Below are 144,179 nucleotides of genomic sequence, written 5' to 3'. Positions count from 1 at the left end.
AATATATAAACTCAAACCAAATGACGAAAGCAAAAGCTCAATCAGCCATGAACAACAAATAAACTAACTCTTAAGATCAAAACGACACTTTATCACAGGTCTAGATCTAAGAGGCCACAGCAAGACTAGTTCACTTTCGTTATGGGAAACTGTAAATGTACAAGAAATACACAAAGAACAAACACAATTTCTTTATACAACTGAGGCGGAATAGTGACAAGGAAAGTTGGTTTCAGATAGGCCTACTCACTGGTAACAAACAACAAAAACAAGAGTGAAAACAGGGCAAGAAACAGCAGGAAACCCCAGCAGCACAAGGCAGGACTGGTCCAGCGCAGGTGGAACACTGCCTGTTTGACCTTCAGCGCAGGTAGCCCCTTCGGGAACTGCGCTGAAATGCAAACAGCCTTTGTACAGCCTGCACTGAAGAACGAAACTCTCGTTTCTGGTGGTTTCCGGGTCACAGATTGCTCAAAAATTCACAGTTTTTGCTCAAATCAGAAGCTATCAGTCAAGGACACACTAAGGGATGACAAGGAGGATGAAAAGCTATCACTAAGAGCTTATTAGAGTCCTTGTGAATCAGCTCTTCAAATCATAAACTTGCCCAGAAACTGAGCTAGAGTAGCTGCCCTCTACTTTGTATTTGAAAGATTCAAACACAGTTCGATTCGGTACTCCCTTTGTTTATGAAATGAATAGCAAAAACACAAACAACCAACAAGATACGGTCCCCAGCGGAGTCGCCAATTTGTTGTTGGGAAAAGTATCCAATACGGAATGACCCTATCCCACTCTAAGGGTGATAGTACCTCAGCAACAATCAAAGCAAAGCTATTCAAGATTACTTCTTTATGAGATGAGAGAGAGAAAAGAAGGATGATCTACTAACCGTTATCTTGCGCTAATAGTCGATCCAATCCTCACTTCGTATTGCTTGCTCCTAGCTCCTTGCTCTTTCACCGGCCCAGCTACACCAAGATCCTGTAAAAGCACAAAGAAAGGAAACTACAAGAAGCATACATCCACAACTGATTCAAGGATTAGAATAAATCAAATATACAAGCATCAATTCGCCATAGAGACACATGCATATAGAAGAACCTCAAATACTTTATTAATAGAAGAAGTAAAGTTCTGAGAGTGTTACAACCATAATAGGCCCAATCCAGCAACACCTCCCAGCAGAAAGAAATCTCCTCTTCACCTCCTTCAAAGCAATCACCCAATAGTTCTAAACTCAAACCAACAGCACTTCCTTACTTGCACAAAATTCCAGCCTCCATAGACCTCATGAGAGAGCTCTATATATAGAAGTTTTGGAGAAAGCATGAGTCAGCTTGAGATTGACATGAAGCTAACTAGTGTCCTCTCCTACTTCAGTTAATCTTCAGTTCTTGAGTCCACTTGGAGTCTCTTGCCTCCACTTGGAGATCTAGATCCTCTTACTCATCACAAGGCGAATTCCATGATCCAAGTGTCAGTTTGGAAGCTTCCTGGGCAATTGACACCTTGCAGAATGACTGTGCCACTTGGCCAATCTCGCCCAGCGCAGGTAGCCTTCATTAGTTTTGACATTCAGCACAGGTACAGAGTGGAGCAGTTGACATTCAGCGCAGATGCTCAGTGGAGCAGTTGACATGATCCAGAAACAGCTTGTTTTTGAGTGTTTTCAGGTGGAGAATTGATTTTCAGTGCTGTGGTTTGCTGACCTTGTTCCTCTAGGGGTAGGAACAACATGTTTAGGGACTTTGGATCCCTTAGATTATTGACATTTCATGCTTCATGCTGTTAGGCACAAAAATGTCTATAACAGTGTTTGCCTAGTCTTACGAGGAAATGCCAGGAATTGATCCTGCCATTGTTGTCCATGAGATCAAAACTTACCCAGACGCTAAACCCGTCCGGAAACGTTTGCGTCAGATTCACCCACGAAAAGCGGCTGCAATTAAAGCAGAAGTTGAGAAGCTGTTGAAAGAAGGTTTCATTTATCCGATCCCATTAACGGATTGGGTATCGAATATTGTTCCGGTTAACAAAAAACAGGGAATAATAAGAATATGTATCGACTATAGGGATATCAATCGTGCTTGTCCCAAGGACAACTATCCAACACCCTATATCGATCAAATAATTGATGATTGTGCCGGCAGTGAAATATTTTCCTTTATGGATGGTTTTTCCGGTTACAACCAAATCAATATTCTACCTGCCGATCAACCAAAAACGACTTTCATTTGTCCATGGGGGACATTTGCTTATTGCAAATTACCTTTTGGGCTTAAGAATGCCGGAGCCACTTTTCAAAGGGCGATGTCTTATGCATTTCATGACATCAAACACATTGTGCAACTGTATCTCGATGATTTGCCCGCTCATTCCTTACATCGAGCTGATCACCTTGTCCATTTACGAGAAATTTTCATGAGGTGTAGGCATTATCGTATACGGTTGAACCCACAAAAATGTGTCTTCAGTATAGAAGTGGGATGATTGCTGGGATTTGTAGTTTCAAAATCCGGCATTCGCATCGATCCTTCGAAGGTAGAGGCTATCATCAAATTTCCTCCTCCTTCGAGTCTTCGCCAACTCCAAAGTTTGCAAGGGAAAGCAAACTTTTTACGCCGATTAATTCCTAACTACGCCGAGATTACCAAGGGTTTTACCCTGTTGTTGAAACAAAACGCTCAATTCTCTTGGGATGAGATAGCTCAGAAATCTTTTGATGCACTCAAGCACGCGTTGACCCATGCACTGTTGCTGCATCCTCCCAACTACAACCAGGATTACTTTTTGTACCTCGCCGCCGCTCATTCCACCATTGGAATGGTCTTAGTCGAGGAAGACGAATTCGGAACGGAACATGTGATCTATTACCTTAGTCGGACATTGAATCCCACTGAACTCAAATATTCACATGTGGAGAAATTGGCCTTGGCAGCCGTTCAAGCTGTCCAACGTTTTCGTCACTACATTCTTCTCCGTAAAAATAAAGTCATTTCGGATTGCAACCCTATGATATACATTTTGAATAAACAATTGCTAGGGGGCAAGTACTCTAAATGGATCATTATCCTGTAGGAGTTCGACTTGGAATTTGAAAAATCTAAGTCTAAGAAATCTGTAGTTTTTGCAGAGTTAATGTGTGATTTCCCGCGTGCTGACACAAAAACTGTGGCAGAGGAACCCATTGCGGACGAATCTTTGTTTCTCATCAGCACTTTAGATCCGTGGTATGGAGATATAATTGTCTATCTCCAGACCCAATCCTTTCGGCCTGAAGTTTCAAAGTCGGAACGTCGGAAAATTTGATTCCAGTCCCAACAGTACAAAATTATTGGAGATACTCTTTATCGCCGTGGGGCAGACTTGGTTTTTCGTCGTTGCTTAACTCACGAGGAAGCTGAAAGGGTTTTGAATGACTGTCACTCTGGAGCGTGTGGCGGTCATATGTCTGGGTATACCACAGCCCAAAAGATATTACGCGTTGGCTACTTCTGGCCGTCGTTATTTAAAGACTGTATTATTGCAGTCCGGAAATGCCACAACTGTCAAGTGTTTGATCGCAAGATGCGCACACCACCTGCTCCTCTCCACCCTATAATTGCCGTTGGTCCTTTTTCCAAATGGGGTATCGATTTTATTACATGTAACCCTCACTCGGCCGGGGGGCATGCGTATATCATCCTTGCAGTTGATTATTTTACTAAGTGGACCGAGGCGATGCCTACATTCGAGGCAGACGGCAAGACAGCTGCGATTTTCGTATTCAATCACATTATTGCTAGGTTTGGTCTCCCACAAGCGATAATCACTGACCATGGGTGCCATTTTCGAAACGTTATGATGACAGAACTTACAGGCCAGCTTGGTTTGCGTCACGATAGCTCAACTCCTTATTATCCGCAAGCCAATGGCCTGGTTGAGACCATCAACAAAGTTTTAGTTATCATGATCCAACGAATCATTGGTATTCATCGGTTGAATTGGCACAACATGTTATTTTCCGCGCTTTGGGCGTACCGAACCTCAGTGAAAACATCAACAGGGTTCACTCCTTTCCAACTAGTTTATGGTTTGGAAGCAGTGCTGCCCATTGAATGCGAAATCTCGTCACTTCAAATGGCTGTCGAATTACTTCCAGCTACTTCCGAAGAGGAGAAGCGTCTATTATACTTAGCCCAATTAGATGAGACTCGACGTGACGCTGCATTAGCGATCGAGACTCACGCAAAACGGATGAAAGCTCAGTATGATCGCAACGTGACCCCTCGAAATTTTTCGGAAGGAGACCTAGTGCTATTATATGATCAAGCTAACGATAAATTAGGTGCTTGAAAATTCGTTCCTATGTGGCATGGACCCTACATTGTCAAGCGAAAGCTAGCAAAAGGGGCCTATGAGCTGGTAGATTTTGACGGGGACTCTTTGGGTAAACCCAGAAATGGACTTTACCTAAAGAGGTATTATGCTTAAATGATGGGTATGGAGATTTAGTTAGGTTAGTTTTTTCTTTCTAGCTGGTGTGTTTGTTAGTATAGACAATGTGCTTAGCTTAGAGAGTGTGTTTTTCGTCGTTATTCTGGCTTATCTTGGTTTTACTCTTGATATTGCAAATGTTGATGCCTCTCCAAACGTACATTGGATTCGCTGATGGTGCTTGTCGTAGTACACGGAATATCTCTTCCGCAGCTTGGGTTATCTATTCACCCTCTGACGAGTTAGTTTCTATGCATGGGGTGAGCCTCGGTCAAACAACAAACAACATTGCAGAATACAGTGCAGTGATTGAATTATTGTCTGAATCTATTTCGTTTGGGATTCAGAGTTTGATAGTGAGGTTAGATTCTGAACTTGTTGTATTACAGCTTAATAGAGTATATGCCATTAGAAATCCAGTGTTATTAAGGTTATTTTTTAGAGTGCGTCTCTTGGAACGTGAATTTGATTACATTGAATATCAGCATATTCCAAGGTCTTTAAATACATTAGCAGATGCAATTGCTTCTCGAATGTTAGACAGACATTTGCGATAATCATACATGTAAATTTAAAAACATTTCATCACACATGTTTAACAAGATAAGCCGGTAATAATGATATATATAGATAGGAGTGTGTAAAAAATACATCGTCTTCGATCATAGGTTGAAAAACACCTTATGATCAGCAAAAATGATAAGTACAAAAAACCAAAATGTCACATGTGTCTACAAAAGTGACCATCCAATCACTGGTGGTGCTCTCTATACGACACCACTGAACGGGCTACCCTACACAAGAACCTCCTAAAAGGTCCTGGGACTGCGACCACATAGTGCTGCAGTCTGATAGGAATATCGTCTATAGTCGTCTCTGGTATGTCTGCCGTAAGACGCTATAGGTCTTGTTCCAACTCAGCTAAGGTCTCTCCGGCCGCGTCCTATGGGGCCGGTGCTGGTGCAACTGGTACTCTTCTCTCGAAAGGCAGGAGATTGGCTGGATGCTGTGGACCTACATCTGCATTTTGAAACTTGTCACTGTCAGTTTTGAGACGATATAAAAACAAAAAAAAATAGATAATTTAAAAACTTGTGAAAAATGAAGTACCTGTGTCATCCCACTGTTCTCCCGGTGGAAGAATCATGTCCAGATCTCCACGAAAATCAACTCCGGCATACGGAAAATCCTGTATCGAGAAGACCTAGTTCTCTAACCAATGAAAATACTCCAGTCTAAATCGGACAACCTCTGTGCCCTCGTTAGGATGACGGGCCATCACCGCAACCCATCGCATCAACTTAGGCTCTTGGGGAGGCCTAATCTCAACAGTGAGCTGTTGTGGGATCAGCATCGGAACCCTCTCTAGGGAAAAACTCACAACTAAAGGCCCATAACCAAAAGTCTTCAGCTGTCCGTTTTTGGTCCTAGTCAGTTGGCCCTTTAAGTTGGCCAACACAGCATCGCACCAGTTGAAAATGGTGCCCCGATAGCAATCAATCGCCATCCGCATCTGGGATCCAGTGGCAATGTGCAAAGCGGTAGCCCTGCAAAGTCTGGTAACTGTAAAGGCAATTACCATAAGTTCAGGTCGGGATATCTTTTTGATTTCTATCCCCTTATCCTGGTTTTGGTTATTACACCACTCTAGCCGGAGGCTAGCAATGGACTGGCCACCCGGCCTAGTCCCGGACAGAGTCAATTGTTCGCCCCTCTTGGGCAAACCAGTGAGAAAGTAAATATCTGAGGGCTCTATCTTGAGCTGGTGCCCTCCAATGTAAAAGCACTGATCCTGAACGTTCCACCTTTCAACCAGCCACTCTAGAAAGTGCACCTGGGCCCTCATGCCAGGTATGGCCCAGTATTTGTAAAGACCGCATGCCTTCAAAGCATCAATGGAAGGTTGGTGATTAATCACGGCCAAATAAACATCTTCGTGTTCTCTCTCGCGCCAATCAAGCATGGTGGGCAATCTACACACCATAAAACATCTGTTAGAGTCCATAAAATTGAAAGTTTTTGGTTCATTTTGGAGAAATGGGAGTTTCAAAATCCTTTCCGCGGTGTACGCAGCCCACCTTTAGAGACAGGGCGTATGTACGCAAGTTCTCTTAAGGCAAGCTGCGTACGCCCGGCATTTTCCCAACTGAGAAAATGTCGGGGTACGCAGGTCACCCATGGGGCACCTGCGTACCCCGAAAAGCGGACCTTGAAACCCCAAGGCCTCCAAAAAATGAAACTAAAGCTTAAAAACGAATTCTAAACGGATGGAAATGCAAGGGAGGATGTTGTAGAATACCTGATGAGACGGCGTTCGGTTTCGACGGTCGGATTCTCCGCAGTGTCCACGGGAAGTTTCTTGCCAAAAGCCCTTTTTCTCTCCTCAACAGTAAAATGGTAAAAATGAAATGGTAAAAGCCCTTTTTATAGGTTTTTTGAGTAAATGAATGTCAAATTTGTTTATTTTCCACCATGAAAAGGTATTTTTCAAAGTATTTTTATCTATCTTTAAACAGGTATGAGTAATGTGTTGGTTTTTGCGCAGGATAAAAGGATTTTCAGGGAAAATTGTCATTTTTCACAAACAAAAACATCAGAGTCATCTTTTAAGCCCTTTTCTGACTCCTAAAACATGAAAAGATTGCCGAGTCTTTCTTTTACACCCGTTAAAACAGAATTAAAAGACGGTCCCCTTATAGCCCTTTGCTGACCGTAAAAACAGGAAAAGATTGCCGGATTTTTGTCATTTCAAATTCGATACTGGAAATAAAATGACGTGTCCTTGATCGCTTTTTATTTTTCAGGTCAAAGACACTAATCATGAAAGTACTCCTTGGTCGCAAGATCAAGCGGTTCTCTCAAGTATTATTTTATACTTTTTCGGGCTTGGGAGACACAAATTTACGAAAAAGTTCAACTTGGAGTCTTCTTAAGTTTTTTCAGACTCTCTAAAATTGAAAAACGCCAAGTTTCTCCTATACTGGACTCGTTAAAATTTCACAGTAAAGGACCTGTTTGATTACAAACAGGAACGGACCACTCCTTCTTAGGGTTCAAATCAAAACTAAGTTGGACTCATCTGAAGGATGAGCTTATAATCAAGCATATGTTATCCTCCTCAAGCTTGTTAAAAATAAAGAGGTACTTGCCAAAAATGGTGGGGGAAAAGAGAGAAAAATGAGCCTATTTGTTATCCTTTGTCTCAGAAGAAGCCTTATCACCGCTCTTGAACACGACACTTTTCATTCACCTGGGTTGGGAAATCCTTTGCCTCACAGTTGATCAAACCACATTGAAAGTCTTCAGCCGGGTATTAACTTTGGGTCAAATGTCACCAAGCCATCTGTTGTGTCGTTATGTGTTCAAGAGGCCACTGCAAATAAACCATTCATCTGCAAAATACCCGTCATCCATCTCGACCATCCCTGAGTCAGTCCTTACAACTACATTTCTTCAACTTGATCTATGATTTCGTGTTGTGGGCTTGCCTGCAACGGGTCGCTTTCTATCGACATCAGCACATTATCTAGAAAGATGACCTAGAAATCGTCAGTACCTTGAAATCTGCATGCATCAATGGCAGGTTTCTCGCCTTTGAAGACGGTTTACATCATTGACTTTCGATCGAAGGATTCCGTGGAATGTTCGACATCAACTCATTCATTCACATCTCATGGATTGTACTGGGTACTTTGAGAACCATTGACATCACAGGTGGTCTCTCTCACACTTGTTAACAGTTTACATCATCGACTGGTAATCAAGTGGTTTCTACCATGTTTGACATCAACTCATTTATTCGCATGGATAGAATCGTACCTGTTCGGGAAGCAGAAATGAAGACCCTGGATCTAGTTTCCACCATCTAGGCTGCGAGGAGTTTTGTATTCATTATACAGTAGACTAACTATAAACAGATGGCTGCGTCCATACTGTGTCTACAAAATTCTATGATTATGATGTACTGCGAAATCATTCCTATATCAGAGCAGTAGTTAGTTTGTTAGTTAAAGTTTTTGATCTGAGTATGGGAATGCCTACCTCAGCGATGATATGATCATATATATGTATTTTGTGTTGAATACTTGCAGGTTCCAACTGGGCTCTCCACAAGATAATCCTTGAAATGATAAAGTACTTCACCCTTCCTAGATGATATGAAACCCTAATCTACTACAAGCTTCGCACTTTAGGGGGCAATCTGTTACACTAAAATTTGTCACCATGACTATTTTCAGTTAGTATGGCTCCATCAACTGTCATACTATCCTCCTTGGCAAGTCTTATACCTCTGCTCTTCATGTCAAACTCCAAGAAAGAGAGAAAGTCTTTAAAAATCTATATATCTCTGGGTACGCAGTTTCTCATAGCCTTACCTGCGTGTACGCACCTCAAGTTCACAATACCTGCATACTTGTATGCTCTGTCTGTAAAGCAATGGGTGCGTACTCCTGTAAAGGTCAAAAGGAGCAAGTTTCACTCCAAAAAAGTTACTTGTGGTCATTTCTAGAGCATTCTAGAAGCTTGTTTGACGTGTATTGAGCGCCTCTAGATGGTTCATGTATCCCTATGAAAGAGGAACTTATCCCATCAAGAGGGGAGCTATCCCATCCAAAGAGGGGCTTATCCCATTGATGGTGGACCTGATTAACTTCCTCTAGAGCACTATAAATACATGCATTGGGCCAGAGGGAGGGGAGGTTGAAAGCTGAATATTCCTAAGGGTAGATGCTGCTGGAATTAGGACTCCCTTATAGAGCTTGAGAGGAGAGATTCCCATCCTTTCCTAGCCTTATTTGGAAGTGGGTGAGCTGATCAAAGTAAAGGAAAACTCTTGCTGGACCCTAGGAGGGACCTGCACAACACCAAGGCTCAGGTTGTAATGGTTTCTTTTGTTTCCACTTAATGCAAATAAACTCATTTTTCTCAATAGATTGTTATTCATGATTTGTTTCATATACTCCTTGGTCTGTATGATGAATATGTGTTATTTTATAAGTTTATCAGGTGCTATTTAATCTTTTGGCTTGTTAGTGAGTGCAAGTTTCGAAGAGAAGGAGGAGCTCATCCGGATCGGCGAGGCTGGACTACTACAAAGTGTTGGACTAAAGGTATGTTATAATCACTTGATTACTTGTATTCTAAAATGCATATTTAGAGAAAGGTAGTGTTTATTTGTCTTGTTTGTCACTAGAAAGCCTTAGCTTCTAGGGAGGTTGGTTTTGTCTGCAAAATTGACTCTTTCCGCATGACAGTTTTATTTGAATCAATTTGATTGAGGCTTTTTTGGTGCACACTCATTGGCCCCTCGCCTAAGTGGTATGTTAGTGAGAAGAACGATTCCAAAAACACATTTGAATCCCTGGCTAAGTCTTCTATCATTTCTTTTTTTTTAAATTCATGTTTGTCATGATGTGATATTGGAGTTATTTTTTGAGTTATGATAATCATCCTCCACCCACACAGTGGACCACATCCATAAGTTGCACATGCGGTGTAAGATATACAAAATCAAAGTACCAAAAAGCCTTCTTCCTCAAGTCCCTCTTGCCAGTTATAGAAAAGGATGTTGCAACCACTATGCCTTAAGGTGAGGAAGAAACCATTTGTAAGGTTTAATAGTTTGAGTTGATTTATGCTTAATGGGGTACCTTTACACAACCATATTGGATACCCCTTGATCCAGACCTTTCAAAAGAGAAGTCGGGGGAATCAAATGTTGCTAACGGTCTCATAGGGTCCATTACCCAACATAATCTTCAACATGGGAATCAACTTCCCTACCATAAAAACCCATATTTTCCACCTCCATCATTCTAATCCATAAACATCCATGGATATTCCATTGGATAGTTTGTCACAACAAATATGATAAAATTATACTTAAAAATTTGAAATCTATACTAGGAGGGTTATTTTTTCTTAGACTTCTAGATTTATTAAGTTATTGTTTTATGCATGCAATGTTGGACATAGTGTTGCCATTGATGACAACGAATGTTATTAGTGTCAAATGGTATGTCAAAGGAAGAAGAATATTGAGTTTTTGTTGAAGTTATTGTGATATAATGAATTTATAAATAGTATGTCAAGATAGTTCTCTTTGAGACATTTCTAAAGGTATATCCAACTTGGTCAACCTCCTTTGGGATGAAAAGATAAGTCATTTTGAAAGTGACATTGGCAAAAGGGGTCAAAACACCACATTTATTGATAAAACACCAAATTCGTTAAAGGTCATGCATCTTTAGGGTAGATCCATGTTTTGGTGATAAATCAACAACAATTGGTGTTTGAACATGCACATTGTTAACAGGGTTAAAGATTGTGCATATTAGGGCAAATATGATAGTTGTGGATGTTATGAATGGTGGATAAATCGTATACTTGCACGATGTTTAACAAGTTCATTCCCCCCATGTTCTTTGTCTTCCACTACATTGGACCAATAAGAAAATGATGCATGGCAGGTGCTAGGTATCCCTTTATTGATTTGACACATGGACCCTTTAGCGGTAGGACAAGTGGATTGATGGCATAGGAGAGTGATGACATGGAAACCAAGTATTGGTGCTAAAGTGGCAACACATGCACACATGTAAAATGATGTGGCAGCTCAATATTGGTAACATAGGCTGATGACAAGGATGATGATGCAACATTATGATGGATGATGTGGTAGCATGGTAGGCTGCCACACGACATGTCTAGTCAACAATTTTGGGTGGCCAATAAGGCAGAATCCGAGTGACATGTGGCACTACTAAGAGAGTGCCATGTAGTATGTGTTAGAATAACATGGAATGCAAACAACTAACTTGGTCACAGTGTTGGCATTTAACAACTTTTGGTTGTGAATGTGGAGGAGGAGATTATGAAACAGGTGAAGGTGAACTATCATGAAGGAATACAACACTTTGAAACTGGATGGGATTTGAGAAATCTGGAATATGAACATACACCTCCTTGTCATATCAAAGACCAGTTCTGTACTTGTTATGGACAACCTCTTCCTTAGGTTTGATGATTTGCTTGGGAAGTATAAGCTTAATTTCTGCATCTACATGTAACTCTGTTGCTTCATTGGGCACTGGATTTGAATAAACTGTAACATGATTAAATTGTTGTTTATGGGAGTCTATTTCAATGTTCTGAACAAAAACATGTTTAAAATGATGTCTATTCTACTGTAGCTCTTCTTGCTAAAGGTGAGATTGAAGCTGCAAAAATTCTATATTTTCTTGTGCAATTTGTATACATTTTTGAATGTTAGCAATAATGTATTTACTGATTTTGATTGTGCTGTCAGTAGTGGATACAATTAGAGTTCTCAATAACTCTAATATTCTTTCAATCTTAGCCATTTTTTCTTAACAACTAAAAAATAAAGAGTGTGAGCAATTATGCAATATCTTCTTCTACAAACAATATCAAGCCTTGATGGTAGGCTTTTGAGCAACCATTAAGATCAAATTTCAAACATACACCACTTAACAATTGGGCTAAAAATAGTGAGCTTAAACTATCAGAGAGAAACTCAAAAGGTAGATTCCCAATGTAAAATGGTACATGTAAAGACATAAACAAATTCTACCTCAATCTGTTTAAAAAATTGAATTCATGTCTTGTTCATGAGAACCTCAACTGGAGCTAATCCTTCCTCGCTCACAAGGCACAACTGTTATTCTTAGTCCTTTGTTTTTAGTTTCTGTCAATCTACAACACTACCTTCTTGGAGCCAAATGCCATCATTCAGGCATGGTCCTGCTGACAACTTCAATTTCCTGCACTTTATTAACAGGAAGTAACCATGACAAGCAAAATGCGCTACTTTTTGAATTTTCTTGGGGTCTCTATACTTGCAAGCAGTTTACAAAGCCTGCGCAAGAGCACCCAACTTTTGGAGGTTAAATGTAAATGGGCTGAAACACAGTGCAAAATCCCTTAAGAGATTGAATCTAGAGCATTAAAACCGAGTTGTGTGCTTTTATGGAATTGCACAACCTTCCAAAAAGCACGTATGCTAACACCCATCTAAAGCAGAGAGCACAATCTCAACGTGCATAGCTTAATATTAGAGAATATGAGGATCAACCAGGTATTTTGTACAAATTTCAACATTTATGTAGCCCTTCAATTCATGTTGGGAGTATCCGTAAGAATGCCACAATTGACTAGATTATATTGAAGATACACCTCTTCCTCAACCAAAAATAAAAACAACACTAGGCTCAAAATAATTGACTTCTTGGTTCTCAGTTTGTTGTGTCGGACTGGGACACATGTTCTTCAAATGTAAATATGATGGATGCTGGCTGGATCTCGTTCAAGGTTTGGATCTTTCTTACCATCATCAACTGGTTCAAAAATAGATCATGGAATTCAGAAAGTCACAAAAGAATGCTCTTCCAAAGCTTCATCATGTTCATAGCCAAATCTAAGAGGACTCAACCCTAGTCAAGAAGCGTTCAACTCAGGACTAATTATTTTGGAACTGTAGAAGAATATGGGTACTCGTTTTCTACTTCTCCTTGAGGAACTCGAATTTCTCAACTATAACCTTCCAGCAAATAACTCAGGAAACTCATGCTGGGGAAATGAGGATTTCATTTTTGTCTCCTTCGTTAGTAACTCATATGGTGCCTCCAACATTCCAAGAGTTTTGACCAACGTACATATACCACACGATCTTCAAAATAACTTAATTCACAAGATACATAAAATACTAGCCGGTGATCAATCTAATACAATGGATGCATGAGGATAGAATGATCCTTTCAATGTATCAACCGACCGGTTCTGAGCCATGACACCACTACAATGTGTAACACACTACAAATATACTGTTCACTCTGCTCTTTATCGCTAAAAACTTGGGTTAGGTCAAGTAGGAACTCAATGATTTGACTCAAAGTCTCCAAACAGAAATTGGCGAATGCAATTCAATTATTCTAATGAAATTCATTACGGGTCAAACACATTTTTCTCCACTATGGTGGGCTGGTATGACGGTCGCAAAAGAATGGAATTTTGAATGCCGAGCTGACAGTATGACCAGGAGTAGTACAATAGCTGTAATACCATTCAACGTATTAGGGACAACATGGAGGTGATACCATATATGGCGGATTCAATGTATACTATCATACAAGCATACCGAGTGTGAAGAGTGTTTTATCTTCCTGCATGGAGGCACCAAGTTTGAGACCCACAAAGTAGCAAAGACGAACAATCAGTGGCAACCACATTCAAACACTCCACCCATAGTCACTCTAGAATCATCACAAACACCATCTATGCATCATAATATAATGGCCTTGAATGAGATTTTGTATTTGAGTATGTTTTTGTCAAGTCGTAGCCCAGAAGATGGGAAAATATCTATCTCTAGGCCATTACCATATCTGAGCACAAAGCCAATGTCTGTAGTGCTAGGATTTCCTCTGCAGGCTTCGTTGAAATGCAGTGTGGCTTCAACAACACGAGGAGTTACTGACTGTGTGTGGAGGAGGGTTCGACTATATGTGGAGGAGTGGTAGACTATGCTTCCTCTCTGATACTAGTCGATTATGTATGGCGGAGGGCCACGTATGGCAGTGATGGAGGGGACCTCATATGGCAACGATAGCATAGTGAGGAGGTGTGTAAGAGGAGTTTACCAACACATACATACTCAGTTTACCAATGCACCAGTTTGCAAAGCAATGCCTCAATGAAACAATATGAATCCATCAAAAGTAAGATTACTATTGAATACGACATGCAGTAATGCACTCAAGGCAGAGAGTGGTTTCAGTCTACAAAATATGTCGAATAGAAGGATGGAATATGGTAGAAAAATCTAATAGGAGTTACACTACAAAAAACTAATTTGAGACCTACACACCTAGGTATCAGGGAAAGATGTTAGTTTTTCAATTTCTGGAAAATGGGCAGTGCTGTAGGAAAAGCATGCAAAGAAAGGTCACAAAAAAAAGTGGCTCATACTTGGGTAGGTCAGGAGATCGCCCTCTCTGATACCATGTTAAACTCACATGGAATGCAAACAACTAATGTAAATGATAAGCATTAGAGTGCCTTTATTATTCACAATGATACATATATATAGTACATTGGAGTGACTGTTGGATTCATCTTCAAATGTATCTTGGACTCTGGTGGTTGTTCACATTCCACACCAACCCATAGAGGATTAGGTGTCCAACAACATGATTATGTCGTAAGGACCATGTCACATGGCATGGTCATATGGAGGATTTGGTAAGCCCTAGGGGCTACTATGGTCATAGTTTAGGTGATAAATAAGGTCATATGGAAGGTTCTACACAAGCAACAAAGTTCAAACTTGTATCAGCTCGAGTTTCAAATTTACTTAGCTCCAACAGATCTTGGGGCCACCCACATGGATGCGATGCTAAGATGTGAATTCAATCATTAGTTAATCTGTTTGGTTTACAATGCATGGTGAGGATTGAAGGTTCTATCTAGTCTAAGACAAACATGGTAGAACTCATGGTAAAGCCTGAAGGCATATTGGTTCTACCTTTTTCAAGACATACATGGTAAATCCTGAAGGCATATCGGTTCTGCTTATGCCAATACATATGCGGTGAAGATCAAAGGCGTATTGGGCTTTTTTTGTATGATAAAGCTTGAAGGCGTAATGGTTCTAGTTGTTCCAAGACATATATGGTAAAGCCCAAATGTGCATGGGTTTTGGTTGTGTTGATACATATATGATGAATCCTGGATGTTATATACCTAGAGGGGATAATATGGGGTACCAAGGGAGGTACCCAAGGTAATAATGTAATAATGGGATGGGCCATAGTAATAAATAAGGTGGTTAACCCATGTCATGTAAGGGACCACAAGTAGTTAATAATAATGTAATGGGCCCATGGTATTAGTTGATGGTATGAGGGAACCATGGTAATGACCCATGGTATTGTATGTATGAGGCCTATATAGAGGCTAGAGATTTCACATGGAGGATATGAAGAGAAGTATTATTGTATGAACAAGCATATGGCTTGTGGAGTGTTCTCCTTCCTTAAAGAGTGAATGTATGGTGTTGCCCTACCATAAGGGTTTTGATAATAAAGAAGAATTTCTATCTATTTTGATCTTGTTATTCTTGGGTTATTTCTATTATCATATATCTTTTGGATCAGATCTACAACAATTGGTATCAGAGCCAGGTTTCGATCCTGAGACCTGTGGGTTATAGGCCCACCACGCTTCCGCTGCGCTACCGGCTCCGATACCAATTGTTGTAGATCTGACCCAAGAATATTATAGATCTGATATGAAAATATAATATAATGCAAAGAAACCTAGAAATAATATGCAATGATTCTTGAAATATATAGAAATGAAAACCCTTAAGGTAGGGCAACACCATACATTCACTCCTTAAGGAAGGAGAACACTCTACAAGCCATATGCCTGTTCATACAATAATACTTCTCTTCATATCATCCATGTGGAGTCTCTAGCCTTTATATAGGTCTCATACATACAATACCATGTATCATTACCATGGTTCCCTCATACCATCAAACTAATACCATGGGCCCATTACATTATTATTAACTACTTGTGGTCCCTTACATGACATGGGTTAACCACCTTATTTATTACTATGGCCCATCCCATTATTACATTATTACCTTGGGTACCTCCCTTGGTACCCCATATTATCCCCCCTAGATATATAACATTCCACCCCCCTAAGCATGTTTCGTCCCCGAAACATGGGAAGAACATAAATAATAAGATCTACTCAAAAGAGCAGTCCACTGATACCATGCACGTGCATCTAGCCATCCAAGAGAAAGGTGAACCCTCGATCTCGCTGGTGCCTCGCTCGCTTGAGATGGAAGTTGACCATGGCAGCTCTTCTGTGTTGATGTGTAGTGGGTGGATCTTCTCTCCTCTCTATCCGTCATGTGACTACTTGGTTTCCATCTTGATGATTGTCTTGCAGGGTGATGTGAGTGATGATATGTTGAAGTTTTAACCCACGATGTCTTTTTCTTTAATTCACCCTGTTGTGGTGCCTGTTGTGGTGTCTTTTTTTCCTATATGACTTCAACCACTGAATCCTCATCAGATGTGTCAGCACCTGTTACCTTTTCTGCTTCCGCCTCTGTTTGTGTTTGATTGTCAATCATCACTGGCTCATCATCAGATGTGTAAGTGTCATTAGAGATTTGTGCTTTTGCCTCCATAGTCTCTGCTTGGGTCTTAATGGAAATATCATGCACTATAATTTTCTTCTTTTTATACCAGAGCTTCAGGAATTTCTTCTGCACATTAATATTAATAGTACCCATGGATTCCATCCAAGGATATCCCAAAACAACATCCATATTATTCATCTCTGAAGTATAAAAATCACCATGCAACACATACTTATCCATAGAAATATTCAAATCCTTATACACTTGAACATCCTCATCCTCCACATGTGTGTTTTTAATGTTTTTGGTAGGAACTTGCAATTTTTTTGCTAAATTAGCATGGATGAAATTATGCTTGCAACTAGGATTTATAGAAATAATGATCTTCTCTTTCTGAATCAATCCATGAACCTGCAATAAGGATATACGAGTAGGAAATAACCCCACATGTTTCCCCTTATCTTGTTTTCTAGTCTGAGACCATTTGTCCATAAGGAGTTTTTCCATTTCTTCATTCGAGATTTTGGTCAAGGCTATATAGCCCAGTGAGTTCCACTATATGGCGGCCTCTTCTGTCAAAAAAAGTGGTACCATAAACCTCCATATCTCCTCTTTATATATTTTCTTTAGGCTTTGTATGAATTCTTCAATAGTAGGGCTATCATCTTTTCCAACAAAATATTCCATGAAGAGGGTTTGAAAAAAATTCACTTACTTTGGCGAAAATTTGAAATTGTCATAGTTTCGTCAATATTGCTCAGAATCTCTATTATAACATATGTTTAGAAATGGAACAATCATTCTGCATCTGCCCATGTGGTAGAAATCTTGATCCAGGCACTTGGAATTTCATATCTGTGCTGCTACTCTCCCGCCGTCACCAAAATTTCTGCAAAAAAGAGCTGATTTTAAATCAGCGATATCTCCCTCATCCGGACTCCGATTCGACTGATTTTTTTTTTGAAATTGGGTATTTTTTCCCAAAGAATCCAGATATGCAATTATATTTTTCAGATCTTGTACCCAGATGTCTAGATCTGTGCCGCAAAATCGCTGCCCTGAAAATTGTCTGCAACCCCACTGATTTTTAGATCAGTGATATCTCCTTCATCCGGACTCCGATTCAACTGATTTTTTTTTTAATTCGACTATTTTTGCACAAAGAATCTAGATCTGTAATTATATTTTATAGATCTTGCACCAAAATGTACAGATCTGACCTGCAAAGTCGTCGCCCCCGAGACCCTGCAAAAATGAAAAAACAAAATTCTCCACTTTTGTGCCCAAGAAAGTGCTCTGATACCAATTGTTGTAGATCTGATCCAAGAATATTATGATAATAGAAATAACCCAAGAATAACAAGGTCAAAATAGATATAAATTCTTCTTTATTATCTACAATAATTTGTATCAGAGCGCTTTCTTGGGCAAATAGTGGAGATTTTTTTTTTTTTTTTTGCAGGGTTGCGGGGGAGGCGACTTTGCAGGTCAGATATGTACATTTTGGTGCAAGATATGCAAAATCTAATTATAAATCTGTATTCTTTGCGAAAAAATAGCCGATTTCAAAAAAAAATCGGTTGAATCGGAGTCCGGATGAAGGAGATATCGCTGATTTAAAAATCAGTGGGGTTGCAGACAATTTTCAGGGCAGAGAGTTTGCGACGCAGATCTAGACATCTTGGTACAAGATCTACAAAATATAATTGCAGATCTAGATTCTTTGGGAAAAAATACCCAATTTCAAGAAAAAAATCAGTCGAATCGGAGTCCAGATGCAGGAGATATCGTTGATTTTAAATCAGCTCTTTTTTGCAGAAATTTTGGTGACGGCGGGAGAGTAGCAGCACAGATCTGAAATTCCAAGTTCCGAGATCAAGATTTATACCACATGGGAAGATGCAGAATGATTGTTCCATTTCTAAAAATAGGTTATAATAGAGATTCTGAGCAATATTGACGAAACTGTGACAATTTCAAAATTTCGCCAAAGTAAGTGAATTCTTTTCAAACCCTCTTCATGGAATATTTTGTTGGAAAAGATGATAGCCCTACTATTGAAGAATTCATACAAAGCCTAAAGAAAATATATAAAGAGGAGATATGGAGGTTTATGGTACCACTTTTTTTGACAGAAGAGGCCACCATATGGTGGAACTCACTGGGCTATATAGCCTTGACCAAAATCTCGAATGAAGAAATGGAAAAACTCCTTATGGACAAATGGTCTCAGACTAGAAAACAAGATAAGGGGAAACATGTGGGGTTATTTCCTACTGGTATATCCTTATTGCAGGTTCATGGATTGATTCAGAAAGAGAAGATCATTGTTTCTATAAATCCTAGTTGCAAGCATAATTTCATCCATGCTAATTTGGCAAAAAAATTACAAGTTCCTGCCAAAAACATTAAAAATACACAGGTGGAGGATGAGGATGTTCAAGTGTATAAGGATTTGAAGATTTCTATGGATAAGGATGTGTTGCATGGTGATTTTTATACTTCAGAGATGGATAATATGGATGTTGTTTTGGGATATCCTTGGATGGAATCTGTGGGTACTATTAATATTAATGTGCAGAAGAAATTCCTGAAGCTTTGGTATAAAACGAAGAAAATTACAATGCATGATATTTCCATTAAGACCCAAGCAGATACTATGGAAGCAGAAGCACAAAGCTCTAATGACACTTACACATTTGATGATGAGCCAGTGATGATCGACAATCAAACACAAACAGAGGCGGAAGCAGAAAAGGTAACAGGTGCTGACACATCTGATGAGGGTTCAGTGGTTGAAGTCATATTGGAAAAGAAGACACCACAACAGGCACCACAACAGGGTGAATTAAAGAAAAAGACATCGTGGGTTAAAACTTCAACATATCATCACCCACATCACCCCGCAAGACAACCATCAAGATGGAAACCAAGTAGTCACATGACGGATAGCGAGGAGAGAAGATCCACCCACTACACATCAACACAAAAGAGCTGCCATGGTCAACTTCCATCTCAAGGGAGCGAGGCACCAGTGAGATAGAGGGTTCACCTTTCTCTTGGATGGCTAGATGCACGTGCATGGTACCAGTGGACTACTCTTTTGAGTAGATCTTATTATTTGTGTTCTTCCCATGTTTCGGGGACGAAACATGCTTAGGGGGTGGAATGTTATATACCTAGAGGGGATAATATGGGGTACCAAGGGAGGTACCCAAGGTAATAATGTAATAATGGGATGGGCCATAGTAATAAATAAGGTGGTTAACCCATGTCATGTAAGGGACCACAAGTAGTTAATAATAATGTAATGGGACCATGGTATTAGTTGATGGTATGAGGAAACCATGGTAATGACCCATGGTATTGTATGTATGAGGCCTATATAGAGGCTAGAGACTCCACATGGAGGATATGAAGAGGAGTATTATTGTATGAACATGCATATGGCTTGTGGAGTTTTCTCCTTCCTTAAGGAGTGAATGTTTGGTGTTGCCCTACCATAAGGGTTTTGATAATAAAGAAGAATTTCTATCTATTTTGATCTTGTTATTCTTGGGTTATTTCTATTCTCATATATCTTTTGGATCAGATCTACAACACTGGAGGCGTATTGGTTTTGTTTTGTGCATGGTAATATCGAAGGTGCATTGACTCTTGGCTAAGCTCAAAGGCGTATTGGTTTTGTATGCAAGATGGATCTTGGAAAAGGCCCCAGGGCATGCTCATCTTTGTTTGGTCTGAGACATATATGATGTAGATCAATGGTTAAGAATGAGTTCGATTCTATTTCGAGATATATACACACGACATAAATCAATGGCTAAACATGAGTTCAAGTTTGGTCTGAGACATATACACATGATGTAGCTCAATGTTTAAGCCCAAAGGAGTAATTGGTTATGTTACAAGTACATGTCTGGTCTGAGACATATACGACATATGTTTACGCTTTAAGGCATACCTTTTGGTTTTATCAATGTGGTGTTTGTTTGTGGTTAGGTCCAAAATAAAAATTGGCTCTGTCACAAGTTCGATCTGAATGAATGGTAGGATAAATATATTCTTGATGTTTGACATTTACATGATAGTTGAGTTGGTAATGGCTCATATTGGTTCAAGAAAAGTAATAGGTTTGAGTTTGGTCGAGAATGTCGAAATTATTTTTTTCCCTCAAGAGTGCATTATGTCAAAATTTTTGATAGACTGATCAAACACATTTTGTCAAATGTGCACTAGAAATGTGCATTTTGTAGACAATGGACTAAAAAAGTGTAATGTCTTGATGATGAGCCACACTTGTTGGCTTGAAATGTTGACTCAAAAATACATTTTTATGGATCTAAAAGTATCACATAAATTTTTTTTACAATGTTGTATGGGTTAATTTGAGGGCCAATTTGGTTTTTTTGGAAAAGGGGAAATGACTAGAATTTTATTATGATTTGGAAAGGGGACATGAAAATTAATGAAGACATCTTTTTAAGGACATGAATCTATGTGTCTTTCATCATTATTAAAATGTATGGTCCATATAAACATGTTTAGTGTCGATACAAGAAATGAAGAATAAGATACTATTGATGTTTGAAGAATTGGATGAAGCTTTGTTTCTATGATCAAATTTGGAAGAAATGTTTAATGTGTTGACCTTATGGATCTAGTTTAAAACATTGTGAAAAGTGATCCACTATGTTTTGGTGAAGGAGGTTGGTGCCTCAATCAAGTTTGAGCCTACAACAAGTTGGTTCTTGCTGGGTTGTGTTATATTCTTTCCATGACTAGCCCACGTAGTTAACTGGGGGTTCGAGGGGGGCAGAACGCCCCCTTCGTTGTGCCGATTGTGTAGTGGGGGGGTCACAGGGGTTTGATGGGTGTAGGTAACCCCCCTCTATGGGGTCCGGGGCAACGCCACAAAAATTTTTGTTTTTTGGACCCTATATTAGGTTGGGCAGACCTACCTATGGTTTTGTGCATGTTTTTTTCACATGGTTTTGGACGCAATGGTTTTCGGTCCATGGTTTTGGATGTGATGGTTTTTGGTTTATGGTATTGGATGCTTCGACATGTATAAATATCTATTGTAACATTGAAAGGAACACAATGAAAAATCAAGCTGGTAGTCTCGGTTTTGGGATCCAGGGGAAAATCTCTGTGTATATGTGTTTTATGTGTTACATTCTCACATTGTTTATTTTATGTGTTTTAGAATTCGTATGCAGGTAATTTCTGTACAGGGTTAAAACCTATTTTTGGTATTAGAGCTATTTTGGCTTCAAGGGGATGCCATTGTCGCTAAGGGGTTTCGCTCGGGCCTGTGGTAGACCTAGTTCAGTGGGAGATCTGTGAGATCGATTCTAGTGGTGAAAGAAGATGGCGAGTAGTGGAAAGATAGAGATCGAGAAATTTAATGGTCAGAGTTTTGAGTTGTGGAAATAGAAGATGGAGGATCTATTAGTGGATAAAGATCAGTGGATCACGGTAGATCTGGGTACCAAACCAATGGGAGTGTCTAATGAATAATGGAAGAAGTTGGATTGGAAGGCAAAGAGCACAATACGATTGTATGTCTTAGATTCAGTATTGTTGAATGTATCAAGGGAAGCTACGTCGAAGGCTTTGTGGGACAAGTTATGGACTTTGTACCAATCTCTGTCTCTGGTGAATAAACTGCTCCTACGGAAAAATCTGTATAACCAGAGGATGAAAGATGGAGACTTGGTGATAGAGCATCTAAACGAATTTAATACTGTGGTAAGTTAGTTATTATCTGTTGATATTAAATTTCAAATGAAGATAAGTGCATCAGTTTGTTGTGTTCTCTACCAGATTCGTGGGATAGTCTGGTTATTGCAATAGGTAGCAATGCAACTGCCTTGCAGTTTGATGAAATAGTCTCATCCTTGCTGACAGAGGAGATGAGATGGAAACATTTGGAGAGCTGGAATGGTGATTCCTTGTCTGTATGAGGACAGTACCAGAATAGAAACAAAAATAAGTCATCGAGTGGGAGATCTAAATCTAGAAGGAGATCTAAATCTCCAGGAAAACCTGTAAAGGTGGTTTGCTGGAAATGTGGAAAGGAAGGGCACTACAAAAGGGACTGTAAATCTAAAGCTCCTAACAAAGGAAAGGGATCTAATGATGATCCTTCTACAGAGGCGAAAACCACCTCAGATGAAGGTGGGGATGTGTACTTGGCTTCTTCAAGTACACATGTAGATCATGAGGCATGGTTGATTGACTCAGGTGCATCCTTTCACTTCACTCCCCATAGAGAGTGGTTCTGCGAGTATGAGAAATATGATATTGATGATTACTTCTTGGGGGATGAAAGGAAGGCTAGAATCATTGGTCGCAGAAACATAAAGTTGAAGTTGCAAGTTGGAAGGGTTAGAACACTTCTGAGTGTTCTGCATATTCCTACATTGGCTAGAAATTTGATTTCTGTAAGCAAGTTGGATGATGCAGATGTAAAAACAGTGTTCAAGAAGGATATCTGCAAGATGGTTCGGGGAGCACTGGTATTGATGCAGGGAGTTCGGATTGGAACTCGATACAAGCTACAAGGTAGCACTGTTGTTGATGGGTGCAACAGCTTTGTGGTTCCTGAAAGTGGAGCAGAAAATATAGTGGTCTTTGGAGAGAAGACCATGCTGTGGCATCAAAGGCTTGGACATATTGGAGAGAAGGGCCTTCGAATACTTCATGGTAAAGGTATGGTAGAAGGTATGAGTAATAGCTTTCTAGATTTTGATTTCTGTGAAAATTGTGTATATGGGAAGCAAAATCGGGTGAGTTTCCCCTCTGGTGGTAAGAGGGCGAAAAAGATATTAGAGCTTGTGCACAGTGATGTGTTTGGACCTATGAAGGTTCCATCACTAGGTAAGTATGTGTACTATGTATCATTTATAGATGACTTCTCAAGGAATACATGGATATATTTCCTTAAGAAGAAATCTGAAGTCTTTGATAGGTTTAAATAACTTAAGGCTCTGGTGGAAAACTAGACATAGAAGAAGATAAAGGTGTTGAGAACAGATAATAGTGAAGAGTTTTGCAGTAATGAATTTTAAGAATTATGTAAGAAGTGTGGTATAGCACGGTAGGAGACTACTCCATACAGACCTGAGCAAAATGGAGTTGGAGAAAGAATGAACAAGACGTTGATGGAAAGGGCAAGAAGCATGCTCAATGGTGCCAGGTTCGGACAGGAATTCTGGGTAAAGGTGGTGGAGACAACATGTTACCAGGTCAACATATCACCTTCATCAGTGTTGGAGGATAAGACTCCACAAGAGGTATGGGCTGGTAAGAAACCCTCTCTTTCACATCTGAAGGTATTTGGATGTATGCATGTGTACATGTTTCAAAGGAGGAAAGAACCAAGTTGGATAGTAAATTATAAAAGTCCATCTTTATTGGGTATAAAGATGGTTTCAAGGGTTATAATCTTTGGAACCCAGTAACAAGGAAGGTTGTGTACGGTCGAGATGTGGTGTTCAGAGAGGTGAAAGTCGTTATTAAACATGAAGTCCAACCAAAGGAACTTGAGAAGGTAGAGTTTGAACTTAAGGAGGAAGAATCAGACTCTACAGTAGAGGAGGAATCAGAAGATGAAGAGCCACAAACTCTGGGTGTGAGAAGATCAGTTCGAGAAAGAAGGGAGCCGGAAAGGTATAGTCCATATGCTTTCTATTCAAATTTTGCTTTATCTATTACTGATGATGGTCCCAGAACTGTGAAGGAAGCAGTAGATTCATAGGATGGCAAACTTTGGAAAGAGGCCATGGTTGATGAAATGGCATCTTTGCACAAAAATGAGGCTTGGGATCTGGTGGAGTTATCGGCTGGAAGGAAACCCATTGGTAGCAAATGGATGTTCAAGAAGAAGACAAATGTAAAAGGAAAGGTGGAGAAATACAAAGCTCGGTTGGTAGCAAAAGGTTATTCCCAGGTGCCAAGAATTAATTTTGGTGATATTTTTTTCTCCTGTCGCCAAGGTAGCTTCTATTCGATTACTTTTATCTTTTGTTGTTGCTTTTGATTTTGAGGTAGAACAGATGGATGTGAAGATAACATTTCTTCACGGGGATTTGGAAGAGGAGATCTACATGAAGCAACCTGAATGTTTTGCGGTGAAAGGTAAGAAGGAAATGGTATGCAAGTTAAAGAAGTCTTTGTATGGGTTAAAACAATCACCAAGGATGTGGTATCAGAAATTTGATACATTTATATGGGGACATGGCTTCACGAGAAGCAAAGCAGATCATTGTGTGTATTTTAAATTAATTGGTGACGTGTTATTTATATAGTCTTGTATGTGGATGATATGTTGTTGGTTGGAAATGAAAAAGAAATTATCCAAGATTTGAAGACCCAATTGTCCTCCAAATTCGACATGAAAGATCTTGGTGCTGCAAACTAGAGTTTGGGCATGGAAATTAAAAGAGACTGGGAAAAGAAGAAGCTCTGGTTAAACCAAAGGAAGTATGTCGAGACAATACTACAGAGGTTTAATATGCAGGATAGTAAACTGGTGAAGGTTCCTATTTCTGTAGGTGTGAGGTTATCTGCTGAACAGTGTCCCAAGACACAAGAAGAGAAAGAGGACATATCCTGTGTTCCATATGCAAGTGTAGTCAGTAGCCTGATGTATGCAATGGTATGTACTAGACCATACATTGCACATGCAGTGGGAGTATTGAGAAGGTTTATGTCAAAACCAAGGAAGGAGAACTAGAGAGCAGTGAAGCGGGTTTTCAGGTATTTGCGTGGCACCAGTGATTATGGTTTGTTCTACCAAGGAAGACCAGGATTGGACAGAGTGTTGGATATTCATGGCTTTGTTGATGCAGACTAGGCTAGAGATATGGATTAGAGAAGATCACAAGTGGGTATGTGTTTAACCTATTTTGAGGTGCAGTTAGTTGGATGAGTAAGAAACAATCTGTAGTGGCACTATCAACTACAGACGCAGAATACATGGTAGCTTGGTTTCAAAGACTGTGTTCAAGTATGGGGTTAGTACAGGGAGCTATAAGGATAGACCGTGACAACCAAAGTGCAATTTTCTTGGCAAAGAACCCTGCATATCATTCAAAGATAAAGCACATTGATTTTTAGTATCACTTTGTGAGGGATATGATAGAAGACAAAAAGGTGTTGCTGGTAAAGGTGGACACTTTGAATAATATTGTAGATGAATTGACAAAGTATGTGAGCTCTAAGAAGTTCTCTTGGTGCATAGAAATAATGGGCGTTGCAGGGCTGGATAAATGACTAAGATCTCTTGTGGCCCCTTGTGGAAAGAAAACAACAAGTGGGAGAATGTTGGGTTGTGTTATATTTTTTCCATGACTATCCCATGTAGTTAACTAGGGGGTTAGAGGGGGGGTAGAGCGCCCCCTTCGCTGCACTGATTGCATAGTTGGGGGGGGGGGGGGGGGGGTCATAGGGGTTTGAGGGGTGCAGGTAAGCCCGCCCTATGGGGTCTGAGGCAACACCCCCAAAAAATTTGTTTTTTGGACCCTATATTAGGTTGGGCGGACCTACCTATGGTTTTGTGCATGTTTTTCACAAATGGTTTTGGACACGATAGTCTTCGGTCCATGGTATTGGATGCTTCGGCATGTATAAATATGTATTGTAACATTAAAAGGAACATAATGAAAAATCAAGCTGGTAGTCTCGATTTTGGGATCCAAGGGAGAATCTTCGTGCATATGTGTTTTATGTGTTATGCTCTCACAATGTTTATTTTCTGTATTTTAGAATTTGTATGCAGGTAATTTTTTTACGGGGTTAAAACCTATAGTGCTTGCATATTTGAGAGGTTAGTGCCTCAATCAGGTTGGGTCCTACAACAATTCTATGCTTTCACATTTCAGAGGATGGTGCTTCAATTAGGTTGTAGCCTACAACAGGTTGGCGTTTTCAAATCTATTTTGGGGTTGGTGCCTAAAAATATATTTTGGGTGATGGTGCTTGTAAATTTATTTAATTGAAGATTGAAGAAGATAAAAATATTTGTGGTTCTCTCTCATAAGGGTTTCCATCTACATCTGGTGTTTTCATGTGTTGATGTGATGATGATGATTCTATCTACAAATAAGTTCAATTACTATCCAATTAGAGTGATTTATTTCTTTTTCCATTAAGCTTATTTCTTGCAATATTGCTATTTCAACATTATTATGAGGAATCAATTACTTAGTTTTAGCCTTGGTGACCTTGTAGAAGTATTTGAATACTCCCTTTTGAAGTCATCATTTATTCTCCTATAACTAAAAAATAATACCCAAATCACTACTTGAACATTTGTTCTCACACAAACAATGCATGATAGTTCACAAAACGAGCAATCCTTCTAACCATCTTTCTGACAAATTAGGAAGGGAATTAAAAAAGCCCGATACTTAATGTTTATTTATTTTTAATTTATTTTCGAGGATGGGGAGAAGGGTGGAAAACGAAAGAGTGCATTTACATTGCAATCTCTCATCCCCACATATTTGATATATACTTTTTCACCCCTATCTCACCCCACCCCCATGCATGAGGATGGAGTAGTGTGTGCATCAAAGTTGGCCACATGAGGCGTGAGGGTGAATGAGGAACATTTATTTTTATTTTTATGCACAAGGACTACATGGTCATTATTTCACCCTTTTCACTACCACCCTCATGCATAATAGAAAATAAAGGTATACCCCACCTACATTCATAGTCTCTTCCTACATACGACTCTTGCCTTATTTATTACCACCTGCCCGTCCTCATTAATTTTGTTTGTATTGATTCATTTGGTTCCATTCACATTTTCACCCTCTAGTATTCAAACATATTCCAAATTATCAATTTTCTCAATTTGAGAAAGCTCCTCATTAATAGCTTTAACCAATACTCATCTTGGCTGGCTTGAGTAAAATTTTGAGGCTCCATAAGTACAAAAAAATCTAGGTTCCTTTGATTTAATGCATTGACAAGATTTCTTGTTCTTTGAACTCCTAAATCTTTTCCTCGTATAATTTTATTGTCTAGATTATTCTTCTATACATATACAACCAAGCTTTTTTGTGCAATGGATTACCTCATCCTCTCCTATCTTGTACTCTTTATCCTCATGTTTATTTGATGGTGATTCCTTGAAAATAGATAGATGTGGCTAAGCTTGGGGAATTACTTCATTATGGGGCAGTGCTTCATCACATCAATGCATTCAATGATTTTTCAAGTTCTTTTATTATAACACGTGCATCTCTTGCTTCGATAGGCATATCCTAAGAATATTCTTTTATGAGCCTCGGATTCAAATTTAACTCGATTTTATTCATTAACTTTGATGTAGTGTTTGATTTCAAAACTTTGGAAATGATTGGCTATGGTTGGTCTTCCTTTCCATAAATCATATAGATTTTTTTTGTTATTTGTCCTAATTTGAGATGTTGAAAATATACACTATCATATTTATTAATTCTCCCCAAAATTAATCTGTTACCTAGGCTTCAAAGACTAGATATTTTGTGATATCTTGAAATATTAAGTTCTTTCTTTCAACCACACCATTATGTTGAGGATTTCCTGCAAGAATAAAATGTCTTCTTATTCCATGATATTCACAAAAATCATTAAATTCATAGGAAGTGAATTCTCCTCCTCTATAATTTCTTAGACATTTAATCTTTAAATCTGTTTCATTTTCAACAAGGTCCTTCAAATCTTTAAATTTTTTAAAGGCTTTTGATTTCCTATTTAAGAAAACTAACCTAATTTATTCTTATGAAATAATCTAAAAACAACATGAAATACCTTTCTCCCTTCAAAGTTTTTGTTCTGGATGGTCCACAAAGATCTGTGTGAAATATTTCCAATGATCTGGAAGTTGAATATTTTTTTGTATTGAAGAAGACTCTAGTTGTTTTTTCACAAACTAATATGCTTTGTAGATAACATTGTGAGGCTTTGATATTCTAGGCATGTCCCTAAAACTTGTGCTCTTGTAACTTTTACCAAATTATCAAAATGGACGTGTCCCAACCTTTTATTCCATAATCAAATTTCGTCTATCCTACCAAGGCAACAATTCTCAATTTTAGATCCATTAAGAATGTATACATTGCCTTCGATCCTCTTAGCTCCGGCTATTAATTTTCTTGCATATGAACTTATGATTTCACATCTCTTGGAATTAAAGGTTAGATCTTACGCTTGATCACACATTTGGATGATTCTAAATATATTGTGTTTCAATCCTTTTACAACAAGGCATTTTGGGCCTTATTCGTTCCATTATCAATGTTGATAACTTTTTCGACAATTTTTGCAAATTAATTATTTCTAGGAATTACCTTACCTCCATTTAATTCTTTAATTTTAATAAAATTTCTCTGATCTCTTGTCTTTTTCCTTGAGAAACCATTGTCAACATACCATTTATTTTCTTGTTTTTGAGCATACAATATGAGTCCACACTTTTCTTGATTTTATTCATTATTGCATACATTAAATTTAGGGGGGCATTCTTCCTTCCCTTGGGTGAAGGGCCTAACTGGATTGATTTTGAAATCTCGAGCCTCGTTCCCAAAATTATGGCACATGTAGCATTCATAATAAATTTGTAGAGAAGTAAAAGCGTTACTTCTACAACTCAATACATACTTATAGAGTTGTTTCTTGAGTAGCTACTCTTCAATTTTTTTTTCCTTTCATAATAGGCTCTACAATTAACTACTTCATGAAAAAACTTATAGCATGAATAACAATATCCATAGAAGAATGTTTGGTAGCTAGATTATTGTTTCTTGTTGTTGGTTTTTTCTAGGTTGTGTTTCTTCTTATGATGTGACTGGTCTAATGGTGATTATTATGCTAATTTCTTTATCACTTTTGATTCTTTTCTTAGGAGCACAATTTAATCATTTTTTTTTCTCTTAATTGTTTTGACATAATTTTTTTCACCCTTCAAGATTCTTCTAGCTCATTTTTCACAAGAATAGTTGAATTTGTATATATATCCATTTTCTGCTTCTTGATCTTCCATCACCATGGCTCCTTGGATGAACCCTCCATTGATTAACTGTTCTTGAAGGAACTTACTCTAATACCAATTGTTATACTAAGAATTACAATGAGAAGGGGGTGAATTAGTGCAATTGCCAATTTTTATCAATTTACTCAATTTAGTAATCAATAAAAACTGTAAACATAATCATGCATGATTAAATAACATCATCACATCATTTGCCTTGAGGATTAGGTCAATTGGTTGAGTTTTCATTGCTAAAGCACCTCACTAATGGGAGGTCATGGGGTCAATTTTCCTTGATGTCCTCAAGGTTAGGTCTGCTAATAAGCCGATGGGATGTGATCCCTTTGGGGTGGATCTGAAGAAAAAGAAAACATCATCATAAGGTAACACTTAATGTATGTGGAAAACCTTGTAGGAGAAAACCAAAAATTCTTTTTATCTTCTTTAGTTTTGATTACATATATTTGTAGGCACTAACCTACTGAAGGCACCAACACCCAAAATTAAATTTGCAAGTACCAACCTGTTAGAGGCACCAACCCCCAAAATGTGTAAGCACCAACTTGTAGTAGGCTACGACCTGATTGAGGCACCAACCTTGAGGATATGCAAGCACCGACTTGTAGTAGGCTTCAACTTGATTGAGGAACCAACCTCGATGGAGACAACCACCTCCTTCTTCAAACTAATGTGGGCCAATTTTCACAATATTTTAAACTAGATCCATAAGCACTAAAATCTGCAATCATAACATCTTTCCAATATCTTGTTTTGATCATGCATACAAATCCTACTCATAGACCCCAAAGCCTACATATAAACGTAGGAACATAATATCAAGAGAAATATAACTTTTGATACCCAAAAACATGCCTTCATGACTCTTGACATTCCCGTCAAAGTTCACAAAAATATGATTGCCATTTCCCCTTTTCCAGAATTAAATTTGAAGCTCAGAAAACCAAAAAAACATTATAAATGTTAATTGTTCAACAAAATGGCACTTTCAAGGTGTGCTATACAAAATGAAACTTTTTGGCTTGACAACTTGGAATTTCCAACAATGTGACAAATTGCGCCTTTTGACACACCGATATCTCCCTTTTAAAAAAAATCGGCTAGTCATTAGGAGTTGAACCCATGATCCCACAAACCAAACAAAGCCACTTACCAATTTCCCTGTACAAAGTTTGTTACATCATGAACTCCATAAGCTTTTCTCTTATTAGATATATCAAATTGTGGAAATATAGCCCTTCGTGCACTACTAAGAGAGTTCCATGTAGTATGATTATGTCATGTTTACATCAACATCGAATGATCCATGTACTCCTAAGGTCCAGGTCACATGACATGACCATATGGAGGATTTGGGAAGCCGTAGAGGCTACTATGGTATTAGTCTAGGTGATATGGAAGGTTCTACACAGGCAACAAAATTCAAACTTGTATCGGCCCGAGTTTCAAATTTACTCAGCTCCAACTGAGCTTGGGGGCACCCACACACACACATACACACATGTATGTGTGTGTGTGTGTCTGTGCATGCATGGATGTGATGCTAAGATGTGAATTCAATCATCGGTTAATTTGTTTTGTTTACAATTCATGGTGAGGACTGAAGGCTCTATTTAGTCTAAGACAGACATGGCATAACTCATGGTAAAGCCTGAAGGCATATTGGTTCTACTTCTTTCGAGACATACATGGTAAATCCCAAAGGCATATTGGTTCTAGTTATGCCGATACATATACGATGAAGCTCAAAGGCATATTGGTTTTGTTTTGTATGGCAAAGCTTGAAGGCGTATTTGTTCTGGTTGTGCTGAGACATATATGGTTGTGTTGATACATATATGATGAATCCTAGAGGCGTATTGGTTTTGTTTTGTGCATGGTAATATTGAAGGTGCATTGACTCTTAGCTAAGCTTAAAGGCGTATTGGTTTTGTCTGCGAGATGGATCTTGGCACAGGTCCCAAGGCATGCTCATCTCTGTTTGGTTTGAGACATATATGATGTCGCTCAATGGTTAAGAATGAGTTCGATTCTATTTCAAGACATATACACGCGCCATAAATCAATGACTAAACATGAGTTCAAGTTTGGTCTGAGACATATACACATGATGTGGCTCAATGGTTAAGCCCAAAGAAGTAATTGGTTATGTTACAAGCACATGTCTGGTCTGGGACATATATGACATATGTTTATTCTTAAAGGCACACCTTTTGGTTTTATCAATGTGGTGTTTATTTGTTGTTAGGCCCAAAAGAAAAATTGGTTGTCACAAGTTCGATCTGAATGAATGGAAGGATAAATATATTCTTAATGTTTGACATTTACATGATAGTTGAATTGGTAATGGCTCGGATTGGTTCAATAAAAGTAACAGGTTTGAGTTTGGTCGAGAATGTCGAAATTATTTTTTTCCCTCAAGAGTGCATTATGTCAAACTTTTTGACATACTAATCAAATACATTTTGTCAAATGCGCACTAGAAATGTGTGTTTTATAGACAGTGGACTTAAAAAGTGCAATGTCTTGATGATGAGCCACACTTGTTGGCTCGAAATGTCGATTCAAAAATACATTGTGATGGATCTAGAAGAATCGCATAAAAAACTTTTACAATGTTTTATGGGTTAATTTGAGGGTCAAATTAGTTTTTTTTTTAAAGGGGAAACAACAAGAATTTTATTGTGATTAGGAAAGGGGACATGAAAATTCATGAAGACATCTTTTTAAGGACATGAAGCTATGTGTCTTTTATTATTTTTAAAATGTTATGGTCCATATGAACATGTTTAGTGTCGATAAGAGAAATGAAGAATAAGATACTATTGATGTTTGAAGAATTGGTTGAAGCTTTGTTGATATGATCAAATTTGGAAGAAATGTTTAATGTGTTGACCTTGTGGATCTAGTTTAAAACATTGTGAAAAGTGATCCACTATGTTTTGGTGAAGGAGGTTGGTGCCTCAATTAGGTTGGAGCCTACAACAAGTCGATGCTTGCATATTTGAGAGGTTGGTGCCTCAATCAGGTCGAGTCCTACAACAAGTCTATGCTTGACATTTCAGTGGTTGGTGCCTCAATTAGGTTGTAGCCTACAACAGGTTGGCGTCTCCAAATCTATTTTGGGGTTGGTACCTAAAATATATATTTTGGGTGATGGTACTTGTAAATTTATGTAATCAAAGATTGAAGAAGATAAAAATATTTGTGGTTCTCTCTCATAAGGGTTTCCATGTACATATTGTGTTTTCATGTGTTGATGTGATGATGATGATGATTCTATCTAGAGATAAGTTCAATTACTATCTAATTAGAGTGATTTATTTCTTTTTCCATTGAGCTTATTTATTTCAATACTGCTATTTCAAACTTATTATGAGGCATCAATTGCTTAGTTTTAGCCTTGGTGACCTTGTAGAAGTATTTGATTTCTTCTCCTATAACTAAAAAATAACACCCAAATCACTGCTTGAACATTTTTTCTCACACAAACAATGCATGATAGTTCACAAGTCTTATACGAGCCCTTGGTTGATAGTTAAATGGACAACCTTTCTAACCATCTTTCTGAAAAATTTGGAAGGAATTAAAAAAAGCCGATGCTTAATGTTTATTTATTTTTAATTTATTTTCGAGGATGGGGGGAAGGGTGGAAAACGAAAGAGTGCATTTACATTGCAATTTCTCATCCCCATATATTTGATATATACCTTTTCACCCCTATCTCGCCCCACCCTCATGCATGAGGATGGAGTAGTGTGTGCATTAGAGTTGGCCACATGAGACTTGAGGGTGAATGAGGAATATTTATTTTTATTTTTATGCATGAGGACTACATGGTCATTGTTTCACCATTTGCACTACCACCCTCATGCATAACAGAAAATAAAGGTATACCCCACCCACCTTCATAGTCTCTTCCTATCTCTTCATGCATGATGGTGGAGCAAGGTAGAGTATGAAAAAATGCATTTTAAATAGATGGGGATGAAAGAGTACATTTTAATTTCACCCATTAAGTGCACTCCATCGTCAACCTGAACCATAAAGTATTTCAAAAATCTCTTTCACAAGCCGCATCAGTTTTTCAAGTAAGGGATGAATATTGAAAGAAAGTATTTCAGATACTTTTTTTCCGCCCCACTTTCACGGCATTTTCACACAACCCGGGCATCTCCATTTTTAAAATTTTATACATACGTGGAGAATGAATACTGAAAAAAATACACTTTCACACCCCTGCCCTCATCACTTTTTTACCCAACCCCATGGGAAGGAATATTGAAAAAATATATTTCAAATACTTTTTCACACCCCATCCTCGCCATATTTTCACCCAAGGATCTCCATTTTTAAAATTTTATACATACGTGGAGAATGAATACTGAAAAAAATACACTTTCACACCCCTGCCCTCATCACTTTTTTACCCAACCCCATGGGAAGGAATATTGAAAAAATATATTTCAAATACTTTTTCACACCCCATCCTCGCCATATTTTCACCCAAGGCCCGGCATACGCATATTTTTATGTTTATGCATAGTAAAAGGTGGCACTCCATCGTCAACCTGAACCACCATCGTGATGGAGAGTGGAAGAGTGTATTTTAAGCCAACTCACAATAGAAAATCGTCCAGATAGATATAAATAGGTAATTTGATACTAGTTTTAGGTACGGTGGATCTAATTATCATAGTTTTAGGTACGGTGGATCTAATTATCATACTTATCTTTTTGAGTTCGCCAATTTTAAAGTTCTGTGATTATCAGCCGGATAAAGTTTTAGAGTGATTTAGAATCGCAGAAGACAAGTTTTCACGGAGATTCGTATTAACGCAAACTCTAATGGAACATCCACAAATTGGTGGTGGTGATGGTGATGATAGACGTGAAGTGATTCAATATTCTTCAGTACCAAGATTTAACCATGCTTCTGATGTTCACGTAACGAATACTAACTCTGGCTTTAATGGTGGAACCGGTACATACCCTAATATGATGATGCCACAGCAGACACGAAGGCAAAGACTCCCTAATGGATATAACAGATATGGACACGGCAGATCTCATGCATATGGATGTTATGAATCCGGATACCCTTATTTTGCACCCAATTTTTCCAATAATCCCATCCACTATGCACGGCCAGCACAATCTGCAGCAATTAATGTGGATATAAATATAAATGGATTTGGAGGTGTGAGTATCATGAATATGCGTGGAGATTATTCTAATGCCAATATCGCTCCTGTCTCTAGTTATTCTTATTATAATAATGGCACTCGCTCTTATCAGTTAGAGTCAGCAGGACAACGACCACCACTGCAGACACCCCACTTCCAACCAGCCGAGAGATTCGATTCTAGAGGAAATGGGCGTGTGGGTGGTGGACGTATGGAAAGAACGCCACCCACATTCACAACCATGGAAATATTAGACGAAGATATCTGCATTGGACCGCGATATAGCAGAATACGCGAACAAAGAACCCTAGGTGGAGGTGTTCCTGATGAGTACAACCTTCCAGAATTTATTACTGAATATGAGGTTGCAAAATATTTTGTAATCAAATCTTCCAGCAAGGAGCATTTGCTAAGGAGTATTAGACATGGAGTGTGGACAAGCACTCGGAGGGGGAATCACATCCTAGATGCAGCTTATGCTGAAACCCATGGGGAGCAGAACAACCAAGGAGTTGGCAATAGTACTGCTTCGCCTTGTGGTCATGTTTTTTTAATTTTTTCGGTTAGTTTTTTTATTTTCATAATTTTTAAGTATATCTTGTTTTTCTTTTTTACTGAATTTAACTATTTTGAGAATATTGTATAATCTGAAAAACATGAATTAGATCAGAATATTTACACAATGTCATCTTTTTAATCGAAATATTCCATGTTATTTCTTTCCATCTAATCTTTATTGAAAACTTACAGGGATATATACTAAAATACATCGTTTGTTGGTGGAAAGCAGATTAACGGAAGCAAAAATTTCTGCGGGGTCGCTGAAATGGTTGGCCCTGTAGATTTTGAAGCCAACGCAAAATTTTGGGATTGGAGGGGTAGATTTCCTGTGAAATGGCACATTATTAAAGATGTTCCATTCAGAGAAGTTCGCCATATTGCTTTGGACAACGATGGAAATCAATCAATTACAGCCAGTCGAGACGTTCAACAAGTCAGTCACTTGGTTTATATATATAAAACATTATAACTTAGTTTATGTTTTTCAAGTGGAAATAGAGAAAAGAAAGAAATGTAAAGTTGAGGTTTGTATTTTGCAGGTGGAAATAGAGAAAGGACAAGAAATGTTGCACATTTTTAAGAACTACGTTTGGAAGACATCATTGTTAGATGAATTTACTTTAAGAAAAGAAAGATGGCAATTATTAAGAAGGCCAACATCTCTTCCTCGACGTCAACATGACGAACAAGAGCACGAGGAGGAGCACCAACTTGATGAAGAAGAGGAGCAGCAACCAGCGGAGGAAGTGGAGAAGAGAATGAACAAGGAAGAAGAACCAGAACAAGAGGAGGAGCACCAATGTGATGAAGAAGAGGAGCACCACCAATGTGATGAAGAAGAGGAGCAACAACCAGAGGAGGAAGTGGAGAAGAGAATGAACCAGGAAGAAGAACCAGAACAAGAGGAGGAGCACCAATGTGATGAAGAAGAGGAGCACCACCAATGTGATGAAGAAGAGGAGCAGCAATCAGAGGAGGAAGTGGAAAAGAGAATGAACCAGGAAGAAGGACAAGAACAAGAGGAGGAGCACCAATGTGATGAAGAAGAGGAGCACCACCAACTTGATGAAGAAGAGGAGCAACAACCAGAGGAGGAAGTGGAGAAGAGAATGAATAAGGAAGAACAAGAACAAGAGGAGGAGCACCAACGTGATGAAGAAGAGGAGCAGCAACCAGAGGAGTAAGTGGAGAAGAGAATAAACCAGGAAAAAGAACAAGAACAAGAGGAGGAGCACCAACGTGATGAAGAAGAGGAGCAGCAACCAGAGGAGTAAGTGGAGAAGAGAATAAACCAGGAAAAAGAACAAGAACGAGAGGAGGAGCACCAATGTGATGAAGAAAAGGAGCAGCAACCAAAGGAGGAAACAAAGAAGAGAATAACCAAAGAGCACTAACGTGATGAAGAAGAGGAGCAGCAAGCAGAAGAGGAAGTGGAGAAGAGAATGAACAATGAAGAAGAACAAGAGCGGGAGGAGGAGCACCAACACCAATGTGATGAAGAAGAGGAGCAGCAAGCAGAAGAGGAAGTGGAGAAGAGAATGAACAAGGAAGAAGAACAAGAGCGGCAGGAGGAGCACCAACACCAATGTGATGAAGAAGAGGCGCAGCACCCAGAGGAGGAAGTGGAGAAGAGAATAAACAAGGAAGAAGAACAAGAGCAGCAGGAGGAGCACTAACGTGATGAAGAAGAGGAAGTGGAGAAGAGAATGAACAAAGAAGAAGGGGCGGCACAAGGAATAGGAGGAAAGATTGAGAATGAAAGGAATGATAGTAGCGTTTGCAGTAACCACCGAAGTGAAAACAACGAAAATAAAGTGCAAGAAGAAAAAGAAGTGGAGATTTAATCCACTGTGAACACCACTATTTGATTGCCTCTTTCTGGCCCAAGAAGATCCTTCCAGGATGCTGATTAACTCACTGCCTCTTTCTGTGAAAAGCTTGGATGTTTCCTCAATGTAAAGTCTGAAATTTATTTCGGTGTTGAGTTTGGTTGTTACCTATTTGTTTTGTTTAGCTGAGCATGATACTTTCATTTCTTTTAAATATCTTGAAAATTTACAGGCTGAACTCACTAATTGATTAATTAACTTACCAGAATTTTATATATCTTTGCCTTTTAGTGGATTTCTTTGTTGCATTGTATCTGACCTTAAAAATAAAACCCCTAAGAAAACAATCGTCTAAAATTATCCATTAATTTTATGGATTCGGACAATAGAATCACATACTCTCACTTTTTCCTTTTCAGGATTCCACACTCACTACTTTTATGTAATAAAGAAATTATATTTTAAAATATAAATTTTATTGTTTTTTTATTAATTCATACTAAAATGTTTATCTTACCTTTGGATGAATTTACAATATATTTTAGAAAACATTAATTTATAAAATATCAGAGATTTAGAGTCATAAGATTTTAATATTTTTGGGGTAAATTTCATACTCTAATATCTTTAATTAGAGTTGATTGATTGATGTTGTTATAATGGTTAAATAATATATTTTTTCACCGAAAATCATTTTTGTTTTGTATTTTTTGATAATGTTAAAATATTTTGGTGATATATATAATAGTGTTAAGATATTTTGGTGAGATATAATACCATATAGATATAGTACAATTGTATGAGTAAGCTTTGAATTTATGTAGTCTATAATCCCATGCAAATATAATATAATTGTATGAGCAAGCTTTGAATTTATGTATATGTATTTGTAATTCATTTTTATTTTTAAAATTATAACATCATATCAATAAACAACATTATATCCTAAACATGTATTATAATTAATATGATTAAATATGTTTAATATAGTCAATCAATTTTAACATCTTTTATAAACATTATAATAAGACATAAACATACTCCCATCATGTAATAATATAATTAATATAAAATCCTAAAAAGCATTGATGGTGAGTTTAGATGGTTGAGTGCTAGTTGTTAAAGTACTTCTACTATTGAGAGGTCATAGGTTCAAATCTCTTGACACTCTCGGGGTTAGGCTCTTGGATAGATTTGTGTAGGATAATATTCTGTGGGTGACCCTATTTTGTGGGTGTAGAGGTCACCGCATAGAAAAAAATAATACAAAACCTTAATCATATCAATATAATTTATCTAGTAAAAACAAACAATTTGACCTTAAGTATTATGAAAACAAAATTGGATACAAAACCCATTAAAAATAAATGGGATACCAAACCCATTAAAAAGGAAATGAATAAACTAATGAAATTGGATCATGATCTTATTAAAAGAGCCACAAATTTCATAATTTTTGGTATAAAATAGAAGAAAAACAACCAACAACCCTACACATTGCTCATTGATGATGATATGCCACATTCCTTTACCTTTTGCACCAATCATGCATCTATCACCATTCGAAATTCCTCTTGAGCGAAGATGGACTACTACTCAATGTTTTGGGCATTTTAACATGGATAAAGGGGCGATCTAGATGATTATCGATCTCGACTATAAAGTTGTTCTCTCACCTTACTGTGGGGCGTGGGGTGGTGCTAGTGTTTAGCCCTAGTCTAGTGGGACCTCCTCTAAGGCCTTAGGGTCATAGAAGGGGAACTACTTGGGAAACTTGAATTGATGTAGCATGTTCATTACCCCATTGAATACTTAACATCTTTTATCATTCCCTTGATACACTTCCATCCTTTGGGTTGAAAATTCTTACTTCATTTGGGTTTCACCTTCACACATCCACATCCTTGAGTAGCACTAGAAAACTTTTCCCTAGAGGTTGATGTAACTAAAATAATGAAAAAAATATAATATTGACACAACAAAGGAAAAATGAAAGATAAAATGCAAAAGATAGTTAGGACAACAATTAGCGTGTGGGAAAAATCCCAACATGAGTTCTATTCCCCTCATTAGCCATCACTTGGTTCCTAAGCACTTGATGCTCTATCTCATAAGGAACCCTCACATGTTCCAACCCCGATGATTGATAAATTGACTCTTTTTATGGGATAAAAAAATGCTATATCATAAAGAGAAATATTTGGTCCTTTTGAAAACTAAATAACAATTCTATAATGTGGAATAAATACCTAAAAGTTCGTAAAAACTTTAATACCCAAGAAAACATACCTCCGGCCATTGATGCTTGCTCAAACTCTGAAAACAAGATTGCCTGTAACTTGCTCTTTCACAGTAGTTACCCCAATTTACTATTGTACGGGATAATGGAAACGCCAAAATAAAGCTACTCGGACCTCTAGGATCAACTGCTTCTTATATGCTCTAGTATGTTAGGTCACATTTCTTTGAAAAGAAATTCCTGTTTCTGGAACTAACATTTAGACCTAAATATAGCTTTGATAAATGTAGATATGCATTCTATCCCCTTTATATGATTGCCCCTCTACTTATATATTCGTCAAAACATCCACAAATGCATTCACAATAACGGAGAAAGAAACAAACCAGAGAACCCAACAACAAAAATTTCAACAAATTCATTGATGGATTATACATAAAGGAAAACTACCAAACCCGACATTGAATTCCCGGATGGCGTGAGAATAAGGGGGCGCATTGAAGATGGGTATGAGAAAATCCTCATGAGAGAGGCTCTGCTATTCATGGTTGATCTCTAGCAAACATTTGGAGGTCGTGTGAATTATAACATGGCTTACAAGAAGGAGCAGCAAGCTAGATTCAATAAAGGTAAAGCTTCGTAACCGAGAAATCTCCCAAAAATCAAGTCATTTTCAAGAAACTTTGCATTTCTTGATTCCACAATCCTAGTGTTGTGAGATGGACAATAAAATCTATAACCTTTAGACCTTTCAACATATCCAATGAAATACCCACTAATGGTCCTTGGGTCGAGCTTCTTCTCTTGTGGATTATATATTCTCACTTTAGATGGGCATCCCCAAATGTGCATATGTCGCAAACTCGGTTTCCAACCTTTCCATAATTCAAATGGCGTTTTAGGAACAGCCTTGGTTGGAACCCTGTTTAATATATACATTGTCGTCTTAAGTGCTTCAATCCACAAGGATTTAGGAAGATTGGAGTTGCTAAGCATACTCCGCACCATGTCTAATAATGTTTGGTTTCTTCTTTCTGCTACACCATTCTGGTCGGGTGAACTAGGCATTGTGTGTTGGGCAACAATCCCATGCTCTTGAAGAAATTTTGCAAATGGCCCAGGTGCTTGTCCATCTTCTATGTATCTACCATAATATTCTCCACCTCTATCTGATCTCATGATCTTAATTTGCTTGTTGCATTGTTTCTCTACTTTAGCCTTAAAGATCTTAAAGGCATCTAAGGCTTCGCTCTTTTTATGAAGCATGTAGAGATACATATATCGTGAGTAATCATCTATAAAAGAGATGAAGTATCTCTGACCATGTGAGTCCGTGTCTAGACTACATATATCAGTATGTATGATTTATAATATGTTTGAACTCCTATTGGCACCTTTCTTTGACTTGTTGGTCGACTTTCCCTTTATGCAATCCACACAAGTCTCAAAATCAGTAAAATCCAGAGTATTAAGTACCACTTCGTTTACTAATCTTTTAATTCTTTCTATGGAGATATGACCTAATCTTCGGTGCCATAATTTAGAGGAATCTTCATTAATAACATATCTTTTAGTGTCAGTGTGAACATGCATTGAATCATAAGTGACATTTTTTTGTAAATTAATGTAGTAAAGACCATTAGACAAAAATACCATTCCCAACACAATTAGATTTATAAAATAAACTGAAGGATGCTTCTTAAAATTTAAAGGAATATCCAAAATGTACAAGTCTTGAAAGTGAAATCAAGTTTCTAGACAAACTTGGAACATAAAAGGTCTTTTCTAATTCCAAAACAAAGCCATTGCTTAAAACTAAATAGCATATTCCTATAGCTTCCACATGAGAGCCCATCTTGTTTCCTGATAAGATGCTTGGCTCACTTCCCACTGGCTTCCTTAGGTTTTGCAAACCCTGCAAGGAATTCGAAATGTTAATTGTTGATCCAGAATCAATCCACCAGGTGTTAATATTGACATTAACCATATTTGATTCATAACAAACAAACAAGATTGGATTACCTTTTTCTGGAATCCATTTCTGAAATTTGGCGCACTCCTTCTTTATGTGTCCCTTCTTTTTACAGAAGAAACACTTGGAATCCTTCTTGATATCAACTTGGGGAGGTACTTTACCTTTCCCTTTCTTATTGGCTTGAGATTTTCCCTTTCCACGCATTGCCAGCATTGCACTTTCTCCCAGTTCCATCACCAGTCTCTCTTCCTCTTGAACACACATGGTCATGAGTTCATTAATTGACCATTTATCCTTATGTGTGTTGTATGAGATTTTGAAGGGTCCATATTGGTGCAGAAGGGTGTTCAGAATGTAGTGCACTAGGAAGGACTCTGATATTTCAACCTCGAGTTTCTTCAATTGAGCCACAATGTCCCTCATTTGCATGATGTGCTCGCACACACCATTCACATTGGTGAGCCTTAGGGATGAGAAATTCATGATTAGGGTACTTGCTAATGCCTTGTCTGAAGTGATGAATTGATCATCAATGGCTTTCAGCAAGTCTCAAACCTTTTCATGCTGATCAACGGAACCACGAATACCAGCAGAAATTTTAGTCTTAATGAACATCATGCTTAGGTGATTAGATCATTCCCATCGTTCATAAAGTGTGATGTCTGCTGCAGTGTTGGTATTAGTGAGTGCCAGTGGTTCATCTTTCCTAATAGCATAGTCTATGTCCATCCACCCCAAATGAAGGAAAACTCTCTCCTTCCAAACCTTATAGTTATCTCCCTTAAGTTCAAGGATATCACAACGAATTTAAGAGAAATTTGCAGGTTGTACAAATGCATAAAATTTAAGATCACATGCTTACGTTAAATTTGAGGCCTAAATAAAATTTCATGCTTTACCAATGTAAATCATGCTTAAAAATTGAATCTAATGACATAAAAATTGTCTATGGACTAAATTTTCAATTCAAGCATATTCAATTATTATTTATGATAGAATTTATCAAATTATTCATTTAATTCATAATTCTAAAGGGCATATTATGATTATAATTTGATATAAATTCTATCTTAGATTTGAACTTTATGATAAAACTATTAATTCATATTTCTAGTGCGTAAGTTATGAATATTTTATCCTAATTAATTATAAAATATAAGAAAAATTCATGTGGGATAAAATTTACTATATTTAGTATAATTAATTACAATTAATGTCTAAATATTCTTTATGTGATCCTAATCAATCATAATATATAATATTATTTAAGAAGGCCAACATCTCTTCCTCGACGTCAACATGACGAACAAGAGCACGAGGAGGAGCACCAACTTGATGAAGAAGAGGAGCAGCAACCAGCGGAGGAAGTGGAGAAGAGAATGAACAAGGAAGAAGAACCAGAACAAGAGGAGGAGCACCAATGTGATGAAGAAGAGGAGCACCACCAATGTGATGAAGAAGAGGAGCAACAACCAGAGGAGGAAGTGGAGAAGAGAATGAACAAGGAAGAAGAACCAGAACAAGAGGAGGAGCACCAATGTGATGAAGAAGAGGAGCACCACCAATGTGATGAAGAAGAGGAGCAGCAATCAGAGGAGGAAGTGGAGAAGAGAATGAACCAGGAAGAAGGACAAGAACAAGAGGAGGAGCACCAATGTGATGAAGAAGAGGAGCACCACCAACTTGATGAAGAAGAGGAGAAACAACCAGAGGAGGAAGTGGAGAAGAGAATGAATAAGGAAGAACAAGAACAAGAGGAGGAGCACCAACGTGATGAAGAAGAGGAGCAGCAACCAGAGGAGTAAGTGGAGAAGAGAATAAACCAGGAAAAAGAACAAGAACAAGAGGAGGAGCACCAATGTGATGAAGAAGAGGAGCACCAATGTGATGAAGAAAAGGAGCAGCAACCAAAGGAGGAAGTGAAGAAGAGAATAACCAAGGAAGAAGAACAAGAGCAGTAGGAGGAGCACTAACGTGATGAAGAAGAGGAGCAGCAAGCAGAAGAGGAAGTGGAGAAGAGAATGAACCAGTAAGAAGAACAAGAGAGGGAGGAGGAGCACCAACACCAATGTGATGAAGAAGAGGAGCAGCAAACAGAAGAGGAAGTGGAGAAGAGAATGAACAAGGAAGAAGAACAAGAGTTGGAGGAGGAGCACCAACACCAATGATGAAGAAGAGGCGCAACAACCAGAGGAGGAAGTGGAGAAGAGAATAAACAAGGAAGAAGAACAAGAGCAACAGGAGGAGCACTAACGTGATGAAGAAGAGGAGCAACAACCAAAAGAGGAAGTGGAGAAGAGAATGAACAAAGAAGAAGGGGCGGCACAAGGAATAGGAGGAAAGATTAAGAATGAGAGGAATGATAGTAGTGTTTGCAGTAACCACCGAAGTGAAAACAACGAAAATAAAGTGCAAGAAGAAAAAGAAGTGGAGATTGAATCCACTGTGAACACCACTAATTGATTGCCTCTTTCTGGCCCAAGAAGATCCTTCCAGGATGCTGATTAACTAACTACCTCTTTATGTGAAAAGCTTGGATGTTTCCTCAATGTAAAGTCTGAAATTTATTTCGGTGTTGAGTTTGGTTGTTACCTATTTGTTTTGTTTAGCTGAGCATGATACTTTCATTTCTTTTAAATATTTTGAAAATTTACAGGCTAAACTCACTAATTGATTAATTAACTTACCAGAATTTTATATATCTTTGCCTTTTAGGGGATTTCTTTGTTGCATTGTATCTGACCTTAAAAATAAAACCCCTAAGAAAACAATCATCTAAAATTATCCATTAATTTTATGGATTCGGACAATAGAATCACATACTCTCACTTTTTCCTTTTCAGGATTCCACACTCACTACTTTTATGTAATAAAAAAATTATATTTTAAAATATAAATTTTATTGTTTTTTTATTAATTCATACTAAAATGTTTATCTTATCTTTGGATGAATTTACAATATATTTTAGAAAACATTAATTTATAAAATATCAGAGATTTAGAGTCATAAGATTTTGATTTTTTTGGGGTAAATTTCATACTCTAATATCTTTAATTAGAGTTGATAGATTGATGTTGTTATAATGGTTAATTAATATATTTTTTTCACCGAAAATCATTTTTGTTTTGTATTTTTTGATAATGTTAAAATATTTTGGTGATATATATAATAGTGTTAAGATATTTTGGTGAGATATAATACCATATAGATATAGTACAATTGTATGAGTAAGCTTTGAATTTATGTAGTCTATAATCCCATGCAAATATAGTATAATTGTATGAGCAAGCTTTGAATTTATGTATATGTATTTGTAATTCATTTTTATTTTTAAAATTATAACATTATATCCTAAACATGTATTATAATTAATATGATTAAATATGTTTAATATAGTCAATCAATCTTAACCTCTTTTATAAACATTATAATAAGACATAAACATACCCCCATCATGTAATAATATAATTAATATAAAATCCTAAAAAGCATTGATGGTGAGTTTAGATGGCTGAGTGCTAGTTGTTAAAGTACCTCTACTATTGAGAGGTCATAGGTTCAAATCTCTTGACACTCTCGGGGTTAGGCTCTTGGATAGATTTGTGTAGGATAATATTCTGTGGGTGACCCTATTTTGTGGGTGTAGGGGTCACCGCAGAGAAAAAAATAATACAAAACCTTAATCATATCAATATAATGTATCTAGTAAAAACTAACAATTTGACCTTAAGTATTATGAAAACAAAATTGGATACAAAACCCATTAAAAATAAATGGGATACCAAACCCATTAAAAAGGAAATGAATAAACTAATGAAATTGGATCATGATCTTATTAAAAGAGCCACAAATTTCATAATTTTTGGTATAAAATAGAAGAAAAACAACCAACAACCCTACACATTGCTCATTGATGATGATATGCCACATTCCTTTACCTTTTGCACCAATCATGCATCTATCACCATTCGAAATTCCTCTTGAGCGAAGATGGACTACTACTCAATGTTTTGGGCAGTTTAACATGGATAAAGGGGCGATCTAGATGATTATCGATCTCGACTATAAAGTTGTTCTCTCACCTTACTGTGGGGCGTGGGGTGGTGCTAGTGTTTAGCCCTATTCTAATGGGACCTCCTCTAAGGCCTTAGGGTCATAGAAGGGGAACTAATTGGGAAACTTGAATTGATGTAGCATGTTCATTACCCCATTGAATACTTAACATCTTTTATCATTCCCTTGCTACACTTCCATCCTTTGGGTTGAAAATTCTTACTTCATTTGGGTTTCACCTTCACACATCCACATCCTTGAGTAGCACTAGAAAACTTTTCCCTAGAGGTTGATGTAACTAAAATAGTGAAAAAAATATAATATTGACACAACAAAGGAAAAATGAAAGATAAAATGCAAAAGATAGTTAGGACAACAATTAGCGTGTGGGAAAAATCCCAACATGAGTTATATTCCCCTCATTAGCCATCACTTGCTTCCTACACTTGATGCTCTATCTCATAAGGAACCCTCACATGTTCCAACCCCGACGATTGATAAATTGACTCTTTTTAAGGGATAAAAGAAATGCTATATCATAAAGAGAAATATTTGATCCTTTTGAAAACTAAATAACAATTCTATAATGTGGAATAAATACCTAAAAGAATCGTAAAAACTTTAATACCCAAGAAAACATACCTCCGGCCATTGATTCTTGCTCAAACTCTGAAAACAAGATTGCCTGTAACGTGCTCTTTCACAGTAGTTACCCCAATTTACTATTGTACGGGATAATGGAAACGCCAAAATAAAGCTGCTCGGAGCTCTAGCATCAACTGCTTCTTATATGCTCTAGTCTGTTAGGTCACATTTATCTAAAAAGAAATTCCTGTTTCTGGAACTAACATTTAGACCTAAATATAGCTTTTCTAAATGTAGATATGCATTCTATCCCCTTTATATGATTGCCCCTCTACTTATATATTCGTCAAAACATCCACAAATGCATTCACAATAACGGAGAAAGAAACGAACCAGAGAACCCAAAAGAAAAAATTTCAACAAATTCATTGATGGATTATACACAGAGGAAAACTACCAAACCCGACATCGAATTCCCGGATGGCATGAGAATAAGGGGGTGCATTGAAGATGGGTATGAGAAAATCCTCATGAGAGAGGCTCTGCTATTCATGGTTGATCTCCAGCGAACATTTGAAGGTCGTGTGAATTATAACATGGCTTACAAGAAGGAGTAGCAAGCTAGATATAATAAAGGTAAAGCTTCGTAACCGAGAAATCTTCGTACCTGCTTGTAGTCGATGTGATTTGCAGAACAATAGCAAATCCAATTGACAGGGAATTCGCTGCCTAGAAAAATCACTACACAAATCTCTCATCTATGGGGCTCTTCCAAGCTTTGCCCACTCTAACTTGATGGTGTAAGACTGAAGTGGATTGAGTTAGTGAGCTTGGGGACCAAACATAAGTATTTATAGCCAAGCTTCCATCAAGCTTCTATTGGCTATGTGTCAAGTGTTCCATAGATCATGGTAGAGAACTGCAGAGGGAGTAATGGACCACTCCAAAAGCTCCCAACAAGAAATTAATTAACTGCAGTTGATTTCCATAATTTAAGGAAATGACTGCAGTTTGTTTAAGTAAATGAAGGAAATAACTGCGGTTTACTTTCGTAATTGTCGGCGGTAGTTGGGAAAATGTAAAGGGAGCTCAACATTCTCCCACTTGGTCCATACTTCCAATCTTAATGTGTTATCTTAAAACCCATTGATAATATGTATTAAGTAATAGATACATGAATCATGGCAATAAGTCCTCTAATGATGAGTATTATCTTCCATGTACTACTATGTATTTATTGCTTTTAAAATTTATGTGGCAACAATTTCTTAATGAATAAAACCTATGTTTATACTTGGTCCTACATAGATGAATTCTCTCAAATCAAATTAAGGTGCACATAAATATGAGGAAAACATCACAATAACTAAAAATTTCATTAAAATAACATTGTCCACACAATGAGAAACTACATAATGGAACCAAGTCCCATATTCATTACATGATCCTTGAATTTAAACAGTTGCATGCCCTTAGTCAAAGGATTAGTGATCATCAACTCAATGTTGATGTGCTCAATGACCACTTTCTTTTCTTTAACATGTTCCCTTATAGCTAAATACTTAATGTCGATGTGTTTATTTCGACTCCCACTTTTGTTGCTTTTAGCCATAAAAACAGTAGCTGAATTGTCACAATACATTCTCAATGGCTTAGAGATAGAATCCATAATTCTAAGCCCAGAAATGAAACTCTTAAGCCATACACCATGCAAAGTAGCCTCAAAACAGGAGACGAACTTGGCTTCCATAGTGGAAGTGGCAATCAAGGTCTGCTTGGCACTCCATGATACAGCTCCACCGGCCATCATAAAAATTTATCCTAATGTTGATTTGTGTGAATCAACACATCCAACAAAGTCAAAATCTGAGTAGCCAATTACTTCCAAATTGCCCGTCCGTCTATACATAAGCATGTAGTTTTTGGTTCCTTGAAGGTACCTCATTACTTTCTTTGCAGCTCTCCAGTGGTCTAAACTTGGATCACTCTGATATCGTACAAACATTCCCACAAAAAAATGCAATGTCAGGTCTTGTGCAGACCTGAGCATACATTAGGCTTCCGACAGCAGAAGGATATGGAATGTTCTTCATTTGTTCCCTTCCAAAGTCATTCTTTGGGCATTGGTTCAAATTGAACCTATCACCCTTCACAATGGGAGCTAAACTTGGTGAACAATCCTTCGTCCGAAATCCCTCTAAAAGTTTATTAATATAGGTTTTTTGAGATAGACCCAAGATGCCTCAGAATCTATCTCTATGGATCTTAATGCCAATGACATAAGATGCCTCACCCATATCCTTCATATCGAAATTTTTAGAGAGGAATTGTTTCACCTCATGCAACAAACCCTTATCATTGGTTGCTAGCAAAATGTCATCCAAATATAAAACAAGAAAACAAATTTTACTCCCACTAACTTTCAGGTATATACATTGATCCATAATGTTTTCTACAAAACTGAAAGAAGAAATTACATTATGAAATTTCAAATACCATTGGTGGGATGCTTTTTTTAATCCGTATAAGGATTTCTTGAGCTTGCAAACCAATTTCTCACCATCACTAGAGGGGAATCCTTAAGGTTTTTTCATGTAAACTTCCTCCTCTAGATCTCCATTGAGAAATGCCATTTTCACATCCATTTGTTTCAACTCCAAGTCAAAATGGGCTACTAATGCCAAAATAACGCGCAAGGAATCTTTCTTAGATACAGGAGAGAAAGTCTCCGTGTATTCGATTCCTTCTTTTTGAGTGAATCCCTTAGAAATGAGTCTTGCCTTGTATCTCTCAATGTTGCCCAATGAGTCTTTCTTTGTCTTAAAGACCCATTTACATCCAATGGATTTTGCACCATTAGGCAACTCAACAAGATCCCAAAATTTGTTACTCTTTATAGAATTCATCTCTTCCTTCATGGCATCGTACCATAATTCTGATTCTTTGCAACTCATGGCTTGTGAAAAGGATTCGGGATCATTTTCAGCTCCAATGTTGTAGTCAGATTCTTGTAGATACACAACATAATCATCACCAATTGTTGATCTCTTTGGTCTAGTAGGTCTTCTTAATGTTGCACCATCATCTTCTTGAGAAGTATGTGGTTCAACTCGTTTTTCAAAAGTTCTTGGCAGCTCTTGAACTACTTGATCTACTGGAATGCCGTCAGCAGCTTGTGGAACTTCAACAATTGGTTGTTCAACACCATTTTGTACTTGAGGGGTGCTGTGAACAATAACCAATCTATCACTTGAGGTGGAAGGTTAAGATTCTGAATGATCCTTCTCAGAAACTATGTTCCTGGTTTGATCGCTCCCACTAATCAAGTCATTTTCAAGAAACTTTGCATTTCTTGATTCCACAATCCTAGTTTTGTGAGATGGACAATAAAATCTATAACCTTTAGACCTTTCAGCATATCCAATGAAATACCCACTAATGGTCCTTGGGTCTAGCTTCTTCTCTTGTGGATTATATATTCTCACTTCAAATGGGCATCTCGAAACATGCATATGTTGCAAATTCAGTTTCCAACCTTTCCATAATTCAAATGGCATTTTAGGAATAGCCTTTGTTGGAACCCTGTTTAATATATACACTGCCGTATTAAGTGCTTCAATCCACAAGGATTTAGGAAGATTGGAGCTGCTAAGCATACTCCGCACCATGTCCAATAATGTTCAGTTTCTTCTTTCTGCTACACCATTCTGGTTGGGTGAACCAGGCATGGTGTGTTGGGAAACAATCCCATGCTCTTGAAGAAATTTTTCAAATGGCCCAGGTGCTTGTCCATCTTCTGTGTATCTACCATAATATTCTCCACCTCTATCTGATCTCATGATCTTAATTTTCTTGTTGCATTGTTTCTCTACTTCAGCCTTAAAGATCTTAAAGGCATCTAATGCTTCACTCTTTTTATGAAGCATGTAGAGATACATATATCGTGAGTAATCATCTATAAAAGAGATGAAGTATCTCTGACCATGTGAGTCCGTGTCTGGACTACATATATCAGTATGTATGATCTCTAATATGTTTGAACTCCTATTGGCACCTTTCTTTGACTTGTTGGTCTGCTTTCCCTTTATGCAGTCCACACAAGTCTCAAAATCAGTAAAATCTAGAGTATTAAGTACCCCTTCATTTACAAATCTTTTAATTCTTTCTAAGGAGATATGACCTAATCTTCGATGCCATAATTTAGAGGAATCTTCATTAATAACATATCTTTTAGTGCCAGTGTAAACATGCATTGAATCATAAGTGACATTGTTTTGAAAATTAATGTAGTAAACACCATTAGACAAAATACCATTCGCAACACAATTAGATTTATAAAATAAACTGAAGGATGTTTCTGAAAAGTTAAAGGAATATCCAAAATGTACAAGTCTTGAAATTGAAATCAAGTTTCTAGACAAACTTGGAACATAAAAGGTTTTTTCTAATTCCAAAACAAAGCCATTGCTTAAAACTAAATAGCATGTTCCTATAACTTCCACATGAGAGCCCATCTTGTTTCCTAATAAGATGCTTTGCTCACTTCCCACTAGCTTCCTTATGTTTTGCAAACCCTGCAAGGAATTCGAAATGTGAATTGTTGATCCAGAATCATTCCACCAGGCGTTAATATTGACATTAACCATATTAGATTCATAACAAACAAACAAGATTGGATTACCTTTGTCTGCAAGCCATTTCTGAAATTTGGCTCATTCCTTCTTCATGTGTCCCTTCTTTTTACAGAAGAAACACTTGGAATCCTTCTTGATATCAACTTGGGGAGGTACTTTACCTTTCCCTTTCTTATTGGCTTGAGATTTTCCCTTTCCACGCGTTGCCAGCATTGCACTTTCTCCCAGTTCCATCACCAGTCTCTCTTCCTCTTGAACACACATGGTCATGAATTCATTAATCGACCATTTATCCTTATGTGTGTTGTATGAGATTTTGAAGGGTCCGTATTGGTGCAGAAGGGTGTTCATAATGTAGTGCACTAGGAAGGACTCTGATATTTCAACCTCAAGTTTCTTCAATTGAGCCACAGTGTCCCTCATTTGCATGATGTGCTCGCACACACCTTTCACACTGGTGAGCCTTAGGGATGAGAACTTCATGATTAGGGTATTTGCTAATGCATTGCCTGAAGTGACGAATTGATCATCAATGGCTTTTAGCAAGTCTCAAACTTTTTCATGCTGATCAATGGAACCACGAATACCAGCGGAAATTTTAGTCTTAATGAACATCATGCGTAGGCGATTAGACCATTCCCATCGTTTATAAAGTGTGATGTTTGCTGCAGTGTTGGTATTAGTGAGTGCCAGTGGTTCATCTTTCATAATAGCATAGTCTATGTCCATCCACCCCAAATGAAGGAGAACTCTCTCCTTCCAAACCTTATAGTTATCTCCCTTAAGTTCAGGGATATCACAACGAATTTCAGAGAAATTTGCAGGTTGTACAACTGCATAAAATTAAAGATCACATGCTTACGTTAAATTTCAGGCCTAAATAAAATTTGATGCTTTACCAATGTAAATCATGCTTAAAAATTGAATCTAATGACATAAAATTGTCTATGGACTAAATTTTCAATTCAAGCATATTCAATTATTATTTATGATAGAATTTATCAAATTATTCACTTAATTCATAATTCTAAAGGGTATATTATGATTATAATTCGATATAAATTCTATCTTAGATTTGAACTTTATGATAAGACTATTAATTCATATTTCTAGTGGGTAAGTTATGAATATTTTATCCTAATTAATTATATAAATATAAGAAAAATTCTTGTGGGATAAAATTTATTATATTTAGTATAATTAATTACAATTAATGTCTAAATATTCTTTTTGTGATCCTAATCAATCATAATATATAATATTTATTTAATTAGAGATGTTGTGGCTATTCTCTAATCAATAAAAATTATATGGATCACTAGACAATATTTCTTTTATGCATAAAAAATTAGCTTGAAATAAACTATAATATTCATGCATAACATTCAATGATGGGTCTCATATACTCATCCAAAATAGCATGTTTTAATTTAAAAACAGAAATAATCAATTCATGCAAATTAAATACGACCATAGTTAATAAATTTTGCACAACAATTATCCAAAATCCATATAATTAAATAAATAATATAAGCATAAAAATTGAGCAAAAATTAGACATATTTCCAAATAAATGCCTTAATTCAGAAAATTCTAAAAATATAACATTAACAAAATAGAGAATGTCTATAAACACCAAGGTATAGATAAAAAAATTTCTCTAATACCAAATGAAAACTAAATAACGATTCTATAATGGAGAATAAATACTTAAAATAATCGTAAAAACTTTAATACCCCAGAAAACATACCTCCGGCCATTGATGCTTGCTCACACTCTGAAAACAAGATTGCCTATAACTTTTTCTTTCACGGTAGTTACCCCAATTTACTGTTGTACAGGATAATGGAAATGCCGAAATAAAGCTGCTCGGACCTCCAGCATCAACTGTTTCTTATATGCTCTGGGCTGTTAGGTCACATTTCTCTAAAAAGAAATTCTTGTTTCTAGAAATAGCATTTAGGCCTAAATATAGATTTGCTAAATGTAGATATGAATTTTATCCCCTTTATATGATTGTCCCTCTACTTATATATTCGTTAAAACATCTGCAAATGCATTCACAATAATGGAGAAAGAAATGAACCAGAGAACCCAACAATAGAAATTTCAACAAATTCACTGATGGATTATACACAGAGGAAAACTACCAAACTTGACATCGAATTCCTGGATGGCGTGAGAATAAGGGGGTGCATTGAATATGGGTATGAGAAAATCCTCACAAGAGAGGCTCTGCTATTCATGGCTGATCTCCAGCGAACATTTGGAGGTCGTGTGAATTATAACATGGCTTGCAGGAAGGAGCAGCAAGCCAGATACAATAAAGGTAAAGCTTTGTAACTGAGAAATCTCTGCACCTATTTCTGGCCGAGGTGATTTGTAGAATAACAGAAAAACCAATTGACAGGGAATTCGCTGCCCGAAAAATCACTACATGAATCTCTCATCCATGCGGCTCTTCCAACCTCTGCTCACTCTAACTTGGTGGTGTAAGACTGAAGGGGATTGAGTTAGTGAGCTTGGGGACGAAATAGAAGTATTTATAGCCAGGCTTCCATCAAGCTTCTGTTGGGTATGTGTCAAGTGTTCCATAGATCATGGTAGAGAATTGCAGAGGGAGTAATGGACCACTCTAAAAGCTCCCAACAAGAAATTAATTAACTACAGCCGATTTCTGTAATTTAAGGAAATGACTGCAGTTGGTTTTAGTAAATGAAGGAATAATTGCAGTTTACTTCCGTAATTGTCGGCGGTAGTTGGGAAAATGTAAAGGGAGCTTAGCACCTTTATCTATGCACCATATATAAACCATTATAAAAAATAAGTAAAAGGCACACCAAATGGGTTGAAAAAGCAGGCCAAGGAAAGGGGTAGCTCGTGTCTCCATGATTTCTCCCTCAATTACATATATACACTTAGGATGTAGACTTTCATTAGTTGGTACTCTTACCATGGCACTTGGCCATGAATTTATTACCTGCATATGAATTCTAAAAACAGAAAATAAACAACGCCGAGAGCATAAAACATAAAATAGATATACACAAAGATTTTCCCCTAGATCCCTAAACCGAGGCTACCAGATCGTGTCAAAAAAGCCATGCAAAAGACTATGTCTCTACTCTGAGAAGGAAATGTTGACATTTGCAAGATACTAAGATCCAAATTGTTAACCATTTGGAGGAAGGAACCAAAGGTATCACCAATTTCCTATTATATAGTCGAGAAGTTGGGTAGGCAAAACATAAAATTGCTGAGAAGGGTGCTGACTAGGAAGGATTTGAGAAGGATTAATGGAGGAAGAAAGAACACAATCTATAGCAAGAATGAGCTAAGGAGGAGAGGACTATGCTTTATCTGCAAGGGACCTTGGGCCCTTAACCATTCATGTCTAGGTGATAAGGAGGCAACAAGAGTAGAACAGTTAGAGACTCCTTTAGATCATGGGCATTCATCCATAGTTGGGTTAACTGGTTTTCAAGAGAGAATCTATGAAGGATCTTCGTCAAGTAAAGATGGCGAGCAACAAGGGAACGTTTTTTCGCAGAAATTTGCAGGACAAGCCTATAATAATCAGTTAGCTTGATAAAGTACATAGGGAAAGTGATGCACCTCCATATTGCAACAAGAATGCTACAACTCCCAAGGCTACTGAATTTAATTATCAACCCGGGGTTCGTACAAACTTAAGAGGTGTCGGCACTATATGTGCGGCATACAATGTGTCCTTCCTTTGCTGTCATGATGCAATGGAGTGCATGTACTAAATTCAAATCCTAAATTAATTGCAAAAAATGAAATGTTCAAAATGGAGCCTTAACCTATTACAAGAAATAAAGTACAATGAAAGAGAATGAAATCAAATGCTAAAACACACCATTTTCTAACTAACTGCTAAGAGGATTTTCTTCAAAAGAATTCTAAGCTAACATGTATGCAATCCTACTGTCTGTTATAGACATTTTTGTGCCTTACATCTCTAAGCATGAAATGTCCATAAACCAAGGGATCCTAAGTCCCTAAAAGTGTTGCTTCGGCCCCTAAAGGAACAAGGTCAACAAATTATAGCTTCTCCCAGAAGTTCTCCACTAGAAACTGCTCAGAATCAGCCAAATGAGGATCATTTCAGCTGCTCCACTAGCTAGCTGCATTTCATAGCACCCAAGTACACTAGCTAGGTGCGTTGCAACGCACCTAAATGCACTACCAGGGTGCGTTGAGCGGGAAATGACAAATGGCAGTGTCATTCCGCGAGGTGGACAGAGAATGGAAGCTTCCAGAATCTTCCCCAATGACACTTGCCTCACTGAGTTCGACCAAGGATGAGTAAGAGGCTCTCAGTCTCCAAGTGGAAACAAGAACTGACAGAGAGAGGCCACTAGTCAAATCATAAGCTGACTCATCCTCTTTGCATACATCTATATACGGATCCCTCATCCTAGAGATCCAGAGGCTGGAATTTTGTACATTGCAGAGAATTGTTGTTGGTTTTGAGATAGATATCAGAGTATTGGGTGATTTATGCTTTGTTGGAGGTGAAGAGGGGACTCCTTTACTGGGAGGTTGATGCTGGATCAGGAATCATCGGTTGTAACTCCTCCTGGATCTTCTTGTTATATCAATAAAACTATTTGAGTTTCTCCTACATGCTTGTGTATCAGTGATGTTTGTTACATTTGTATGTTTAGCTTAAATCTGATCCTAAGCTATTTATGAATATAAATCCATGTCTTTGTGTAGTTTTCTTCTTCTGTGATCTTACAGGAACTTGGTGAAGCTGGGAAGGTAAGGGAGCAGGTAGCTGGAAGCTGTCACAGAGGAGAGAGATTGGATCAAAGGACTAGCGCAAGACACAGGTTGGTTCATCCTATTCCTCTTCGTTTATAGTTCATAAAGAAGAATACGAAAGTAGTTTTCCCTGTTTGTTTCTAAGGTCACTGTCACACCTTAGTGGGATAGGGTCGTTCTGAGTAGACGCTTTTCCCGTTAACAAAATCGCGACTTTGCTGGGGATCGTGTCTAGTTAGTTTGTTTGTGTTTCTATTGTTGTTTGTTTCATAAACATAGAAGTAGCAATCAAACTGCATTTGCCATTGACAAATGCAAAGTAGACATCTGCTACTTCAATCCATTCACTGGATCTATTTATGATCTGAACAACTGATTCACAAATGATCTGATTGCCCTTTTTGATAGCTCTTAGACCTCCTTTAAATCCACCCTCTGATTGTGCATTACTGATTGCTTTTACTCGGCCAAAAACCATAGATTAAACTGCAAACCGTGACCCAGAACCCGGATAGAATTCTCGTTTCTGCCCCAGCGCAGGCTCTGTGAAGAGATTTTGCATTTCAACGCAGTTCCCGAGAGGGCTACCTGCGCTGCAAACCAGTTTCTCTGTGTAACAGGTGCGCTGATCAGCCTAGCCTTGTGCAGCTGAGGTTCTTTGCTTCATTTTTTCAGTGTTGTCTCTGATTTTTGCAGCCTGTGATCAGTGTATGTGTCTGTTTAAAACCCCTTTTCTTTGCCTTAATTTTGCCTCCTTTGTACAAAAAGACTGTAGATGTTTTTGTGTGTTTGTTACATCATTTACAGTTTTCCATTGAAAAAGTAGAATAGTCATACTGTCGTCCTTTGATTTAGATCTGTCGTAAGTGTCAATTTTGATCTTAGGAGAAAGTTTATTTGTTGTTGACAGTCGATTATGCTTTTACTTTTGACTTTGGTTTGAATTTGTGACTTTATAGTGTCGAAACGAGTATTTATTTCAAAATCATAAAGCGTTGTAATCATCTCTACCTTTTGACTTCGAAAAGAAGCTTGTTTGTGTTTGTCACTTGAAAGCAAATTCAGATTTGTACATCAACTTTCTTTTTAGGCATCAATATTAAGAAAGTGAAAAACAAATACATGCACATGTGCATTTGCATATTGACAGTCTGTTTGGCTTGATTTAGGAAAAGTGCATTTACAGTGTGCTCTTTGCTCTTTGAGAAAAGATTGTGTCTTTCTTTTCCCCTTGTAGCTAGGATTTTCATTGCTGAAAAGAGATAAAAGTTTGCTTATCATCTTTAGATTGCATTTTAGGAATTACATCTACATCTCGTGGTGAACCCAAAAGGCAAACTTCATAAGAAAGATCAACTTAAAATAAATTGAATGAATCTAACAACGCTTTGGAACTTAACGCACAACATTTAGAAGTCTAGGCTAGAGACGTATTCTGGCGTCGTAAAGCCTGGTAACTGTTGTCCTCACTGATGGTTGGGTGATTCCTCCACTTTGAGATGATAAGTGCCAGTACGAACTTGTGCTCCCACGTACCGTCGAGTATATATTGGGAGACCCCTATAGGCTTAAATCATTTTATCCATAGGAAGCCGTGTCGCCTGCCCTACTGATCGCAATGCACCGAACACAGCATTCGGGAAGATTGACTGCCGTACCGTAAAAAGTATTCTGCAGTTTTGCGATTGGTTTGGTACTCCCTCTACCTAGATCTCCAAAGCAGTCCCTTTCGTTCCTTTTCAGACTCCTTAACGGAAAAGGTCCATCTGAGCACTTGTCACTTCAGGCTCATTAAAGTTCGAAGGAGACTAGAGTCATCTTTTGTTTTTTCTCGACTCTTAAAAACTGAAAAAACAAGTTGTGTCAAAAGCGTCTAAAATTCATTTAATTCGGAAACATACTTCCCCTTTTTATTTTAGTTGATCAAGTAATCCGTGACCATGGAAGAAAGTCAATTGAAACCCCGTCGTTCGCGGAGGCTTACGAGTCAACCGTCTTTGTCTCCATAATCGAAACCAGTACGGACAAAGCGAACTCGTTTAACTGGTTCCAAATCTCCTATTAAAGTTAGAACAAGTGTTCCAATGACATCAGAGACTCTGGTTACTCCAAACATTTCTGGAATCCCTGCCTCTACAGAAGAAGTTCAACATCCACAGAGGGATAGTGATATTGATCCTAGTTTGAGAGTGAACACTTGTGTTACCGAACCAGTTCCATCTACAACCGGTTCGGAGAGTCTTACTCTTCAAACATCTGTCGCTGTCGATTCCATCCCTTCTTTGGCACCAGAAATATTTTATGGACCTGATGGTCTTCCCCTTCCACCTGGTCTGATTTCCATTGCATAAATTATAGAAGATCCTCAAACAAGTACTCCAACGCACTTTGGAGTCGGGATCACTCTATATACTTCTTCATCAGAAGTTAGTCTACCACCAGCAGAGGTTCCTGTAGAATCGCTAGGTAATATTTTGGATAGACTCCAAATGTCTGAACAACCGTCAACATCTAGGACTGTGTCGTCTGATACAGCGACAGCAGAACTCCCTGTTGTCACTCTGAAAATGTTCGCCGGCATACCATCTGTCCCGACTAGCTCTCAACCGCTAGAAGGAGCCCACTCAGGGGATGTTTCGACAGTCTGGTCCGTTCCTGTTTGTTCATCCGGAATAATATACGGAAACTCTTATGTTGAGTCTCAACAAATTGATCCGTTTGGAGGTCAATTTGGGCAGTCCTATCCCCAAGGACAAACAATTCCCTTGAGTTCTGGATTACCACCGTATGGGGGGCAGTATGCCCTTTCATTATCCCCTCCGAGAGGATATCCATACGGGAGTTCACAACAATATTCAGGTTATATTGGAATTACCTCAAGTGGTTGGGTACCTATACTACCTCAACAACCAAGAGTTGTGTATTCAATGCAACAATGTGTACCTATGTCGAACATCCCGACTACACCAGCTATTGTGACGGTGTCACAAGTTCAAACGCTGCCTGTTGTATGCCAACCTCAGGTTTCTCAGGTTGTAATGCAACAGCCCCTTGACCCTGTGACTCAACCACAATCACCAACTAGTGGGGCGACACAGGTCCAAACTGGTACAATTACCCCACACCTTGGTCCAACGGTTAGTATAGCACAACAGCACATGGCTTCACAACCATGGCTGGTGCAATACCAACAACCACAATTCCAACAAGTATACCAAGGTTCTAAGCAGCAAATCTTTGCGAACAGTGGACAACCGTACATTCAAAACGGTCAAAATCAACCATTTTACAATGGTCATGTCCACCAACCTTATCAGTCATACCAGCATGAAATGCATTATGCTGGCATGCAAAGACCAACTGCTCAGGCAATCCCATCTTACCCTGGGTATGCTTCACCTAATCTGAATCAGCAGTTACCATTCGTGGCAACTTTAGAGTTACCTGATTTAAACCGGTTAACAAACGATCCAATTGCTTATGCCCCTTGGTGGCCAGCAATTCCACATAAACTTCCATCAGATATTCCTAAATTTAATGGAAATCCAGGTGAAGATCCATCGAATCACGTGATGACACTTCATCTATGGTGTTCATCAAACACCCTAAATGATGATTCGATAAGGCTTCGCCTCTTTCAGAGGACGTTAACGGGTCCAGCGGCAAAATGGTACATTGAATTACCTAGAGCTTCGTTCGACAAATTCAGTACCTTAGCCACAACCTTTTTAACCCATTTTCAATTACCAATAAGGTATGAAACGGGAACATAACTTCTTACCAACTTCAAACAAACAACAGCCACTCACATATCTGATCATATACATGAGTGGCAACGTCGTCGTAGGATGGTAAAAACGTACATTCCCGATCAGCTATTAGCTGAATGGTTTATCAAGTCATTACTACCTTCCATCATGGAAGATGTGGCAAAGGGGGGAGTCGTAACGGAAGAGCAAGTTATCGCTCGTGCACAATATCTGGACTTGATCTATACTCAGTCTGGCACACTCTACGACAAAATACCTGATGCCCCTAGACTGGAATTCTCAATTCCTCCTCCTCCTAAATCAAACAATGACTCTCATGCCGGCGATGGCGTGATTGGCACAACAGACACGAAATCGACAAAGGCTACATCCAAGAAGGCCCGTAAGATTTCAGATCAAAATGCAAAAGACGAACTTCTTGCTTCGCAAGTAAATGCCATATCGACAGATAAGGGAAAAGAAACCAAACAACCAGGAAGCAAGAAGAAAGGCAAGGGGAAGAAGAAGAAACAGGATGAGTCATCTCCTGAAAAATCTTCTTCAAACCCTCCTGGAAATAGGAAACCCCCTGCGGGGTGTCATATATGCGATGAGGATCATTGGACAAAAGAGTGTCCATACAAAGCTGAGATTAAGAAATTCTTTAAAAGTTCGAAAACCTCAGCAGTGTTAACTGATCCGTTTCCGAATCCAGGAACAAATCTGGTTGAAAGTGGAAATGCTTCCCTGTCTCAAGTGCTGATGTTGTCGATTTCGAAACAGCAGAATGATGCTTTGATTTCGACAAGGAACAAAGATTATGGGAATCCGCAGCTGTCGAACAACAAGGATAAAGATCAACCAAGTAGTTCGACAACAACTTCGACAGAAGTTGTACCACCCACCATTCCTGAATTGACAATAAAACCGCCGAAGGGAGTAGTACACAAGTCGACATTTAATCCCCGCACTAGAGCGGCGCAGCATTATAACATAGTGGAAGATTTGGCCCAATCGCCATCCGCTATGTCAACTCTTGAAGTACTACAAAATTGCCCATCCCAAAGGCAGGCTTTATTATCGGCCATTGGTGGGATTGATCCAAAGGATTCCAATCTTGTATCCTTCGACCACAAAGGATACGATCCTCAGTTACCAGCTCAACTAGCTTTCCTTGTTCAAGTGAAAGCCCTCAACAAAACTGTTCATCGAACAATTATTGATGAGGGGGCATCTACATGTATCATGTCGATGAGTTGCTAGAAAACTTTAGGATCTCCAACCTTGTCGCGGTCTGCGATGACATTAAAAGCATTCGACGGAAGGACATATAACCCATATGGTATCCTAAATAACTTGAAGGTTGAACTAGGGGGAAAAACGGTAGAAATAGATGTTGAAGTCATCGATGGGAATCTTGATTACAACATCCTACTAGGAAGACCATGGATATATGCTATGGCAGCTGTTGTGTCGACCTATTTTAGAAAGATTGCATTTCCCTTTCAAGGAGGGATTACAATCGTCGATCAACAAAACTTCCTCCCCAATGTTTCTCAAGTTACAGGAAGCATTCCCATGATCCATGGAAGCCCCCATTCGCTTCAGAATATCAGAGTAGGCCTACTAAAATATCCTATACTAATGGGAACTTTCACTCTTCCACCTCCAATCAATCTGGCGGAAGTAGCGTCAATAGGAACCTGCAACATGATATCTTCCACAAAGATCTCAGAAAACGATATCAACATGGATCATGCAATGGTTTTTCCCCCAAGCCCAATAGAAATATTATAGCAATCAATGTTTCTAGCATGGGAGGCAAACCCAAATCAACGCTCATCAAGCATTTGGATAGATAGGTCTAGAGAATATGATACTCCTTCAGATCCTTGGTCGAAAGTGCATGTCACCGACGAAGGAATTCTCCAAGCTATGGTAATTGAAAGAGCACCATGGAATGATTCCCACCATCGTTCCCTTCTTCCGGATTGTGAAGAAGAGACTCAAAATGACCTTTATCATCCCTCAGTCTTTTATTTTCTTTCAAATACTGTAAATACGGTGGATTCTGAGCGAAACTTATCCAACATTGAAGAGACTATAGCCATAAATATCTCGACTAAAACAGATGTTGTAGAGAATATTTATGTTGGAAAATGTTGTTCTCCTTCAGAATTGGAAATATATAACGCTCTTTTTCGTGAATTCAGAGATGTCTTTGCTTGGTCATATAGTGAAATGTCAGGCATCAACTCGAGTATCGTTGAACAAGAAATTAAGATGTATCCAGATGTCAAACCAGTACGACAACGGCTAAGGCAGGTGCACCCCAAGAAAGCCGCTGCCATTAAGGCAGAAGTTGAAAAACTTCTCCATGCTGGTTTCATCTACCCGGTTCCTCTAACCGATTGGGTATCGAATATTTTCCTTGTTATGAAGAAACAGGGGACAATTAGAGTGTGTGTCGATTATAGGGATGTAAATCAAGCTTGTCCAAAAGACAACTACCCTACACCCTTCATCGACCAGATAATTGATGAATGCACCGGATGCGAAATCTTTTCATTCATGGATGGATTCTCCGGGTATAATCAAATAAATATCCGCCCACAGGACCAGTCAAAGACTGCATTCATTTGTCCGTGGGGCACATTCGCATATCGAAAATTACCCTTTGGTTTAAAGAACGCAGGGGCGAAGTTTCAGAGGGCAATGAATTATGCCTTCCATGACATCAAAAACATCGTTCAACCATACCTCGACGACCTTCCGGCTCATTCGCTAAAGCGGACTGATCATCCGCAGCATTTAAGAGCGATATTTCTACGTTGCTGACACTACAAGATACGACTCAATCCACAAAAATGTGTATTTTGTGTCAGTTCTGGTCATTTACTTGGCTTCGTAGTCTCCAAGGATGGGATTCGTCTCGACCCGTGTAAGGTCCAGGCAATCATAAATTTGCCTCCACCTTCAAATTTGCTTCAGATTCAGAAACTCCAAGGGAAAGCAAACTTTCTGAGGAGGTTCATTCCAAATTACGCCGAACTTGCTAAAGGTTATACATGTCTTTTGAAAAAGGAGGTACCCTTTGTATGGGATCAGGTTGCGCAAGCTTCCTTTGATGCTTTGAAATAATCCCTGATGAAAGCATCATTAATGTACGCCCCCGATTATCAAAGAGATTTTAACCTGTATCGGGTTGCAGCAGATATGACCATCGCAATGGTTTTAGTTCAAGAAGTCGATGGAATTGAACATCCTATATATTATTTAAGTAAGAACTTAAATGATACAAAAAGCAAATATTCTTATGTTGAAAAACTAGCGCTTGCAGCTGTTCAAGCGATACAAAGATTTCGACACTATGTCCTCTTTCGGAAAACTACCATTCTATCAGATTGCAACCCCATGACTTATATATTGTCGCGACAGTTGCTGGGGGGAAAATATTCAAAATGGATAGCGATCCTTCAAGAGTTTGATCTGGAATTTGTAAAATCCAAGTCAAAGAAAGCTCTAGTTTTTGCAGAACTATTATGCGATCTCCCATCGTCGTCCAACAATGAAACATCCGAAGAATCAATTGTGGATGAGAATTTGTTTCTGATATCTACAAGCAATGAGTGGTATGGAGATATAATAATTTATCTCCAAACCCAAAAATTTAGGCCAAACAACTCACACTCTGAACAAAAACGTATTCGATACCAAGCAAAAGACTACATGATCGTCGGTGATACACTTTACCGTCATGGTATCGATACAGTTCTGAGAAGGTGCCTCACCCATGAGGAGGCCGAAAAAGCCCTGAATGAGTGTCATTCCGGCGCCTGTGGGGGGCATCAATCTAGATATGCTACAACACAAAAAATCTTACGAGTAGGATACTTCTGGCCAACAATGTTCAAAGATTGCATAACCGCAGTCAGAAGTTGCCATGCTTGTCAAATTTTTGATAGCAAAACCAGAAGACCACCCGCACCTCTACAGCCAATAGATGCGGAAGAACTTCAGCAAGCCACAATTCCGCAGCGCGTTCACTGTAAGTGGATCATGTAGGGCAATCATGTCCTCTTCTTCATGTTCTCATTCTTGCCATGTAAGGGTCATCTTGCTCCGAGATCTCTGGAAAAACAAACAAGAGAGGAGTTAGATCCTGATTTTGATGGGAAACAGGCAAAAATTCCATCAAAAACTGTGCAACAAATTCCCTTTCTACGCCCAATGCACCTACAGCAGTGTTCCAGGTGCGTTGAATGTCAAACTGCCTTCATACAGGCCAGCATTCAACGCAGGTTTCGATGTACTGAGGGTGCGTTGATGGCAGAATGAATCCCTCAAACCCCAGGGGCTCAGAAAAGCAGGGAATAAAGCACAGAATGCAAAAAGGAAACCATGAAATGAAAGAGCTCAGGTTTAGCTCCTACCTAGTCCAGACGGCACCGAGAATCGTCCACAGAATCTCCTGAAATCAGCTGATGAAAATCAAGGGGGAAAAGCACCTCCAAAGCTCCAACAAACCAAGTTCAAATGAAATGGTAAAATGAGAGGTAAAAAAACACTTTTTGATTGATTTTACGTAGTTCAAAGTAAAATATTAGCGCTTTAATCTCATTTTCAAGCAAATATTGTTCATTTTTGACTAGTTTGATGAAGCAGTTGAAAAATACAGTACTATCTTTGGAAGGACAAAGCTATTTATGGTAAAAAATCAAAACAAGACCATCTAATCAAGCAGTTTTAGCACATAGTTCAAGCTCGTTAAAAAATAAACATAAGACATGAGCAAATGTTTCCACCCGCGTTTAAGCTCGTTAAAAAATGAACTATTCCCCGGTAAATAACCACTGTGAATGTAGCATTTCAGCCATTAAAGCCTTGGTCGTGTTTTCACCGTCACCTCCACTTTTCCATTGGCCGATCATTCACCTCCATTTGATTGTTTACCCATTTTGAGGAACAACTGCGAAGAGTGATTTCACTAGCCATCCTTGTGACACTGCTGTGATTGGAAAATTCCAAGCCTTGCCTGGAATCAGCTGCTACCCATTTTATCACTCGTTCCTCAAAAGACAAGTCTTCTTTAAGCTCTTTTCAACTGACTTGTAAAATATGAAAAGATTTCTGAGTTTTGGCCTTCCAGCTCGTTAAAGCGACTGGAAGTGCTATCCCTCCTCTAGATTTTAATCTTTTTGGACCTGAGGGATTATTGCACAAAAAGATCGAGCGATTGTTTTGTTCGGCTCGTTAAAACTATCGAAAATTCATCCCTTCTGTATTGTTTTATACTTTTTCGGACTTAAGGGATTAGATGACGAAAAAGGAATTTCGGAGTTACCTTTACGTACCTTTTCAGACTCTCTAAAAATGAAAAGGACCGAGTTATCTTTGTCATTAAAATCGTTAAAAATATTAATAGCGACAAACTTGTCTTTAGACGAGAACGAGTTTCACTATCGCCACGCTCGTTAAAACATAGCGATGGGTTTGCCTGAAGGGCAAATTATAGAACAAGCATATGTTATCCTCCTCAAGCTTGACAAAAATAAAGAGGTACTGGTCAGCAATGACTGGGGAAAAATTGGGAAGAAAACTCAAAGAATCTTTATTGGTAGCAAGTTGCTCGTGAACATGACACTTCCACTCCATGCCTGAGTCGGGTTGGGTTGTTTCATTCACCGGTCACATCACCATGGTCACGCCATACCATCCACATTTGGGGTAAATGCTACCAATCCATCACATAAGTGTCGCCGACATGTTCAAGAGAAGTCATCCAAAGAAGTCACCTGTGTCCCATCCACTACCATACATTATACTTCATTCTTTCATGACCGCCATCCTGAACCATATATCATCATATCGTTTTCACCTCCATCAAAATCATTTGCTCCGTTCCGTGTCATTGATGTGGGATTCATTAAGGCCCTCCTTTGATGGATCGCTTCTTGTCGACACCAGCTCATTATCCAAGAAGTTGATCTAGGAACACCCCATTCAGTACTTTGAAGCTTGCATGCCTCAATGGCAAGTTTCTCACTTATGGCGATAGGTATACATCAATGACCTTCGACCGAAAGATTTTGCGTGGTGTTCGACACCAAGTCCTTTATTCACACCACGTGAATTGTACTGCAGTACCTTGAGGGTCATCATCATTATCGGTGATTCCTCTCGCACTTGTTAACAGTTTACATCATTGACTGGTAATCAAGTGATGTCTTTCCATGTTCGACTTCAAAACATTTCTCACATGGATCGACTTGTACTTCGAGTGAAGATCGGACGAGATTGAAGACCCCGATCTAGTTTCATCCATCCGGGCTGCGATATATATTCAGGAAAATAAAGACATTGAAATGTACAGCGTTGCAGCACAGATAATCATCCTACCAAAAGGATGATGGCTCTATCAGAATCATCAGTCTACCATCGGACGATTGTCTGTCCTATGTACATGAAAATGAATTTATAAAGCTGAGCATGGGAATGCCCGCCTCAGCTAGATCATGAAAATAGTATGAAGATAATGTATTGTATTGTATCTTATTACAGGTCTCCTCCCAGCATTGAAAGAACTTCGGATCCTCCTAATAAAGCATTTCACCCGATAAGCGCCTCATACTTTAGGGGGCAACTGTTATAGACATTTTTGTGCCTTACAGCTCTAAGCATGAAATGTCCATAAACCAAGGGATCCTAAGTCCCTAAAAGTGTTGTTCCGGCCCCTAAAGGAACAAGGTCAACAAATTACAGCTTCTCCCAGAAGTTCTCCACCAGAAACTGCTCAGAATCAGTCAAATCAGGATCATTTCAGCTGCTCCACTAGCTAGCTGCGTTGCATAGCACCCAAGTACACTAGCTAGGTGCATTGCAATGCACCTAAATGCACTACCAGGGTGCGATGAGCGGGAAATGACAAATGGCAGTGTCATTCCGCGAGGTGGACAGAGAATGGAAGCTTCTAGAATCTTCCCCAATGACACTTGCCTCACTGAGTTCGACCAAGGATGAGTAAGAGGCTCTCAGTCTCCAAGTGGAAACAAGAACTGACAGAGAGAGGCCACTAGTCAAATCATAAGCTGACTCATCCTCTTTGCATACATCTATATACGGATCCCTCATCCCAGAGATCCAGAGGCTGGAATTTTGTACATTGCAGAGAATTGCTGTTGGTTTTGAGATAGATATCAAAGTATTGGGTGATTTATGCTTTGTTGGAGGTGAAGAGGGGACTCCTTTGCTGGGAGGTTGATGCTGGATCAGGAATCATCGGTTGTAACTCCTCCTGGATCTTCTTGTTATATCAATAAAACTATTTGAGTTTCTCTTACATGCTTGTGTATCAGTGATGTTTGTTACATTTGTATGTTTAGCTTAAATCTGATCCTAAGCTATTTATGAACATAAATCCATGTATTTGTGTAGTTTTCTTCTTCTGTGATCTTATAGGAACTTGGTGAAGCTGGGAAAGTAAGGGAGCAGGTAGCTGGAAGTTTTCAAAGAGGAGAGATATTGGATCAAAGGACTAGCGCAAGACACAGGTTGGTTCATCCTATTCCTCTTCGTTTATAGTTCATAAAGAAGAATACGAAAGTAGTTTTCCCTATTTGTTTCTAAGGTCACTGTCACACCTTAGTGGGATAGGGTTGTTCTGAGTAGACACTTTTCCCATTAACACTGTCCTAAGCATGCAGATTCAAACCATCAAACCTTCTAGTACTCTGCATGTAAATGAATAAAATAAATTTGTTTTTCTTTTTGTCTTTTTTCATGTGAGAGTGTGAAAGCTAATCTCTTTTTGTGATGTGGCAGGTGGCTTGGAGATGATGGTGAATGGTCAGAAGGTTTGGGAGACAAGTAGGAACCCTTTGCTAGCTTCCTAGAGGATTTTTCCTAAATTTAGCTTCAAAACAGTCTTTCCTATAGGATGCTACAATGATTTCCTATAGGATGTATAGATTTACTATAATTCATCGAATGACCAAGAAAATCAAATCCATATTGGACGGGACAAATTTTGGTATTAACTAGGATGTCTTAGGTCCCCATTCCAAGTGGAATCACTCAAAAATACCTCTGTTAAACCATGCTAAAAAAAGACATTACTAGTCGAAAATCTATAAATTTGAGAACTAGTGAGCTAGTAAATCTAAAAAATGGCTAACCAAATCAAGTGCAAATGCAATGGGGTAAGTTTTGTTATGAACTAGAATTTTTGTGATATAATGCAAGTGGAATCAATTCAATTGAACCTCGTTAGCATGCTCTAAAAAATAGCAGAATTTACTGTTCTTTGCTAAAAAGGAGGTCCAACAATCTAGATTTGGGAATAAGAAGACTAATCCAAGAAACTCAATGATTATTATGAACTTCCAAAGCTTTTACAAAGATGAAATAATGCTTGTGATCATACAAAAGAACTTACATCAACCATTTAACTCAATCCTACAACAAGAAATCATTAATACTAAATGCAGAAGTAGAAATAAATAAAAACTAGAGATGAATGTGAATAAGCAATGAAAAGAAGGAAAGAAAACAATACAAAAGGGCTCTGAGGTTCTTGGGATGGCCAAGCCCAAGGAAACTCAAATACCTATGGAGGAGAACAAGATTTAGAAGCTGAACATGACATCAATATTGATTATTTTCATCAATAGAATTACATCCCTGCAAGAAAATACAATGGAGTTGCAAAAATACAAGCTCTCTCCCTTAGAGGAAAATTCACTGAAAATATCCCCCTTAGAGGCAAATTCAACTTGGTACTTATATAAAATGATTAGGAAACATTCCCCATGAATGGAGGAATATTTCCCCACCAATATCCCTTGATTAGCGGATATAACCCCCAATACTAGGAATTTGCATTAAATGGGAGGGAACACATTCCTAGATTTTCTCAATCATTCCCTAGAGGAAAATTTGACTTGGTACTTATACAAAATTATTAAAAATCATTCCCCATGGATGGAGGAAGCTTTCCCCACTGAATCCCTTGATTAGTGGATCTGCTCCCTTGATTGGTGGATATGCTCCCTTGATTAGTGGAACACATTCCTAGATTTTCTCAATCATCGGAGTTTCAAAATTTGTACCATAATTCCATAATATCTTGTTGACTTATTATTTATTATTGATCCTTCAATAGTAGGGAACAAGTCCCTAAATTATCTCCTCGAACTCTTCATAATCTACCCAATATTCTCATAACATTCCACAAAAAATAAATAAAATTAGGCACAAATATTCAATTATTCATAAAACTTCCTAATGAATATATTAAAGTTAAAAATAAATAATATAATGCAAAAAGAGAGGTTTAATGTGCTGAAGGATGGTCGTAGGCCTTAATTTATGTTTTAAATTAGAGGCATGGGCCTTATTTTATGTCTAATTTAGAGGCCCATCATACCCCTTGCTAAAAGTGTTGCTCATCCTCTAAGAAACTTAGTGATCTAATTGTGCTTCATCCATGGCCCTGATGGCCTCTCTCTTGTGCATTAAGAATCTTGGTTGTAAGCTCTGCAAGGACAAGCCCAAAAACATATTTGTTCAAAGAACAATCATTGTTTCTTGAGACCATTTGCTTGCCTTCTTGCCATTTATTCAAGATGGGTTCTTGAATATTTTTTCAGTTTGGAAAGGTCTTCCACACCTTTATCAACCTTCTTCTACCTTGTTCCACCATTTGGACACCTCCTGTAGGATTTCTAGGTCACAGTAATTCCTACATGATCATCTTGTAGAAAACATAGTCCCTTTGTAAACTAAAGTAAATGAGTGGAAAAGATGACAAAAATGGTGGAGGAATGAATGGTAATGAGTGGTAAAATAAAAATGTGAGTGACAGGGGTCTCTTTTTGATCCTCCTTTGCTCTTTAAACATCCTTCTTGTTAACCTGCAAATGGAAATTTCATGAAAATGGAGAGGATGCTCTCTTTGTTTGTTGTTTTTTCAAGAATGAAATGGGATGAATGAATGATGAATATATAGTGAATATGAAGTGGATGGAGGGCTTGGAGTGTTGTGGTGACCTTGGCCTTTGCAAAAATTTCTTCTTTTAACTATTGTCCTCATTCCTTGAAATCATCACCCTTCATAATTTGACTTTTTAACATTGCATGAGTGAAGGAGTGAGTTGAAATTAACTAGCTGAAGGCGGCTGAGACTGCTGACCAATCCTTAGCTTATAAAACCTCATCTTTCATGCATTGACAATAAATTTCTAACTATAATATGCTCAAGAGAAGAGGTTAAGAATATTGTATACCTATACCTACCTGATGGTTGTTGGAGAGACATGCATGTTGTTGCTGAGTTGATGTCGATGTGCAGGCGTTGGAGGGTGATGTTGATGATCCTAATGCAGTTGCTAAGCTCTAGAGGATCTTCTTTGACCTCTGGATCTCCTTTAAAATTTCTCACTGCTAATCCTATAGGTGTTGTTCTATATCCTATATGTTTACAGGACAATGACTTGTTTTGTCCTTATCTCCCAAACGATAGACTATATTGAGATGAAACATTTTGAGCATGTTTCCATCATCATTATGCACCTCCCCATAGAAAAATTTTGGTCAATGGATGCACAGATCTCGAGAAAAAACTAAAAATGGTTGAAGGTGATGGAGGCCAATTTCTTGGAAACCGTGCATTGAAATTTGCTTAAATTTCTTGGGCATGTTACCATCATCCATATTCATCTCCCCATGACAAATCTTTTTAAATGGATGCACGGATATTGAGAAAATGCAAAAATGGTTGAAGGTGATGGAGGCCAATTTCTCGAAAACCATGCACTGGAATTTGTTGAAACTGCTTGAGCATGTTACCATCATCCATATGCATCTCTCCTTGAAATAGCTTCGCAAATGGATGCATGGTTTTCAAGTTATGGCAAAAACAATTTTTTGCTCTATGTATTTTTGTATCCTATAGTAAAACAGAGCATCCTATAGTTTTTTAGGACAACCCAAGGTTGAATTTAACACTACTTGATGGGCATGTCGTGATTTAGAGCCTAGATGAGGATGATTATCCACCAGGATGATTGAGGAGGGATTTTTTGCACTTGATGGAATGTCAATGTTAGAGAGAGAGAAGTACACAACATTGTCTATATTGAACTCATAATGATGACATCAGGTGCCATAATTGGATTTTGGATACATTGAGATGCTTTGAGGCTTGATTTGAGGACAATTCCTCAAATTGATGATGATCATGATGCTTGGAGACTCATTCAACCCTTCCATTACACCTTTGGATCATTTTTAGCTCTAAAGGGGCAAGAAATCATGCTTATTTAGGGCTTATGATTTAAATGTTTAGAATTTATTGGCATATTTTATTTTTTGAGCTATTGGGTTGGCTTGTAACCCATTTTAATTTGTTTCTACTTAAAATTAATCTTATTTTAGGGGATTTTAATGAATTATTTGAAGTGATAGACATCCTATAAAAGTAGGATCACTATGTTTCATTTTTCATCATCACACTTGTGGATTTTGGCCTCTTTGAAAGAGCTCAACTAAGCCTATTTTCCTTTGATACTTGGAGGTGTGATCTTATATGGAATTTTACTATTGGAGACTAGTTTGCGTATTGGAGACACCTTTTTGGGATTACATGGTATTGGAAATTTTTTGAGTATTTATTGCATATCTTTTATGGTTTTACATGAAATGAAAAATTCGTACGATTTTCTAATTGTTCATTGTCTAAATGTAAAAATTTATGCATGTTTAATTTATTTTCCTTGAAATCCCTAGAAGACCTCATACAGAGCATAATTAACCCACCATGGAAGGGATATTGAAAACATATATTTCAAAGGAGTTGTGTATGGAGGTCAAGGAATTGCGTGGACGGCCAAAAGTAGTCAAAATCTGGGTTAAAAAATTAATTTTTTTTGTAGATGCAGTATTTGAATAATGTGTTTATGGTGGAAATGGATTTAGTGCCGTCAATATAAAACATCTAGGGCACCTAAAATTATAAATTTTGACAATTTTTACTTAGATTTACGAAAATTCTTGCCATATTTTTTCAAAATATGGTCGAAATTTCCATAACTTTCAAGACAAAAAAACATAATTATTAAACTAGCTATACAATTTCACTCCCATCATCATCGTATTTTCCCAAAGGCACCACATACCCATATTTTTATGTTTATTCACTCCACTATCAACCTAAACACCATCGTGATGGAGAGTGTATTTTAAGCCACCTCATAAAAAAAATCGTCTGGATAGATATAAATAGGTAGTTTGATACTAGTTTGACGTATGGTGGATTTAATTATCATACTTATGTTTTTGTGTTTGCCAATTTTAAATTTTTGTGATTATCAACGGAATCGGATTCTACAGAATACCACTTCTTATGATCCAGAACATTCCATGCAATTTCTTTTGATCTGATTTTTATTACAAACTTATGGTATATATATATATATATATATATATATATATATATATATAGTTTGTTGGTGGAAATGCAGAACAATGGCAACAAAAATTTCTGTGGGGTCGCTAAAATGGTTGGCCGTGTAGATTTCGAAGCCGACACAAAATTTTGGGATTGGAGGGGTAAATTTCCTGTGAAATGGCACATTATTAAAAATGGGTAGATTCAGTGAGGACAATATTCCATGGGTGTTGTCTAGTCAATTTAATGTCTTAAATTGCTCTACATAAATTATCAATCTGGGTATCGTAAACTGATGAAGTGTGGTGCACCATATGTGCTTAGTTAACCTTTTTTCTTATTTCGTTGTTTTCTAGTTTTTATCTTGTTTTGGGTTTTGTTCTTGTTGATCTCCTATAGTGTCTAATGCAAATGGAAATCATATTCTAAGGTTTTAAGAATACTTTTAAAGGTCACGTATGGATGTAGATTTCAAAACAAGGTTTATGTCCCTTATGGTAACTTCCAAAACTTAGCACTTCAAAAGATCTCAAAACATGCTATTGATAAAATTAATACTTGAAGATGAATGTAAATATGAAGCTACTTAAATCAAACAAAAGATGAAATATTGATCATGAAATCACTGTCTCTGTTTCCCATCTAATTACAGAAATACAATCTAAACTTTTGCACTCAAACAAACCAAAAATTGCAGACTAACGAAAGCAAGATCAATTTACTTCACTTATAATCTGATAACTCGCCAAGTAGCTTTTTGGGGTTAAGCCATGGCTCCGGAGATAATGTCAAATAACATGAAGAATTGATATCTAAATTACCTACTTGCAGATTAATGAAAGAAAAATCAAATTACTTCACTTATAATCCGATAGCTCGCCAAGTAGCTTTTCGAGGTTAAGCCATTGCTCTGGAGATAACGTCAAATAACATGAAGAACTTGATATCTAAACTACCTACTTGCAGAATGAAACTAAAATCAAATCACCTCATTTATAATCTGATTGCTCGCCAAGTAGCTTTTCGGGGTTAGGCCATGGCTCCAGAGATAACGTCAAATAACATGAAGAATTTGATATCTAAACTAGCTAACAACAACAAATAAATAAGGCTAAAATCAAAGCATAATTGAAATTGAAAAGCTTAAGAAAATGTTCAGTAGAGAGGAAAATCTCATGTCATTATTTGATGCAAAAACATATAAAGAAAAACTAATCTACAATCAACCAGTTGAACACACTTGCATGAATTAAAATTGCATGAATGGAAAATCTAAACTATCAAACTTGAAAGCAATAAAATGACATATATGAATGAAATCAAAGCAAAATTACAAAATAAAATCTACCCTACCTTACATTCTAATATGCTCCATGACATCTACTTCACATCTCCTTCCATGTTGAAAACATCAAAGCTTTATTCAAATTCTTCAAAATTACAAAATACAACAAAGCTCTCTAAACTTTACAAAGCCACCAAGGAAGAACTACAAACTCCAAGCTAAAGAACTAAAAAGCCAAGCTAAGCTAAGAATAACAAATGAAGGAGAGAGATCTCCTATTTATACAAAAAGATGAGAAGCCATCTCATTAATGAGAGTCCATGAATCTCTCCCTCTACCTCTAGAGTCCTAATCAAAATAGGAACTGATAAGACAACATGTCTTCTTAAAGTTTCAATACAATTAGGAGATGTGACACATATCCTCATAATCCCATGATTCTTTCCACTCAAATTCGAATTTGGCCTTAGAGTGCCACATAAAGGTCTTCTAGAAGCCTCCTTTTAACCTACACATGTCAACAATCTCAACCCACTTGTTAGGTATAAGCATATGCACATTATTTTCTAATTTTTAACCACAAATTCACTTAAAATGGCTAAGAATTAATAAAGTTTGGAAAAAATAAATGTGGCCCAATGATAATGAAAGTGGGATGAATGTAGTGACATAGTAGTGAAATGGAGGTGATATAATGGACATAATAGTGAAAGTGTAATGGAAATGAATGACATTTCAAGACCCAACATACCCCCCAACTGAAGTTATTGCATGTACTCATGCAATATATATATATTACATTAACTCTTTTGATCCTTGAGCTTTGGATTAACTTTGCATGATATCATTTGATAACTTCATATTTCTGCAAAGTGTTTTACTTGAATTGCAACATGGTTGGTTCTTGTGTTACAACTTTTTTTTTTTTTTTTTCCATTCTATTTTGATCTTTGAACTTTTCATAATGATATTTTGATTATTGTTTCAAAGTATATCTTTATTGGATTGCATGATGGTTGGTTCTTGTGTGACAACCAAGATTTTGTTTATATCCAATTTATCCTTTAAGCACTTTTTGAAGAAAAACCATTGTATGTTCATAATAGCAATGTAATAGTTAATATATGTTGGAAGTATGTAGGCTCCTGATTATGATATGGACATGGCAAGATATGAATATGAATGTATTCCCCCCCAAATGATGGTATTGGCAATTTTACGAAATGAGGAAGAGAAATTTTTTTCCAACAATTATCATTCTAGCTTTTTATGGAATTCTATGGTCAAAAGTTAGAAAATGACATACCTTAACTTACCCTTTGGAATGGATGAGTTGTATGTGTGGTGGTTGCAAAATTCTAATCGTATTCTTCTTTAAGTGGTTGAACAAGAGGAGTCATCGATAAAGAGTTAAGATGACTTTTTATTGCTTCTACTAAAACTTGTTGAATCTGCTCTAAAATGCTTAAAATAATAGTCTTCATGTCTTCAAAACTCATTGCCACAATTCCTACTATGCGAAAAAAATGTTCTAATGTCGAACATAGCAGGAAATTTTTGACTTAGTGGCCATTAATGGATGCCATTAGTCAACACGAGAACTCTTACCATTGATGACAATGAGAGTCAAGGTTCCCAAACACATCTTGCTAGGTACGAATGAATTTGCCGATGTCGAGTCACCTAGAAGATCTGATGAACAAGGGACATTAATGTATTCCCATTGTTTGTCAGCATGAGGACTTGCCATTAAGACATGCAAGCCTCAAGGTGTTTTTACAAAGAACTTAGACTCAAAGGACTATGGACTCAATAATTTGCATTGAAACAGGGCTTATTTATGAAATGAAAATGACAGGAAATGAAAGATGAAAATGGAAAATGGCAATGGAGAGCGGAAATGGCAATGGGAAATAAGCATGTGAATGAGCCTCATGCTTTTATTTGTGGATTATGAACGGAAAAAAAAAAGATGGAAAGTGTATGTGAATGTAAATGGAAAGTATGAAGTGAAATGAGGTGAATGGTTTATTATGAGGTATGGATGTGATGGAGACAATAGTATCTGAATTTTTTCAAGTGCTTGGATCTGATTTTGAATCAACATATTTCCTCTTTGTTGCTAATCATTCTCTTATGAAACAAATTGGTCTCTTAGAGAGACACCATTCTCTTGTAGACATTTGATAATCTCACAATAGAATGTAAGATTATCAAAGGAGAGAGATGGCCAATCGGCTTCGGGAGGTCTGTACAATGAAAGTTTATCGGCCAGTTTTGAGGACCTTACACTGTAGAAATTTTGAATAATTTAACACATATTCAACAGAGATTATCCTGATCATGTACTATTGTAGAATACATACACAATACATAAGCTCCTCTACGTTGATCATCAATATAGCAGCATCAATAACAATAAAACATCAAGAGCATTCACACATTAACACAATATGTAACCCGGGGAAAGCATCTCGCTAAAAACCCCACACTATCTGTATATCAATGATTTAGAATGTGTAACATTACAAAGTACAATGCTTATCACAAGAAATCCAGTACCAGCTCCACCTGTTACACACAATACAGCTCAGATCTGATCTCCAAATCTATTCCACTGCTTGCCTGCCTCTCCAGCTCAATACCTGCTCAAGAACTTATGAGAATGGTTTACCAAACTCGTATTTCACCTGCAAAGAATCACTCACACTTTGTTGGACGTGAGCACAGGCTACAATTCTTGGTATTGGCCAATTCATTGGCATACCCAATCCCTCTGATTGTGCTAATCATCATGCACAACTATAGTCACAACTGATAGCAATCTGATCCTCTAACACTTGTCCCTGCTGAACTGAACATGCACTGACATGCAACTGAGTTAACTGATGTATTCTATAGTTGTATTATGAGTTAATAATTAGTTTAACAACTCATCATTAGTCTATTTGCAGTTAGACTAATTACAACTAGTTTAACCAAGTCAAACTGAACACAACTCCATCAACTCCACAATCAACTCCACCAAACTCAACTGATTGAGTTCTAACTAAAGTCATGCATGCAACAACTCAACTGACTCATAAGAAAAGCGTACTTCCTTCTGACAGCTGCATGGGCCACATCTGTAGCTCAAACTGAAGTGCTCCAAGAGAATAAGATCAAGTTTATAGTCCAAATATTATTATGAGACAATAATATTTGACTTTTCTATTTTTGACAGCCAGTCTAAAAATAGACTTTGATCACTCATACTGTGATCACCCATACTGTGATCACTCATACTGTGATCATCCTTGCTAGGATCAAAAATAGAACTTGCGCCATAATTTGCCTGTGGGCCCACTTAGTGAAGGTGACTCTTTTCACTAAGCTCCATCATCTTGTTGCAATCTCAACACTCCCTCTCGACAAGATATGGATTATCAGCAACCCCTATCCTGCCTCGATGGTACTCGAATTTGCTCCTGGTGAGAGCCTTCGTCAGAATATCAGCATCCTGATCCTCCGTTGGAATGTATGAAAGCAACATGATCCTCCACTACGCACAATCTCTGATATGATGGTACCTGATGTCAATATGCTTAGATCTATCATGAAATACAAGATTAGCCGAGAGTTTAATGCAACTCTGGTTATCATAGTAAATCATAGTAGGATCCAAATGAGAACCGAACAAACCAACCAGGATCTTCCTCATCCATATAGCCTTGCATGTAGCCAAACTTGCTGCCATATACTCGACCTTTGCTGAACTGAGTGCCACGAATCTCTGCTTCCTGCTGTACCAAGAAACTGCTGTCGATCCAATACTGAAGACCCCTCCTGATGTGCTCTTTCTGTCCATTGGGCTCCCTGCCCAATCTCCATCCGTGAAGCCACATAGCTTCACCTCATCCTCCTGTTTGTACCACAAACCATATCCCGATGTGCCTCTCAAGTAGCGCAATACATGCTTTCCCGCCTTCCAGAAGAGCTTGGTAGGCTTAACCATAGCTTGTGAAAGCTGGTTAACTACATAGCATATATTGGGTCATGTATTGACCAAATACATCAGCGACCCCACCAACTGTCAATAAACAATGGCATCCACTTCTTCTCCCGAAGTGGCATCCTCCTTCCTCCAACCTCCAGGAAGAGTAGTGCCAACAGGCTTGTAGCCATGCATGTTGAAATTCTCCAGTATCTCCCGAGCATACTTTCCCTGAGAAACAAACAGTCCACCACTGCGCTGCCATATTTCCAATCCTAGGAAATAGTGAAAGAGGCCCAAATACTTCATCTCAAACTCTGTAGAAAGATCCTTCTTGCATGACAGTATCAACAGCTCATCACCCATTAGAATCAAATCATCAACATACAATACAATGATAAGCAACTTACCCTCCACCACAATCTGGTATAGGTTAGGATCCGCCTCGCTCTTGGAGAATCCAAGTCCTGTGAAATAGCTATCTATTCGTGTGTACCAAGCACATGGTGCTTGCTTCAACCCATACAACGCTCTCTTGAGCCTGCACACATGCGACTCGCCGCTGAAGACCTCAAAGCCGTTGGGTTGCTCAATGTACACCTCCTCCTCAATGACTCCGTTGAGGAATGCAGTCTTCACATCCATTTGATTAATGTGCCATCCCATCTGCGCTGAGAGAGCAAGAATCGTCCGTATGGAAGAATACCTTGCGACAGGTGCAAAGGTCTCCTCATAATCGATCCCCTCTATCTGTGAAAAGCCTCGGGCAATAAATCTTGCCTTGTACTTCTCTACACTCCCATCAGCTTCCTGCTTAACTTTGTAGATCCATCTCGAACCCACCACTGAATTCCCTTCCGGTCTAGGAACAATCTCCCATGCACTGTTTCTGACAATAGAATCATACTCTTCCACCTTGGCGTCTACCCATGCGGGATCCTCCATAGCTTCCTCGAAAGAGGATGGCTCAGTCACAACACACTTGCTCATAAGAGCCATGTATCCAGTGTACTGATCAGGTGACTATCTCTACCTGCGTTGGGCTGTAGGTGGTCCTACAACTTTCTCTGCATCTTGAGCCAGTCGCTCAGCTTCTGTCAAGCACTTTTGCCCTCTGATGGTTGGCACTGCATGAGTGGTCTCTTCCACTCCAAGAACCTCGTCCTGTGGTTGATCCACGTCCTGAAGCTCATCCTTAGGAACTAATAGCTCCTCATCTGCATGCAAGTGTAGCTCCCAATCAAGAGAACACTTCATGGCTTTCTCCTCCTGAAATTTTATATCCCGTCGCACGATAGTTTTACCACTATCTGGAAAATACACACGATAGTTGTGGGGCATATCAGTGTACCCCACAAATATCCCAACCTCTGCGGTTGGCTCCAACTTCTTCTTGGCATCCTTCGTCACATGCATGTAAACGTTAGCACCAAAAATCCTCAAATGAGAAAGATCAGGCTTCTTACCAGAATAAGCCTCCTCGGGTGTACTCATGCCAAGTATCCTATGAGGACAACGATTCTGCACATAAACTGTTGTATTGCATGCTTCCGCCCACAAGTGAAGGGGTAGGCCCTGATCATGCAACATTTCCCGTGTAGCACCCACAATCGTTATATTCTTCCGCTGAGCTACCCCGTTCTGCCATGGGTTATGGGGAGCTATGAGCTCTCTACGAATCCCTTTTGCCTTGCAGAAATCCTTGAACTCATCTGAGATGTATTCACCACCATTATCGCTCCTAAGAGCCTTCACATTCTTCCCCGACTCCTTCTCAACCAGTGCTTTGAATTCACAGAACTTTGAATATGTCTCGCTCTTCTTCTGCATGAAGAAGATCTAGCACTTACGAGAGAAAACATCAACAAAAATCACATAATACCTGTGTTTTGCTGTCGAAGCAACTGAGAAAGGTCCACACACGTCTGTGTGAATTTTCTCAAGGATCGTCGTGGCGCGACTATCCTTCTCGTGAAAGGTGGCTTTCACAAACTTCCCCAAAGTACACCCCTTGCATTGATCTGACTGAGCAAGTGCGCCTTTAGGAAGCCCTGTAGTGATCTGTTGCAGTATCTTCAAGGCTCCATGGTGAAGCTGACCCAATCTCCTGTGCCACAAATCGCCATCATCCTGGCTCACCAATCCTTCTCCCTTGCCTTCCATTACTGCGCATCCATCTACATGCAACTAAGAAAGGTTTCTCACTTGAACCCCTATCTTCCGGGTCTCACCAGTTGTCTTACTACGCAGGAAGGCCTTTCCCTTGCTGAAAACAACATCATACCCCTTGTCTTCTAACATCGCCACTGAGATAAGATTCTTCTTCAATCCTGGAACATGCATGACTTCCTTTAATACGAAGGGTTTACCAGATTCCCTCTCAAAGGAAATGGTACCGATACCAGTCGCACTGTATCTACCATCTTCGCCCATCTCAATGTGAATTCCAAGATCTTTGTCCTCTAGATTAGAGAACAAATCTCTATCTCCCATCATGTTAAAAGATGCACCACTGTCCAAGAACCACACCGATCCCATCACACTTGAAACCAAGCATGCGATCAATGAAAATCAAGCTCAAACTGTGAGGCTAGAGCCTCTCCTGCTGAAGATCCAGTAGCCTGATTGTTCTTCTTCTTCTGCGGAAAATTAGTGGCATAATGTCCGTGCTGGTGATAGTGAAAACAATTCACCTTGGACATATCCTACTTCTTGCCTTTCGCACTAGACTGAGAAGCTTTCTTGTTCTTCCCCTTCTTTGCTTTGGTAGCCAAAGCGCAATTCTCTTCATCAGATACCTTTGATGAAGATCCGTCCCTGGTACTCCGCCTGATCTCCTCCTACACAAGATCTGACCATAGTCTTTCCCATCCTGGAAATTTCTCCCGACCATTGATAGAGTCCTGATAGGAATGCCAACTCTTCGGAAGACCAAGGAGAGCCAAGCTCACCGAGTCCTCATCATCGACAGTAACCCCCACACTTCCCAGCTCATCTCGACACTGAGTGAACTTCGTGAGATACTTGGGCATACTGTCACCCTTCTCGCATTTGATGTTTCTGAGTTTATCTTTGAGCGCCAGCTTCCTCTGATCGCTCTTGCTTTGGAATAGATCTGTTAAAGATTTCCACATCAAATATGGAGTAGCCTTTCCATGGAGGCTAGACACAATGTGATCCTTCACGCCCTCCAACAGAATCCTTCGACATTTTGTGGTCTTCTCTTTCCAAGCATCATCTTGAGTAGCATCAGTAGGCTTTGGGACATCTGTATCTATGAACTCCTTCAGCCCGTTATCATCCAATACTACCTCCATCCTGTCCTTCCATGCAATATAGTTTGAGCTTCCCTCAAGAGCATACTCCAATCGCAATCTGTTGAAAGACATTGCTCCGTTGCCACTAAGAAAACACTGCTGCAAATTCGAATTCCACCAGCAACCAACTCAACCGCCTCAGATCTAAGATTCGTGAGAACACAATATTTCTCGTACAGAGATTGATTGTATGGGCATTCACCGGATATCTCACCTTCCAAAGGAAGGATGAATCCATAGGCTACCTGGCCAGATTACAGACTCTGCCTGAAGAAATAGAATGTAAACACTTCCTGAATAGTAGATCTGATGATCAACAGCTCTGATACCATGTACAAATTTTGAATAATTTAACACATATTCAACAGAGATTATCCTGATCATGTACTATTGTAGAATACATACACAATAAATAAGCTCCTCTACGTTGATCATCAATATAACAGCATCAATAACAATAAGACATCAAGACCATTCACACATTAACACAGTATGTAACTCGGGGAAATCATCTCGCTAAAAACCCCACACTATCTGTATATTAATGATTGAGAACATGTAACATTACAAAGTACAATGCTTATCACAAGCAATCCAGTACCAGCTCCACCTGTTACACACAATATAGCTCAGATCTGATCTCCAAATCTATTCCACTGCTTGCCTGCCTCTCCAGCTCAATACCTGCTCAAGAATTGATGAGAATGGTTTACCAAACTCGTATTTCACCTGCAAAGAATCACTCACACTGTGTTGGACATGAGCACAGGCTACAATTCTTGGTATTGGCCAATTCATTGGCATACTCAATCCCTCTGATTGTGCAAATCATCATGCACAGCTATAGTCACAACTGATAGCAATCTGATCCTCTAACACTTGTCCCTGCTGAACTGAACATGCACTGACATGCAACTGAGTTAACTGATGTATTCTATAGTTGTACTATGAGTTAATAATTAGTTTAACAACTCATCATTAGTCTATTTGCAGTTAGACTAACTACAACTAGTTTAACCAAGTCAAACTGAACACAACTCCATCAACTCCACAATCAACTCCACCAAAGTCAACTGATTGAGTTCTAACTAAAGTCATGCATGCAACAACTCAAATGGCTCATAAGAAAAGCGTACTTCCTTCTGACAGCTGCATGGGCCACATATGTAGCTCAAACTGAAGTGCTCCAAGAGAATAAGATCAAGTTTATAGTCCAAATATTATTATGAGACAATAATATTTGACTTTTCTATTTTAGACGGGCAGTCTAAAAATAGACTTTGATCACTCATACTGTGATCACCCATACTCTGATCACTCATACTATGATCACCCATACTATGATCACCCATATTGTGATCACTCATACTGTGATCATCCCTGCTGGGATCAAAAATATAACTTGCGTCATAATTTGCCTGCGGGCCCACTTAGTGAAGGCGACTCTTTTCACTAAGCTCCATCATCTTGTTGCAATCTCAACATACATAGTCGACTGATCCTACTCTCTCTGCCTCTTTTCAGCCTGTTGAACCCTCCTCCTGGGTGCCCTTTACTGTTCCTTCCCCGGCCTCCCTTGGGTTTCTTTCGGAATGTCTCCAGTCCTCTCCTATCGACGTCGGTCCTTCGAATCTCCTGGGTCTACACCCCCCCCGCTTCAACCTGAAGCATCCCCTGAAGCTCTCCCTCCGGCAGCTCCTCTCCCCCCCTGGCTCCCCCTGTCTCCTCTGGTAGTTACAACTCAATCCCCCCCCTCCCGGAGGCTATCCCCCCCCCCCTTCCGACCCCTAACCCTCCCCCCTCGCTCGCTGCTCCGGTAGGATCTAGGGCACCTGCAAACCCTAGTCGCATGTCCTCCCGCCCTTCAAAGAAATAGCGCTGTTTCAAATCCCGACCTGAGGACATCATTCTGAGGCTTGAAGAAGATATTCAGTGGGGAGATGCAATTGATTTAGTGGACAAAGTGCTCGTGGGGCGCATCTGGGGCAGGAATTACTCTATGAAAAAGCTGAAGACATGGGCTACGGAGATTTGGGGCCAACATCTAGCAAAAATCCCTTCTGTCCAGACATTTGTGCGAGGTTGGTTCACGCTGAGGTTCGCAAGGGCTGACCACACAAGCTGGGTATTGTCATCTTTCTGGCACTTCAAAAAAGCACCGGTACTTCTCAAAAGATGGTCGCCCCTCTTCCACCTGGAGACTGAACAAATTGGCGTTGGGCCAGTATGGGTCAGATTCCCAGGCTTGCCTCTACAATATTGGTCCAAGGACATCTTTAGGGGAATTGGGAACTCTCTGGGCACCTTTATGGAATCTAACAAATCATATCTCACTACGGGGATGATGGAATATGCCAGGATTCTAGTTCATCTAAATACAAGAGGAGGCTTATAGGAACACATCATAATACAATGGAAATCCTTCTCGAGGAAGCATAAGCTAGACTATGAAGGAATCCCTTACCACTACAGAAGGCGCCATCAGGTGGGTCACCTTTACAAAGACTTCCCCCTCCTCAAGAAGATTCAGCAGGAAACCAGAGTGCAAGACCAACCCCCGACAGCAGAAAATCCAGCTCCTCCGGCTGCGGCAGCACCAAGGGTGGAACAAATCAAGACCTCAGACACAGTGGAAGCGTCGCTCGCACCTATGCAAAAAAAGAAGGGCAAGAACCCGATCAGGCCTCCATCTCCTCCTCTGACACGCTCAAAGGCAGCAAAAGGCGTCGTCTTTTCATCGGGTACGTCTCTCCCCCCTACTGCCTATGCTTCGCATCTTTCTTCTTCTTGTTTATCACTCTCCTCCCACATGCCCTCTCCGGTCTTGATTCCCTCCCCCTCCTCCCCGTCGGCTCTCGACCTGGTTGCGGACTCCCGCCCCCCTCTTCCCCCCTCAAGGTCAAGCCATCTATATATGACCTGCCCCCTCCCAAAGCCATCGGCCATCTTTACCTCATGCTCCCTCTCATCCGTCCCTAACCCCTCCCTTCAGTCGCCCTCCCCCTCGGTAAATTCCACACCGAGGTATTCCACCCGCTCAACTACCAAGCAGAAAGAGCCGGATGTCATAGGGCTAGACGCTGTCCCTCCCATCCTCTCACCCAAGCAGGGTAGAGGCAGACCTTCCAATATCCACAAGGCAAAAGAACAAGCAGGTGACGAAGTGATCCAGGGCAAATAGCACACCATTGAAAGGGTTCTTAGAGCAAAGGACACCCTTCCCCATCCCCCTCCATGAAGATTCTGTCCTTCAATTGCAGAGGGCTGGCCAGCCCCGAGAAAAAGCTGGCCCTGAAGCGTCTCTTATTATCTGAGTTGGTTGACATTATCCTTTTACAAGAAACCCTTTGCAAGGCAGAAACGACCATTCCTATCCTTTTCTCTTGGATGCCTGGATGGACTTTCCATGCTCTTGATGTCTCGGGGCGCTCTGGGGGCATTGCAATTGGATTCAAGAACTGCACCATTAACCTGAAGAACATATGGGGTGGAGGGGGTTTCCTGGGAGCGGACATTTATTCCAAGGATCTGGAGGAAGAGCTGAGAATCATAAATGTCTATGGACCTTGCCACAACAGGGAACTCTTTTGGCGTAAGTTTCTCAGCTCCCCCCTCCTCCTAGCTGGAAATGTAATCCTAGGTGGAGACCTGAATTTCTCTCTGGGCTTCTCAGAATCCTGGGGACACATGGCGCAGATTGACCCGCTTTCTGACTTCTTCGAGCAGCTGCTTGAGAATTACCTCTGGATTGACATCCCCTTGGCCAAGATTCAGCACACCTGGAGAAACAATCGAACTGGAGACCAAAGCCTGGCTAGGAGACTGGACCGCTTTATTATTAAGGAGGCCTTTCACAACAGCCACCCCAGATCAAGGCAATGGGTTGGCATTGGAGGTATGTCGGATCACAGACCCATTTTTCTAGAGGTTGGAGAAAAGCAACAAAAGCACACGGCCCCTTTCAAATTCAACTCCACATGGCTCTGGGACCCCTCCTATATCAAGCTAATAACCGATTTCTGGAAATTACACCCAATCACTGAGGAGGAAGATCCAGCTAAATGGTTTGTAAAAAACCTCTCTGAAATTAAGGTGTTGTCCAGAGCATGGGGTCACAAGAAAAGGGAACAGGATGACCTAATTATCTCCCAAGCAAAGCAAGCGATTGCAAACCTTGAATCACATTCGGAGGGAACTTTCAACTCCCCGGATCAGAAATCCATGTATGAAACCTTAATCAAACAGAGATCTCAAGTCCTTAGAGACAGAGAGGCAAGCTGGAGACTAAGAAGCAGAGCAATCTGGCTCAAGGAGGGGGACGAAAACACAAAGTTCTTCCACCACTTTGCAAATGGTCGGAAAACAATCAACACTATCTGGGAGCTGCAAAATGATCGGGGGCAACAAGTCCACACCTCCAGAGAACTCACCTCACTCGCCACCTCACACTTCAGGAACACATATATGGCCCCGAGGGAAGCCAGCCTGTTAGAGATCATGCGAGTGGCCGAGCTTTTCCCCAGGTTTGTGGATGAAGGGGAAGCAGAAGAACTCACCAAAGAGGTTTCGTTGGGGGAGCTTGAAGCTACCATCCGGGGCTTCCAAAGAGACAAAAGCCCGGGACCTGACGGCTGGTCCATCGAATTCTATCTTGCTTTTTTTGACCTACTGGGTCAGGACCTCCTCAAAGTAATCAATCATTGTAGCCACTCAGGAAAAATCCCCTCGGCCATCAAATCCACCTTCATAGCCCTCATCCCCAAATCCGACAAGCCAGCCTCTTTCAATGACTTCCGGCCCATCTCGCTCTGCAACTGCCTCTACAAAATCATGGCCAAAATCCTAGCTAATAGACTCAAGCCCATCCTTTCGGCACACATATCCCCTGAACAGTTTGCTTTCCTACAGCACCGCCAGATCCACGAAGCCATTGGTACTGCACAAGAGCTCCTTCACTCGGTGCAGAGCAAGAACTTGAAAGGTATGATCCTAAAGGTAGACCTCTCCAAAGCCTTCGACAGGGCAAGCCTGCTCTACATTCGAATGCTTCTTACCCATCTGGGCTTCCCTTATATGTTCATCAAATGGAATATGAGCTACATTTCTGATGTGCCTTATAGTGTCCTCCTTAATGGATCCCCCACTCCTTTCTTCACAGCTGAAAGAGGTCTCAGGCAGGGATGCCCTCTCTCACCATTACTTTTCCTGCTTATCATGGAAGGGCTAAGCATATTGATAGGGACAGAACATAGGAGGGGCAGGATGCTAGCATAAAAATTACGGAAAACTGCTCTCTCACCCATCTCTTGTTTGTAGACGATGTGCTCATTTCTTAAACGGAAGCATGGTTGACACCTCTACCTTGCAGTTTGTTTTCGACCTCTTTCAGAAGGCTACAGGAATGATCATAAATTTTCACAAATCCACCCTCACAGCTACAGGCTGCTTGCAACATGAAGTTTTTTTCACTCGTCATCGGTTTCCTTTCCCTACACATCCTATGGAGGAAGGGTTGAAATATCTAGGCTTTCGAGTGAAACCCGGGGGATATAAAATCGCTGATTGGGTCTGGCTTATTGTCAAGGTGGAAAAGAGATTGAATGTGTGGTACAACAGGTATCTTTCACGGGCTGGAAGACTCACCCTCATAAAAGCAATGCTGGAAGCAACACCGGTATACTGGATGTCATTGTCCTGGATTCCAAGAGGAATTCTAGCCAGCTTACAAAAGATATGCTGCATATTCCTATGGAAGGGGAACAAGCAAGGGAACCTTTTCGCTTGGGTAAAATGGGACACTATAGCGAGGCCTAAGAAATGGGGAGGATGGGGTATAAAAAGGTTGGACTATTTTGCAAAAGCACTGGCAGCGAAGCTAGGATGGCAGCTCATTACCTCACACAGCCTCTGGACAAGAGTAGTATATGATAAATACATTGCCCCGGAAAACACTATCGGCTAGATATGCAGGGAACACAGGGTAAGCAGAAGGCATTCCAATATATGGAAAGCAGTACTTAATTCCCTCCCACTCATACGAGAAGGCTTAACGTGGAGGATACATCAGGGGAATGCCGTTCGCATAGGAATGGATCCCTGGATCGGGTGTGGCAACGCCCATCGACTTCCAGCATAGCTGATCGCTCATCTACAGGACCAGGGTGTTTCTCACATAGCCCACATAGCAGATCAAGAAAACACCACTCTTTTCCAGCAGGCCTGGAAGACAGCACAAGAACTCCACATCCCAGGACATTGGAGGCATGATTGGGAGGACTTTACGGAAGCTCTCACTCAAGCACACATCAGGATAACGGAAGAAGAAGATGAGATAGTGTGGGCACATGCAAAAAATGGAACATACACTCCCAAGGAAGGCTACCTTAAGCTCATGCAACAAGTCCAGCCAGAAAACGTACAGCAATGGTGGAAAGCACTATGGAAGCTCAAAGCAGCTCCCAGAACGCGAATGCTTATGTGGACCATCCTTTTCAAAAAAATCCCCACAGGCTCAAATTTGATGAGGCGATCCTTCCATGGGCAGTTCTGGTGTCACCTTTGTAGGAACAATGAGGAAGACACTGACCATTTATTTATGTCCTACCCTATCGTCACCGAGCAATGCACCCTCATATCCTCATCCTCCCACTCCTTCATCAATGGCAAGGGCGATCCATTATAGAGGCCTGGCTGAACTAGATAGAGAAACACAAAGGAAGAGATAGGAAGATACCACTCCTAATGTGCTGGGCTATCTGGATGGCGAGGAACCGAGCCATATTTGACCAAAAGGATCACATCTAGCCCAACATCAAATCTCATATCCTTACCGATTTCGGAATCCTCCCAGAAGACCTCTCTCAGACCCCCCCCTAGATCCATCCACCATGAGCTCATTGAAAAAACTTACCCTTGGGCCTATTTTGACGGCTCAACCCAAGTAGAAGGTTGTGGGGGAGGGGCCATCCTCTACCTAAGGGAAGACCATTGTTTTAAAATTTAGATGCACCTGGAAAGGGGCACAAATAATTTTGTTGAGCTATCCACGGCCAAGCACCTCATCCACTTTTCACTTCAGAAACGCTGCACAAAACTACAACTGTTTGGGGACTCAAAACTTGTCTGCAATTGGCTCAATAGAACATCTTACTTCTCTGCTTATTCTTTGAGACATATTTTGGATGAGGCACACAGGCTTTTAGCAACTTTTGAAAAATTTGTTTGTCAACACATTTACAGGGAGCGAAACACAGGGGCGGACCTCCTATCAAAAGAGGCAGCACAAAGGCATGAAGAAGACTAGTTTATACAGGAAGAAGTGGATGGAATTTTTCACCAACATTACCACAGGCCTTTTGTAGATCTGCACTCTCTCCGGGAGACATAACTATACTGTTGGTTTTTTTTACTTTTACAGTTTGTTTTTGGCCCAATGGTTTCTCATAAGCTGTTGGGTATTAGCTACTGTTATCACTTGGTATCTAAAATAGTCTCATCACAGAACTATCCGACAAGCAACTAATCGACCGCTACTCTCACAAAATTGGTTTTTTTTTTATATTCAGGATTTAATTTTGGTATGTACCAGGTTGTCTCCTTGCATGGAGCACACTCTTTTTAATTTTTACCTTTTTTTTCGATGCAAAATCTCTCAGAGATCATATGAACACCTTGCGTGGAGGCACAAGACTAAATGTTTTTACTTGTACATGACTGTAGTCAAACCGTCATTTCGCTACTATCCGGGAGGTGACCATCCTCATTATGCATATGCCTAGGCATTTACAGAATGTAATTTCTCACGATCTAATAGAAATTACGAGTTTTTCCACAGGAAAAAATATATTTATACACAAAACTAAGAATTTGTATTAATAAAACAAGTTATCAAAGGAAAAATCAAAAGAATTTATACCTGTTTTGGAATTAGCGCCTCAAGTTGATGTTGCTTATTTTAAGAAATTTATTTTATTATTTACCATTTCAAACTATAATGATTGATTTCTCATTGTGTAGATCTTGTTGAGATCTTTCCAATGATACTTGAATCATCAAAATCTGATTTCGTATGAGAAAGTTAGGCTAATTTGAACAATGAGGTTTTTTTAGCTGGAGAACAGCTGCGGAATGTGCACAGTTTCTGTAGCTAAAAATCTTGAATAAAAATTTAGCCATTCATTTCTCATCATCAGTCCAAAATTAATCAATACCTTCATAAAAGTGAGAAAATAACTTATTCATTTCATTGATTCAAAATTGTTTTTTTTTACATGCGGCGACTTAGTTTGGCGACTTCATGTGGCGACTTAGTGATAACACACACCTTGACTTCCCTTTGACCAGGGTCTTTTTCATTGATATGGATCAAATGGATACGACACCATCCATGTACTGACATTTCCCCAGATACCCATGTGGTTCGTTTCGTCTCTTGACACCTATAACCTATAGAAGTATGAAAATGGCTGCAGAATTGCCAGTTAGCTGCGGAATCAGGCTACATTCCATAGCTAAAAAATAGTGAACCATCAGTTTTATGATTTAAGTTATAGGAAAAGATATTTTATGTATCCAAGTACTAGGAAGAGAGAACCTAAGATCACAGCTAGTGCATAAGGCCAATTATTCATGATCTGATATATATATATATATATATATATATATATATATATATATATATATATATTAATTTTCTTCACTGTCTTCCTGAAAAATAAAAACTTTGTAAATTGTATATGAAGCAAAACAGTTTTAGTGATGAAAATATATCAGAGTAATGGAAATGTATGATCTTTTCAACAACTTTGATGACTCCTTCGGGCTCTGTCCTCACAATGAGACCCATTTTGCCTTTTTTTACTGTGTAAACACCAATGTAGAAGACGGATATATGAAAATAGAGTGGTTATGTGGAAGAAAAATGGTTATATGAACAAGACATGAAGAATACCGTGGAGAAAACTGATGGGTATGGAACTGGAAAAATGTTGAGTACGAAATGAAGAAAGATTTTCGAAGCAAGAAGACTCGTATGAGAAGAAATAGATGAAGGCTCTAGATTTGGATCATTCTGTTAGCATTCAGAAATAATCTTTGCGGCATATTGATCAATTTACTATGCAAATAATTTATTCCTTGAGCCACATCAAGAGCCACAGCCAGAAAATACAGAGATAGAGCTGCAGGAGTTTCAGTCAAATAGACCACGAAACTTTGGCATAATGATGTACGAGTTAAAGACGGAAGGTGTGAGGCATGGTGGGGGACGTGGTGGAGAGTTTCGGTGAGGAAAAGCCACGTCTATCAGTTCATTAATAACCTCTGAATTTAATTATCTAAGATTCCTTCCTTTCGAATCTGAAACACTCACGTCATTTAAGTAACTATTCAAACAGTGTCGTATTCAACCATCTTGATGTTAAACGAGAAGTGGCAATGCAGGTGCGAACGGGTGGCAAAAGGCTGGAGACGTGTAATCATGTTTAAATGTTAGCACACAGTTGATTCCTAATTAAAATTCCCTTCCTCAAGCAGCTGAATTAAATCAAACTGCCAGTTTATTATTTCAAATTCTGTTTTTTTCTCTTGCGGCCTGCAAAAATGGGATTCAAAGAACCAAGGAGATCTCCCAAACCATTTCAAATTCCTTAAAATGATTTTTGGGTTATCTAACTGACCCTATTGCCGAAAAAAAATCATGTTTTATTTTTTCTAAATTCAACTCCATTTGGTCAGATTGTACATTCAAAATTTGATGTTTTTTTTGTTTTGCGTTTTTGTGGATTAACATTTTTTACTGTTCTGCACTTTTATGAATTGAAGCATTCGAATTTTTGGTTTGATTTGCAATTTTCAGCATAGAGAAAGCAAATGAATGGTGATCTAAACCTTATATCTCAGACCTTTGTTTTATCCCAGCGACATACTAAAGAAATCGTTCTTCAAAACACATATATGTTTGGGTTTGCCATGTGCAGCGTTGCTTGCCTCACGATAGAAAACAAAAATCAATCTTATGGTGTGGACATCACTGAACTATGCAAGGAGGGATGATTGGATCAAGTTTTGGACAGATTCCCATAAACTAACAATTGCCTTTCTCTTGCAGTTCTGCATTAATGCCAGAAAATTTGCAGAGGGCAGATAGATTCATACCCATATGATTAATAAAGGATCCATCCTCGACATTTTTATACAAAATTGCCTCTTTCTTTTAATGAGCATTGAAGATTTTCACTAGTATTGTTGTTGATTACAAGAGTCAGGCAAACAACTAGAGGAGGCTATTGCAGGTTCGTTTTAAGGCCAAAGATTGAACAGGAATGAAGATTTTCTATTGAGGCCACAGTGGAAACTGGAATTGGAGATAGCCATAGATTGTTTTCCTTCTTTTTTTTTCCTCTTTTTTTTTTTTTTGAAATTGTGAAATTTTATAAGAATGATTAATGATTTTCAATTTCAAGCAGCAAAGACTTCAAGGTAAACATGCTAAAAATAGGACTTTGACTGAGGTCTTAAGCTGATTTTTTTTATCAATCTGGGCTGGGTGACTAGGATAGGATCCATGTCAGGACAATTCCGGAGATGCCCATGTGGTCAGTTTCTTCATTGGATGCCTGTAACCTGCTAAACCTTGAAATTAGCTGCAGAATTCACAGTTAGCTGCGGAATCAGGCTGCATTCCGCAGCTAATTTGCAGAATCTTATTAAAATAGGACACAGTGTTTTGAGGACCACTACAAACCATAACCAGTCAATCTTGGACAGTTGAACCTATCAAAGCAGTTGGGTTTCATTTTTTTTTTTTTATTGAATCAATTGAAATGATAAAGTTTATTTTGTCTCCTCTTTTTTTTTCTTTTTTTTTAACATAACAATTCTTTTTCTGATCTTCCATATCACACAAAGTGCAGGAGGAGAGCATACTCCAGAATTTTTTTTTTTTTTTTTAATGTAAGAAATAAGGTCTCCTAATTACACTTCCCTGGCAATGATGCCAAAATGTCTAGTCTATTTAACGTCTTAAATTTCTCTACATAAATTATCAATCTGGGTATTGTAAACAGATGAAGTGTGGTTCACCATATGTGCTTAGTTAACTTTTTTTCCTACTTCGTTGTTTTATAGTTTTCATCTTGTTTTGGGGTTTTGTTCTTGTTGATCTCCTATAGTGTCTAATGCAAATGGAAATCCTATTCTAAGGTCTTAAGAAAACTTTTAAATGTCAAGTATGGATGTAGATTTCAAGACAAGGTTTATGTCCCTTATGGTAACTTCCAAAACTTAGCACTTCAAAAGATCTCAAAACATGCTATTGATAAAATTAATACTTGAATAGGAATGTAAATATGCAGCTACTTAAATCAAAGAAGAAATATTGATCATGAAATCACTATCTCTATTGCCCATCTAATTACAGAAATACAATCTAAACTATTGCACTCAAACAAACTAAAAATTGCAGACTAATGAAAGCAAGATCAATTTACTTCACTTATAATCCGATAGCTTGCCAAGCAGCTTTTCGGGGTTAAGCCATGGCTCCGGAGATAACATCAAATAACATGAAGAATTGATATCTAAATTACCTACTTGCAGATTAATGAAAGAAAAATCAAATTACTTCACTTATAATCCGATAGCTCGCCAAGTAGCTTTTTGGGTTTAAGCCATGGCTCTGGAGATAACGTCAAATAACATGAAGAACTTGATATTTAAACTACCTACTTGCAGAATGAAAGTAAAATCAAATCACTTCACTTATAATCTGATAGCTTGCCAAGTAGCTTTTTGGGGTTAAGCCATGGATCTGGAGATAACGTCAAATAACATGAAGAATTCGATATATAAACTAGCTAACAACAACAAATAAATAAGACTGAAATCAAAGCATAATTGAAATTGAAAATTTTAAGAAAAAGTTCAGCAGAGAGGCAAATCTCATCTCACTATTTGATGCAAAAACATGTAAAGAAAAACTAATCTACAATCAACCGGTTGAACACACTTGCATGAATTAAAATTGCATGAATGGAAAATCTAAACTATCAAATTTGAAAGCAATAAAATGACATACATGAATCAAATCAAAGAAAAATTACAAAATAAAATCTACTCTACCTTAAATTCTAATATGCTCCATGACATCTACTTCACATCTCCTTCCATGTTGAAAACATCAAAGCTTTATTCAAATTCTTCAAAATTACAAAGTACAACAAAGCTCTCTAAAGCTTTCCAGAGCCATCAAGGATGAACTACAAACTCCAAGCTAAAGAACTAAAAAGCCAAGCTAAGCTAAGATTAACAAATGAAGGAGAGAGATCTCCTATTTATACAAAAAGATGAGAAACCATCTTATTAATGAGAGTCCACGAATCTCTCCCTCTGCCTCTAGAGTCCTAATCAAAATAGGAACTGATAAGACACATGTCTTCTTAGAATTTCAATACAATTAGGAGATGTGACACATATCCTCATGATCTCATGATTCTTTCCACTCAAATTCGAATTTGGCCTTAGAGTGCCACATAAAGGTCTTCTAGAAGCCTCCTTTTAACCTACACATTTCAACAACCTCAACCCACTTGTTAGGTATAAGCATATGCACATTATTTTCTAATTTTTAACCACAAATTCACTTAAAAAGGCTAAGAATTAATAAAGTTTGGAAAAACATAAATGTGGCCCAATGATAATGAAAGTGGGATGAATGTATTGACATAGTAGTGAAATGGAGGTGAAATGGAGGTGATATAATGGACATAATAGTGAAAGTGTAATGGAAATGAATGACCATTTCAAGACCCAATAAGTGTAGGGGTCACTATCTTTGAGGATTGTAAACCACATAGAAAAAAAATAATACAAAACCTTAATCATATCAATATAATTTATCTATAAAATCGTATCAATATAAATAATATTAAATTAGTAAAAACTAACAATTTGACTCTAAATATTATGAGAAATAAATTGGATACCAAACCCATAAAAAAGGAAACGAATAAACTAGTCAAACTAATCATGATCTTATTAAAAAAGCCTTGAATTTCATAATTTTGGGTATAAAAGAGAAGAAAGATGATCAACAACCCCACACATTGCTCATTGATGATGATGTGCGACATTCCTTTACCATTTGTACCAATCATGCATCTATCACCATTCAAAATCCCTCTTGAGCGAAGATGGACTACTCCTCAATGTTTTTGGCATTTTAACATGGATAAATGGATAAACGGGTGATCTAGATGATTACGGATCTTGTATGTAAACTTGTTCTCTCACCTTACTACAGGGGTTGGGGTGGTGCTACTGTTTAACTCTAGTCTAATGGTACCTGCTCTAAGGCCTTAGGGTCATACGAGGGGAACTACTTGGGAAATGTGAATTGAAGTAGCGTGCTTGTTACCCTATTGAATAATTAACATCTTTTATCATTCCCTTGATACAAGTCCATCCTTTGCATTGACAACCTGTGCTTCATTTGGATTTCGCCTTCACACATCCACATCCTTGAGTAGTGCTAGAAAACTTTTCCCTAGAGGTTGATTCAAATAAAATAATGAAAAATTATAAGATGGACACAACAAAAGAAAAATGAAAGTTAAAGTGAAAAAGATAGTTAGGACAACAATTAAAGCGTGGGCAACAACCCAACATGAGTTCTATTCCCCTCATTAGCCCATCGCTTGGTTCCTTTGCAATTGATACTCCATCTCATAAGGAACCCTGATATGTTCCAACACCGGTTAGTGAGAAATTGAATCATCTTAAGGGTTAAATCAAATTGTAAATCATAAAGAGAAATATTTGATCCTTGAGCTATGCACCACATAGAAACCATTATTAAAAGGAAGTAAAAGGCACACCAAAGGTGTGGAAAAATCAAGCCAAGGAAAGGGGTAACTCATTTCTCCATGATTTCTCCCTAAATTACATATATACACTCAGGATGTAGACTTTCATTAGTCGGTCCCCTTACCATGGCACTTGGCCATGAAGTCATTCCCCTCCATTGCCACTTATTCTCACTAATATTTATGGATTGAAGGGTTGATCTTGGAAATACCACATCCCCTGAGGGGTTGGAATCACCTAATAAAGTTGATTACTTAGCCATCCCTAAAAGGGAGGGAAAAATATTATGATCTTTGGGCTAGTTAGATATTCGAATTTAATCCTAGTTTGAAGTATTATTATTCCCTTAAAATTTAAGTATTTTCCACTTAGCTACATCTATTATTATTGTGCCTAACGGATGGTTTATTTCACTTGAGTTTGAGATGGTTTTTAGAAGTGGTTTTTCATAAAGAAGCTAAGGCCTTAAGGGCACATTATTCCACTATTACTCCAAAATACCATATCATGAAAGAAAAAATTCAAGGAAGCAAAGATTAAATTTCAAAATACCCCTGACTACTGATCGATCTATTATATAGCACCTCAAAGAACTTGTGTCCCCGATGTAGAGACAATCCAACCTTGGATAATGCATCGGATTCAGTGTTCTGTTCTTTGTAGACATGTTGAAAAGAAACCTCAGTGTGAGATGCCTTCAAATCCAAGATCATTTGCATCTAGATGCAAGAGAGGGGACCTCTAAAGAATTCCACCCCTGGAACCATTGGATCATTGAGAGAGAAACCCCCATGATTAGAATTTTGTCTATGCCAAGCCATGTAGTGCATTGAAGGGCACCCTATAATTCTAACATTTTGACCCTACAAATTTCCACATAGCCCTTGAACCAATGAAATTGATATTGTAAAGAGGGGTCCAATAGGATAGACACTCCACATCCACACCACCCATTAGAGGAAGCTCCATCCAACTAGCAGATCGGTAAAATACCATCAAACTAAACAATCAAAATAGTTTTGGAAGTGGCATTAGGAGCCCATGGACCAATTTCCATGAAATATGTAATAATCCACAAGGAATCAACCTTTGATTAAGGAGAAATGCCTCAAATATTTGTTTATTTCGAGAGTACCAAATTCCCCATAGGACATATAGGGGGACAACCCTATAGGATTTTGCTTGAAGGGCCCAAGAACAAATGCAGGCATGTATGGAGGAGCAATCTCTACAAACATTGACACCTAAGAGAGTAGAAACCTCTATCCAAATGGCAACAACAAAGGGACACTGTAAAAATATATGGAATAAATCCTCTGAATCGATGCTGCAAAGAGAGCATCTGCCAGGGCCCATGAATCCCTTCTTCAGCAAAATTACCCATATTAATATGCGATTATGTATAACTAACCAAGTGAAACATTTGATTTTTAATCAAACTTCCCAAATCCATTGGTTTGAAATTCAATATGCATAGGGTAATGGTTAGATGTTGGATGTAATATTCATATACTTCCTTTGCTATGATTTTGTCATTCATGATTTACCCACCAAAAACTAGTTGACATTGTTGCTGTGAGAATGAGATACCATCTTGGCAGAGGATGCTGCAATAGGCTTCCCATTCATCCTCAAAATAATTTGAGATACTGATCTACCTAGCATGAAGCCAAACATGGACTGAAAAGGGAGTTCAACTACCCATCCCAAGACTTTCCAGAGTGTGAATCCCTCGCTAATTGAGGATGTTGATGACAAGATCCGAAAGTATATGGCATCCCTGCATTCCTTTAAAGGCATACTTCACGAATTGAATATTCTATCCATCACCAACCAACCACCAAATGATACTACAAAGCCATGAGATTGCATGCCCAAGGCTACATCAGATTATCGATGCACAAGAATTCGATGGTGTTCCTGCCTCAACCCACTCCTCCAACCCTTGATACTGTATATATTTTGTAAATATCATTTCTGCCAAAGTCCTCTTTCGTTGAAAACCCTCCAAATATTTGTTGCCAACAAAGCGAGATTAAACCTCCTAGAGTATAGAATGCCCCAACCTCCCAACTTGATAGACCTAGAAATCATGCTCAATCCAGAGAGGTGAATATTTCTACAAGAGTCGATGCCAAACCAAATGAATTTGGAAATAATGGACTCAATTTTATGTATTATTTACTATGGGATATAAAAAATATGTATCTAAAAAAATGGTATTCCCTATAATATCGCCTTAGTCATAATGACCCTGCCCCCCAACATTAACCATTTGTGACCCCAACGAGTCAACATTTTCTTGAATTTGGAGACGAGCGACTCCTAATCTAGTTTATTATAACTGCAAGGTTTTAAAAATAATCCCAAGTATTTGAAGCCCTCATACATAGGGCAGATTTTCACCCCGAATAATGTGGCAATCTTAAGTATGTCCATCGAGTCCCCAACATCCAATATTAACCCAGTCTTATATTTGTTTATATACAACTCAAAATCTTTGCCAAAATTATTTAATATCCTATAAAAAGATACCCACTAAGATATTTTGGCTTCCCTTGCACATAGGACACCATCCAGGAACATTAGGTGGGAAAATTACTATTTCTAAATATCCCACATCTTGAAATGGTGTGAGATTTCTTCATAGCATTGATCCCTTTGCTGAAAGCATCCATGACTAGGATAAAAAGTAGTGGGGACAACACACAACCTTGTTTGAGCCCCCTATGAGCTTTGAAAAATTGAGTGGGATACATTTACCAACCAAATACCCAAAATTCGATAGCTCTATCATAGGAATTCAAACCCACAAAAATCAATATTTGAACACAAAACAAGGATTCTATATTGTCTGTAATCAATGCACACAATAACCATAATAAGGAATGAAATTACATAGGGTATACATATTAATTCAAGCTGAAGGGGAAGATTTAGAATTTTATGTTTCAAATTGTCTTCCACCTGGAGTTAATACTTACATTATATATTTTAAATGTTTGTTTGTGAATTGTTGATGGTTGATAAATTATCTCAACCTCTCCTCCTAAATTAGAAATAAGTTAGATATCAAAAATTATATGTTGTAGAGTAATGGATGAATGTAATTTTTGTGTGTGTGTTGAAGCATACATACCTTTGTGTGAAATACAATGTGCATTTTTCATCATTTTTCTTTGTATCAGAGTGCAAGGTTGAAGTTGTGTTTATTCAAAACTTCGCTAAGGTTGTTTTGTAACAGGGTTTGATTGCATAGAGAGTTGCTACTTTGAAGGAGAGGAAAGACCCTTTATGTGGTGTAGTTTGATCAATTGCGAAGACTATAGATGAACAAGAGATGAAAGGGATACGCTGATTCAAAGAGTCACTGCCTATTGTATGAAGGAGCATCGAAAGGTCGTGCCATGTGAATAAAATCACCACACTATTTCATTTTTGGTTCATTCAATATAGGGATGTCAAGAATCATTCTGTTTGATGACCTTCAAATTCATTATGAGTGCACAACCCAAGTTCTCTTCCCAAGAATTGAGTCATGTGTTTGCACACTTCTTACCCTTTCCTCCATGACTGCAACCTAAATTGTGTATCTCATAGATTTAGAGGTGTTTTTCTTCTTTTTCCATTTAATGAGGGAGGATATGAATTTAGATCGGATAAATCATGGCTAGTATCCCTGTGAAAGAAAGAATATTTAACATTTTCACATAACACACTAGCCTCTACATCCTACACATGGAGGAAACATATAGAATTCGTCGGCAATTAAATTAGTGAACAAAAATGCGAAGAGATTCATGCGACGTATTTGATATTAGAAGAGTTGGATGCATGAAAAGGTGGATTATTGTATTCAAAAATTAGTTGAAGAATTTTTTAAATTATAGAGGGGGCAATGATAGTTGCAGAAAGGAAAATTGGGCATACAACATGGAATTCAAAATTCCATCCAAGTGGTCTGTTAAAAGTAAAGGTAAAATAATCAACAAACATACCCACACATGATTATTGATTGAATTTTTATGATGATGAGTTCAATGAAGACATTAAACCTCTCAAACTATTTTAGAACAATTATAGTTCAGTGAGAAGGCTCAATATGTATGGTTGTCTAGATAGTTTGGTAGTTGTGGATCTAGGGAAGGATCCCTTAGTTTTTGAAGATCTAGGAGTGGTCTTCTCATGAGGTTGTGCAACAACCTTTGACACTTTTTAGTAAATGACATCGAGAGATTCATGATTCAAGATTTTGAGAGTGGAACTTGGGAATCTATCTTTTTGAATACACCCTTCCAAGGGTTATGAGACAACTTGATGGAGCCCATGTTGATATGGAAGTTGTAAACCATTTAAAAAATGATTATGAATTTTGTTGTATATGGGTGGTTTAATAGTTTTTTGTAATGTAAGTATTAATGGGGGAACATGGATTTAATACTTACACTCTATATCTGAAATGTTTGTTTGTGAGTTGTTTATGGTTGAGAACTTCTCTCAACCTCTCCTCCTAAATTAGGAATAACTTAGATCTAAGAAATTCTATATTATAGAATAATGGTTGAATGTAATTTGGGTGTGTGTGTGTGTGTGTGTGTGTTGGCACAAACATAACGTTTTGAGAAATATAAAGTGTGTTGTTTAATCATTCTTTCTCTTTCTCCTTTACACACGCACTTACACTCTGTTGTGACCAGCAACAACCCCCCCCCCCGCCCCCCCTTTTTCATTTAAGTGTTGTCCAAAATACTAAATGAATGGGAACCCTTAGTTAAAATTTAGGAAAAGCAAGAGTTTCCTTTCTTCAAAATAAGGTTACCATCGTAAGCTTAGGAAGATCTTTTGAATACTTTAAAACCTAAGTTTATGATGACAGAAAAATTCTTTAAAAAGCTGCATCATAAAATAATAGATAAGCACCTCCATTTGGGTATAATCTCGGTATGTGCAAGATTTTCATATTAAGCAATATATCGCATCGCAATAAGGTAATGCTAATGAGAAACACTTCAAGATTTTCCGATTTGCGATAACCCCGATCGCAAGATCGCATATCACAGGGAATGGGCTAACAAAATATGGCAAGCATAAAACTTCTGCGATCTGCGATGTTGCGATAAAGCGATGGTTGCGATATTAAGCCAAATCAACTCTGCGATGTTATATTTGTGAGTCGGTGTAAGAGCGCGATAGTGTAATAATGTGATGTCGCGATTTGCGAGGATTGCGAACCAAATCGCAAAATCACTCCATCGCAAATCTTTCGGGCACGCTATTCAAGAAAAGCCACTTACCATAATCTGACTCAAGATCATGTGCTTTTAATGGTAATAAATGAATTAGTTGTCATCTATTAAATGTAGACGCTTGCTTTTGCAAAGAATTACTTCACTTAAGGTGGCATATTTGATATATCTGCTGCATTTAAGACTCTCCCATCACCTTTCTTGATCAGTCATTTCCATTTTGCTTGTGAGCTGCAGGAACGAAGAATGAAAGATGATACCAAGCCATACGTAGGAAGAAATGGGAAAGAAAAATAAGGCTTAGGGCTCTGAGGTGAAGGAAATGGCACCTTTATATACAGACACAGCTTGTAGCAGAGATGCAGGGATATCGATGTGGGAAAGCATGTACAAACTGCTTGAAGAAGAAAACCCCAGAATAATGAAGGTTACCGCTATCGCAGACTCACAGGGCTCTTCCGAAGCATCCTTAGAAGAACTAGCGTGCTCATTCCTTCATCGGATAGCAGCAAGGCCAAAAATTATCCCATATACGGATATGGTCAAGGGGATACTTGACAATGCAGAAATGAACGACAGACAGTTCAAGATTCAAGGACATGGGCTCATCGGGTCATTCGCTGCACAAGACTTAAGGCTCATGTATCATCTTCCTGAACTGCAGGCGACTTACAATGCACAATTCATTAAAAAATTTGTGGCGAAGAACCCAAACCTATCAGAGACCCCCAAAGATTGGTCCAGAAAATATGAACCGCTCAAGAAAGATAAAAACGGTATGTACAGCATTGGTTCCCTCACCTCTCCGTATTGTTTTGCTACGGCCATGCTTTGTAGATTATTTGGGATGCCAGATATCAATAAGTTTTCGTTTGAATGGTTACCATTAATCGATGCTGCCACAAATGCCGTTATTATAGATTGGGCCAAGATCTTTTCTGATAACCTATTCACGGCTATTATCAATTACCGATCTAAAAGATCCATGTCTCAAAGGATCTATCCTCCTTTTTACCTATCTGCATATGTTATGGATTCTATTTGTTATGTGTCTAAATTTCCCGCTATGGGTTGGAAATGGACAACTCAGGACCCATTACCCATCCATGTTTATCATAAGATATTATGGGATTCTCAGTTCATTCCACATTTCTACCAGATTTGTCACGGGCTTATCTTACCCATGTGTAGAATGATGTATGATAAAGAACCCCCGAGGTGCTCACCCGAGGCACAGATAGATATCATCCCCATCACAAGATGGTTCGAAGAAGAATGGTTCACCTATATTAGAGTATTTGGAAGCACCGTCCCCCCTCATGTCCTGCCTTTGTATATTCCTAACAAACTTCTGGCTCGAGAAATTGCATATCAAACCTGTTCAGAATGCGGCCTAACTAAAGACCTAAAAGACAAAAAGAAGGCCATATGGCCACAGTTTCCTGTAGCTTGTGGGGCCTTTTCATTGTTCGATTTAGGTCATGCGTTCACCGAAGTAGAGAATATGACGTGTCTACACTTATTTAAATTCCCGGAAAAGCCATTTGACCCAAATGAGGTTGCCCAGGATTTCACAACGACAGTCAAGATAAAAGTGTTCGTTGGAAAAAAGGATTTATTTGATGATATATTTCAGAGTAAAAGCTCACTTCAGGAAATTTTGCGGGAAGCTCAATCGCGATTGTCTCCAGATGACCTCCAAAGATTCATGGTATACAAGGAAAGAAGACTAGCCAGTGTTCCTCTAGAAAAGCTGCAACTACCTGCCAGAGAACCTACTCCAAGCGTTAGCCTCAGTGTGAATTCAAGCACTTCCGGATATAAATCTAAGACTAGACAAGAAATGCCTAAGCATTCTAAAAGATCCGAAAACAACCAAGATAGGAGCAAAGAGTCAGCTAAAGACACCGCTCAATCAATGGAGTTTACACGACAGCAGGTTATCGCCTCCCTGCCAAGCGATGTCCCCCCTCTCGTCATTGAAGCACCACCCATCACAACAGAATTAGATAAGAAATGGGAAACCTTCAACGAACTAATCAATCTTGAAGGACAAGCCCCAAAGACACTTGTGAGCAATAAACAGGTAGCACAAGAAGTGGGCTCAGCATTGCTCTTCAACGAGTGGGACAATCAAATCAGGGAGGCAGAACAAGTAGAATGGAAGTAGAAGGCGCCAGAAAAGGGAAAAGCGGTCCAAGCACTAAACAAGTTAAATTGGGAGTGTTACTGGGCATACTTGGTGAAGCCGCATAGTCAGTGGATGACTGTGAAATGTATCATAAATGCGGCCGAAAAAGTGGTGCCAGCTCTCATAGATTCCGTTTTCTCAGCCCAGCTCAAAGCAGAAGTCAGCCAGCCGACTCTCCTTAAACCAATGATGAATGCATGCAGCTTTAAAGATCAGATTCAGAAGTAGCTTAATTTAGAATGTTGTTTTTACTTAAAAATTTAGATTGGAAAAAGGACGGTCATTTGAAAACCGCATCCTAAATTTTGTAAATAAACTATTATTAGAATTAGGAAGTAGTATTTAAACCCTTCTCATGCATTTAGAGAAGGGTCCAGAAATTTGTCAAAAACTTGTCCTCAGAACATGCACTTCTGCACCCTCAGAGGAGGTTTTGATGAATGAATGGATCAAGGTTTATTAATGTTTGCGTTTGATATCTGCTACTAATGTTGCACTTCTGTACTCTTGGTAGATATTAGAACAAGTAGAGATAAATCATTGTTGCTTGAAGCTTATGAGTAGGACAAGTCATAAATGGTACTTTTATCTTTTGGCCATTTCTGCTTATATTCTTAAAGTGATATACAACTTTAGTTGTTTCTATGTTACTGCATGAATGTTTGAGTTACCATTTGGCACTTTTGTACAGTGGAGTCATTTATTTATGTTTGATATATGAATAACTTATTATGTGATATGCTGTTCACAACTGCTTTGCCTAACTTTTTATGCAAAGTGGTTCATCTTAATTGATTTCCATTCTTATGATCGTTGAATGATATTTATTACCAGTTATTATTTGAAATCTCTTTAGATCGCATAATAGAAGAAATACATCTCAGGTTAGCATAGATTAGATGTGCTGTTTTCATTAGATTACAATAGCATAGAATTAGATTAAAGTAGCTTAGATTAGAACTCTTAGATCAGCATCATCCAACTCTGCACACACACACACCCGTAGATTGGGAAACTAGTCCCATTATCCCCAGTCGGACCCGCTACACCAAACGGATAAGGAGCTGCCAACCAAGGTCCGGACCGGGTGGGTATCCCCCTTGTTGTCGACCCGATTTTTGGGGCTTCAATATATTTGGCGCTAGAAGGAGGGCCTGAAGCATAGTGTCTGTTGGAATGGTTTGAAATCATAATCATTTGAATTAGGATGGCTGCTCACAAACTTCCCATTTGGAGTTGCATCCATGTTCATGCCTCTTCCAACACTCCACTTGAAGTGGTAAGACTCTTGTCTGAGGTAAAATATAATGGTAAGAATAATTCTTCTGCTTTTAATCATGCCCTTCAATTTATTCAAAGTGTTTCAAGTTCGAACGTTCAAAGAATTGATGAAGGCATTTTATGCAGAATTTTGATGAAGGCATTTTATGCAGAATTTTTACTCTCACATTCACGGTGGAAGCTAGAAAAGGTGTAGAACCCTCCCAGTTGCCTCAATTCACAGCTGGGACCAATTTGTCAAGGCTTTCATTTGTAAATTTGATTGCTATGATTATGATCAGGTATATGATGAAATTGAGTATCTATGAAAAGAAGATGAATCTGTTAGGGATTTTAATATGCAATTTCATCTTGGTTGTCTAAAATATGATCTTGAAAATGAACTCATGTATGAAGAATCTTCAGATTATGCTGAGCATTCCCTACCTCCTATGTCCGATCCATCAGAAATTAGTCCAACTCTTGTTTTATTTTCTTCTAATAGGAATGAAAATTCCAATTTGAATGTGCCAATCACTCATGATGAAGAAACTTCCCAAAGCTTAGGAAACATGCCTGCTCTAATGCAAGAAGACAAAAGCAAGAACGTTGAAAGAAAGCCTGCCTTAGAACCTGAAAGCAACTTGGAGACAAGGTTAGATAATATCATCGCAAGTCAACAAACGCAGATGCCAAGGTTAGAACAACAAATTAATTCTCTTTCGGAAAATACAAACACGCAAAGGTATGATCTAAAGCCCGATGTCTACAATGAATGTGATGAACAAGAGTTTTTTCACGATGATATTTTCAAATGCATTGTTTCGGAATCACATTTTTCTCTTTATCCTGATGTATTTAGTGATGATAATTTTTCCCCCTTAGTATTAATGATATCTCAAAAAGTACAGAGGATTATTCAAATGAATCACCGTTAGGTTTTCAAGATAAAGAGGCAGCTATAGAACATCCTTTGATCATTTACAAACAAGAACGACTTGACCTTCCTTTTTTGAAAATATTGGATTTAAAAGAAAAATCTAGAGAAACCTGTAAAATCATTTGTGATAGCTACTTTGATGATGATGATGTTGATTTATCTCAAGTAACTCAACAGAGCTCAGATAATGAGAGATATTCTAATTCAAGAATCATATCAGTCGATTCTCATCCCAGAGTGATGGATCATTTGCATGATTTTACTATCCAAAACAATATCCCGATCTATGATTCGTATCATGAGCAAACCCCCATGCCTGTTCCCAATCATAACTTGTTTTCTGATTCACAAGACGTAATTCGAAATTACTCGGATCCCATAATTCTGGCCAGTTCTTGTGAAAAAGAAGATATTTCAAGTCAATCCCTGTTGTGTTGCAACATTAGTTGTACAGATAATCATTGCATTCTTTTTCGCTTGCACTCATTTTGTATAAAATCAGATTGTATTTTAAATTTTCAGACTTTTGATAGATTACTATGGTATATTGAACACCTTATCAAAGAAAATTCGAAAGATGTATTACCATTTTGGAAAACTAAATTGTGTCAAGGAAATACATAACTTTTTCAATTCCACGATCAATCAATATCAACCTTGCAGAAGAAACTTCTGTGTCATCCAAAACATCATCAACAAAAAAAAGTATTTTTGGAAACTTGCCAGCAATTCGCATTGATTGATAAATCTCTTTCCAAAAATTTCCATCTATTCTTCATTGATTTATTTAGTGATTTATATGTGGAAACTTTCCTTTTACGAGAAATTGCTAAAAGCTTGACTTTAACACATAGTAGATTACAGGCCAGTAAAACTAAAAAATCATATTCGCAACCTGGCTTGTCATCTTTCCTATTACATGATCACCAATCCATAACAAAAATTCATTCTGATTTTTATGATCCAATAGGTATCCAATTGGAAAGAATATTTCATAAGAAAGAAATTTCAGGCGGAACTCCGCCTGAAGTTACACTTTTTAATCCTACATTCAAAGTTCACAGTCCAAGAAAAGTTTTATTCTTAACACTGATGTTTGAAAGGTACATATGTGTAGGAATAAAAATGAAAAGATGGTTTCACTGGAAATATCATTTTACCTAGTCAATTTGTTTGTGTATAGTTAGAATAGAAGTAGGGGTAGTTTAGCTAGGTTATTAGGTGGATAATTTAATTTTTTAATGTTGGTAGGCAAAATAAGAGAAGAAATTACCCCTATCATGTACATACGCCAAGGGAATAGTTACCTCTCATTTCTTTAAATATTTTCCTCCCTAATAAAATTTGTTGTGGTTAACAGCATTTGACATTTACTAAAGACACCATTTCTCTATCAGATTTTGAACTCCTTCTTGTATAAATAGTAAATCTTTTGGAAACTTGATCTTTATTATTAATAGATATAGTTAAAAAACTTTAACCCAGATATGATACTAGTTTCAACTTCAAGAAAATTGATGAAAGCAATCTTAGTGAAGAAATTGTTTTATATCATTACAATGAAAAGTATCAATAATAAAATGAGGATTCCCTGTAGAGCAGCCATTTCCAAAAAACTCTATTATTGTCGTCCAGAGTTTTCTTAAGGAAAAATAATGTCTTCCTCCCTGCTAAAGAAAATTGCAGCATTTAGAGAAACGACCCAAGGATACACTGTATCTTGAAGAATAAGAGGTCTCATCATGAGCCAGCTTATCATAATCACAGATATTATAACTTGCTGCCTTTGCCATTACTGTCCACCAAAATAGGGCAACGACTTAAGATTGTTGAGATCAAAAGACAAGGGGTCTCATCACGAGCCAGCTTGTTCAGCAAAAGTGTAAATCAAGTGAATGACTGTGTCATAATTTGGCTACCAAACCAAGACATTGTTCTTTAAGAATAAAAAGGAAAAAAGTGTCAATATGGGTTTTTCTTTGAAAGTTGTAGATGACCTTAAGCAGGATAAAGGATCATTACTGGGTAACAGGTAACCCTGTCGAGGCTATGAACGCCTGCTGGCAGCAGAGGCTCTACCTATGACAAATGAGCATATTTAAAAAACTGGTACACAGGGAAAACCTTATTTTATCTTTACAAGACCAAGTAATGGCTGATGTAAATGCAAGGACAAGCTGAGGAAGTAAATAATTAAAATAGAAAGAGGTTGGAACAAAATGTCATTGACAGTTTGGAGTATAATGCGCTTTATCTTTTTATAATAAAGTTTAATTTTCTTAAAAAAAAATTGTTTTGGGAATTTGAAAAGTTCAATAGAAAATCAGAGATAACTGGTTCTCCCAAGTGAATCGCCAATTGTTGTGACCAGCAACAACCCCCCCCCCCCCCCCCCCTTTTTCATTTAAGTGTTGTCCAAAATACTAAATGAATGGGGACCCTTAGTTAAAATTTAGGAAAAGAAAGAGTTTCCTTTCTTCAAAATAAGGTTACCATCGTAAGCTTAGGAAGATCTTTTGAATACTTTAAAACCTAAGTTTATGATGAGAGAAAAATTCTTTAAAAAGCTGCATCATAAAATAATAGATAAGCACCTCCATTTGGGTATAATTCCGGTATGTGCACGATTCTCGTATTAAGCAATATATCGCATCACAATAAGGTAATGCTAATCAGAAAGACTTCAAGATTTTCTGATTTGCGATAACCCCGATCGCAAGATCGCATATCGCAGGGAATGGGCTAACAAAATATGGCAAGCATAAAATTTCTGCGATCTACGATGTTGCAATATTGCGATAAAGCGATGGTTGCAATATTAAGCCAAATCAACTCTGTGATGTTATATTTGTGAGTCGGTGCGAGAGCGCAATAGTGCAATAATGCGATGTCGCGATCTGCGACGATTGCAAACCAAATCGCAAAATCACTCCAACGTGAATCTTTCGGGCACGCTATTCAAGAAAAGCCACTTACCATAATCTGACTCAAGATCATGCGCTTTTAATGATAATAAAGGAATTAGTTGTCATCTATTAAATGTAGATGCGTGCTTTTTCAAAGAATTACTTCACGTAAGGTGGCATATTTGATATATCTGCTGCATTTAAGACTCTCCCATCACCTTTCTTGATCAGTCATTTCCATTTCGCTTGTGAGCTGCAGGAACGAAGAACAAAAGACGATACCAAGCCATACGCAGGAGGAAATGGGAAAGAAAAATAAGGCTCAGGGATTTGAGGTGAAGGAAATGGCACCTTTATATATAGACACAGCTTGTAGCAGAGACGCAGGGATATCGACATGGGAAAGCATGTACAGACTGCTTGAAGAAGAAAACCCCATAATAATGAAGGTTACCGCTGTCGCAGACTCACAGGGCTCTTCCGAAGCATCCTTAGAAGAACTAGCATGCTCATTCCTTCATCGGATAGCAGCAAGGCCCAAAATTATCCCATATACGGATATGATCAAGTGGATACTTGACAATGCAGAAATGAACGACAGACAGTTCAAGATTCAAGGACATGGGCTCATCGGGTCATTCGCTGCATAAGACTTAAAGCTCATGTATCATCTTCCTGAACCGCAGGCGACTTACAATGCACAATTCATTAAAAAATTTGTGGCGGAGAACCCAAAACTATCAGAGACCACCAAAGATTCATCTAGAAAAGATGAACCGCTCAAGAAAGATAAAAACGGTATGTACAGCACTAGTTCCCTCACCTCTCCATATTCTTTTGCTGCAGCCATGCTTTGTAGATTATTTGGGATGCCAGATATCAATAAGTTTTCGTCTGAATGGTTACCATTGATCGATGCTGCCACAAATGCCGTTATTATAGATTGGGCCAAGATCTTTTCTGATAACCTGTTCATGGCTATTATCAATTACCGGTCTAAAAGATCCATGTATCAAAGGATCTATCCTCCTTTTTACCTATCCACATATGTTATGGATTCTATTTGTTATGTGTCTAAATTTCCCGCTATGGGTTGGAAATGGACAACTCAGGACCCATTACCCATCCATGTTTATCATAAGATATTATGGGATTCTCAGTTCATTCCACATTTCTACCAGATTTGTCACGGGCTTATCTTACCCATGTATAGAATGATGTATGATAAAGAACCCCCAAGGTGCTCACCTGAGGCACAGATAGATATCATCCCCATCGCAAGATGGTTCGGAGAAGAATGGTTCACCTATATTAGAGTATTTGGAAGCACCGTCCCCCCTCATGTCCTGCCTTTGTATATTCCTGACAAACTTCTAGCTCGAGAAATTGCATATCAAACCTGTTCAGAAGGCGGCCTAACTAAAGACCTAAAAGACAAAAAGAAGGCCATATGGCCACAGTTTCCTGTAGCTTGTGGGGCCTTTTCATTGTTCGATGTAGGTCACGCATTCACCGAAGTAGAGAATATGACGTGTCTACAATTATTTAAATTCCTGGCAAGGCCATTTGACCCAAATGAGGTTGCCCAAGATTTCACAACAACAGTCAAGATAAAAGTGTTCGTTGGAAAAAATGATTTATTTGATGATATATTTCAGAGTAAAAGCTCACTTCAGGAAATTTTTCGGGAAGCTCAATCGTGATTGTCTCCAGATGACCTCTAAAGATTCATGGTATACAGGGAAAGAAGACTAGCCAGTGTTCCTCTAGAAAAGTTGCAACTACCTGCCAGAGAACCTACTCCAAGCGTTAGCCTCAGTGGGAATTCAAACACTTCCGAATCTAAATCTAAGACTAGACAAGAAATGCCTGATCATTCTAAAAGATCCGAAAACAACCAAGATAGGAGCAAAGAGTCAGCTAAAGACACCGCTCAGTCAATGGAGTTTACACGACAGCAGGTTATCACCTCCCCGCCAAGAGATGTCCCCCCTCTCGTCATTGAAGCACCACCCATCACAATAGAATTAGATAAGAAATGGGAAACCTTCAACGAACTGATCAATCTTGAAGGACAAGCCCCAAAAACACCTGTGAGCAATAAATAGGTAGCACAAGAAGTGGGCTCAGCGTTACTCTTCAATGAGTGGGACGATCAAATCAGGGAGGCAGAACAAGCAGAAGGCACCAGAAAAGGGAAAAGCGGTCCAGGCACTAAACAAGTTAAATTGGGAGTGTTACTGGGCATACTTGGTGAAGCCGCATAGTCAGTGGATGACTGTGAAATGTATCATAAATGCGGCCGAAAAAGTGGTGCCAGCTCTCATAGATTCCGTTTTCTCAGCCCAGCTCAAAGCAGAAGTCAGCCAGCCGACTCTCCTTAAACCAATGATGAATGCATGCAGCTTTAAAGATCAGATTCAGAAGTAGCTTAATTTAGAATGTTGTTTTTATTTAAAAATTTAGATTAGAAAAAGGACGGTCATTTGAAAACCGCATCCTAAATTTTGTAAATAAACTATTATTAGAATTAGGAAGTAGTATTTAAATCCTTCTCATGCATTTAGAGAAGGGTCCAGAAATTTGTCAAAAGCTTGTCCTCAGAACATGCACTTCTGCACCCTCAGAGGAGGTTTTGATGAATGAATGGATCAAGGTTTATTAATGTTTGCGTTTGATATCTGTTATTGATGTTGCACTTCTGTACTCTTGGTAGATATTAGAACAAGTATAGATAAATCATTGTTGCTTGAAGCTTATAAGTAGGACCAGTCATAAATGGTACTTTTATCTCTTGGCCATTTCTGCTTATATTCTTAAAGTGATATACTGTTTTTAGTTATTTATATGTTACTGCATGAATGTTTGAGTTACCATTTGGCACTTTTGTACGGTGGAGTCATTTATTTATGTTTGATATATGAATAACTTATTATGCGATATGTTGTTCACAACTGTTTTGCCTACCATTTTATGCAAAGTGGTTCATCTTAATTGATTTCCATTCTTGTGATAGCTGAATGATCTTTATTACCAGTTATTATTTGAAATCTCTTTAGATCGCATAATAGAAGAAATAAATCCTGGGTTAGCATAGATTAGATGTGTTGTTTTCATTAGATTACAATAGCATAGAATTAGATTAAAGTAGCTTAGATTAGAACTCTTAGATCACCATCATCCAACTCTGCACACACACACACCCGTAGATTGGGAAACAGGTCCCATTATCCCCAGTCGCACCCACTACACCAAATGGATAAGGAGCTGCCAACCAAGGTCCGGAATGGGTGGGTATCCCCCTTGTTGTCGACCCGATTTTCGGGGCTTCAACACACTCAAACCTCAAAATCTCTCTCTCTCTCTAAAAAATCTCTTCTCAATCACATTAAAATTCTATTACATAGTACTCTCATGCCCATCAACACAATCAATCTATTTTAATTTGTCTTCCCTTATGTTAACAATATTATATTTGAGATTGTCTTTGTTTACTCATTGTATCTCCACCTTAGGGTATTAATCATAAGCTCCCATAATTCATCTATTCCATGGTCTAGTCTTTTATTTTTCTATTTATTGCGATACTACATGCAGTTCTTGCAATTTGGTTTTTGCACATCTATATATAAATCCTCCATGAAAATTTCCATAATTACTGCCATTTCTTTTGTTGCATCCTCATTCAACATATCTACCTTGTGGAGGCATCTTTCCAATTCTTTGAAACATTGTTCTTATACAATTCATTGATTGCACCGTGCATTGTTGCTACACAGTCTTCACCATCAATGCTCCCTACTTCTTGCTTCCCCAAATTTATCAACTCATAAATTCCTCTCATATGCATTCCATAAACCATGTGAAATGGATTCATTTGTGTGCTTCTATTGGGTGAATAGTTATAAGTGAATTTAGTTTGAGCAAGAACTTGATCCCACATTGTTTGGGATTTCACTCACCAAAATTTGATGTACTTTTTGTATCCATGATACTTTGTAAGAAGTTGGGTGGGTTGTTCTTTTTAAACCTAGTTTTTATACCATTTTAGTAGAAACCAAATTATATGTACTACCACTATCAATCACAACTTTGCAATTCTTACCCTTCGATTTACACAGTTCTAAATAATTTTTTCCTCTAGGTTAGCTCCTCTATTTCTTTCTACCATGTCCGAGGGAAAATACTATGATACCAATTGATTCCTAATAAGGACTCATCTATGGCCTTTAACCATTTTTAGAGCACTCATACATCTCCTCTCTCTCATGTGCTCTCTCTCATGTTTACTCAATCTAAACCTGTTCTTTTTGTTTTGTCTCAGAGTACCCAATTATATTATGAAATCCACTTGTGGAACCATTCATGTTCAATTACTCTATAAACATTGTTTGAAATTCTAGAACCAATCTTTAAGATGTTCGTGCTAAATATCATTTCATATGAACTCACAATATGATCTCAGGATTATATCTCTAACACCCTTTTGATTTCACTCCATTTTAAAATTTTACCTATCATATAACCTCATTATATAATCATCAATTAAATATACTAATTCCTATCGGCTTAGTCCTTAGAAAATTTTAGCTATCATGTGACCTAAACATGTGATCACAAGCTTAACTCTTCATTCCATGTGCCAAATTTCTAATGCTCATTAAGTTTCACTCGAGGAGAGAATAAGTCATAGATATAGAGAGATATAATGGTCCCAAATGTAGGCGTGCCTGTGAATAAACTCCACAATGGAAAATTGATTGCATTCATGATGAGAACTTCATTTATACAAGTGTAAGGTAGGTTCGAGATAGAATTGTCTCGATAAATTATTGATGGAAATTAAAAACTAAAAACTAAAAGTTAATTACTGTTTTACAAACATAATCCCAAAGGATTAGTTAACATTCTCCCCTTAATCTGAAGGGACGTCTGATATGCCGAGTAACATTATGAACTTTTCAAACTTTTCACGTCCAAGTGATTTGGTAAATATATCTGCGATCTGCTTTGAAGTAGGATAATGTCAGATGAATAAATTTAGCCTCTACATAATGTCAAATCAAGTTATATTTGGTATTAATATGCTTGTTTCGATCATGAAACTTGGGATTCTTGGCCAACTGAATTGCAAAAGAATTATCAACAAATAGAGGAGTTGAAGCCTTTTGTTTTTCTTGCAAGTCTTCAACTATTTTGTGAAGCCAAATGATTTGTTTTGTGGCTCCAACTATTGCAACATATTCAGCTTCAGTGGCAGAATCAATAGGAACAAATTTCTCACATGATCTCCAAATGGCAGTTATTTATCCAAGATTCATCAAATAACCAGAAATAGAGACCTCATCCTCCTTATCTCCATCAAAATTAAAATATGAATAGTTGATGAGATTGAAATATACAACTTTTGAATATTTGATGTCATATGTTCGAGTGCCTTTCAAATACTTGAGCACTTTCTTTATTGTATTCCAATTACCTTCACATGGTTGATGCATGAACCTAGAAAGTATTACTATAGCAAAAGCCATCTCAAGTCAAGTAGTAGTTCAAAAATTCAAACTTCCAACAAGTTTCATGTACTTTTATAGATCTTCAAACGTACTTCCTTCAGTGGAAGTTGTTATCACTCAGAAGTATTCACTAGAAGTTATAAAAAGAAGGAATAATCTGAGGTAACCACAAACCTAATTTTTTAGACTCGGGTTCTAGCCAACCTAAGTCAAGAGAGGGCTCTCTCTTTATAATTTAAATTTGTTTTGGGTGGGATATTAGGCTAGTTCTTAGTGCTCATGATGTTTTGGTTTTGATTGCATGGTGGACTTAAGGGAAACAAATGGGCAGAGCAAGCATTCATGTCATTAGGCTATGGAGTCAATCAAAAAGTGGCTTAACTGGAGAAGATCAATTACTAAAGGAGGAGTTCACAGGGCAGGCTAGCACAGAAAAAAGAAAATCTTCAGGTTCAGATGGATGAGGTAGTCCTAACCAGGGTAAAAGGGCAATGAAGAATTCTTAAACCAGGATCAAGATGAAGAACAAAAGGAGATCAGTAGCAAAGGGCAACTAAGAATCCTTTTCTATGGACCTAAGGGGGGAAAATACGAAAGTAAGGGAGTAATTAAGAATTCCCAAACCAAGATAGTTTAGTAGAAAACAGTGAGAAAGTAAACATTCAAGACAGAGAGCATTAAAGCTAATTTTGAAATATCATTCTTTGTTTACTATTCATATTTCATAGAGAAAACACATGAATATTATAACATGATGAGAAAACAATAATAAACATGTAGGTATAATACTTATTTGGTTTCCACTATGCACAATAATCCTATGAAATGTCTTTAGCTTTATTTCATGACCCAGCAAGCCAGTCTAGTTTTCAATAGAATAACTCCTTAGCTTGATATAAAATGTCTACAGAAATGTCTTTTAATCCACCCTAATTACTTCAAAATGTGAAGTATTTATACAAAAAATGTTACAAAATATCTCATAACAATATGAGAATTATTCTAGGAAATCAAAAATATCTTCAAGCATAAAGATAGAGACAGATGGAAAACTGCCTTCTTTCTGTCCCTTTTATTGTGATTGTGCTGGCTATTGTAATTCAGATTTGGCTCTTTCAGTTGCTTGATACCTGTGTGCTGGAATCACTTTATGTCTTCAATCTATTGATACTCTTTACCTTCTACACTTTGACTTTGTTTCATCTGTTTTACCTCATCGCCATATATATTTACTGCAATAACTTTATAGTAAATCTGTTAATTTCATCTACCATTCACCTTCAAGTAATTTCATCTTTAGCATTTTTCTATATATCTCATCATCTTCGGTGTACTTGAAAAAAATTGGCTTGTTGACGAACAGGTGCTTTATCTCATGCTCTAGGAAAGACAGATTTTCCAGATTATCATATAATACCTTTCCCGTGGGCAGAGATTTTACCCCTGAAGTACTAGCTTGGCTATTGGCCAACTTGTTTAGTCTTTCAACGTAGTCATCTTGGGTCATAATCTTGTCATGGATGACCATAGGACTGGGGAGTCCTTTTTCGCTCGAAATACTAAACATTTTCATAAATCTATCAATATCAACTTGGATGCTTGGGCATCTTTTTCAAGATTGACCATAAGGTTCCTTTTGGTAAGAATCTTCTTGATTTCTATGATGGTCCCTATCTTGTCTTCTATGCCCAGTTCATCCAGCTAATACTTGTTCTTGTTATTCAAGAGTGTTATCAGTTGTTTGGCCTCTTCAAGCTTGTCTCCTAGCTCTTCTCTTACCTTGTGAATTGCTTCAGTGGCCACTTTCACCAGTTCAGTCTGCTTAAAAATTACTTGGATTGATGGCCAAACATCATTGACAGAGTCAATGATGTTGGCCCAAAGCATTTCCTTTATATCTCATAATGGTTGTTGCAATGTCAAATCCTTTTCAAGGACTTTTATCCTTTCTCCCATTCTCTGACTCTTTTGAGCTTCTTCCTTCTGTTGTATTTGTGCAAGTTTGCAATCAGTTTCCAAACATGACACTTTTTCTCTAAGCTTTTTAAGCTCAGTAGCCTGGATGGTAATTTCCTCCATGGATTTTACCAATTCAGTTGTCTTTTTTGTGGATGTACTTGTGCTTGTAGATGTACCTGTGACTGGCATAGTTGTAGCTGGTGGAACTGTTGGTGCTAAGGAAGCAACCAATTTGGAGGGCACTGCTGTAGAGACCGTAGGAATGATAGTCTGTGGAGTGGTGGCCAACTCATTCTGTTTAGACTGAATCAATTTGTCTAGCTCTTTCTCAGTTTCCTTTAATTGATCATTCAGCTTAAGGACTAAGTCCATAAGCTCCTCTTCCTTTCGAGTTTCTAATACTTCAGTTTTTTGTGGATGATGTAGAGGAGGAATTTTGAGTTGCTTTTTCAATGCAGCTATGTCATCATTTTTCTTTTTGATTAGCTTTTCTGCAACCTTTACATGGGATCATGCCCTAACTCTATGATTAAGTCATCTAAGGACTTTATCCTAGTATCCTTGGCCCATGAAGAGGCATTTTCTAGTTGGAATTGCACTGATATATTATTCAGCAAATTTTGTAGTTGATGTGCTACAATGGCCTTGTTGGTCAATGTGGAATAGAGAATTTCCCCAGTCTGTTTGTGTAACTCTATTTGGTTGATACAATGTATATCCTTCACCAACACCTCAAAATTTGTCTTCAAGTAATCTGTTATAGACCTAGGCTGCTATGTGGTAGGCTTCATGAAAGTCATTTGCATCTTACCTTCTTTTACATCAAAGGATGACATTAGCCTTGTTTGATTAGTGGGAGTCATTTTAACGTATTGTTCATATCTTTGGGCCTTCAGTCTTTCATTTCTGGCCTTTATTTCTTTGTATTTCTCTCTAATGTCTTGGTCCTAGCCAGTTGGAGCCTTGAATGAGGATACTTCCAATGCTTTGTTGTCTTTCCAGCATTTGAGCCTTTGTAGTGGAAGGTTCTTGTGTACCTCCAGAGGGAGTGGTCTGTCTGCTCTCTGCTCTTTTTGTACATATGGCTCCAGCTATTTCTTCTGTAAACTCTTGTTCTAAAAAAGGATTTAACGTTTACCTCTTGACATAAGTCTGCGCAACAGGTCTGCTGGAAGGAGTAGCCTCCTCTCTATCTCTTTTTGGGATTATTCTCCTCGTTTAGAGGAGTTTTTACAATAGGAGTACTCATGATGTGTTTTGGCTGAGCCAATTCCTTTGATATGTCTGGTTGCTATGATTCTTCTTGCTCTTGAGGTCCTTCTTCTGCTAGTTGCTCACTGTGTTCCTGTGTTTCCCTTTGGTATTGGGATTCTCCTAGCACCTGTATAAAGGAATCTTCATCAAGTATTCTCTCTATATCAATCAACACATTATTGAAAACAACTTGTGTGCTATCTCGGTATACTAAAGTGTTCTCCACCATTCTAGTTGATTTGCATATTGTTATATTTTAGTAATTCTGTCGTGGATATAGGGAGATAATTTGTTATTTTGTCTTCTATTGCATATGAAATCGAAACGGTCATATCTCCATATGAAGCTTTGTTTCAGTTTCAGCCTTTGAAGGATTTCTTCTGCTTCCTTTCCAGCTTCCCTACTATTGCATATAAAGGGGCCAAGCTGGTCTTTTATTCTGAGTTGAGCTTTCTTCTTGGCCTTTACAAAATGTACCTCATCCGAATTAATCATTTGCCTGTAGTACTCCAGAGCAAACAATCTCATGGGGAGGGAACTTGGTAGTTTGTAGTGTGCTAACTCACAGCCATATATTCTGATTTCAGTGTGATTTTGGTACAAGTACCAATCTCCCACTCTGTATTATTTGGAAAACTGTAGGACCCTCCTGATATCTGCATTGATTCTAGGGGGAGGACTTCCTAACAACATAGTTGCCACTGGGTGAACAAAAAGATCTATGAAATATATATAAGTATATGGAGAGTCATATTGGTGGATTAATGGGGTCCAAAAGACTACTGATCTAGGGTTACCTCTAGTATCAAGCTTTTGAAGTGGAAATGGGAATTTATCAGCTTGATAGTAAAGGAAAAGATGACATAAAACTGATGAATATTTGAATACTCTTTCATTGCCCATTATCATGAATTGATCATGCATCTTATCTGCAATGAACTTAGCATAGTCAAACATGATAATAGGGGGCTGTCTAGGAGTGTAAATGGACATGAAGTCTATAACAATCTCATCAACAAATTCACTTGTAGTCTGGCCTAACACACTAGATATCATTTCTATGATGTCTCGGCCAAGTTCAGAGAATATGGTCCACATGTATGGGGGAGGGTCGTTTGGAATGTATTGTTCTTCCCTAATGAAGGTCTGGAATAACTGAGCAAGTTTGATGGAGGTGATTGTAGGGAATCTATTAAGTAGGTCTCCAACAGAAAGGGGGGTCAGGTTTTGGCCTGGTTGCAACTGCAACATTTCATTGATGGATTCAGAAGTGATGGTAAATAATACAGTATGGTCAGGAGTCATCACTACTCTTTGGCTGGGACTATAGTTCATATGGCAATAGTGGACAATTTCGGGGAAGATATGAACTCTAGGGAATTGGTACTTGGGCAAACCTGATTCTCAAAGACTTATTTTGTCTGTGTGGTTTAAATACTGGTCTCTGTACCTGCAGTATAGCTTCAGTAGGGATTCTTGGAAAGAGATGTCTTTGATTTGAAAGTTTTTGTCTGCCAAAGGGAGATGGTCTAAGTCCATGTGGGGAGTAGAAATTGGTAGGACATTCAATGCAACTGGAGCAGCCATCCTTGGTTCTTGTGGATTCAAGGACTCGGGCGAAAGTTTTTCAGTCAAATTGGGGGAAAATTGGTTCAATTCAGAGTATTTTAGGATGGTTGGGCAATTGTTTTACTTAATTACTTAACAACTTAAAGCAATTGAGTAAACATTTTGGGAATTAAACAGGGTTTCTCAGTGATTTTGGGTAAATACCTAGTTTTGGATTTGAACATGTTGAAGGGTGATTATGCACAGTTTCTAGGAGGTGTACGTGATTGAGGAGTGGTCTATAATTTCAGCAGCTTCAGTAGGTTGGCAGTTGGACGGGGGCTGATGGTTGCACGTACTCTGGCGCTTGCATGGAGGTCTGAGCAGTCTTTTTCACGATAAAACTAAAAACAATGAGATTTTTAGTTTTATTTGCAAATTTAACTGTTTTGGTGGGTACATGGGGAAAGTGCGTTTGGCATTAAGCAGGTTTAGATCCCATCACTTTTGGGCTGGAGTGGTTTCGGGGGGATGCAACCGGATGCCACTCATCCGGCACCACGTAGCAGTGGGGTGAAAAGTGAAACCACCAATATCGGGCGGGTAAAGGTCGGCCTTCGGATGCCACTTGATATGATCGTCAACCGTCGGATCAAATGGGGCTTGATCGTAAGGTGATTGGAGCGGGGTTTTGACATGAGGTTTAATGGAGGGGCCTGGCGGGTTTTAAATGCAGTGGGTTTTAATTAATCATGGATTATGGTGGATTAAGGGTGTCGGGGATGATTTCATTGGTGGAGGTCGATTACTAATTAACCGCAGGTTGGTTAGTTAATATCTTTATTAGGAAAGGGGTCTATCATAAAGTTTATGTTTCAAACTTCGATGCGGGATATCAATATTAAGGGATTTTAATAAATACACAAGGGAAAAAGGGTTATTTTCTCAAGAGTTAATATATAAATAAAGTTAAAAGTTAATATGAATGAAGGCGAAAAATGTTTTATCACTAAGTGTAAAATGAATTCTTTGCAATTTTTTTTTCTTTTCACATAAAAAACATAAAAACTTAGGCTAAATGTATATTGTGGGTTTTTGTGAAAAAGGGATTTTTACGTGGAGGGTAATGGATTTTCCTTGGGAAAAATAATATTTAAACCTTAGGAAAAGGGGTTTATTAGGGGAAAGTGAATTTATTTGGGAATACGAGTGAAATTTGAAGGGGGTGAATGTTTATGAGGGGAATTTTAGTACTTAGGACCTATAAGTTATTGGGTCGAGGGTCCCGTCCCTACAGAAGTCAGAGAAATTCTCTAAGCCCCGTTAAATTAAGATTTTAGGTACTTTAAGACTTTTCTTGGAAATTAGTTAAGTGAAAAATGTAATGAATGAGGGAGGTTAATCAATTGACATTATGTACTTTGGTAAATGCTCAATTTTCATCCATACTTAGAAATTTGATGATGAAGGTGAATAATATGATCTTATCTAATCAATCATCACAATTCTGCAACCATTCAACTACTTACCCATCTACTCATCCTACCATTTTTACTTCTCTTTATTAGGGTGCACTTAAGCTGGAAAACCCTTTATCAAAAACTTGTTCTTTTCTTTTACAAAAGTAATCTATCTAAGTCTAAAATTATTACATCCAAGGGCTCAGATTAAATAGTTGAGCTCCTTTTATTTACTCTACCTATCTACTTATCTGCCAAGATTAAACAGTTTGGTCAAATTTTATTCTCTATATCTAAGCATAAAACTGAAAACATGAAATAGCCAAGTTTAAACATTTTGACCATCCATGGATTATGGCAAAGGTAACAAGCTACACACAATCTTTTATTCTGCATAAAAAGTAAATAGTAGTGGCATTTTGACTTGCACACTTTCATGGTCTTTTTCTTTTTTGGGGTTCATTTTTCATCTTTTTTGACCTTTTTTATTCGTTTTTGTCCTTTGATTTTTCTTTTAGGACATACCCTCTTTACATTTTTTATTTATTTTTTTGAATATGGAAAACATTTGTAGAAAACAAAGGTATGTACATATTACAGTTTTGACCTCAGCCATTCAAAATTATGACTCCTATTGGTATAGGAACATAACAGTGGCTCCACTTGGGGATGGCATTTCCTGGTGAAATGTCAAGAACTAGTAGATCAATGGCCTTCTTAATTATTGTGATTTTACTCTGCAACTTTTTCCTTTTACTTTGCTGCATTATTGATATTTATGACAGTGAAACTTTTGAAGCTTAGGGCCTTCTCTTCGGGCTTCAACTCCAAAATTAGCATCCAATCAACACTAAACTTTTGAAGAATGAAATATATACAAGTAATTAGTGAAATCAGCGACTGGGATATATGTAGTGCTTAAGCATTCAATCATTAACTGGTCCTCCTTCTACTTCTGCACCATCCAATTCTTTGAGGAAAAAATCATTATTACCCCTGAAAGCATAAATGATGTTGTGGAGTACTATATAAGGTATGTTTTTGGTAATTATTTCAGCATATTTTCATTAGAACTTACAAACCTTTTGCATCATGAACTAGGTAAATCATAAGGAATTTTAATAAAACCTGTGAGATTAATGTGCAAAACGAACACACTGACAAATGCCATTTTCTTATGCAGGAAGAAGGAAAAATGAAAGACTGTCATTTCCCACAAATGCCATTTTCTTATGCAGGAAGAAGGAAAAATGAAAGACTGTCATTCCAAGGGAAATGACAAGGCCGGGTTAACCGCTGTCCCTTTGATGGGGAACCATATGCAAACAAGGAAAACCAAATCGAAGCGTATCAGCCCTGGAAAGGAAATGGAGAGATCGGCTCGACGCAAGAAAGAAAAGAGATAACTGAGGACTAACGGTTCGGCGAATCCCTCAGGATCCTTTGATCCTGAGGGATCGTTGCTTTAACTATTTTTGCACCTAGACATCTCCGCCTTCACCATTATAAAAAGGGGCAGCACTGTTAGCCCGAGGAGTCGATTATGTTTTTATGTAATTTCTCTTAAGATTAAAACTTTGATCATCGAGTCTCGTTGAGAACTGATCTATTGTAATTCTGCCTTATGCATTAATATAAACTTGGTTGTTATTTCATCTCTGAGTCTGGAATAAATTCAAGCGGTGTACCCCTGGAGGCTACGGGCCCGGCCCTGAAGGACACTTGCTCCTATACCATTAATTTTGGTTTATGCGTGCTTTTCTTATCAACATTATTTGGTAATCTGATATGTTCTTTTAGTTTACATCACACGCTCTGTTATGTTTGATTTATTGAAGTTTCTAAAGATCGAACCACTGTATTAACTCTGCAACGTATTATTGTTCCTTTAAGCACTAATATAATATCGCCGGTCTTTACAAAGTACTGTTGTTGTTCAATTACAGAGTATCTGTGTGTACACTTATTTCATTGGTATTACAAAATTCATCTTAGTGATTATGTATTTGCGATTGTTGAATCTATAGACATTGCTGTTCCATTCTGAAATACAGTCGTATTCTTTATAACTGAGATTGATAACTGGATTACCAAGATCAGATTACTATTAAGGTGTGTCATGTGCATGTATGTGTGGTTCTCAAGCGTTGTTCCATAATCCATCATTAATCAGTGTTGTTCCATTTTTGTGTGTTGTTCAATTCGCCCTTAAAAGTGAATGATTGCCATTTGATTCCTGTAGGACATGATTATTGCATTTGATCTTGTAGACTAAGGTGTTACTGCTTATTAGGCTTAATTGCTGTTACAGTTTCCTGTTTGCTGTTCCATTTTAGGTTTGCTGTTCTATTTCTTATTTGCTGTTCCATTTCTTATTTGTCGTTCCATTTCCTGTCATTTGTTATTTTTGTGTGAAGAACGATCTAAGGTTGTAGTGAGCATTGACATTTACTGTCCGACTCCCAGGTCGATGATCTATTCTCTGATTTCCTTGAGTTCCATTAGTTTACAAAGGGATGAGTTACTGCTACTGAACCCTTGACTGATAAATTGTTTAGTTTTCTGAATGTGTGGTTTAGTCTTTCCAAGTAGTTTGCTGTAAACAAGAATCCATTTACTCTTGTATTTTTAAGCACTGTACTACTAGCATTACTTTGGCAAATGATAGCCTCACACTGAGACACTCTTTGAAATAACAAAACGTTCTTGGATTGACAAACTAATGTGAGGTAATTAGAGGTGAAAGAGACCCTTTTTATAGCTCGACATTTTGGCACCGTTGCCGGGGAAAGAGTGTAGCCATTTGTTCTTTTTCAGAGTAGTGTAAGAACCTGATAGGGAAGAATTGGGTTTTAAAAATGGAAGGTAAGAACCTACGTGTGGAGCATGTAACAGCCCTACTCCCCTGCCCGCTTTCCTACAAATTTGTTGTTGTTTTTTTTGGATATAACCTAGCAGTTGATTTGTGTGCATGACTAAGCAGAAAAAGCCAGAAAAAAATTCCAAACCTCTACCCAAGCTAGAAAACGCTAAGGGGCCAGTGACCCTTGGCCAATCAACCTTCATAGACGAAATCTTCAAGAAAGTAGAATCTCAGCCTTCATTAGGACCCAGAAAAGTTATTTCTATACAGCCTACTAGTTCCCTTCAAGCCACAGGATCACCATCTGTAGCCTTTGCTGAGGTGCATAGTCAAATTGAAGAGCATGACTTTCAAGAAATTGAAAATTCTAGTCCAGAACTATTGCAAGAGGGGAATTTCAGCAACCTTTGTGAAGGAGGAGGAGAGACAGGGGAAACTGAGGAACCGAGGTCTCCTCTTGGGACAACTCAGCCATTAAACAACCCAGACAAGGGAAGTGCTGCAAAAATCATTTTTGAAGAAACTCAATCTCCTCAGACATTAGGCACTATCATTATCCCAGATAAAGGAAGCACTATCAAAACCATTCCTGTTAAAACCATTCCCTCTCAACCTAGGAATACCCTCCTAGATATCCGAGAAGGTTATTGGCATATATTCGACCAAATGGCTCAAAACCAGCCAAACACCCAAACCTCTACATTGCAATACCCCATAGTGGATATTGCAACAAATTCGCCTACGAAAGCAATCCCTCTTCAACATATCCCTACATTCCATGGTCTTACATCAGAAGATCCGGATGCATTTCTATTTGAGTTCAATGTGCTATGTAGGGGATATGATTACACCACCAACCCCCAGAAACTGAAATTATTTCCCTCTACATTAAAAGGGGCTGCGTTAAGATGGTTTATGGGATTAGGTGGTGGGGTTATAAATAACTGGGATCAAATGAAAGAATCTTTTCTAAAAAAATATCAGGACTATTGCAGGTCTAGAGAACTGAAGGACGAAATATTCCAGATGGTAGCTAGACCAAATGAAACATTAGAGGAGTATGTGGAACATTTTCAGTATAATCTTCAAAGATCTCCTCATGCATCACTACCTTTACCTGATAATGTGTTAAGAACAACATTAATTAGGGGCATGAAAGAACAATGGATTGAAACATTAAACATTATGGGAAAAGGAGATATTTATCAAGAAAATTTTGCTGACATTATTGATTTATGTATCAGGAGCTCAAGAGGCAGCACAAGATTAAAACCGGCAGAATATGATCGGTTTGTAAGAGATAATAAAATTTCGACAGAAGGAGTAATGTGTGTAGAAATTGGAAATTTATTGGAAAATTTTAAAAACTGATATACTAGGGAAAACAACTACACAACTTGATATTATGCAGGCCAAATAGAAGCAAATGGAGGCAGAACAGAATTTGGCAATCTTCTATCCCCAATGTAGGAAGAAACATAGCCATAAGGAGTGTCGACTAGATGCAGTCCAAACATGTGCCATCTACACAAAAGATCACCTTACAGAAAGTTGTCCCTCACTTCCCGGATTAAAAGCAGTATATAAGGAAGCAGAAGAAGAGCCAAAATTGGTGTATCTGCTCAACCACTGTGATCAGTGGCAGCAATGACAGTCTGGTATGTTTTTGGACCCAACTTCTTCTTTTCAGTCTCCACAATATAATGCTCAACACTATAATATGTGGCAAAATCAACCTCAACCCCCGTTTCCAAATTGGTCACCATAGTCGTTTCCTTCATCAACCCCGTGGCTGAATTAGGAAAGCCAATCTAGTTGGCCGAATTTTCCCTATGCCCCACCATATTGGCAAAGTAATGCATACCCAGCACAATGGATGCCCCCTACTTCACAAAGTCCAGCCTGGCAGACAAACCGGCAGAGACTGATGCATCAGCCAATAGGAACCATTCCGCTCCCTCAACCTACATTGCCAGCCTTACAACAAAATCCCTAGTCTAATCTGAGACCGCAACTCCCAGCCCAACCCAACCCCAATCCAAATAACAGACCAGTCCAATCTTTCCAAATAGTAGAAACATCAGAAATAGGAGCCCATCTGAGGGAGTGTAATGATCTTCAGCTAAGATCTGGGTGTATTATTGAAACTAAGGGAGATAAGACAACCCATGTTGAAAATCCGTTACATAGAGAGCACCTGTTATCGGGAATAGTGTCTATGCAGAGCTGCTAATCCCACTAAGGTTGGTAGCTACCTTAGAAACAAACACACTAAAAACTAATTCCGTTTTCCTTTATGAAAAATAGATAAGAGAAGAATAAGGAGACCAACCTCTGTCTTGTGCTTGGTTCCTTGCTCGATTCCTCTCTCTTCTGGTAGGCCTTTGCCACTCGCTTCCTTGTCTACCCAGCTTCAAAGAGTACCTGTAGAATCAAAGCAGCATAACACTATCCAAGAACATAGATCTATTATCATAAACAATATAGGATCAGATGTAAATTGACCATACAAATGCATAAATAATCAATCATACAAGAATATGGAGGAAAACTTGAATAGCTTTATTGATAATCAAGAAGGAGCAAAGAGAATTACTACCGATTGTTCTGACCCAACATCATCCTCTCAGCAAGTAAGCCCTTATTGACCTCATGAAAAGCTTAGATCACCAAACACTATGATATTGCACCAAAAAACCAACAGCACTTCCTTACAAGATACAAAATTCCAGCCTCTGGATCTCTGGGATGAGGGATCCATATATAGATGTCTGCAAGGGAGGTGAGTCAGCTTGAGATTTGATTAGTGTCTTCCCTTTGATAGTTCTTGATTCCACTTGGAGATTGATGATCTCTTACTCATCCCTGGTCGAATCCAGAGAGGCAAGTGTCATAGGAGAAGTTTCTGGAAGATTCCATGCTTCTCCACCTTGCGGATTAACCCTGCCATTTGTCCCTTCTCGCCCATCGCACCCCATAGAAGGGATTTTTGACATGCAACGCACCTACTGTGTGTATTTAGGTGGGATGCAACGTACTTTGCCTATGGAGCAAGTGAAATGGTCCAGTTTTGACCAGTTCTGAGTAGTTTTTCATGGAGAAGTTCTGGGAGATGTTGTAATTAGTTGACCTTGTTCTTCTAGGGGTTGGAACAACACCTTTAGGGAATTAGGAGCCCTTGGTTTATGGACATTTATGCTTGGGGTTGCAGTGCCCAAAAATGTCTATAACAGTTGCCCCTTAAAGCATGAGGTCATTAATCTTTTGATGTCGGGTGAAATGCTTTATCCTGAGGATCCAAAGTTTTTTCGAGCTGGGAGGCGACCTGTAATAAGATACAATACAATACATTATCTTCATTTTATTTTCATTTTATAAATAATCAATCATACAAGGATATGGAGGAAAACTTGAATAGCTTTATTGATAATCAAGAAAGAGCGAAGAGAATTACAACCGATTGTTCTGACCCAGCATCATCCTCTCAGCAAGTAAGCCCTTCTTCACCTCATGAAAAACTTAGATCACCCAACACTATGATATTGCACCAAGAAACCAATAGCACTTCCTTACAAGATACAAAATTCCAGCCCATGGATCTCTGGGATGAGGAATCCATATATAGATGTCTGCAAGGGAGGTGAGTTAGCTTGAGATTTGATTAGTGTCTTCCCTCTGATAGTTCTTGATTCCACTTGGAGATTGATGATCTCTTACTCATCCTTGGTCGAATCCAGAGAGGCAAGTGTCACAGGAGAAGTTTCTGGAAGATTCCATGCTTCTCCACCTTGTGGATTGACCCTGCCATTTGTCCCTTCTCACCCATCGCACCCCATAGAAGGGCTTTTTGACATGCAATGCACATACTGTGTGTATTTAGGTGGGATGCAATGCACTTTTCCTATGGAGCAGGTGAAATGGTCCAGTGTTGACCAGTTCTGAGTAGTTTTTCATGGAGAACTTCTGGGAGATGTTGTAATTAGTTGACCTTGTTCTTCTAGGGGTTGGAACAACACCTTTAGGGACTTAGGAGCCCTTGGTTTATGGACATTTATGCTTGGGGTTGCAGTGCCCAAAAATTTCTATAACAGTTGCCCCCTAAAGCATGAGGTCGTTAATCTTTTGATGTCGGGTGAAATGCTTTATCATGAGGATCCGAAGTTTTTTCGAGCTAGGAGGCGACCTGTAATAAGATACAATACAATACATTATCTTCATTTTATTTTCATTATCTAGCTGAGGCGGGCATTCCCATGCTCATCTTTATAAATTCATTTTCATGTACATGAGACAGACAATCGTCTGCGTGTACACTGATGATTCTAGTAGAGCCATCATCCCTTAGATTGGATGATTATCTATGCAGCAATGATGTACATTTGATGTCTTTATTTTCTTGAATATATATCGCAGCCCAGATGGATGAAACTAGATCCGGGGTCCTCAATCTCGCTCAATCTCCACTCAAAGTACAAGTCAATCCATGTGAGAGATGTTCTAGAGTCGAACATGGAAAGACATCGCCTGATTACCAGCCAATGATGTAAGCCGTTAACAGGCACGAGAGGAATCACCGATAATGATGATGACCCTCAAGGTACTACAGTACAATTCACATAGTGTGAATCAAGGACTTGGCGTCGAACACCACACAAAATCTTTTGTTCGAAGGCCATTGATGTAAACCTGTCACCGGAAGTGAGAAACTTGCCATTGAGGTATGCAAGCTTCAAAGTACTGAAAGGGTTGTTCCTAGATCGACTTCTTGGATAATGAGCTGATGTCGACAAGAAGCGATCTATCATAGGAGGGCCTTAGTGAATCCCACATCAATGACACGGAACGGAGCAAATGATTTTAATGGAGGTGAAAACGATCTGGTGATATACGGTTCAGGGTGGCGGTCATGAAAGAATGGAGCGAAAATGTATTATAGTGGGTGAGACACAAGTGAATTCTCTGAGCAACTTCTCTTGAACATATCAGCGACACTAACATGATGGATTGGTAGCATTAACCCCAAATGTGGATAGTGTGATGGAACCATGGTGATGTGACCAGTGAATGGAACAACCCAACCGACTTGGATGCGGAGTGAAAGTGTCATGTTCAAGAGCGATTTGCTACCAACAAAGTTTCTTCAAGTTTTCTTCCCAATTTTTCCCCAGTCATTGCTGACCAGTACCTCTTTATTTTTGTCAAGCTTGAGGAGGATAACATATGCTTGTTCTATAATTTTCCCTTTGGGCATACCCATCGCTATGTTTTAATGAGCCTAGCGATAGTGAAACTCGTTCTTGTCTGTTATGGACAAGTTTGTCGCTATTAGGTTTTAACGAGTTTAACGACAAAGATAACTCGGTCCTTTTCAATTTTAGAGTCTAAAAAGGAACGTAAAGGAAACTCCAAAATCCTTTTTCGTCATCTAATCCCTTAAGTCTGAAAAAGTATAAAATAATATGAAAGGGATGAATTTTCGGTAATTTTAACGAGCCGAACAAGACAAGCGCTCGATCTTTTTTGTAATAATCCCTCAGGTCTAAAAAGATTAAAATCTAAAGGAGGGATATCACTTCCGGTCACTTTAATGAGCTGGAGAGGCCAATAGCTCGGCAATCTTTTCATATTTTATGAGTCAGTTGAAAAGAGCTTAAAGGAGACTCGTTTTTTGAGGAACGAGTGATAGATTCGGGTAGCAGCTAATTCCGGGTAAGGTTTGGAGTTTTCCAATCACGACAGTGTCACAAGGATGGCTAACAAGATCACTCTTCGTAGTTGTTCCTCAAAAGGGGTAAATAATCAGGTGGAGGTGAATGATCGGCCAATACAGAGTGGAGGTGATGATGAGAACACAACCAAGGCTTCAAAGGCTGAAGTAATACATTCACGATGGTTATTTACTGGAAATTGGTTCATTTTTTAATGAGCTTAAATGCTGGGGGAAACACTTGCTCATTGCTTATGTTTATTTTTTAACGAGCTTGAATTCCGTGTTAAAACTACTCGATTAATCCAGTCACATAATAAGGATGTCTCATATATAAAAACGACATTATTTCAAATTTTTGCCCCACATCCTTTCTTTATGCAAGTTAGGAAACAACCAATCTTACGAGTTTAAAGGGTTAGAGGGCCTATAAATTTAAAAAATAAATGGTTGCTCTTTGCTTGCATGCCAAAAGTTTTGCATGCCCCCAGGTATAGTGAAATAGAGTTTCAAGGTTACCCCTCAATTTGCAGACAAAACATTTGTTTTATCGGGAAAGGCCTACCTTTTCAGGTTACCCCTCAATTTGCAGACAAAACATTTGTTTTATTGGGAAAGGCCTACCTTTTTCAGGTTACCAAAGATTGTTCTATTTGTGCCACAAACAAAACACTTCTTCGGCGATGTCTACCGAAATAGACAAAGGTGAGTGGCGTAGACGCCTCCACTCACATAACTTTGACGAGGGAATCTTATTCTAGTCTAATCCCCTTTTCCTAAATGGACGGGTGTGTCAGACTAGTCAAATATCCTTCGCGGAAACCTACCCTATACCTGAAGTTTTCCTGTTGAAACAGGCCAGGGTGCATGCCCCCTGGGTTTCAGTCATGCCCTCCGAATCACTCGCGCTCATCAGGAGGACGGACTGGGGATTGATGAGACATTCCTTGTGTGAAAAGACCATTCAGGGTTGGTATATGACTATTTGCTATGTGTGAATCGGGGAATGAAAGTTGGTCTACGAGCTTGACCACTCTTCCTTCGTGCAGAAAACACATTACTCTAAAGAGTGAGGAGACAATGGCTCCCATGCAATAAATATAGTCTCGTCCAAGGAGTAGATTATAATCCAGGGGTCCTTGGACTACCATTACGTTCATGTGAACAATTTTCCTTCTCAATGTTATCGGCACATCGAGAAGGATCCCTAACGGTTGACTGGTTCCGTCCGACCAGTAGTACGCCTAAGAGTGCTAGCCGTCACTCTAGCAGGAGAGGCTGTGGTAAGGGATATCCTTCACGACCTTGATGTGGCTGAGACTCTTTTAGCATTACAGGATCAGGTCGAGGGCCTCACTCTCGATATTCCAAACGTGAGGACTGATGAGCTGCCTCTAAGATTGCAGTGACATACCATTGGCGTGCCAAGTCGATGGACTAGGCTTTTACGCATGATTGCACAGGCGGTGACTTGTTATCACCAGCATCATTAGACTAGGGTGCCCCCTAGCATCTTGAGTTTTGGGTCATTTGACCAATTTTGTCTTGGTTACAGAACATTATGTGTAAACCATAAACAGTTATATATATATATATATATATATATATATATTTTTTTTTTTTTTTTTTTTTCAGAGTTTTATTTTGGTTAAGTTACATAATCTGAATGCAAATATTGATGAAATGCTTCTTTTTATAAATGTTGCAAATGTCTATCTAACACATAATTTGCCAATGAGTCAGTTAATGTGTTTAAGCTTCTGGAAATATGCTGATATTGAATAAAATCAAATTTCCTATCCAAAATCTTGACCCTTAGGAACATGTGACAGATAGCTGGATTTCGGACGGAGTAGATACCCGTGAGTTGTAGTATGACAAGCTATGAGTCTAGCCTGACGACAAGTCGGCGTATGCCATGTGTGATGAAATCAGAGAGAATTTCTATCAATGCGCTATATTCAGCGATGTTATTCATTGATCGACCAATACATACCCCTATGAAACTTACTAACTCGCCGCTTGGATCAAAAATGGCCCAGGCCGCAGAAGATAGGTTCCGCGAACTACAACTTGCTCCGTCGGCATATCCAACAAAAGATCCCAATAAGTTCGACATCTGCGACAAATGTAAAAAGTGGATTTACTTGACCAAAACGATTACCCTTAGCGAAAACAAAAATGTAACAAAAGCATATAGGTTACCATACTGATTATGCATAGTAACGCTTAAGGTACAACCTGTTACGGGGTTGCGCCAGTGGAATTCCATCTTAGTCCATTAACTCGTAGGCTCCTTTTGCTAATACACGTTTAACAATATAGGGGCCCATCCATAAAGACTTGAATTTACCTGCTCCCAATTTATCAGATTCTTGGTCGTAAAGTAAGACCAGGTCACCTTCTTAGAAGACACGGGGTTTGACGTTCTTGTCGAACTGCCCCTTGACTCGCTTCTTATGGGCTTCGTTAGCCAAAGCGGCATCATGACGGGTTTCATCCAATTGGATTGGTTCCAAGAAATGGGCCTCCTCTTCTGAAGTTCCGGGTAGAAGGTCGATTGCAAGTTTGAGGGACGAGATTTCACACTGAACTGGTAAGATTACTTCTAGGCCATACACTAGTTGGAAGGGTGTAAACCCGGTTGCATTCCTTACCGATGTTCGGTATGCCCACAAGGCTGAGTACAGGATCATGTGCCAAATCCTTTTGTGGACTCCAATAATCCTTTACAGCATGCGCTTCAGGACTTTGTTGATTGCTTCAACTTGTCCATTGGCCTACGGGTAGTATGGAGTAGAGCTATCGTGAGACAACCCTAATTTGGCAGCTAATTAGGCCATGTGATTGCAAAAATGCGATCCATGATCTGTGACTATAGCTTGTGGAACGCCGAATCTGGCGATTACATGATTGAAAAAGAAAAGGGCAGCTGTTTCACCAGTGTTATCTAATGTAGGCATCGCCTCGACCCATTTGGTAAAATAGTCCACTGTGACTATGATGTACCCATGCCCCCCGGTCGAGGTGGGGTTACATGTCATGAAATCAGTGCCCCATTTGGTGAATGGCCCAACAACAACTATTGGCTGCAGAGGTGTGGGTGGTCTTCTGGTTTTTCTATCGAAAATTTGATAGGCATGGCAACTTCTGACTGCGGTTATGCAATCTTTGAACATTGTTGGCCAGAAGTATCCTGTTCGTAAAAAATTTTGCACTGTAGCATAACCGGATTGACGCCATCCACACGCGCCTGAATGGAAATCATTCAAGAATTTTTCGGCTTCCTCATGGGTGAGGCACCTCCTCAGAACTATATCGACACCATGACGGTAAAGTCCGTCACCGAAGATCATGTCGTCTTTTGATTGGTATCGAATACGTTTTTGTTCGGAGCGGGAGGTATTAGGCCTATATTTTTGGGTTTGGAGATAGATGATTATATCTCCATACCACGGATTGCTTGAAGATATTAGAAACAAAGGTTCATCCACGATTGTTTCTTCGGATGTTTCATCGTTGGACGACAATGGGAGATCGCATAATAATTCTGCGAAAACCAGGGCTTTCTTTGACTTGGATTTTTCAAATTCCAGATCAAACTCTTGTAGAATTGCTATCCATTTCGAATATTTGCCCCCCAACAACTGTCGCGACAATATATAAGTCATGGGGTTACAATCTGACAAAATGGTATTTTTTCGAAAGAGGACATAGTGTCGAAATCTCTGTATCGCTTGAACAGCTGCGAGCGCCAACTTTTCAACATAGGAATATTTGCTCTTTTTATCATTTAAGTTTCTACTTAAATAATATATAGGATTTCCAATTCCGTTGTCTTCTTGAACTAAAACCATTGCGATGGTTGTATCCGCTGCAGCCAGATACAGGTTAAAGTATTTTTGATAATCAGGAGCGTACATTATTGATGCTTTCAATAGGGATTCTTTTAAAGCATCAAAGGAAGCTTGCGCAACCTGATCCCAGACGAAGGGCATTTCCTTTTTCAATAGACGTGTATAACTTTTAACAAGTTCGGCATAATTTGGAATGAACCTCCTCAGAAAGTTTGCTTTCCCTTGGAGTTTCTGAATCTGAAGCAAATTTGAAGGTGGAGGCAAATTTATGATTGCGTAAACCTTACATGGGTCGAGACGAATCTCGTCCTTTGAGACTAAAAAGCCAAGTAAATGACCAGAACTGACACAGAACACACATTTGTGTGGATTGAGTCGTATCTTGTAGTGTCAGCAACGTAGAAATATCGCTCTCAAATGCTGCGGATGATCAGTCCGTTTTCGCGAATGAGCCGGAAGGTCATCGAGATATGGTTGAACGATGTTTTTGATGTCATGGAAGGCATAATTCATTTCCCCTTTAAATGTTTCCCCTGTGTTCTTTAAACCAGAGGGTAATTTGCGATATGCGAATGTGCCCCACGGACAAATAAATGCGGTCTTTGACTGGTCCAGTGGGCGGATATTTATTTGATTATACCCGGAGAATCCATCCATGAATGAAAAGATTTTGCATCCGGTGCATTCATCAATTATTTGGTCAATAAAAGGTGTAGTGTAGTTGTCTTTTGGACAAGCTTGATTTACATCCCTATAATCGACGCACACTCTAATCGTTCCTTGTTTTTTTATAACAGGGACAATGTTCGATACCCAATCGGTTAGAGGAACAAGGTAAATGAAACCAGCATGGAGAAGTTTTTCAACTTCTGCCTTGATGGCATCGGCTTTCTTGGGGTGCACCTACCGTAGCCGTTATCATACTGGTTTGACATCTGTATACATCTTGATTTCGTGTTCAACTATACTCGAGTCAATGCCTAGCATTTCATCATATTACCAAGCAAAGACATCTCAAAATTCGCGAAAAAGAGTGTTATATATTTCGAGTTCTGAAGAAGAACAACATTTTCCAACATAAATATTCTCTACAACATCTGTTTTGGTCGAAATATTTATGGCGATAGTCTCTTCAATGTTGGACAAGTTTCGCTCGGAATCCACCGTGTTTATAGTATTTGATAGGAAATCAAAAACTGAAGGATGATGAAGGTCATTAGGACTATCTTCTTTACAATTTAGAAGATGGGAATGATGGTGGTAATCTTCCCATGGAGCCCCTTCAATTACCATTGATTGAACAATTCCTTCGTCGGTGTAATGCACTTGCGACCAAGGATCTGAAGGGGTGCCATATTCCTTATACCTATCTATCCAAACGCTTGATGAGCGTTGATTCTGGTCTGCCTACCATGCTAAAAACATTGATTGCTACAATATTTCTATTGGTCTTGGAGGCAATACCTCCGTATGATCCATGCTTATATCATTTTCTGAGATCTTTTGAATCGAAGATATTATATTGCAGGTTCCTGCCGACGCTACTTCCGCCATATTGATTAGAGGCGGAAGGGAAAAAGTCCCCATTAATATAGGGTCTTTTAGTAGGCCTACTCCGATATTTTGAAGCGTATGGGGGCTTCCATGGATCATCGGAATGCTTCCCGTAACTTGGAACTATTCGGAAGAAATGTTTGTTGGTCGACGATCGTAATTCCTCCTTGAAAAGGAAATGCAATCTTCATAAAATAGGTCGACACAACTGCAGCCATAGCATATATCCATGGTCTTCGCAGTAGGATGTTGTAATCGAGGTTTCTATCGATTACTTCGACATCTATTTCTACTGTTTTCCCTCCTAGCTCAACTTGCAAGTTACTTAGAATACCATATGGGGTATACGTTCGTCCGTCAAATGCTTTTAATGTTGTCGAAGATCGCAACAAGGTTGGAGATCCTAAAGTTTTCTAGCAACTCATCGACATAATACATGTAGATGCTCCCTCATCAATAATTTTTCGATGAACAGTTTTGCTGAGGGATTACACTTGAATGAGGAAAGCTAGTTGAGCTGGTAACTGAGGATTGTATCCTTTATGATTAAAGGACACAAGATTAGAATCCTTTGGTCTATCCCACCGATAGTTGATAATAAAGCCTGCTTTTGGGATGGGCAATTTTGAAATACCTCAATTGTCGACATAGTGGATGGCGATTGGGTTAGATCTTCCACTATATTATAATGTTGTGCTGCTCTGGCACGAGGATTAAATGTCGACTTGTGTACTACTCCCTTTGGCGGTTTTATTGTTAGCTCAGGAATGATGGGCGGCGCAACTTCTGTGGAATTCATTCTCGAACTACTAGGTTGATCTTTATCCTTGTTGTTTTACAGCAGTGGATTCCCGTAATATTTGTTCCTTGTCGATATCAAAGCATCATTTTGTTGTTTCGAAACCGACAACATCAATACTTGGGATGGGGAAGCATTTTCACTAGCAACCAGATTTGTCCTTGGATTTGGAAATGGATCAATCAATACTGCCGAGGTTTTTGAATTCTTGATGAATATTTTAAGCTCAGCCTTATGTGGACAATCTCTTGTCCAATGATCCTCATCACATATTACGCATGGATTTTTTGGTTTCCTATCTCCAGGAGGGTTTGCAAAAGATTTTTCAGGTGATGATTCCTCCTGTTTCTTCTTCTTCCCTTTGTTTTTCTTCTTGCCTCCCGGTTGCTTGGTTTCTTTGCCTTTATCTGTCGAGACGGCATTTACTTCTGAGGCAAGAAGTTCTTCTTTTGCATTTTGACTGGAAATCGTATGGGACTTTTTAGATGTAGCCTTTGTCAATTTCATGTCTGTCGTACCAATCACGCCATCGCCGACATGAGAGTCATTGTTCGATTTAGGAGGAGGGGGGATGGAAAATTCTGGTCTGGGAGCGTCAGGGATTTTATCGTAGAATGTGCCAGATTGAGTATAAATCAAGTCTAAATATTGCGCACGAGCAGTAAATTGCTCTTTAGTGACAACTCCTCCTTTTGCCACATTTTCTGTAATGGAAGGTAATAAAGACTTAATAAACCATTCAGCTAAAAGCTGATCAGGAACATACGTTTTTACCATTCTACGACGACGTCGCCACTCATGAATATGATTGGATATGTGAGTGGCCGTTGTTTGCTTGAAGTTGGTAAGAAGTTTTGTTCCCGTTTCGTACCTTATCGGTAACTGAAAATGGGTTAAAAAGGTTGTGGCTAGGGAACTAAAGTTGTCAAATGAAGCTCTGGGTAACTCGATATACCATTTTGCTGCCGGACCAGTTAACGTCCTCTGGAAAAGGTGAAGTCTAATCGAATCATCGTTTAGGGTGTTTGACGAACACCACAGATGAAATGTCATCACATGATTCGATGGGTCTTCACCTGGATTTCCATTAAATTTAGGAATATCTGAGGGAAGTTTATGCGGAATCACTGGCCACCAACGGGCGTAAGCAATTATATCATTTGTTAACCTATTTAGATCCGGTAACTCCAAAGTTGCCACGAAGGGTAACTGTTGATTCAGGTTTGGCGAAGCATACCCAGGATACGATGGAATTTCCTGAGCAGTTGGTCTTTGCATACCAGCGTAATGCATTTGATGTTGGTAACTTTGGTAAGGTTGATGGACATAAGCATTGTAGAACGGTTGATTTTGACCATTTTGAATATACGGCTGCCCACTCTTTGCAAAGATTTGTTGCTCAGATCCTTGGTATACTTGTTGGAATTGCGGTTGTTGGTATCGCACCAACCATGGTTGTGAAGCCATGTGTTGTTGCCCAATACTGACTATTTGACCAGGATGAGAGGTAATTGTACCCGTCCGTGCATGTGTCATCCCACCAGTTGGTGATTGTGGTTGAGTCGTAGGGACAAGAGGCTGTTGCATTACCACCTGAGAAACCTGAGGTTGGCATACAACAGGCAACGCTTGTACTTGCGACACTGTCATTATAGCTGGCGTAGTCGGTATATTTGACATAGGTAAGCATTGTTGCATCGAATATACAACTCTTGGTTGTTGAGGTAGCATTGGTACCCAACTACTAGATGTAATTCCAGCATAACCTGAATTTTGTTGTAAACTCTCGTATGGTTGTCCTCCTGGAGGAGACAATGAAAGGGTATACTGCCCCCCATACGGCGGTAATCCGGTACTTAAAGGAATTGTTTGCCCTTGAGGACCGAACTGCCCAAATTGACACCTTGAAGGATCAATTTGCTGAGATTCAACATAAGAGTTCCCGGATACTATTCCAGATGAACAAACAGGAACAGACCATACTGTCGAAATAGCCCCTGAGTGGGCCCTGTCAAGCGATTGAGAGCTAGTTGGGACAAATGGTATGCCGACGAACATTGTTGGAGTGACAACAGGGAGTTCTGCCGTCGTTGTGTCGAATGACACAGTCCTTGATGTCGACGGTTGTTCAGACATTTATAGTCTATCCAAAAGATTGCCTAGCGATTCTACAGGAGCTTTCGATGGCGGTAGACTAATTTCTGATGAAGAAGGATATAGAGTGATCCCGACTCCAAATTGCGATGGAGTACTCGATGGAGGATACTCCACAATCTCTTCTATAGCAATCAAACCAGGTGGAAGAGGTAGACCGTCAGGTCTGTAAAATATTTCTGGTGCCGAAGAAGGTATAGAATCTGCAGCGACAGATGCTTGGGGAATAACACCTTCTGAATCAGTTGTAGATGGAGCTGGCTCAGTAACACAGGTGTTTGCCTTCACACTAGGATCAGTTATACTATCCTTTGGTGGTTGTTGAACTTATTCTGTAAAGGTAGGGATACCAGAAATTTTTGGAGTAACCGAAGTCTCCGATGGTGTTGGAACACTTGTTCTAAATTTACCAGGGGATTTGGAACTAGTTAAATGAGTTCACTTTATCCGTAACAGTTTCGACTCTGGAGACAAAGACGGTTGACTCGTAAGCCTCCGCGAACGACGGGGTTTCAATTGACTTTCTTCCATAGTTGTGGATTACTCGATCAACTAAAAATCAAAGGGGAAGTATGTTTCCGAATTAGATGAATTTTAGATGCTTTGACACAACTTGTTTTTTCAATTTTTAAGAGTCAAGAAAAAGCAAAAGATGACTCTAGTTGCCTTCGATTTTTAATGATCCTGAAGTGACAAGTGCTCAGATGGACCTTTTCCGTTAAGGAGTCTGAAAAGGAATGAAAGGGACTGCTCTAGAAATATAGACAGAGGGATTACCAAACCAATCGCAAAACTGCAGAATACTTATTACGGTACGGCAGTCAATCTTCCCGAATGCGTTGTTCAGTGCATTGCGATCGATAGGGCGGCAGACACGGCTTCCTATGGATAAAGGATAAAGCCTATTGTGGTCTCCCAAAATATACTCGACTGTACGTGGGAGCACAAGTCCGTACTGGCACTTATCGTCTCAAAGTGGAGGAATCACCCAACCAACAGTGAAAACAACAGTTACCAGGCTTTACGACGCCGGAATACATCTCTAGCCTAGACTTTTAGATGTTGTGCGTTAGGTTCCAAAGCGTTTTTAGATTCATTACATTTATTTTATAGTTGATCTTGCTTAAGAAATTTGCCTTTCAGGTTCACCGCGTGATGTAGATGTACAATTCCTAAAATGCAATCTAAGATGATAAACAGTGGTTTAATCTTCTTTCTGCAATGAAAATCCTAGCTACTAAGGAAAGAGAGATGGCGTTCGTTCAACAAAGAGCATAGAACACACACTATGTGCACTGTCCTAAATCAAACCAACAAACAGTCTAAATGCAAATTCACATGCATGTATTTTTTTTCAGCCTTCTTAATGTGTGAATGATAAAAAGAAAGCTAACCGCAAATCTGAATTATTTTCCAAAGCGACAATTACTAACAAGTTCCTTTTCAAAACAAAATGAGGACAATGACAACACTTTGTGATTTGGAATTGAAAACTTGCTTTCGACACTAGGAAAAACTACTAATTCAGATCAAATACAAGAGTAACAGTGTAATCGACTATCAAGAACAATCAGATCCTCTTCTATGACTGAAAACGACACTTGCGACACTTTCAAATCAAGAAACGACAGTACAATTACGCTACTTCTTTGTAAAGGAGAACTGAAAATGACTCAAAAATACATAAAAAAAAATTACAGTTCTTTGCACAATGGAGGCGGAATAGCAACAAGGAAAGGGGTTTTAAACAGAGGTGTATTGACTACAGGCAGCAAAACTCCTGAATAGAGCTGAAAAGAGTGAACACAGAAACCAAAATTTATCAACAAGGCCTTGTCTGATCAGCGCACCTGTAACACAGTGAAACTGAAATGCAACGCACCTACTACACTCGGGAAGTGTGCTGCATTTGAAGTTCACAGAATAGACAGTGCGCTGGACCAGGGATAAGACTTTGATTGGATTCCAGGTCACAGTTTGCAGTTCAGTTCAGGGATTTAGGCCAAGCAAGTGGTAATCAGTAAATCAATCACAGGGGTAGATCTAAGGAGGTTACTAGAGCCACCACGAGGGCAATTAGAAAGCTTGTAAATCAATCATTTAATTCATAAACAAAACCCGGAGATTGACTGAAGCAGCGTTGATCTACTTTGCACTTGCATAGCAAATGCAGTTCGAAGGCTAGCTAGCTTGACTTCAGGCTCCGTCTGTAAGTTTATAAAGTAAACAAATGTAGATGAATAAACAATCTACTCGCTCCCCAACAGAGTCACCATTTTGTTATCGGGAATAGTGTCTATGCAGAGCTTCTAATCCCACTAAGGCTGGTAGCAACCTTAGAAACAAACACACTAAAAACTACTTTCGTTTTCCTTTATTAAAAATAGATAAGAGAAGAATAAGGAGACCAACCTCTGTCTTGCGCTTGGTTCCTTGCTCGATTCCTCTCTCTTCTGGTAGGTCTTTGCCACTCATTTCCTTGTCTACCTAGCTTCAAAGAGTACCTGTAGAATCAAAGCAGCATAACACTATCCAAGAACATAGATCTATTATCATAAACAATATAGGATCAGATGTACATTGACCATACAAATGCATAAATAATCAATAATACAAGAATATGGAGGAAAACTTGAATAGCTTTATTGATAATCAAGAATGAGCAAAGAGAATTACAACCGATTGTTTTGACCCAGCATCATCCTCTCAGCAAGTAAGCCCTTCTTCACCTCATGAAAAGCTTATATCACCCAACACTATGATATCGCACCAAGAAACCAACAACACTTCCTTACAAGATACAAAATTCCAGCCTCTGGATCTATGGGATGAGGGATCCATATATAGATGTCAGCAAGGGAGGTGAGTCAGCTTGAGATTTGATTAGTGTCTTCCCTCTGATAGTTCTTGATTCCACTTGGAGATTGATGATCTCTTACTCATCCCTGGTCAAATCCAGAGAGGCAAGTGTCACAGGAGAAGTTTCTGGAAGATTCCATGCTTCTCCACCTTGCGGATTGACCCTGCCATTTGTCCCTTCTCGCCCATCGCACCCCATAGAAGGGATTTTTGACATGCAGCGCACCTACTGTGTGTATTTATGTGGGATGCAACGCACTGCCTATGGAGCAGGTGAAATGGTCCAGTTTTGACCAGTTCTGAGTAGTTTTTCATGGAGAACTTCTGGGATATGCTGTAATTAGTTGACCTTGTTCTTCTAGGGGTTGGAACAACACCTTTAGGGACTTAGGAGCCCTTGGTTTATGGACATTTATGCTTGGGGTTACAGTGCCCAAAAATGTCTATAATAGCACCTGTCACAAGAACATGATGTGAACAAACAACAAACTCATAACCAAGCAACCACATCCTCTCCCCCGTTCCCAGAACGATTAATTATACCTCGACCTACACAATATCTTGATTTTGACATTCTGGGAGAATTACAAAGTTTGTACATAAAAATTCCATTCCTCCAAGCCATTCAAGACATTTCGATATGCGCAAAGACTATCAAAGAATTGTTTGTAAAGAAACGAAGGAGGAATATGGGAAACAATCCAAGAGTCCAAGTAGTTGGCACTCTATCTGACTTATTATTAGGAAAAGAAACACCCATTATATACGAAGACCCAATAAATCCAATAGTCACCGTATAAATATATGGTCAAACCTTCCCCAATGCCTTAGTTGATCTAGGAGTTGCAATCAACATCTTAACAACTACTACTTGCCAAAAGCTAGGCATTACATTTGTAGAATCCACCTCTACCTTACTAGAACTGGCTGACCGATCTGTGGTTAGGCCAGAGGGCACACTACATGATGTCCTGGTATCCATTGACTCTTGGGAATATCCAATCGATTTTCTAATAATAAATCCCAAAAGCCGACTTGATGGACACCCATTGATTTTAGGTAGACCTTGGCTTGCAACTACCCATGCCTATATTGGCTGCCGACAAGGCAATATGACCATAATGAGGGGAGCGAATATCAATAACTTAGCTTTATATCCTCCAGCACAGCCAAGTGTCACAATAATCAAAACTAATAAGCACCCTGTATCATACCTTAATGATAACATTAGATCTCCATTAAATATACAAGAGGCACTTGATTTTAAAGACCAGACAGAGGACGATGCCATTAATAAATTTATTAGTTAAACTGAATGAAGATCCTGCATGCAGTGTCACATGTTAGAGGCAGCATTCGATAACAAATTAGAAGAAGATCCTCTTAAAGATACGCATGATCAAACAATACCTGTTACCTCTGTTGCAAATAGTAAAATTGTGGAAATCGAACCGGGAAAAACCTTAAACATTAATGCCAACCTCACCTCCGAACAAGAAACGAAGCTCATCCATTTGTTAAGGAAATATAAAGAAGAATTTGCATGGGACTACCCTGATATGAAAGGAATTGACCCCAAATTATGTACACACCACATTTACATAGAAAAAGATGCGAGACCTGTTCGCCAGCCTCAAATGAGACTTAATCCTCACCTAAAATATGTGGTAAAAGTTGAACTTCAAAAAACTTTTAGATGTTAATTTCATCTATCCTATCTCCGATAGTAAATGGGTCTCTCCGCTTGTGGTGGTACCAAAAAAGAATGGGAAATGGAGAATTTGTGTGGACTAAAGAGAACTAAATAAAGCAACACAAAAAGACCACTTCCCTCTCCCATTCATCGACCAAGTCTTAGAAACTTTGGCAGGAAATAAATTCTTTTCTTTCCTAGATGGCTTCTGTGGATACAATCAGATTCAGATTGCCCCTGAAGACCAAGACAAAACCACTTTTACTTGTCCTTGGGGAACATTTTCCTACAGAGTTCTACCTTTTGACTTATGCAATGCTCCTGCCACATTCCAAAGGGCTATCCTCAACATTTTTGCAGACTTACTAAATGAAGGACTTGAAGTATACATGGATGACTTTACACCGTACGGAGACGATTTCGATCCAGCATTGGATACACTGGAAAAGGTCCTACAATGCTGCATTGCTACAAGGCTTTGTTTAAGCCATGAAAAATGCTATATGATGATGACTGAAGGACTTATTCTAGGACACTATATTTCAGTAGCTGGCATTCAGGTAGACCCAGCCAAAATCCAAATAATTTTGCTTATTCCTACTCCTACCACTCAAACAGAGGTACGTAGTTTTCTTGGATTTTCTGGTTATTATAGGAGGTTTATAGAACATTTTTCGCATATTCCTGCACCTCTGTATGCACTAATCGGTAACGTTGATTTTCTTTGGACAAAAAAATGTGAATGTGCTTTCCAGGATCTGAAGAAGCTTGTGTCCATAGCCCCAGTCCTTCGAGGACCAAATTGGGATTTGCTATTTCAGATATCATCTGATGCCTCAGATACATCCATTGGAGCAGTCCTTGGGCAGGAAGAGGATAAGAAACCATATGAAATTTACTATATTAGCAAAAATTTATCCCCTGCTGAATTAAATTACACTGTTACTGAGAAAGAATTTCTAGCTGTAATACATGCTGTCAATAAGTTTAGACATTACATTACTAGATATCCTGTTATCTTGTATACAAATCATTCTGCCATAAAATATTTAGCAAACAAGCCGATCACAAATGGAAAAATAACTATATGGTTGATTTTATTGCAGGAATTTGATATTACAATCAAGGATCGACTTGGAAAAGAAAATCCTGTAGCCAATTTTCTCTCAAGAATGCCAAATCCAATCAATGCAGTAGCAGTTGAAGATAAATTTCCGGACGAGCATCTGTTTGTTGTTGCTGTTAAAACGCCCTGGTATGCTGATGTTGCCAATTACCTAGCAGTAGATAAACTACCGAAACATCTAACCCCTAATGAGTGGAAACAGATTGTTCAGCGGAGTGCTTAATTCTCTTGGGTTGGAGGCTACCTGTTCCACACAAGGGCAAATATGCATATCAGAAAATGTGTTCGAGAGGATGAAATCTTTGACATTTTAAAAGATTGCCATGACGGACCATGTGGCGGACATTTCGTCGATCACAGAACTGGACATAAGGTGCTGCAAACAAGGTATTATTGGCCTACAATTTTCAAAGATGCAAAGAAATTCGTCCAAGCTTGTGACAGTTTCTAGAGAGCAGGATGCCTTGGTCAGTCTGATGAGATGCCCCTGAACCCACAGCTAGTGATTGAACCATTCGAACGATGGGCCCTTGATTTTGTTGGACCAATTAATCCACCTTCAAACCAGAAAACATATATTTTGGTGGCAACAGAATATGTCACCAAATGGGTTGAAGCAGAGGCATTGCCAAGAGCCACAGAAGATTCTATCATACAGTTCTTGTTCCATATATTTGTGCGTTATGGCCTTCCAAGAGATATAATTACAGACGGTGGACCACAATTTGCTGGGAACAAAATAGCTGCAACACTAAAAAACTATCATGTCCAGCATAAAATCACTACTCCATACGACCCATAAGCAAATGGTCAGGTAGAAAGCAGCAATAAAATAATAGAAGAAATCCTAACAAAAACCATTGCGTCACATAGACGTGATTGGGCTGCCAGACTACCAGAAGCAATGTGGGCTTACAGAACAACATGGAGAAGTACCATTGGTTACTCACCTTATCAATTAGTGCTTGGAAAGCAACCCATTTTTCCCATCGAATTTGAATCCCAAACATTGCGAACAACACAGGAATTTGGCTTAGATCTAATTGAGGCACAGATTAATCGATTACAGCAGATCAATGAGCTCGATGAAATTAGGCTCTCTGCACTCCAAAATACTGCACTGATCCAACAACAGTGAGCTAAATGGCATGATGCTCTCATTAAAAATAAAGTCTTCCACGAAGGAGACTGGGCACTTTTGTACGATTCCAAGTTTTAGGACTTTCCCAGTAAACTCCAGACTCGTTGGTTGGGACCATACAAAATCCAGAAGGTACATGACAATGGTACTCTTACTCTAATCACTATTGACGGTTCTGGATATGCCTTCAAGGAAAATGGCCACCGAGTTCGTCTTTATCGCAAACCACTCACTCGGGAGTCCTTCTGTCAGCAGCTACGCCAAGACTCTGATATGGAAATTTTGGGGGAGGGAGAGAAGTCTTCCTCACCTGTGATTCATTAAGTGATTTATCTCTTTTCACAGTTTGTACATAATTTCTTTTGTTTTGTTGAATTGTTTTTGTACATATTTTTGAATCAACACTTTGCCGTTACTTTTCCAAGCAGCAGCAATGTTATTATTTTTGTTGTTCCTTTTCTCAGAGGGACAACATTTTCGTTCTATTGTTCCCTTTTTTTAAAAGAACAGCACCTTTTAGATCAGCCATCATTTTGCTTTAATTTTTTTCTTTACTTTTGCTTTTTGCTGTTCCTTTTCCAAAGGAACAACACTTTTGCTTTTTTTTGTTCCTTTCCCAAAGGAACAATATTTTCGATTTTTGTTGTTCCTTTTCCAAAGGAACGACATTTGTGTGTTTTCTTGTTCCTTTTCTAAAGGAACAACGTTTTCGATTTTTTGTTGTTCCTTTTCCAAAGGAACGACATTTGGGTGTTTTGCTGTTCCTTTTCCAAAGGAACAACATTTTCGATTTTTGTTGTTCATTTTCCAAAGGAACGACATTCCTGCGTTCTGCTGTTCCTTTTCCAAAGGAACATCATTTCCGATTTTTTGTTGTTCCTTTTCCAAAGGAACGACATTTTTGTGTTCCGCTGTTCCTTTTCCAAAGGAACAACATTTTTTATTTTTGTTGTTCCTTTTCCAAAGGAACGACATTTGTATGTTTTGTTGTTCCTTTTCCAAAGGAACAACATTTTTTATTTTTTCTGTTCCTTTTCCAAAGGAACGACATTTGTGTGTTTTGCTGTTCCTTTTCCAAAGAAACAACATTTTCGATTTTTGTTGTTCCTTTTCCAAAGGAACGACATTTCTGCGTTCTGCTGTTCCTTTTCCAAAGGAACAACATTTTCGATTTTTTGTTGTTCCTTTTCCAAAGGAACGACATTTGTGCTTTCTGCTATTCCTTTTTCCAAAAGGAACACCACTTGTATTCTTTTGCTCTTCCTCTTTGAAACAACAACATCCTCGTATTCCTTTTACTTATGCTTGCTCCCCTTGCTATTCTAAATTAAGCATGCTTACTGTTCCTGTTCTTTCAAGTCTTTTGGAATACAACTATGCACTTATGCAATGGATACAAAATCACAACATACAGGAAGGTGAACTATAAAATCGTTATTTTTATAAGAAATTACTCTGAATTGGTAAGAGGACAGAGGGAAGGACACACTTACCTATTATCTTTTGATGTCATTGTTTCACTAACTCTGCTATGATCGGTTATCTTTATCATGTTGGTTCGTTTTAATCCTCTTTGATTATTATTCAGGAATAAGAGCAAAGGGTTTATATCTTCCTATTGAGATGTTAAGACTTCTTCCACCATTCCTACTCTTAAGGAGTGTTGAACCACCCTTTGTGTATAAATAGGAAAGTATTTTATGAAAAAGAAAGGAAAAAGAGCAAACAATGATGTCTTAATGACTTGTTTATATAAGTTGTCAAATGCAGGATAGGATGTCTCATCAAGAGCCAACCTACCATGATCATGAGGAAGAAAGTGAAGTGGCATTCCCACTATGGCAACCATACCAGGGATATGGTCCAAAAGGTATATCAAATAAACAACCCTTGGAACAGGAGGTCTCATCACGAACTAGCCTGCCCACCTTTCGTTCATTCCTCATGAAT

This window comes from Pinus tabuliformis, chromosome 4_2, assembly GCF_031772625.1.
Source record: "Pinus tabuliformis cultivar Carrire ecotype Pingquan chromosome 4_2, CPIR1, whole genome shotgun sequence".
NCBI classification, from domain to species: Eukaryota; Viridiplantae; Streptophyta; class Pinopsida; order Pinales; family Pinaceae; genus Pinus; species Pinus tabuliformis.
This window is presented reverse-complemented; position numbering follows the sequence as displayed.